General features: G+C 39.3%; 1 protein-coding gene across 9 annotated transcripts; it reads left to right on the forward strand.

Annotated features, from left to right (window-relative positions):
- Positions 1 to 44,750: 44,750 nt before the first annotated feature.
- Positions 44,751 to 88,512, forward strand: pfkpa (phosphofructokinase, platelet a). Of its 9 annotated transcripts, none has more exons than XM_017704985.2 (23): positions 44,752 to 45,036; positions 52,995 to 53,068; positions 54,508 to 54,585; positions 55,484 to 55,673; positions 57,556 to 57,721; positions 58,519 to 58,563; positions 58,856 to 58,964; positions 59,524 to 59,619; positions 63,454 to 63,546; positions 64,748 to 64,873; positions 66,062 to 66,126; positions 66,418 to 66,487; positions 69,028 to 69,174; positions 72,091 to 72,161; positions 72,272 to 72,359; positions 74,226 to 74,282; positions 76,356 to 76,457; positions 80,085 to 80,249; positions 80,661 to 80,722; positions 81,980 to 82,091; positions 83,575 to 83,674; positions 85,769 to 85,874; positions 87,889 to 88,512. In XM_017704985.2, the coding sequence occupies exons 1-23, from the start codon at positions 44,946 to 44,948 to the stop codon at positions 88,043 to 88,045; spliced, it is 2,370 nt and encodes a 789-aa protein (XP_017560474.1). In that variant the 5' UTR covers positions 44,752 to 44,945; the 3' UTR covers positions 88,046 to 88,512. The 9 variants fall into 9 exon arrangements, with proteins under 9 accessions (XP_017560464.1, XP_017560474.1, XP_017560433.1 ...); XM_017704944.2 differs by lacking the exons at positions 59,524 to 59,619; positions 76,356 to 76,457 and adding exons at positions 60,355 to 60,450; positions 83,987 to 83,992 and having other exon boundaries at positions 44,753 to 45,036; positions 74,226 to 74,378; positions 87,889 to 88,045; XM_017704929.2 differs by lacking the exons at positions 59,524 to 59,619; positions 74,226 to 74,282 and adding exons at positions 60,355 to 60,450; positions 83,987 to 83,992 and having other exon boundaries at positions 44,754 to 45,036; positions 76,305 to 76,457.
- The last annotated feature ends 55,667 nt before the right edge of the window (positions 88,513 to 144,179 follow it).

The following is a 144,179-nucleotide window of genomic DNA, read 5'->3' on the forward strand; positions in this document are numbered from 1 at the left end:
CACTGTTCAAAAGTTTGGAATGTATGTTTTCAGTAATGTAAAGCTAATTTGGTTGTAGATTAATGTACAAAATGGTTCTAATATGCTGGGCCTGGGCAAACTCAGGGGTTTGTAACAAGTACAGGGAAGTTAGGAAGCTTAAATGAATAAATAAATGGGTCCAGAATGGTGAAGAGAACTGTGTATGATTCAAAAACGCATATCATATTAAATAAAATTTAATTTAAATAACATTTAATAAACTCCACTGGTCTTTCACTTAAATTAAGAAAAACGATTTGTCATTGAATGATAGGGTATGAAACAAGTTTGATGTGCTCAGAAGGTTTATAGTCAGGATTTAACCCCCCTCACCCCCCCACCCCCCACAATAAACACAAACACACACACACACACCCGCTGAAGGACATTAGTCGAGGCACATGAAGGAGGCGTCTCTTTGCATGACAACTTCCATCTGAGTGCTGTCCTAGTTTCACACAGTTTGTTTTCCACCAAGCCACTTGGTGCCCAGGCTCCATCGCCCTGCGGCCCAAATGGGCTCTCCCCCACTGGGCTTCCTGGACCCTGCCGGCCCCCAAGCCTCTGCAGCTCCTGGCTCCTTTCCCTCATATGCTGCAGCTCACGCAGCCAAACAGCAGGGCAAGCTGAGAGCCAAATGACAGTTTGATTACTCCCTCTCTGCTGACGCTTTATATTCCAATGCTCTTAAGTCCTCACGGCCTCTGCTGTCTCTCTCTGTAGCATATTGGTAAAACCTTGCTGTAGTTTCTACAATCCGTAGAACATGTGTAATGTCAAATTTTAAAATTTAATCAGGCACACTATATTAAATCCTCAGTGCATTTATATGCTGCCATTGTATAATATTTTAAAATTCATGAGATTTTGTCCAAACACATTTTATAAGGTTGCAGTATAAGCTACGCTAAGGCATTATGGAGAAAAGCAATGCTTCAAAATAATGAACTTGACTGAAAATATGTTGACATATGTTGAGGTTTCATTGTCTTGATCTCCCTACGTATGTCCATTTTTCAGTTTCTGACATATTTTTAAAAAAATGCCTCTTGCTCTGTACATTGTGTGTCAAAAAAATCTGGTTCCATTGATTTACCTTTAAAAGTACAGTGTGCTTTTTCCTTCTCCTGTAAAATTACAAGGTTTTGTAAGACCCATGAACACTCAAAGAACCCTCTGCATCATTAATGGGTTCTTTACATCATGGAAAGAATCTCCAGATCGATGGAGAATGTGCTGTAAATAGTTCTATATAGAACATTTCTAAAAAGGGTTCTATATAGCACCAAAAGGGTTTTTGTATTGTAACAAGCCTTTTCAAAATGGTTCTATATAGAACCATCTACAGCACATTGTCCATCAATCTGAAGAACACTTTCACCATGCAAAGAGCCCATTAGTGATGCAAAGGGTTCTTTGAGTGTTCAAGATTCTCTATAGAACCATTTTCTTTATTTATGACCCCTTGAAGGATCGTTGCGTTTGTTCTTCTTTCCATTTCAACAACAAAAAATAATCATACATGTTCACTAAAATAGGCAAGGATGAAAGAGACATCCTAAAACATTTTTGAATCCATAAAATGTTGCTGAAAACACATTTTATGAAGTACAGAACTATAACCTTAGCTGCAGCACTACCAATACAATGGCTCAAAAGTCAGGTTGCTTGTTCTTAGGCCCTATTTGTGGCCTGGCTCCATTGTCCTGGTCCTTCACTCCCTCTGAGCTCATGCTGGAAGATTCTGTTTGCCCTTACTTAACTAAATGAGACAGGCGATGATGCAAGAGATCCCGTCTCTGATGAGGGATCGTCACACGCCCCCTCCCACCTTGACGCGGCCCATCTACCCGAATACTGGGGAGTTGCGTTCCAGTGCAGAAATTTCCTCAAGATTGATTGCTGTTCTTATAATTTTCTAATTTCCAATTCACTCAGGGATTTAACTGGAACCAGCCATTTTTCCTGAGCACCAACCGGACGTCTTTTATTTCTGCTGAGGGTAAATGGGGAGAATCTCACAGGCCATTAAGCAGGCAGGCTGTGCTGTGTGGAGGAGCGTTTTCTCTCTCTCTCGCTCTCTCTCTCTCCCTCCCTCCCTTCGCTCTCTCTCTCTCTGTCTCTCTCTCTCTCTCTCTCTCTCTCTCTCTCTCTCTCTCTCTCTCCCTCTCCCTCCCTCTCTCTCTCTCTCTATCTATCTCTGTCATATGCGAGCCTCCATCTGCAGGCCTCAGGTGTACTCCAGCCAGTGAGTTTATCAGTAATTATAATACAGCCAAGACTCGCCTCATTGTTTCAAGCTGTGCCGATTTTCACCGTAACAGCCTTGCTTTAAACGTCCAGCCACATGTTATTGAAAGATAATGCATTTGAAATTGTCCTCATCTCAACAGCAAACAAATATTAGCCCTTTGTGGTCCAAAGTTGTGCTTCTAATACAAGCACAACTTTTTTTCCTGCTGTTATCTGGCCGAGATGCCTGGCAAGATTTCGGTCCCACTCTATATTAACATCTGTCTCTAATGACTGTTATAGTTACACATTAGCAATACATGCAACATCAACAATGCAATTACTGGTAATGTATTCACTGTTTCAGATGGATCACAGCAATGCAGCTTATCTAAATACACACATATGAACTTTTTAGTCAGGTAATTATGCAAGTGCAAGTGCAATGACAGCTGTGAGACCATATTTTCTCTTATGTAATTATATCAGTATGAACTGATTTTTTTTGTTTGTTTGTTTGTTTTTTCCAGCAAGACTTGTCTGATTGTAACAGAATGTGTGTAATTGTCTATATCAGGGGTCACAACCCAAATGTTAAGAAGAGCCATTTTGTCTTTTGAACTAAAATCAAACCAACACCAACACCTTAAATGACACCTGAGACACCAGAATTTAAGTTGGAACAGGAAAATTTGAAGAAGCATTTGGCAAACTAGAAGCTGACTACAGTTTGGCAACTTTTTAGTGTTTGACAGTTTCTCGTTACAGATGAAATGTATCAGGAAACCAGCTGAGTGCTTAAAAATCCATTCGGAGTCCATTTGTCTCCAAATTATCGATGTATGTCTTAAAACTTTGTCTTTGCCATTTTGTTAGCTGCTAGGCTAGGCGTGATTCTTGTCAGCCGTGTATTAGTATGTTTGTGTTGTGACATGGCAACCTGACCAATGGATTTAAACCATTCTGTTAGGTGACAGTACTTACACAGTAGTAGTACATTTCAATTTATCTTTAAAATAGTTTATGTACTGGGAAATTGGTATTAAACCATGTAATTTGATCAGGTTACCATGTAACAACACAAGAATCCAGAGTAACTATGTAAAAAATGACAATAAATGTGTAGTTCCTATGTAGTTATTAAGCAGGTGCAGAGGGTTTTCAGAGTAGTATTTATTTTATAAAGTATGTTTATAATGTAGGTAATTATACATCTCTAATCAAAATCAGATGTATGGTGTAAAAAACAACAGTTCTTACAAAGGTAACTGCCTGCACCCTATTATACATGTGTAATTACAAAAGTATGCTGTTATAACTATCAAGCTACACTTGTTATTACAAAAAATCTAAAATCAGTACATATATATTTACAAAAGATGTATTACTGTAATCCATCTGTAACAGTGAACACATCACCAGTGGTTACAATGTTGTGGCATGTATAGGTAATTTGTTACTACACAGTTAATAAAGGCACTTTATATAAAGATTTCTAAGTATGGCGATTGTGGAGCTGATCCCAGAGTTCCATAAAATGGTATAGTAAAATTCCCAAATACTGAAAATTCTTTGGGGGCAATTTCTGTTGTCAGTCCCATTTAAGACAACTTACAGGTACTTCAAGAATATAAACTAATTCAGTTCACATAAAAATGTTACAGTTTTAGGTGCTGTGCATATGAATGTAAGCCGGTATTTGTATTTTCCGCTCTCGTTGTTCCTACTTTTGGATCCAGCCTGGCTTAGATCCAGCGCCTGTGCCTGCTCCGGGTTTGAAGGGTTTTTTTATGGTGGAGGGCTCAGTGTTGTGATTCCGAGTTGAACTGTGATGACTGAGGCAGGCACTTGCTCCTCCACTCACCGTGAGCCAATTTAAATTCACTTTGAAGAAAAGTCAGTCTTGGAATTGAACCTGCGGAGAGCAAAGTTTTCTGCGTTCGCCCACCACACACTGTTCTCACTTGTGCCGAGAAAAATTCTGATCTTTTCTTAAGCCTGATTTCCAGTGAATCCTATATTATTTGAAAAGGTTTCAATGAGGCATGGAGCGGGTTTTAAGTTACGCCAGGCTGAGCTATGTTTTCACCTCATTTGGAATTATGATAACCATCATTTCATATGCTTATAGGTTCTAATCACAGAAGCTTCTCATTACCATCTGTTAATCTTGTTGCTTGAGAAAAAAAGAACTTAATTACAATATTTCAAGGTTTATTAATTTAATGGTATTTGGGGGTTTAATATTTCATTAATTCTCTTTGTTTTGTTCTCGTTGATACACAGCGTGGAAGGAGGCAGAGATAACAGAGGATATAAATAAGGATTTACATGTTCTTTTTTTTTTTTTTTTTCGCATACATTAATTTACCGGCAAAAGATGTAACTCTGATAATTTGACTATTTGTGTTTGAAAAACAGCTTAAACCTTATTTATACTCAACAAGTGGTCATTAAAATTTTAACTAATGTAATATTTACTTACATAATAAAGACATTTAAAGAGGAAAGCTCTGATGTCATTTAACTGTTACATTCCCATGACATGCCCTAAAAGAAATAGGGATTAGGAGCAAATACATGGAGCTATCCAAGCTATTTTCTATGTATCTTTGTCTCCCTCTACTGATCAGGAGAATGAATTGCATCCGTTTTGTTTTAACAGAAACTGCATATCTCAGTCCAGTCAGCTCAGATTTTTCAGGTTTGTTTAGTCTATTTTGAATGATAGAATTAGAGATTTACGCTTAAAAAAACATATCTGACACATGCATCTTAAATCTTGTAAGACATATAGATACACCTGTCACATGTTTTGTGAAATAATATATAAAATGATATTAACATGTTATACAAAATATTAATAAAAACACAAATTCAAACACAAACTCTTATTTTATTTTATTATTATCCTTATTTTGTTGTAAATAGTCTAGATTTAGCTTTAATTGTTATTATTTATAATGTTGATAAGGTTTATACTGTTTCCCGTTTCTATTACTGAGTGCCTTACTCCTGTTACTCTGCTGCTGCTGTAATACATAAATAATACATAAAATGATATTAAAATGTTATACAAAATATTAATAAAAACACAAACATTATAAACATAATATTATAATACATGTCTATATTTCAACTTTTTCTTCTATAAACAAACTGCTCAGGACCTCCTAAAACAGTGTCCTCCTAAAACCACTGATGTTAAAAAATAACCACAATAACAAAGATACAACTTCACACCCTGTAGCCCACAGTATTTTAATGGGCAGTCAGTGTGGTCTGTGACGGACAGTGAATCACACATATCACACTCTCACTGAGCCTAATGACTGAGCCACACGTTACTGACAATACCAAATTGTACTGTGTTAAAATGATTTCTGGATATGACTAAAGCTTAAAAATGGTGCAGGATTTAGTAAAGGGGTGGTGGTGTTGTTACTGTACTTAAAACGCAAGACACATAAAAGCTTTTTAAATAAAATGTAAAATTGCATAAAACATAAAACTGCAATTTTTATCATAGCATCATCAAGTGCACAAGCAGCTGGGCCTCAGATTGATTATCACTTTTTTATTGCAGTAATGAACATGTTTAAATTCTGGGCAATTCTAAAAAGGTAAATACTGAAATACATAAATTATATTATGTAAATATGTGTTTATATATGTTTTATGTAATTGGATACTTTTTCAGAAATACCAAGGAGATGATGAACATTATTATTATTATTATTATTATAATTACTACTATTATTATTAGTAGTAGTAGTAGTAGTTAATTATTAGGGGTCCAAGCACGATGTGTGCTGTAGTCTTCTTCTATGACCTCTATCATGGTTGTTGTTACAGTTACATGAAAAATGTACAAAATAAAGCAATAACACTAATTTTAAATAAAATACAATTATATTCTATTCTAAATGTGAGTGATTCAATGTGTGCTGTAACTAGGACATTTGCTTAAACCTGTCCTTTTGAGATTTGGTGTCTCTTAAGAAATCTCTCAATCCCTGTAAAGTCAGAGTACTGAGTGCGGATTTAATCTGTTGTCCCTTTAAAGATCTATAGAGAGACCTGCTACCACTGGAAAAATATGAATTCCAACTCATGCTCAGTGAATTTTAAATCAGTCAGAAAAGCACCTTGTGGGGGCCAGTGGTGTTATACACAGTACTGCACAAAAGGCAGAGAGCAGCCTTCATTTATTTAACTTCCAGTCAAAGGATCCATTAAGAACAAGTTATTCACGTTTTATAAGAGATTTCTGAGGAGATCAGGTCTGAGGTAATCCGCTTGTCACAAAATCAAAGGAAAAAAGCGAGCAAAAAGACAGACGTCTCCAAAACTGGATTTAAAAATGATTATAGATACAGAGAAACAATGAAACAGTGAGAGATGACTGGCCACAACAGAGTCCAGACCTACAGAAGATGAAGAAAATGACCAACTTCTAAGACTCAGCTTTGATAGTGTGGAGAATTCACAGAAAAAGAATGGAAACTGCAATAAAGGTAAAGTATGGACACATTAATTACTGTGTATCACTGCTTCTTACTGATTATGAAATTGCACCTTGTGCCTGATTTGACAAAGTCAGTGTAAGCGATTCGGTGAGTGCTGCAACTAAGACATTTGTTCGAAGCTATCCTTTCTAAGATCTGGTGAAGCTACATATTATGTGTGTGTGTGCATGTGTGTGTGTGTGTGTGTGTGGGAATCTCTTGGCACCTCATGATTAGATTCTAAAACAACTATCGGTGCATTTTGATGCATCTTTTTTTCTATACAGGATGATTTTTTTTCTCACTGTGTGACGACTTGGTACTTTTAAAGCAAAGTATTTGTAATGATCTATAATGAATTTACTTCCAATATCTTTTATTAATAAACCAAATGTAAGTGATGTGGAGAGTGAACTGGAAGACTCATTCACTGCTCTTGTATGGAGCTCATTGAACGCTGCTGCCACTCATCTGCGATAAAATGCACTGTTACGGTGAAATAAGACCCAGTGATAATGGATGTCCACTCAGCACGTTACAGCCGTCCAGCCCGTTTTCTGTAGTGATTTTATAACTCTGGATTTGGTCGGGTTGTAGAGAGTCAGGGGTCAATGGGTCAGTAAAATATCGAGACGGGACGTGAGCAACACAGCGCGAAAGCCCCGTTTCTCAACCAGACTGCAGGTCACTTAGCAGCAGCCTCTCCCAGCCAGTAGCTACAAAGAGGCAGAGAGAGATTCAGCTCAGACCAACATTTGGAGACTTATTCGCATTTATAAGCACCTCAGTTGGTTTCCTGGAACGTTAAATCTGCAACAGTGACTGTCAAACACTAAAAAGCTGCGAAGATGAAGTCGCTTTGCTTTTGAATTTCCCCATTCTGCCTTAAATGGTGCTGCATTTACATTCGGCGCCTCAGAATTTAAGGTGGAACGGAAACATTTGAACAAGAAGCTGGAGAATAAGAAGCAACTTCAGCCTCGTAAAACAGCCGAACGATGAGAGACAATTTACAATAAGCTGCTCTACTTCTGAGGAAAGGTTTTCTGACGGAGACGGAAGGAAAGCAGCTACAGCTAAAGCTTAAAGCAGAGTAAAGTAAGTCTGTGTTTTCGTTCATTTTTTAGCCTAAACTATGACATTATCACACACTAAGACATAGTTGGCATTAAATGTTGTGGCTGCCAAGGTGGTTTCATTTTGTTGAAAGGACAAAATTGCATTCCGTCAACATTACGCTATAAATTAATGTTTAGAAAATTGATTTTTGACATTTGTGAATCATTTCAGATCGTTCACGTCCACATAGCGATGCACCTAAGAATCAATTTTTTCCTGCACCCCATATATATATATATATATATATATATATATATATACATATTCTGGAGTGCACTGCATTGTGCACCTGTAATCCTCTGTAATTAGACAGTAATCAGGTGAATTCATTCTAACTGCAAACCGGTTAGGCATCACAGAAACATCAGATAGTGTGTGGATGCTGCCAAGTAGCTAATAAGCAAAGTGTGTAAATAGAAAACAGAACATTTCACTTTCAGTTTGTTTGACAGGTTGTCAAATCAGCACCAGTAATCTAAATAAAAGTGTGTGTACGCACACAGGTAGGTTTACATGCTTTAATGGGAGATTATTGATTTATACATATATTTAAATATAAATAAGTAAATAAATAAATAAATATGTGAACACACACACACCCACACTCACACACACACACACAGTAGCTCACAAAAGTGAGTACACCCCTCACATTTCTGCAAATGTTTTATTATCTTTTCATGAGACAACACTATAGAAATGAAACTTAGATGTAACTTAAAGTAGTTAGAGTACAGCTTGTATAGTCCTCTACTGTCCTCTGAAAATAATGCACAGACATTAATGTCTTAATAGCTGGAAACACAAGTGAGTCCACCTCACAGTGAACATGTCCAAATTGTGCCCGATTATGTAGTTGTCCTTCCCTGGTGTCATGTGACTCGTTAGAGTTACAAGGTCCCAGGTATGAATGGGGAACAGGGCTGTTAAATTTGATGCTTTGGGTACAGTTCACTCATACTGGCCACTGGATATTCAACATGGCACCTCATGGCAAAGAACTCTCTGAGGATGTGAGAAATAGAATTGTTGCTCTCCACAAAGATGGGCTAGGCTATAAGATTGCTAACACCCTGAAACTGAGCTATAGCAAGGTGTTCCAGGACAGGTTTCACTCAGAACAGGCCTCACCAGGGTTGACCAAAGAAGTCCACATATTCAGCGTCATATCCAAAGATTGGCTTAAAAAAATAGACGCCTGAGTGATGCCGGCATTGCTGCAGAGGTTGAAGAAGTGGGAGGTCAGCATATCAGGGCTCAGACCATACGCCGCACAATGAACCAACTCAGTCTGCATCTTCTGAAGCTGACGTACAACAGTTTGCTGAACAGTCCAAGAATATGGATTACTGGAACCATGTCCTGTGGTCTGATGAGACCAAGATAAACTTGTCTGGCTCAGATGGTGTCCAGCATTTGGTGCCATGGTGAGAAGTACTAAGACAACTGTCTCTTGCCTACAGTCAAGCATGGTGGTGGTAGCATCATGGTCTGGGGCTGCATGAGTGCTGCTGGCACTGGGGAGCTGTGGTTCACTGAGGGAAACATGAATTCCAACATGCCCACCCTACACTGAGGTTCTCATAGACTCCTAGCTATTCCTACTACTAATACTACTACTATTAATATTAGTAGTATAATCACTTGTAGGTAGTTTGACCAGAGGAGGGTGGGTCCCCCTGGTGAGCCTGGTTCTTCCCAAGGTTTCTTCCTCAGTTCTGAGGGAGTTTTTCCTTGCCACTGTTGCCCCTGGCTTGCCCGCCAGGGGGTTTTTACTTTTTTTACATTCTTGTCTTTTCTGGAATTCTGTGAAGCTGCTTTGTGACAACATCCATAATAAGCGCTATACAAATAAATTTGATTTGATTTGATACATTGTGAAGCAGAGCATGATCCCCCCTTCCTTTGGAAACTGCACCGCATGGCAGTTTTTCAGCACAATAACGAAACCAAACAAACCTCCAAGATGACAACTGCTTTGCTGAAGGTGATGGACTGGGCAAGTATGTCTCCAGACCTAAACCCAATTGAGCACCTGTGGGGCATCCTCAAGCAGAAGGAGGAGGAGCACAAGGTGTCTAACATCCACCAGTCCGTGATGTCATCATGGAGGAGTGGAAGAGGATTCCAGTAGCAACCTGTGCAGCTCTGGTGAATTCCATGCCCAAGAGGATTAAGGCAGTACTAGATAATAATGGTAGTCACACAAAATATTGACACTATGAGCACAATTTGGACCTCACTGTGAGGTGGACTCACTTATGTTGCCAGCTATTTAGACATTAATGGCTGTGTGTTGAGTTCTTTTCAGAGGACAGTAAATCTGCACTGCTATACAAGCTGCACACTGACTACTATAATTATATCCAAGTTTCATTTCTATAGTGTTGTCTCCTGAAAAGATGTAATAAAATATTTGCAGAAATGTGAGGGGTGTACTCACTTTTGTGAGATACTATTGTCACTTTTGTGAGGTACTATTGTCCCTCTCTGTGTAAAACTACTGAGTCTGTGCACTGCTAGAACTGTGCTAGACATTGTTATCTACCATATTAAGCAGAGCATTGTGCTCTCATGCTTTGTGTGAGAGTGAGCACCTGCTCGTTCTCGAGCTATCAGACACTCACGTGGTGTCACATGCTTCCCATTACCAAGGACTAATAGTTTATTTAATGGGCCAGCAAGTTCTTGTGGATGGCTGGTGAAGCCAGGCGCTGCTCATTAACCAAACAAATGTTAAATTACAATGCATCATAAAGCCTGCCTTATTTGTAAGGTGCCAAATACATTAGTCCTCAGAGATCTAATTTTCCACAACAACAATACATCATGTGATTTAGGCACTCGCCACTGACCAGCAGCAGTCACAGTCATAGTCACCTCTTAAAGGAAAAGAGAAAGAACGACTCAGACTGAGCTGCTTCTGCAGTAAATAAATGGAACATGAGTCGTTGGCCATGCTAAATGGCTTGCAACGCATAATCATCTAACTAATAATGGGGCTGCCATTAGACTGGATGAGATGGATGGCGCAGTGTGGGTTTGGAAGGAGACTGGAGGAGCTACAAAACTCCAGGAGATTTGTGGGAGAGGAAAAGGAGGAATGGCTATTTGTGCCTTTCTGTTCCACTGTAGCACTGTTTATACATTCTCCAGAAAAAGGCAGAGTGATGGCAGTAAGGGCAATGAGGTGATTAGATGAGAGAGAGAGAGAGAGAGAGAGAGAGAGAGAGAGAGAGAGAGAGAGAGCGAGAGAGAGAGAGAGAGAGAGACCTTATCAGTTCCCATTTAAGGCAGTAAGATACATTTACCTTTTTAAGGCTGCATTTCTCTTCCCTGGTTTGTGTTTATACCATGGTACAAAAATCTTAGACCATACCAAAAATCTTTTTAAACTAGGAAATATTAGACTAGAACACCAGTATCAGCAGATCTAAGATCACATGTCGGAACATATGATTTTAAAATCTATCCTTAAAGGATACAGGGAGCCTGTGCCTTTTACAACAGGGATGAGCTTTTTTTGTTTCTGTTAGGATCCATGCTGCTCCATTTTATATGAGCAACAGAGGTTATATTATTTTCTTAGAAATGACCCCATGTTGCACCCAGGGTGCTGTAGCATCAGTATCATGTGGCATTTAAAATATTAATCCAGTGGTGAAGGATAGAAGTATGAGGAACAGACAAATACTTGTTTTGTTGTTAAAACCACCCACATTAAAAACACTGTGCTATAATTAAGCAATAGAACATGAGAGGGAGTGTGTCATCATGAAATACCATCATAGCTGTGAGTTGGTCCCCGTAGATCATCACAGCCATGATGTTATAGCGATAACACATGACCTCGAGTGTTCTACTGCTTTTATAGAACAGTTAAATAAATAAAGTAAGAAATTAATAAACTGGTTTGCATTTAATGTTTTAATGTTCGCAGTTCCTTCCTCCAAATTATAGTTCCTGAAGAAGCAGCTTGTCGCTGTGTCAGAGTAACGAGCTCCGCTCACTTGCTGTACAACCGGCAGCTCCTTACACTGTCATCACCACTGAGCAGCTTTATTATTTTTTATTGAAGCAGTTTTATGGCTCAGTCTGATTTGGTCAAACTCTGAAAATCAGACTACACATTTGGCGAATGGTATTGGGTTCATTTCTGGCTGATTCCAGGTTGTTTAGGTTTTCTTCTGTCACAGCCGCCGACTGAAAAGGTGCTCAATGGTGATGAGAGTTTGGGAATTTAGTGAAGTCTCATCTTCAGAGTCTGACCAAATTGGCTGTTGGTCAAATGTGATCTTAGAAGTATCCATTTTCTGTTTGTGCGCAAAGTAAGAAGTACAAACTCAACGCTTAGCAATGCCATCTCAGCAGAGTGATACAATGATTGTGAAAAACCTGTGATGTTATGGTGAAGTATCAGCACAGTTAGAATGCCTCTCAATCAATCAGCTTGCGTTGTATAGTTGTTGTATAGTATGTAGTATCACACTGGAAGAATCAAACTGTGGATGTCACCAAAGAAAAGAACAAAACAAAACATCCCGTTTGCCTGCTCTGAAACAAAACTGCTTCGCTAAACTACAAAATGAACAAAAAGCTAACTACACTAAACGTCCCTGGCCAACAAGCAAAGTACATGTGGCTTTGCCCACGCTCTGACCAAGGGAACTACACAGAGTAGACTACATGGTGTGAATGTGCATGTGTGCCCCTCTTACCTGCCTGAAACCCCAGGTGGTCAAAACAGTCAATCATTCTCTTGTAAAATACCAAACTAACGCACTCCCCCAAAACAAGAGACAGGTTCAAGTAAACCAAGTTAAAGGGAAGACTTAATAACTTATCCTAACAAAAGAGATTAAAAACACAAACTAAAACACAACAGGTAACAGTCCCCCTTCAACTTGGCTTTTGAGCTACTTGAGCTTTTCTTTTGTGTTGGGGAGTACTTTAGTTTGGTATTTTAATTGCACACTTTTAACTGGGGCTTCAAACAGGTTGTAACGGGGAGTGAGGAGGCGGACGCATATGCGGAGATAAGTGACTTTTATTAAGGGCAAATCCAAAATCAGGGTCTAGACGGTCCAAGACGAAGATAAGGTGGGACGAACATGATGAAAATAAACGGGTCAAACAAACAACAGGGCCGGAAGATCAAACAACCTAACACATCAAACATGAAACATTTCAAACAGTAAATACAAACAAAGACCTGCAACCACACAGGGGAAAACACAGGGCTTTAATACATGAGGGTAAATGAGGGACAGGTGGAAAGACAGGTGGAGACAATCAGGGGCAGAGTCACTTAACAAGGGGGCTGGACTAAACCAAAACAAAGAAAACATGTGAACTAGACCAAAACACAACATGAACACATGGACAGGACTGGGTGGGGCCAATCGTGACAGCAGCCCCCTCCAAAGGTGCACCAGACTGAGGTACGCCAAACAATATACAACAGAACAAAACCAAACACAGACACAAGTGACCAAAAACGGACAGAATTAAACAAGGACAGAACACGGAATATGAGCAACAGAGAACGGAACAGGCACAGAAGCGGGAGCATAAACGGGAAAAGAAGCAGGCACATGAACTGAAACACAAGCAGGAACGGGCACAGAAGCAGGAACTGGCACAGAGACACGAGAATGCGGAACAGGCACAGAAGCCGAAACAGGCACAGAAGCCGAAACAGGCACAGAAGCCGAAACAGGCATAGAAGCCGAAACAGGCACAGAAGCCGAAACAGGCACAGACAAAGAAACAGGAGCGGAAACAGACGAGACAGCACGTGGATGAAAAAATAAACAAAAAGCACATGGACAGGACTGGGAGGGGCCAAACATGACACAGGTAAAAGGGGCACATCTGTACATTCACACCATGTAGAAATGTAAAAAAACAAGATTTTATGTAAAACATACAAACTTTTGTTCTTAGCAAGCACTTTTGTTCAGAGCTAGCACTCAAATGATATATGCCATATTATGTTAGCACCAAGCTAGCTGTGATGCACATTCCCATATTACACATGCACATTTGAAGGTTGTGTTTTCTTTTTTGGTTGTTTGTTTCTTTGTACATTTCAGCTTTACAGTGTAAAGGCAACAGTTAAAATCTGAACTGAAAACATGACTTAAAATATAGTCCCACTGCAGACATTTGGGAGGAGGTTGTTGATTCCATCTCTTCTCTGACCAAGACATACTTCCCCATGGGCCCTAACCTTCATTTACTGAATGATAACTCCAATTTCCACATTACAGAAAGTTCCAGGAAAATATGGCTGGTTATTGTCCAGTTATTGTTCAGCATTGTCTACCCCCTCACAACCTGTCCATATGTTATTGGCTCCATACCGTATTGGATATCATACACCTGGAACTGTCATCTACAAGAATTAGCAATGCTGGCCCTGGAACTCTTAATACATGGATTCATGGAATTTCTAGAGTCTAGAGTTCTAGAGACCCTTGTGCTTGATTAACTATATGCTGTGTTTAAGTGGTGAATGATGTAATTCTCATGTGTCCTATGTTGTATGTTTTTTTCCCTCTCTTTTAAGTCCCATGTGTCTGGGGGTTGGGGCTGGAATGGGAGGGGTTGTTCTTTAAAAGGAAAATAATAATAAAAAAATAAGAATTAATCACAAAAAAAAAGAAATGAAATCCCACTGTGGACAAGGTCACCCAATACTCTATGTCAGGGGTCTCCAACCATGGTCCTGGAGCCTAGTTCCAATCACAGTTTCCCACACCTTCTCCAGCTAATCAAACTCTTCCCAAGTCTCTGATTGGCTGGATCAGATGCATTACAGTAAAGTAATGGATGGGGCAGCCTACTGGATACAGGTTGGAACTAAACTCTGTGGGAAGGTAGCTCTCCAGGACCATGTCATGAACTGCTGTGCAACACTGTTGTGAAATAGATTCTTGTGCTGCTTTATTTTTTTTAAAACTTAGATTGAATGGGATGTTTGCTAACGGTCTGTAAAGCTTGTCCACCCCAGCAACCGTTGCTATCAATGAATAGGTCAGTGGATATTCCCATAAAGGGCAGCTGTGTCAACACATATCTGCTCATTATCATGAGACCAGAATTGAAAGCTTGCTCTTGGTGGGAGCACAGTGGTCAGAGGTTTTAGCTTTGGTTCAAAGCATCAGGGATTTGATAGGAATTGATGGCTGTTCCCTTTGTAATCTTCAGCAATGCCCTTGCCCCAGGGGAATGAAGTGTAACCAAGGGGAGCTGGAAGCAGAAGAATGTATGTGTAGTCTTTTTACTGGAACATTTCCAAGCCTCATCGTCACAGGGCTTAGCAGGGGTCAAACACAAGCAGACAGCATTCACATAGGAATATCCATAATCTAGCTCCAGGCAGGCGGCAAAGACTGTCAAAAACAAACAATACAAAAGAACCTAGCTGTTACACCACTAGGGGACTACAGGGGTTGGAATCAAGAACTAAAAGACAAAACTGGAAAACCAGAAACTAGAATACTTTGAAAAGCATGTCTCAAAAACACAGGGAATAAACACATCGATGTACAAATCAGTCAATATACAGAAACAGAATAACACGACAAGACTTTGGTGACCCCATTAACTAGAACACAGAAGCAGGTTTAGCATTGAACTTCTTTGACAGTACGAGTCCCCCTGGACAATAAACCTAAATATGATCAATTTAAATAAGCTTTAACAACATGTTCCATTTACTGATGAATCTAGGATCTTACAAGACCCCATCAATTAATAAAAAGACCGTATTATTAGCTTATTTACTCACTATTGCTATGTCTCAAACATTTGGTGCTAATCTAGGCAACTGGTTAAGTATATTATCACAGCTACCGGTGTGTAAGTACTAATATTAGGGATCCTATAAAAAATATTGAGGGGGGGGGGGGTCACATGATCACTGCAAGATCAAGTTGAATAAAAACAGCAGGCCTACTATCCGCAGTGTTTTTTGTCATTTTTATCAAAGGTGTCAGTAATTCTGGAGTGCATGTATTGTTTTCCACAAGTTCAGGGAATAACAGTGCACTCAAACCTGTAATCCTCTGTAATTAGACAGTAATCAGGTGAATTCATTCTAACTGCAAACAGGTTAGGCATCACAGAAACATCAGGTAGTGTGCAGATGCTGCCAAGTAGCTAATAAGCAAAGTGTGTTATAATGTGTGTGTATTTTTATTTTCTTAGAATATTAATGTTAAGAATATTAATATTAAAGAATATTGGGTTCAGTCTTAGATGTTAGTTGCATCAATGATGTTGAAGTCTGGATTCTGACAGTTATGCTCTCTTGGACTCCTGACCACAGACAGCTGTGCCATCACTGAGAAAGTTTGTATTATATACATTTTTTAAACATGTATATAATAATGAGTATTTAATGACTTATTAGAATATAATTATTGCTTACTTTGCAACCTGTAATGTAAAATGTATCATCACAAACAGGGAGAGGTTTGGTTGGTTGTAGAAATCATCTGATAAAAAAACCTCCAACTACCATTTTCACTCTGGGTCTTGTTAGGCAAGTTTAAGTCACTCCTGGAGGCTCTGATTGTCCTGCGCTTCTTTTTTTCTGGTGTCACCAGTTCTCTTCTCTTTATCTGATCATGTGTCATAAAATCTCATCCTGAAACTCCTAAACCTGCTCATTATAAGAAAACCTGTTCAGTTCCACAGCACGTTTCCTGTTGCTGTGGAAAACAAAACTTTCACATTCCTACTGAAAAAAAGGTGGTTAACGGAATGCTTTTAATGAGAAGGTGCGATCTTAGCTGTCCTTTTTAGTAAATTTTATGATGCAAATTAATCTCTTACACCCCTTGGAACCACCAGTGGTTCCAAAATCATATTTTTCATAACTTTCATATTTCATAAGCTACATTCAGAAGGTGGGTTTCTCTATGAGGCTGTAACTGTTCTCTTTCCAGTCAAATAGATGGTGATGTCATTTTAAGCTCTTGTAACAGAAGAAGCTGAACTCACAACTTTTTGTCTACTGAAGATCGACCAATTTTTCCCCTGGGCTATAAACTATAAAAAGATGGCGTCTCTTCAGTGATCTGCTCTGTAAAAATTATTTTTATAAAATAATACAAAGAATGTCTAAGATTTTTGGCTTTCAGCAGTAAACTGTAAGCATGTAGCAATGTGTGATCATAAAACACATTTTATGTTCATTTGAAGGGAACTTTTGCCAATAAAATAATGAAAATAAAACATTTGCATTTATGCAAAGTTACTGCAAAATTTGCCTTATGATTTGGTCACGTAAATTCAGATGGACAAACCAAAATATACCCTGGAACCTTTCTGTGACTTGGTTGGAATTCCATTCAAATCAAGCAATATCAATGTTAACAATACTTTACATTCAGGTGAACCTTCTACTATTATTAGACACAGTAGATGTTTATACTATACAAATAACGGAAATATCGGTCAATTTTTAATATTTTCATAGTAGTATTAGTAGTAACAGTAGTAGTAGAAGCAACAATAGTAAAAAGGAATCAGTAAAGTAAAGTTCAATCATAATAAAAAGCAAAATCTTTAATGCACTGAATTTTCCAAATGCCTTCTCATTAATTCTCTCTCATTGGAGTCAGATTGAGGAGGAACAATACGGATTCCGTCCTGGCCATGGAACAATGGACCAGCTTTTCACCCTCTCGCTGATTGTTGAGGGGGCATGGGAGTTTGCCAACCCAGTCTATGTGTGTTTTGTGGATTTGGAGAGGGCTTACGACCGGGTTCCCTAAGATATCTTGTGGGAGGTCCTCCGGGTGTATGGTGTACCGGGGCTACTATTCTGGGCCATTCGATCTCTGTACTCCCACAGTGAGAGCTGTGTTCGTATACTCAGCATTAAGTCGGACCCTATCAGTATTAGCATTGGGCTCCGGCAAGGTTGTGCCCTGTCTCCACTCCTGTTCCTGTTCCAGGAGGGCATTATGTGTGGAGGCCAGAGGGTGGTGTCTCTGCTATTTGCAGATGATGCTGTTCTTTTGGCTGAATCACATGGATGCCTCCAGCACTCACTGGAGTGGTTTGCAGCTGAGTGTGAAGCAGTTGGTATGCGGATCAGCACCTCCAAATCTGAGTCCACGGTCTTAGCCCAGAAAAGGATGGCATGCCCACTCCAGGTAAGGGGAGAGGACCTGCCCCAGGCGGAGGAGTTTAAGTATCTCGGGGTCTTGTTCACGTGTGATGGGAAGAGGGATCATGAGATCAGCCGCAGGCTGGGACAGGCAGCAGCAGCAAGGCGGTCACTGTACCGGACTGTTGTGGTGAAGAGGGAGCTTAGCCATAAGGCAAATTACCGAAAGAATTACCCGAATTACCATCCAGGAGGAGCTCGGAGTAGAGCCGCTACTGCTCCGCATTGAGAGGAGCCAGCTGAGGTCGTTCGGGCATCTGATTCAGACCAAAATTGTTTGTGCAAAAAGCAGCTGACCTGTTCTTCATGTGTCTCAATGTTAAAAAACATGTAAGATACCTGCACGTAAACAGTATGAACTTTATTTGTTTGGAAATTCCATCAGTGCAACAGTTCCACGTGTGTGGAGGAACCTGATTGATTCCAGGGCCAACCCACAGACGGGAAACGCTTGGCAATGGTATGTGTCAGTGTTCTCCTGATTTCCAAGTCAGACGTGGGTGATAATCTGAATAAATAAACTGATGCAAAAGAAAGCCAGTTATTTATTTCATTTACAATAATACAATAATAAAGCAAAACAGGTATAGACTGTGATGCTGGGTTAGGTGTGCTGCCAATGTCATTTAACAAATCCATATTTGTTAAAAAGGCTGGAGTCAGTGGAGGAGTTAGGAACCAAACTTCCAACTGCATTCCTGCACTTCTCTAACAGACCAAGATGTTTTTTTATTATTTTGACAAAGAAAATCTTGGATGAATCTTGGGGGGGGGGGGGCTGGTGTAAAGCACACAGCCACTGGACTCTGGAGCAGTGAAAATATATTCTGTGGAGTGATGAATCATGCTTCTCTATCTGGCAGTCTGATTGACGAGTCTGGGTTTGGCAAATGCCAGGAGAGCATTATCTGCCAGACTGCATTATGCCAACTGTAATGTTTGGTGGAGGAGGGATAATTATTAATTATATGGGGTTGTTTTTCAGGTGTTTGCCCAGACCCCTTAGTTCCAATAAAGGGCAATCTTAATGCTTCAGCAGACCAAGACATTTTGGACAATTGTATGCTTTCCTCTTCACATATAAAAAACATACACACACATTATGCAAGCTAATTAAGCAGTCTTTATATATATATATATATATATATATATATATATATATATATGTATAAGAAACTTGGAGAGGTGAGCGGTGAACACTGGCTCACTCACAATGCACTCATTTCTCTTTTTATTAAGAGAATCACTATTTATTATCCTGCTGATCTGCTGTGGTGCTAGCAGAGTCCCTGCAAACCTGTCAGCAGTAATTACTACATCAGTGCTCACTTTAATTAGCTTGCACGGAGCAGCAGTTGGAAAGTGACAGAGAACTGCCACGTCTTGCTTTCTTTGATGGAGACTTCTCAGCTCCCATATGCAAACATGGCTTCCTGTGCCATGACAAAAGATTGCTTGACAACATTATATGAAGACTAATGGCCTGTCAGTGTATTCATCTTGCATTTTCCTGGCTGTTCAGAGGACGGTAGTGTATGCAAGTAATGGTTGATGTGTCTGGACACACTAATATTATTGTAACATATCAGCACTACAGTCTGAGCTACATGCAGTGAGAGGAAGGCTATGATATGCTCTACATTGCTGTCAAGGTTTACAAAATAACACCGGTTGCCTAGCTGCACTGTGCATGTTGAGGCAGGCAGCGTCTTCTGTTAACGTTACTTTTGTGTGGGTGTTTTACCATAAAGTTTCTTTTTCTTGACCAACACCTACACAACTTTCAATTTCAAATAACCTGTTCTCAACAAACTGTTTACTGTTAAACTTATAATGACACAGGTAATTATTATCTGATCATCAAGAATGGCAGTTGCCAAAACATACATAAAATAAGTTGAACCATTCAGATTATTATGTTTTTCTTCTCATCAGGAAATATCAGGATTTCTTTTCAGTGTATGAAAATACAACTGCAGACAAAGTTATTCTAATATTGTGGTATTATTAATAAACTTAAACTAAATTAAACTAAAGCAAAAACCAAGTACAGACCTAATCCTACTGAAGGCCATAGTAAATAACTACAGTGAATATTGCCATTTAAATACTGTATTCAACCAACAAGTTTTTTTTTTTTCCTTCAACTGTAAATATCAAAACTTTCTCAATAATCCTAAACATATGGGACTTAATGAACATTAACCAAAGTCAGGTTTTGAGCTAAAAGCCATAAAAAAGTAAGAAATTTGGGAAAAGAAAAAAATCAATGTACTGAATTTATTTGATTCAAATAAGTGAAAAACAAAAATGTGTTGATCTATTTTATTCATGTAGAAGTGATGTAAACCTTGGAATCAGGTCAAAATAAATGAATTCGTTTTTTTTCAGTGCAGTGTCTTATTGTCACTCCTGAACTTATTTCTCAAAACAAAACAGCTCATCTACGGCTGTAATGAAGGGGAATTCAACTATGCTTTCAAAATTTTGTATAATTAAATGGTTAAAATGCAAACAAAGTCATTGGATTTATGTGAAATGTAGAAACTTACAGACTTAAATTTTTACAGTGTGCTGATAACCTGGGGTCACAATGTCAATGACAAAAAGCCAAATCAAGCCATTTTATTTACTTTCCAAAACCACCAGTGAACAAACATGCACATGGTAAATCTGTAAGAAAAAGGTTTTTTGGGACAATTTTGCCATGCAGCACCCTGCACGTACCACTCTGCTCTAATACACCCTAGTCACATCACTGAGTGATTATAAAGCCCTTTGTGATCTGTTGGCATCTATCATGTATTTATGTCATTGAGTCATGTGCTTTACAGCTCCTGTCAGCAGAGTGATTCTTATTAGCATTACCCCCATCAGTACTTTCAGTTTCATTTTCGTGGAGACTCCCTCTCAGGCCTCTTTTCTCCATTACATCACACAGGAAAGAATGTGAGATTACCTGCAGTGCCTGGAGGGGAACAGGGTTCAATAAACATTGTTATTGCCCCAAAAAAATCCCAGCGGGAAACAATGTGTGAATGAGCTGGATCCACTGCTATAGTTTACTAGGCCATCATGGGCCAGTTCTAACAGCCAGTCACACTTTATAGAAGAATTTCCTAACCTGGTCCTCAGAGACACACATTTTTATTATATTCTATCTCCCAGCATGTCTCATCCAGGTAATCAGTGGATGTAGAACACTGATTGTCTGAGAAAGGTCTGCTGGGACATAGAATAGGCCATTCAAACTGTACACTTGAGGTTAAGAGCAATTTCAAATAACTCATTCTGAACAAGCTGAGTTTAATAACCTCAAAACACAGCATTCAAGTGAATATTATTTGGTCAGCAATACATGGTCTCCATGTTTTGGTCTCCATATTTACATTTATAAAATGTTTTACATTTTATAAATGTAAATATATTTACAGAGAACATACTTCTACACATTATAATGCACAGTTATTGTTTATTTGATCATTTCAATGTATCCAGGAGAAATAGAAATGTTTGCATAGGTCACATTTTATGTCTTTTACATCCTCTACATATATAGTATACAGTATATATATATATATATATATATATATATATATATATATATATATATATATATATATATATATATATATATATATATATATATACTGTATATATTTAAGTATGCTCCCTTTAGAGGATGTGTTAACTTATTTTCAATTATAACATCAATAAAACATCATATGGGGCATATCATTGGAGCAGTCATAGGCTGGAGGTTAGGGAACCAGTCTTGTGACTTGTGACTTGTGGCCGGTTCGATCCCCAAAGCCGATAGCACGTGACTGAGGTGTCCTTGAGCAAGACACGTAACCCCTAATTGCTCCCTGGGTGCTGTGGATTGGGCTGCCCACCACTCCGGGCAAGTGTGCTCACTGCCCCCTAATGTGTGTGTGTGCTCACTAGAGTGTATGCGGTGTTTCACTTCACGGATGGGTTAAATGTGGAGGTGAAATTTCCCTGTTGTGGGACTAATAAGGGTCACTTAATATGATCTGGGGTGTTCAAACTTTCGCACACTTGTGTAGTTTTTTGTTTTCATCCATTTTAATGGTTTACATTTTTGTGTTTAAGAAACTCTAAACATTTTCTAACTGTTCAAAATTTGGGAATTACAGTTTTAATCAGTTTGTTGAAAATGCATGAACAAATTAAATGTGATGTTTACAACTTAGGTTCCAACAACTTGTCTTTTCTAAAAAAACATTTGACATGTTATACGATAAATATTGTAATAAAATTAACTTCCAGAATGTCTCATATTTGAAGGTGATTGAATCTCATGCTGATAACTTATAAAGAAATTACAATTAACTGCAAATAAAAAAAAGCTCGGCATGGTGGCGCGGTGGGTAGCGCTGTCGCCTCACAGCAAGGATATTTATTATTTAATAACTAGTTTTCTGCCCCCTCCCCCCTCCAAAAGGGGGAAACTTAAAATATTTTTAAAAACTACTTAAGATGTTTAAAACTACTCTTAAAACTTGTTTTGTTTACCCAATGCTTCATTATGTCAAACCAAGTGTGCTGCTGATGCAAATGAACAAATCCATGCAATGGCTTCTAATGAGCTCAAGTACTTTTTTTGGAAACAGGAAGTTCTTGTTACTTATGTTGCATTTATTTGCTTTTCCTCTCATGTTAGATGATGTCTTTAAAGCAAAAACAACCCTAAATGCCCAAGACTTGCACAGTACTGTACGTAATCTGTTGCAAGGAGTTCAACCAGAGTCGGGAACATTTTCGTCACTGTGTCACATACATGTGCTCACTGTGATGTCTTTGATGCTCACTCCCTGCAAACAAACAACGGTTTGTGAACAGGAATAATTTTCTTTTCTTTCATTTTCTATTGCAAGACAAAAGAGCTACGATTTAAAAGAAAGCTTTTGTTCTGAAACACCCACACCATCAAAGATCACTGCTACAATATTTGATCCAAATCTTCTGAAGTGTTTTCCCAAAACCACTGTAACCAACAGTTCTTGTAATAAATACAGTAATTCCAGTAAAGATCTATTAAATTTGGATCTAGTCCAAAGGGGTGGCACTTGGCTGTGCAACTAAGCTTGAACAGATTAGCTAGAGCTCTGACAAGGAAAAAAAAAAAGGTGTTGGCCCACACTCCTTGTCCCAGAGCAGCAGACTGATACGCTGTCCTCTCTGTATCTGTGTAGGTGTTGTCCTTTCCCCCCCATACTAAAACACAGTAATAAAACTATATGAACACTATGCTTGATGCACCCAGTTAAAGGTGCAGAGAACAATAAATTATCAATGCTGAAAAAAAACAAAACATCACCAGCTTTTGAAGTTGCTGATGTCACTAAATGATGTCACTGTCATGTCATTTAATGTGACTGTACAACAGATTGGTGTGACAGAGCAGAAAGCAAAACTCAAGAATGATAATACAACTTTTGTTCAGTTATACAAACACATAAAAATGCCTTAACATTTTTAACTTGCCAACCGTCTCAGCCGCTTATCCCCCTGGGTCGTGTGGGATTCTGGAGGCTATCCCAGCACTCACTAGGCGCAAGGCACCCTGCAGCGGTCCATCACAGGGAAGACACACAGTCATACACTTTCACACATACACTCACACCTAGGCAATTTAATGTGTCCAATTGGACTGACTGCATGTCCTTGGCCTGTGGGAGGACACTGGAGCACTCAGAGGGAACCCTGGCCCCCACTGCACTACACACTACGCCACTGTACCACTCATATTACCTGCAATAAAATTTCTGATGGACGTTGAAATGAATATATTTCAAATATTTAAGCCTGAAACATAAAATTACATACAGATGAAAATACAACACTGTTGTTGTAACTAACTGAGCTGTGGAATGTTGGGAATGGGAAATTTGCTACTCTGCTAACAATACCTCAACAATAACATAAAATCCGGTCATTAATACCAGTATCAGTGTAACATTATCGTGTTAACATTGCCATTCATTGTTACGACAGATGCCCTAATGTTTAGTATCATGACAACTAACTACAGTACACCTAGCAAAAATCAGCATGTGGCATAAACATGATATCTAACACTGTGGCACCTCTTATGACAATTACCAGTAACATGACACTGTTATATTACCAAACATTCTATCATAATATGACAGCATAAAGTATTACCAACTATTTAAATGCTACCAAAGAGTTTATCAGTCTCACACATTTTCACATACAAAATTGCTGCTAAATATAATGAGCAAGTGTAAATTACAGAGCTTATTTTGGATTTTTGGGTTTTTTCATGTCTACAAACCTGTAATTTTAGTCTACTTGGTTACTGAACAACAAAACTGCAAATTTTTAATCTGAACTGCACTGTACAAATATATAAATCTAAACAAGTAGAAATTAATACATCGTTTCATGTTCTTACTGCAACACTGATGACAAAATAACCTAAAACATAAAAGCATTTTGTTTTTGTTTGTTTTCCTCTGGATGGAAACATAAGCTAGCCAAACAGCACATGGACAACAATCTCGGTGTCTACATTTACAGAAAAGCCAAATAAATATCACCATTACGTTTACAGAATTTTCTGCATGACCTCATCACACAGTTAATCAACTTATGTATTTTTAATTAAATCTTTAAAACAATCCCATATTCATATTAAATTGTACAATATTACATGCTGTCAAATGCCAGAATTTAACAGAACAGGACATGGTAAAGCTGTTACTACTACTGCAGTAGGCACAGGTCATGGTAAAGACATTTTTCGCTGTTTTTCTAAACGTTCGCACAGCCAAAACTCATAGTTGCACAAACTCCCATTTATGGGGTTTAATTTATAGATTGTGGGTAGATCAATTGCAATTCATAGCCAGATATTTTCAAATTGGGCATCATGTCCTGTAATGCAATGGTACCTGGCAATCCTAGCCAGGATAAGCGAAAGTGAGAGAGAGTTCCATCAGAAAGAAAAACATGCTGGCCCACACCTTATCCCAGGGCAGAGCTCATTAAAACATGGGACGTATTCCTGTCACAGTGAAGCCACCATGGTATGCAGTATTGAGATAACTGGAAAACTCAACCAGTTAAACGCCTCTACATTTTTCACTGAGGGGAACTTCTATACGGAAGCAGATGACATCCAGTTTCAATTTGTGTAAGCCTGACAGGTGTGGTGCACCTGCTGCAGCATCCTTTCTGTATAAAAGCACCAGGTCTCAGCATGGCTCAGCATCACACCTGCATCCAGACAACACTGTCTCCAGAGAAAGAGAAGATACGACTACAGGTAAGCTAAGAAAGCCTGAGAATATATGACACCGACACATAGAATATTCTGTAACACTTTTACCGTAGGGTGCTGCTCATAAGGCCACATGACACCTGCATGGGATGGTAATGACAACTGCCATAACTCTACAGAAACATTTATAAACACTTAATTCAATAGGCGTCATTCACTATAGAGGTTACATTTGCCAATTTTGATCAAAGTTAGCTAAGGTAGCCTTTATGAATAGTGGAATAAGCACTTATACGTTTAAACATTTATGTAGGATTCTGTCAGCTTTCATGACAAGTTTATGTAGGTCTTATGAACCCCACTTCAGTAAAATGTTACCAAACGTTTGTCGAAAGCAGTAAGAAATGATGTTATCCCTTAAACTGCAGACCTATTATTAATCTTAAAAGGTATCTCGAAAATTGTTCATTGTGAAATGATTATTTCACTGAAAATATAATCTGAACAGTTTCCCTCTCAGCTCCAATGTAGTGCAAAGCCCAATACATTAAATGTCTGAAGTTTGCTTCATTAATTTTGTACTGAAGCTACGAAGCTAATGTAGCTAACGAGTAATGGAAGTCTAGGTCACTCAAATTCTTGACGGATAGCAAAATCTGTTTTAGCCTTGAAGGTCAATGCAAATTTGAAGCAGCAAACGTCAAACACCAATCAAGTCCCTTCAGTGTCAGAGACTTGTGTAAACTGCAGGAACTGTTCTGGGACAGTATTTTAATTTTCATAATCACTTATTTTGTCAAAAAACTGAAGTCAAAATAATTCTTGATATTTTAAGACACTATGTCAGTATGCCAGATATCAGGAGTGAGTAATTTTGATGAAATCTTCTAACTTATTTTAATATAGCAAGTCAATATTTAGACATAGTAAGTCAATATGTTGGGGAAAAAAATCCAACCCTTTACCTGGTGGTTTGCTTCATTAAATCATTAATGTATTAATGACCGGATTTATTGAGATCAAAACAGCTAAATTTTAATCTATATGTAAAAATGGAATATTTTCCATTAATTTATCCCACAAAAAGACTTCAAATCAGCTTTTGCCCTGTTCCAGATTCCACAGTGTAAGCTCAATTATAGGCCCACACACGGGCCTTTGCGATTTCAGCTGTCTGACCTTCAATTGCTAACTACAGTATTTCTAATGTTTTAGATCCCACAGGTTCATATAAGATGATCTGGATCAGAGTCTTCATCGTCAGCAGCTTGCTGTCTCTCCTGGAAGCTCATAAACAGTGTGCACAGCTTATAAGATGGGGAAACCTGTACAAGGCCTTGAGCAGCATGGTAAATGAGAACACTGTCAACGACTACTGCTTTATCTTCAGTCAGGTTCATATGTACTACATGTGAATGCTCTGTGTGTGTGTTTTTGCAGAGCACTGATATATCCGGAGTGTGTGCTCCTCACTACAACTTCGACAGTCTTTGTGATCCAGCACATATGCTGAATCAGGTAAGATATTAACACTAATCCCTCCTTAATATGCAGCTTCTGTATGTAGGTGCACCGTCTGAGGGACAGTAGAATTTATAATTGGTTGATCTGATGTACTCAGGTGGAGCTCAGCGACATACTGCTGGTTGACATCATGAAGAAAGCAGAGTTAATTTACAAGAACAATCCAAACCCTGAAAACTTCATTCAGGGACTTCAGTACACCCGGCACACACTGACACGCTGTGTAAGTACCTCCACCGCTGTACTAATCATGTATTAATAACCGACTGTAGCAATTAGACGTGGGACTTGGGAAAGTCTAAGAACCTCATGATTCAATACTATTTTGACTGATTGTGCTAAGATGTGACTAGAAATCAATTCATCAGCATTTTTTTTATTTCTATGATTGTTTTTTAAATCGCATTTTAGGCGACAGGCAGTCTTGCGCAAAAGTTTGGAGCACCTCTGTTAAATCATTGTTAAAGAAATGAAAACTGATACATTATGCAGTGTCAATATTACCTCCATCTTCCCAGAACTCTCAGGACTCTTCTTAAAATGATTTGCCTTGTTTATAAAGCAGTGGCATCCATATATACAGCATATACAGTGTACCAGGTCAGAGCCTCTAGAGCTCCAGGACCCACTTCGGTCTCTCACTTAATGCATGTGTGTTTTTGTTCCCCAAAAATCTCTCTTCATACTTTAGAAGTAGGAAAGCTATTGTGGTTCATCTGCTATATTTAAGTGAGCTGATTGTGATTAACTGTCCTGTATTGTGCCTTAGCAAAATGTGATCTGAGCAGAAGCACTGCTGATAACTTTAGCATGAATGGGTGGGGCTGAACTGCTGTAGGGTAAATAGATGAATGTGTGATTACATATATATATATATATATATATATATATATATATATATATATATATATATTTGGACAGCTTTACATCTATTTTTTGTTTGTTTTAAATCAAGAAGATGTGTTTTTCCCTGTGAAATGGACCTTAGAATCTGTGCCAATGTTTTTGTTTCCTATGCCTCATAGCAAAATCATGTAATTAATAATCATGAATAAATATGTTTTGCAGGACCATCACGCACACAGCGTTGACCACGAGCCGGTAGCTGCATGCTTCAACAAACTGGAGAGTTTTATTCAGGACAATAAGGTAAGCCCTTTAATATTTATATCTCAGAAACGATATCTATAATCATGGAATGTGCTAAAATGGTGAAACTTTAACCTGCTTTCTTTCTGCGTTCTTAGGCTCACATTGGCTGTGCGTGGGAGATAGTTAATGCCAGAGTGAGGGAACTCCTACAGCGCCTGGAGAAACGCACTCTCAGAAAACGACGCTGAGAAGCTGTTTTATCTGCTTATAACAGCAGCTTTAAGTCTAACTGGATGTTCATAGATGTGTTTACATGGATTCCACTTGAATATTTAAACCTAAGTAGTGTGTTCACAATAATACTAAATTAGTTATTAGTCTGAGGCCTAAATTATGTCGCTGAACCTAAGCCTTATCTATATACTTTATACTGATCATTTCTGCTTTATCTGTTTACAATATGCTAAGTTTTCTTTACTAGTGTGTTTACATTGATTTGACTTGAATATTTAAACCTAACTAAACAGCTTGTGCACAATAATAGCAGATAAAATGTCTTTTTATGAATATGAATTCATCTTTACGCTGGAAGTGTACAAGTTGGCAAATGTTTACTTTTTTATTTGTGTGTTTGTTTTTGATGTTTTCTTCTTTTTGGTCTCATTGTTCTGTCTAACAGTCTGTATGCGTTTGTAAGAATATCTCAATGTTTATAATGGATTCAACTTGAATGTTTAAAACTAAAGCAATACTTTGTGCAGGGTGACAGTAAATAAAGTGGGTTTGATGTGTCATTGATGTGTCATTTACAGTCAATACACAAGCTGGCGTTTCTTTTTCTTGAATTCAGGTTTTAACAAAGCCCAAGTTTAAATGATTAGCTACTGGACCGAACCCTTACAACTAAACTCGAACCTTAGCAGTTATAAAAATGATAACTGCTCTCCACAAAAAGCTCCAGACTGAGAGAGGAAGTGTGTACAGGTGGAAAAAAGAGGATTTATGATGCAGCGGAAATGCTTTGCTGCCACCATGTGGAGGATACAGGAACAGCAGGACTCAGACTGTACCAGCTGCGGCAGTGTGAGCGTTTTCAACAGAAGCCTCTCAGGATTTAGTAACAGTGCGGTTTAAATGACAAAAAAAATGCTTGTATTTAATTATTATTTATTATCCTGACGGATCCTTTTTCGCTTCTGGACAGTTAGACTATGATACTGTTAAAGAAACTAAAACTGCAAACTCATTAGCTCCATTATCCCAGAACTCTCAGGACCATCAAATTCTTTGCCTTGTTTATAAAGCAATGCCATCCCCATGTACAGTATATACAGTGCACCTGCTCAAGTCAGAGCCTCTAGAGCTCCAGGACCCACTTCAGTCTCTCACTTAACTACATAACTTGCATGTCTTATTTTAAGATAAACAATTGCAAGTTTGGGGTTTAAGGGGTTAAAGATGCAAAAGAAGAAGCTGTGAAGAAATATGGAAAATTACATTCATAATCTCAAAGCTAAAGCTGCTTTTAATAATAATAATAATAATAATAATAAAAATAATGGTTCCATTATTTAAAATAAGACTACCCTTATAAGCGGTTCATGAGTGGTTTAAAATGAGTTTATTAACGGTTCTTTATAAGGTTTTAAAGACCTTCAAATCATTAATAAGCATTTACAACACATAAATAAAAAGGGCAGCAGTGGCCTGTTGTTTGCGTAACAGTGAACTCACATTCATTTCTACTGTGAAACTTCAGATTTTGATGTTTACTGATTTAACCTGGTCTATTTCATTAGTTAGTATTAAGCCTGTCAGCTTCATCACATATTCATATTGACCAGATTTAACAGCTCACTTTTGCCCTTCTTAGTAATGTATTATAACTGCTTACTAATAATTAATAAAGTGTTAATGACCTAACATAAGCATTAACAAACTGTTTTTAAATTATTTTTTATTGAAAGCCTTTATAAAGGCAGTCTTATTTTAAAGTGGTACAATAATAATAATAATAATAATAATAATAATAATAATCATCATCATCATAAATCAGAGCACTTTTCATATATGTAGCAGGTCAAAATGCTTCACAATGAAACCGCAAGTTTAAAAATAAAAGCAAAAGTATAAGATAAAAGCTATAAAATAACCTAAAATGAAGCAAAAACACAGAAGATACAGTGAAAAGATAAAGCAGCAGTGTTATGATTTTAATAAAAGCAAAATCCCAACATGTTTCTTAAACGTGGCTGTCTAACTAACTAAGGTAGGAGAAGGTTTAGAAGTGTAGAGGGCTGGAAACTGCAGATCTGAGGAACGTACACATCTTCACTCTTTATTTGCATGTGTGCAGATTGAGTGTCAGGCTTGCGGTAGAAGAATGGCACTTATTCTGTGTTTCTATAAACTGCATCTTGCTGTTATCAGCTGCAAATCATGCACATTGCATTCCTGTGTCATTTCCGAGGTTTCCCTGTGTTTGGATTAAGCCGTCTTTGTTTTTTTTTGCTAATAAATCTCCACTCTGGGATCCTACTCAGTCTCTCGTGTTCTTATTTACACATTTGATCAGTCTGTAAATTTCTTTTAGAAGCAGAAGGCAATCCAACTTATTGCTGGGCTTTATTGTTAAAATGTTGCTCCTTGTTCTCAGCTGTAATTCCTTAATCTTTGGTCCTTTTAATAATTAAAGTGTAATATGTTTCTAAAGACTCCTCACGGTTCTGCTGTAAGAATATTTACATCATTCTTTACATCATCATTTTGTTTCACTTGTTGATTTTGTTATGGGTTTATTATACAAAAAACCTCTTCAGTCTCTGTCCCTGTTTACTGTAAACGAATAGACCAAGGCAAGTCTTTCCATTCGCTCAAGATACTTCATGAACGTATGCCTGCACTGACCATCATATTTATCACACCAGGGTCATCAGAAGGGCACAAAACATCATCAGGGACAGTACACACCCCCAGCAGAGACTCTTCACACTCCTACCTTCAGGCAGACGTTACAGGAGTGTGAAGTCCAGGAGAACTAGCCTGACCAACGGTTTCTATTCACAGGCCATCAGGCTGGTGAACACCTCACTCACTACCTCTTCACCCCTCCCAATCTGAACTGATTTAACCTCGCACTCAACAACTGCACCTTACCTGCACTGCACTGCTGCTGTTAGAACAACACTGGTTACATCTATTACTGCACAGAGTAATATTGTTTACTGTTTACATCTGTTTTCATCTGTCACTTGATGCACTTTATGAACAGCTGCTCCACTTATTTGCACATACGCACGTGTAACTTTAATTTTATTTCAACTTTGCACATACTGTACACTTTTTGCTTTTACCTTTTACTACGGTTTTTAGAGTTATTCTTATATTTTCTATTTTTTATTCTCTTAAGAGTATATTTGGTGAATGGAGGAACAGCAAAGTAAGAATTTCATTGTACAGTGCAACTGCCTGTTCTGCTGTGCACATGACAATAAAACTAGAATCTTGAATATAGCACTGAATTTTAATTTCTGGAAGAAAGGAAAGGGTACCAATGCTTTGGTGACAGAACTGCAGTGCTTTCACTTAAGTCATCACCAATTCCTGTTACACCAGCCAGAATGGGAAAGAAACACTAACAAGACATTAACAGGGAAATTTCTGTGATTTTTTTTTTCCAAACAAAATTTGCCATAATTCAATAACTGAGATTATAATTAATAGTTAATTCATTCAGAGTGGTCTGATATGAAACTTACAGGCTTTTGTTCTTTACAGCGGTGGTGATAGGAACCAGAGGTCAAGGCATCTACAGCACTATTCACTATATCTAAAAGGTCCAGGGAACCTGTGTATTGTCAGTTTTTTTTAATCTATAATGTTCAGAATGGTCTTTACGTATTAATAGGATGTATGGAAAATGCCTAAAACATTACCCCAACACAACGGTCAACAGTAAACCCATCCTTGTTGTCTGAATATAACCTAGTGCAGTATTTTCAGGTTGTTTTTAAAGCATTTTCCCCCCATGGATTCAAATATTTTTGTGTGCAGATAGTTAATATCTCCAAATGATCTGGAGCAAAGGTCATACAGATCAGCTCTCGCTCCAGTATGGATGTGTATGTATGTCTATTTTGTCTTACTTGGGGAAGAAGAAAGTTGCCTACTAGCTCCACCACAGTGTCTCCAAAAATAAGAAATTCCTTCTACATCCGCTACAGCAAATAAAGATTTCGATTTTGATTCTACGTCACAAAAATAAATAAATCAATCAATCAATCAATGATCCGCGGTGCCAAACTGAGGATCATCATCTATTTAAATTGTAAGCATCCTGAGCTTTTGCTGAAAGCGCAGGACCAATAAACAAAACAGATATGCTGTAACAACAACACCTTCACACAGTGTCATGCTGTCTCCCCCTTTTGGGAAGACACCTTAGGCCCTATTTTTTCTTTTTAGCCCTACCCTTTGTTTTCGAGTGTCACTCTAACCCCTTGGAACTGAGTTACAAGATGTAGTGGTTCAAATCTTGCCCTATGAAATGGGACTCTCAAAAAAAATAACAAAAAAAAAAAACATAAATAAAAACATTACTTCATTAACAGCTACTAGCGCTGCTCTGTAGGTGACCTGGCACGCCTTCAGTGATATCCCCTCTATCTCAACAAAACTTGGGACACCCTAACCCTACATCCTAGACGTGAACACGCAAGACAGAGGGCTAAGGGCTAAGAGGTAGAGGCAAGGGGTGAAATGGGATTGGGCCTTAGACTCTTTCTGGCTCCTACCACTCTCCTCCACTCCTCACACCTGCAGCTCATTTTAAGGAAGTATGAGTGTATATTAGAATAGCTTTATAAAGCTTGGTTTGATTGGGAGCAGAATCGCTTTAGAGAAAGACTACAGAACTACTTTTGTCAACATTTTGTCAGGGTGTCACATTTACGGTATGTGTTTACAAACGTGTTTCCATCATGGAAACAGAAAGGGGAAAAAACAGTAATATTAGATGATAAACAGACAGAAGATGCTTCAGCTGATGAACTCTCTTATGTCCATACTGGAATTTCCAGTAATTCCCTTCACTACAGCAGTTCTAAGAGCTCAATTGAGGACAAGCGGTTTGACTACAGCATACAATTTTTGGTAACACTTTATTTGAATGCTACATACATAAGGGCTTCATAACACATTCATAAGCACTGAATAATGTGTTTATGAAGCACTACTTGATCATTTATTAAGTGCTTATGCTGGTTCTTGCAACCCGACATAAGATGTTCATGAAATAAATTACATTGTACTGACATAATATGAATAAACGTTGAACACATTTACAGCACTAAACATATTTAAGACACTATACATAACTATTTATGTCAGCATTCTCAAGATGACATTGTATTGATATCAGGTGAAATATGCCTGGAAACCACCCCCTCTTCCCTCCATGGCATGGATAAGATGATTGATGCAATTTTACATCACATCAGAAGGAAGATTATGACAGAGATAAATACATGAAGGTTGTTTTTACAGTTTATGTGTGAAGTATTGCTTTTGCTTCATGTCATTCTTCTCCTCTCTTATACCACATATACGAAGTCTTGGTCTTGCATTAGTGTCACCAGGACAGTGCTTGCCTGGTTTGAAGTATGTTTGTCAGCTTCACGAAATGAATTTGATACCCTTAAGCTAAAGTGATGGACACTCGCTTCATTTATAACACTGTTATGAAGTATGATTCCCACAAGATGTAGAGTTTATAAGACAGACGGCTATTTATGAACAATACATCTCTGTTCTATGAATGATTTTAAGGCCCTCAAACTAAAGTGGTAACACATTTTCCATTCATAACACCCTAATTAAGAATTCACAAGACATGGTGAGTGAGAACATGAAGATAATGTTAAAATGAAATAAAAGACAATAAATCAAATGCTACAACTTTATTTACAGCAAACACACAAATGTCATAATTACAGCTCCAAGTCACATCCTTAACCATATTACTGACTGCAGAGGACATCTAAAAACAAACACAATGTGCCTTGGAAAACACAAATAGGCCTGTATATTTCTTGCCTTTGCAACAAAAAAGCAATATCAAGCTCACAACCGGTACCTTTTACAGGTTGTAACAACTGATTCATTTGTTTGATATCATAGAAGAGCCTTCCTAATACATAACGACAATGACTAGCTTTTGGTTAACTAATCCAATCTAATCCAATGCCACAACAGCCGTACAAGAGCAATACAACTATATTTTTAATATTCTCTTTAATTAATCAAATACATGTTAAGCAGGAATCTACACAGCACTTTTAAATATAGGTTAGCAAACATTTTAATACTATGCACATGCACTTTTAGTGACGCCACCCACCCACACAGTCTTTACCAGGCTCCAGCAACAAGCACGAATCATTTACATTTACATTTATGGCATTTAGCAGACACTCTTATCCAGAGCGATTTACAAAAGTGCTTGTCATTACTTCAGAATATCTCATGTTAATAAAGGTCGACATAATTTTAAAGAGCTTTGCTCTAAATTGCTACCTGAAGTTATCTATGCATTGAGACCTAAAACAAGTACAACAAGTAGAAAAATACCTACAACTCAACACAAGTCTACACAACACTAAACCTGCTGAAAAAAAGTTTGTAATAAAATACAGTGAACAAAAAGAGGTGAAGATCTTTAATAGACAGTGTTAGTGATTAGATAAGTGTAGTGTAAAGAGATGGGTCGTCAGACGTCCCGAAAAGGCACGAAAGAAGGCACTGAAGATAAATGTAAGTGCGCTGTGCTCTGCATTTTTAAAGCTCTTTACACTTTTATTTGTCATGTGATTCATTTGATAGCTACATATAATATTAGGCAGAAGTAACGAAACGTTCATTATGCTTAAACAGGTATTCAGATAATTGAGCCCGATAAGCTTACTAACGTTGGCTGGCTAAGCGAACTGCACTGATCCATATGATGCACTGACTAACGGGATGGTCAGACATCAGAGAATTGAGAGATTGTGATGCACACCAGAGGACAACGCCAAGCAGTTAATGGAAAGGGCCACAGAGCAAGTAGCTAACCTAGCTAGCTACAGAAACAGAGTTGCTAGCAGGCTATCGACCTGCTAATTTAACTTATATGTTTATCGCTAGCTTTACTTTTAACTTCATCAGCTAGGTTAGCTAACCCTAGCTAGCTTTGTTTGAATGTAAGTAATGTTACTTTGCTACGATAAGTACTGTTCATTTTGACAGTGTTTGGGTATGTATATCACAGTAAACATCATATTACTGTATAGCTAAACTTTTTAAAGAGTCCTTGATACATTGAAAGAACATGACGCTATTTATTTCAAACAGCAGTCGCAGATGGAGGCCCGAAAGCGTCGCTGCATAAGGCCACAGCCGCCAAAGCAACGGCTGAGCCTGAGGCTGAACCGAGAGCTGCAGTGGGACAATGTTCTAATGTGGAAATACAAAAATGACTTTGCTCGCTGTCTCATTTACTAGTCTTCGTAATGAATATCAATGGAAAAGTTCATTTATTGACACTGCAGTCCAGAAACGCCCTAACCAGTAGCCTGAGCTTGTGACCACGTATAAGCCTGAGTATGTGTCCCATGTCAGATTATCCAGCTGCAGTCCTGGACCTGCAAAAAGTGAAGGCCCAGCTCAAGATTGAAAAGACAAAGTGTTCTTTTCTCGAAGACGAGGTTAAAGAGCTTCAAGCTGCTAAAGCCTTCCTACAGAGCCAGCTGACATCACAAGGGAAAGGCCAGTCTTCAAGTTCAGGTGTGTTGAGTCTTTTGTTTGTTTGTTTATTCAAAATTTCCAGTACTGCAGTGATTCCATTTAGGAGACCCATCATGTGTCTCCCACTCAACAGATCACATTTATGATGCGGCTTTATGACAGTGTTGTAACAACATCAACTTGTTTATAAAACGGTTCACCAATTGCAGCAGTGGAAAGTTATCATTACACGCACTTCATTGTTATAAAATCAGGTAAACTTATTCAAAACAATACACTTCTATCCAAAAAGCTTTTTCACCTTCTCCTTGGGAGTCAGATTGCTGAAATTGCCAAAAGAACGAGATTGTGAATACAAGTGGCGGAAATGAGCTTTCTTCGCAGGGTGGCAGGCTACACTCTATTTGATAGGGTGAGGAGCTCGGCCATCCGGGAGGAGCTCAGAGTAGAGCCGTTACTCCACATTGAGAGGAGCCAGCTGAGGTAATACTGTACCAGGGGTCATCCTAGGATCCGCTGGAGAGATTACATCTCCAAGTTGGCCTGGGAGTGGCTTGAAGTCCCTGGGAATGAGCTGGAGGAAGTTGCGGGGGACAGGGTCATCTGGGATTCTCTACTCTCCCAACTGCTACTATTTCCTTTACACATTAGCACAATTTTATTTTCACTTGCAGTGAAGACCATGGCTGGTGTGATAAGCGGGTACAAGAAGGCCCTAAAGTATTACAAGGAAGCTGGATCAATACAAAGAGCTTTTGACCGCCTGGGTGTGGACAGGAACACAGTTGCCTGTACTGCACCCATCGCAGAACTCAGCACTGCTTCACCAGATGTTATGGAATGACAAAAGCTTGCTACATTTGCAGATACATGCCATTCTGCGCTCACTGCAGGCATCAAAAAACAAATAACTGAAATGAAGAGCAAAGGGCAGCTTTAACCCATTGTTCGTACATAGAAATAGAAATGAAGAAGCGTGAGCTTGTAATTCTGCTTTTATATTCTGCGCTTATATTCATAAGAAGGACGCATGCTTTTGTTTTCTTAAGCAATGTCTTTGTTTTGAAAGACATTAGAAGTTGTATGAGCTTGATCCTACTGTTTTTTTTTTGGCAAGAAAAAGACAAATATACAGGCCTAAAATTTTCCAATGAATGGAAAATGTGTTACCACTTTAGTTTGAGGGCCTTAAAATCATTCATAGAACAGAGATGTATTGTTCATAAATAGCCGTCTGTCTTATAAACTCTACATCTTGTGGGAATCATAATTCATAACAGTGTTATAAATGAAGCGAGTATCCATCACTTTAGCTTAAGGGTATCAAATTCATTTCGTGAAGCTGACAAACATACTTCAAACCAGGCAAGCACTGTCCTGGTGACACTAATGCAAGACCAAGACTTCGTATATGTGGTATAAGAGAGGAGAAGAATGACATGAAGCAAAAGCAATACTTCACACATAAACTGTAAAAACAACCTTCATGTATTTATCTCTGTCATAATCTTCCTTCTGATGTGATGTAAAATTGCATCAATCATCTTATCCATGCCATGGAGGGAAGAGGGGGTGGTTTCCAGGCATATTTCACCTGATATCAATACAATGTCATCTTGAGAATGCTGACATAAATAGTTATGTATAGTGTCTTAAATATGTTTAGTGCTGTAAATATGTTCAACGTTTATTCATATTATGTCAGTACAATGTCATTTATTTCATGAACATCTTATGTCGGGTTGCGAGTACTGGCATAAGCACTTAATAAATGTTTAAGTAGTGCTTCATAAACACATTATTCAGTGCTTATGAATGTGTTATGAAGCCCTTATGTAGGTAGCCCTCAAATAAAGTGTTACGCAATTTTCTTATTGTATAGAGTTACTTTCTGTGGGAATTTTCATGAAACACTGATGTTCTGTTCACCTCAGTTAGACATTTTTCCATGAAGAGATAAAATAGGCCAATATTTGAACAAATCACCATCAACACACACAGACAAAACACAGGGTGTGTGCTGTCTAAGAAATCCAACACTAATAAAATTCAAACGTTTTCCCCTTATTTCTTTCACACTTTCATCCAAACACACACATACACACACTCCCCTACTCCCATTGTGTTGCATGTGGCTACAATCCAGCTGTTATTCTCTGAATGCCTGATTATTTGTACTTGGTACAGAAACGTCCACTGTTTTTCTTCTTTTTTGGGAAGGGGGGTTAGATAGATGGACTATGTAGAACTGAATTTTGATCATTAGATTCATGCTTTTAAAGGGTCAGTTAAGGGTCAGTTAACAGGTCAGTCAGTTACCCCACCCACCATGCAATATCTCTAATAAATGCAATGTACTAATAAAGGTAGTAAACTGGGGCAGTACCCCTCTCATCACTGGGGTGGTACCCTCAAGGGTACCTCTTAGTGCCTTTAGTCAGGGAACATAATTAAGTCACCCTGTCTCGTCTCCAGGCCTTTTATTTTATTGCTCTATTTTAAAACATTCGGTTATGAAAAGGTACAAATATGTACTTTTACACGGGGACAAACTTATTTAAGGTTCACAACTGGACCTTAAAACCACTGTTGTACCTTTGTGGATACATTTACATTGTTTGTAAAATTTCTAACAGTGTACTTTAAGCTAATATTCAACTAGATATGTATAATATCTGTATCCGTTCATGCTGATTACAAGTAATGGCAGATCTAAAGGGCTAAATTGTTTGCTATTAATTTGCCATTAGCTACAATTCACTGAGTGGCTTCTCTGCTGACTCACTGTGATGATTTGCCAGAGCTCTTGTTTTTTTTGCAAAAAATGAAATAAATAAATAAATAAAAAATACCCACTGAGTCAGATCCTTTTCAGAGCTGACATGCCAATGACACTTAATAACCCTTCTCACAAGCTAAGCTATCATGCTAAAGTAACAATATTAATTAAATATTATGTCAGACAGCATAGCAGTTTGGCCTGACCTTTCAGGTTTTATCCTAGTATGTAAAGTGTCAGGTCAACCTACTGAGCAAGTCAGTGAGTGGGCTGGTCTTCGTTTCTTGACAAGAAAAGCAGTCCTGGACTTCCCCTCTGTACATCAGGGAATCCCTGCTGCCACCTTGATGTTCATTCTGACTCTCAAAAGGGTTGAGAGAAGTTTCTATTAGCAGCCCCTCAACCTCACTATTTGAGTCAAAGGAGGGGGTCTACAAAACCATATACTTCAGCAGGGTCATATCCTGAGATGCAGATTTTACCTCTCAACTCTGTGGTGAAGGGGGACCAGAGAAGACATAGTTTCAGCCAAAAAATATGGGAGGGTAGCTAACTGATAACAGCAAAGACACACTTTGCTAACCTGTAGACCAATCTACCATCAGGGAAAGGTAAGCTTGCATTAGCTAATGTTAAATTACCTTAACCTGATAGTAAAGTGGCCTGCAGGTTATCTAAGCTACCTTACATATTGGGGGTTTTAGTTTAGGCTCTCAGAAGCTCCAATACAATACAAGCTTGGCCTGGATGCTTTTGTTAGACCAGAGAGAAAGACGTGGTGTGGTGAATTCCAGCTTTATGTGTCCTTGGTGTGGTGAATTCCAGCTTAATGCGTCCTTGGTGTGGTGAATTCCAGCTTTATGTGTCCTTGGTGTGGTGAATTCCAGCTTTATGTGTCCTTGGTGTGGTGAATTCCAGCTTTTTGTGTCCTTCATCTTCCATTTCACTGTTTGTTCTCACACTTGCTATTCAGCACTCAGCAGACACTTTAGTTAAATGTGGTCAAAATCTGTCTCTCGCCACCTTCAAATGTGGTTTGAGTGATCTGACCGTAATCTACTCACTCATGCGTCCTGAGAATGTTTATACCTGACAACTCAAGCGGTCAGTGAAATCCAAGCATGATCTAAACAATAAAAACTGAAAAGGTACAAACAGCACCTGAAACTGATAGAGACACGCAGTTACTAATTCATATTATATACAGCTTTTCATTTTTTTTGTAATAGCCTTTTACATCTGAAGACAATATTAAATGATTTGCTAACATGGATGATTAGTATTACAGAGCATGATTAGTGCAAGCAGTAGGCTATGGTTAGTGCTGCTTGACCAGTTATTCAATCCCTGCAAAGCCAATAAGTCAGTGTTTATTTATGAACTGCTATGTTTTAAATATAAACAAGCAGTTGCGCTCGATGGCTTTAATTCATGAAAACGGAGTGTTCATGCAGGACAGAAACACTTCAAAGGCATCGCTCCACCTCTCTGCTCCTGTCATTTCAGCTATATAAAAATAAATAAAATTTTAAAAACCTACAGTTTACCTCTTTACCAATTGTACCTGCCTCTACAGCTTAGTTTGCACTTTTTTCCTCTTTTTAAAAACCAGTCTGTGTGTCACTACCTACTGGCCTAGGAATGCTTACTACGTCCACAGAGGAGACTCATCATCTCCAGTATCTCTGATAAATCATACTGACGTTTTATTAGATCTTTTATATAAATCTACTGACTTTGAAGCACAAATGATGTGTAGCTGACAAAACGCACAGTCATAAGCACAAATGTGCATAAACCCCAATCAAATGATGCTTTAGTGAAAACGTCCTCTATGGGGAACAAATGAACACATGGCATTTTTCTATTTATGGCTAATTTAGGGCACAATTTCTACTTACTTGGTGAGTTTTACACATTGGAGGAAGAAAATGTGCCATATTTTGCAGGAGTGTGTCTTCTGTGGAGGATATGTTTACTTATTTTCACTGTAAGACCATCAATACACCCTGTAATATGACCAGGAGCACCCAAACTTCTGTATACAACCGTTTCTATTTTCTCTACAGCACATGTTAGCTTAGTTATATATCGCTGCTGTCAGAACAAAACCTCATAACTCTGTTTTTGCCAATTTTCAATTTGTTGTCCTTTAAATTGTGTGTAATTTTCACGATGATTGGATTGAAATAAAACGGCCCAAAATGACTTTGAAAAAATTCTGGGTCCGTTGACTTTTTTTTTTTCTTTCTCCTGTAAAGTTACCACCTGACAGCAGCGATGTGCTTCATAAAACCAGAGAATTCAAAACAATGTGTTCCTCTGACAGGTTTAGAACAGAGCAGGCTTAATTCTTTAGGGTTGATTAGCACTTCGGGGGTTTAAGTTAAAGGTTAACTGTTAGAGATTGCGATCTTCACTTAATAGAGCCAATAAAGGTTTTTCACAGTACTTCCATAATACGTTTACGATGTCCTTTCTAATAATATTTCTGCAGTGTTTACAGCAGAAGAGGCGCCAACGATGAAAGGCAAAGTTATTCAGAAGACACTTCTGACCTGAACCTGGTGTTCATTGTTACAACCTAAATAAAACCCTCATGATTTGTGCCATATCTTTATTTTCATTAAAAACTGTATATCCCTGTCAAAAAACAGCTCCTGAGGGTTTCCTACAGAGTGACCTGCTCTAAATCTGTGCACTGTCAGTTTAACAAGAAAGGCTTTTAATAGCTTACACTTTACACTAATGTAGTGCTGGCTCACATTAACAAGTCAGTTCCACTGAGAATGAAGAACGAAGAGCTTCAGTCTCCCTTCAGTGCAGAGTGTTCGCTTTTTTAATTGTATAGTTTCAGGATAATGTATTTTGTCTGGGAATGTGCTTAACCAAAGCAGCGCTGGGGTGGGCCTGTCTGGGGAAAAATAAAACAACTACCCATGTGTTATTCTCAAAGGAGAAGTCTGTTCACCCCCACGAGATCTCCAGATGGGTTTTTCCAGGTGGAAATATCAAGTGAACGTGAGCTGTGACGCTCTTTTCTGATTTAGGCATTAGACAAAAGCCCCAGGTAAGCTTACATCATCTGCAGTCATTTTTTCCCCCCCAAAATGTTTTATCTGAATGACAATTGCCTGGATTCAATAAGCCAGGATTAAATCAAAACACCAGACAGACTGTTCCTAAGAATTAAATAGGATTGGATCACTTTGATCCACTTACAATAGGACTATATCAAGCAGTGGTTGTATGTGTTTATTAAGATCTTCCTATTACCATTTAGCCTTCCACCCAATGACTGCTGGGATAGACTCCCTCGCAGCCCAGAAGATGTGTGTGTGTGTGTGTGTGTGTGTATTACCATTTATTGGGAACAAACTGTATTATAAATGAAGGGATGCATATAATTACATTTATATGATCATATAACACATGTTGGCTGAGATTACAGATACACCCATCGGCTGCACTTACACTTGCACAGCCTTTAACAACAACACTTTTGCTTCTAAATGATCAAAAGTCCTTAAACTCCTTTTATGATTTTGAAAGACAAAAAAAGGTTTCAGTTCCTGTTTTTTATTTGACTCAATACATGAGCCTAAGGCAGGCCTCGTTTGATGACCTGAATGACCTTGCTCACAGCTCCACCTGCTGGTTTGGCCTGGCTCTACCTGTGGCCCTATTTTAAAGCAAGTCCAAGGACATCTTTTCCATTCTTCCATCCTTTCCTTTTGTACTCCTTCAGTTATGTGAGGTCTGGTTATTAGGTTGACAGATTGCCGAAATATCACCCTAAATTGTCAAAAGAACGTCAATTTATTGAACTACTGTGTCTGATATGGCTTTCTGTGAAGGTATTATTCCCACTGCAGTACTGCTGTTGATTTACTGATTACAAATGTTCCAAGATTCCAATTTCGTAGCTACATTTAATGACTAACATATCCATAAATAAATAAATAAATAAATAAATCAGTTGAGAGCAATAAATGAGCATCATTATCCAACACACACCTCTAAAGCTCATCTAGTTGTTTCTGAAAGGCGAGTCCGTCCAGCACTCGTGCCAAACTTGCACTGTGTTTTGCTACAAATGGCAGGAGTGCACAGAAACAACTTGGAAAGGGGGATCAGGCAGACACAAGTATTTGCTTACAAAGATTCTGGCTTGTGTTTTCACTAGCAACCACCACACAGTCTGGAAGAAAAGGGTTACATGAAAGGTTACAATCTCTTCACTTGTGCTGGCCTAATTTGATTACTTGATGTAATAAAGTATAGCACATTTTTCTCTTATAATCACTGGCTTTCCATAAATTCAGAAAATCTGAAGCTGCACTGATGGGGAATTCCATAGATTTTTCAAAATTGCACAATTCAGTCACTGAGAAGTCATTCAGAGTGGTTTGATGTGAAATGGTTCATTGCAAACAAACTTGCAGACTCTTTACAGTGGTGGTGATAGGAACCGAGGGGTTTCGATGTCTACAAAACAAACACATTATTTATTATCCAAAACCACCAGTGAACTGGCACTTTTATATGTAATGCTCATAATGTCAAAATAGTGGTAAAGCTGAATAAATAGGACAGAAGCTGGGGAATAAAAAGATGTATCTAAAATATGTACAACTATATCTATCATCACCACAACCACAACATAATCTGGCAGCAAATGCTCAACAGGCTCAACCAGTAAGTGTCAAAGTAGGCTACTACATGCACATCTTGCACTTGGTCACATCCATCCATCCATCCATTTTCTAAGCCGCTTCCCCGTCAGGGTCGCGGGGGGATGCTGGAGCCCATTCCAGCAGTTTTCGGGCAAAAGGCAGGATACACCCTGGACAGGTCGCCAGTCCATCGCAGGGGCACCAGGTCCAAGTGCATGTTAAATCAGTTCAGGTGTGTAGACCTAATCTGAGCACCTAAAGGACAATACTGTGATTTTGTGAAATTAATTGTTTGCTCTTGGCTGTTCTTGAGCTCACTGGATTCCCTTGGGTTCAGCACAGCAGATTTGAATCTATGTTAAGCATATCTTGGCTCGGCTTTTCCTGGAGTTGCTTCTAAAGATCTCTGAAGCTCTGGAGATAAGAAAAAAATATCCACTGCTCTCAGGGCCACAGAGCCATTCGGGCAGGATATGGCTTGATGACGACACTCACTGAGTGGTTCAACATTGACATGCTGCTTTTGTGCTACCACAACCTACATCATTTCAAAACAATACAATAAAAAGATCAGTCTGCCAACGTAGTCATCAAATAAACGAACACGGTGCCCAATTTTCAACCATCAGTATGACAGCAACAACACCTGCTAAATGCTGAACAGTGCTGCTAACTAAGCAAGAAGAGCTGGTTACAATTAGCTTGGCTTGACTGCTAAGAGCTTTGATCACCACAGAACAGGTCCAATTGTGTCTAACCGATGGGTTTAGCTGACAGAGGGAGCTGAGGGAGTTGAATGAAGGAGAACATCATGATTATGTGAACCTCTGGGTTTCCTTAATTTGGGAAAACTGAGTCTGCATTGTACTAAATAGTTGTGTATATTTGCTAAATAAAGCGTTTAAATGAGATACTTTCATTAAACTGCATACCTGCAGCATTAAAACCCCACAGCAGAGAGGCTTTCACATACGCATGCCATTTTAGTCACACACATAGGAGAGATGGCTGTGCCCTTCTTGTGCCAGGGGTATTGTATTACCTTGTATTAGAAGAGCCCAGGAGAACTGCAGAAAGATGAACAAGGGATCACAGCCAAACTGACTGAAGGAGAGCACCATGAGTCTGGGAGAATACTGTGAGCCTGATTTTATCTTGGGGTCACTGGGTTTCCATAACTTGAGAAAATTGCCATGACTTGTGTCTGCATTAAGCTAGTCAGGGTGGCTAAGCATTTTAGTTCCTTCTTAAAGTTGCCTCTATCTAAAATTGTACCAAATAGTTGTGTATACTTGAAAAATGCAACGTTTCAATGAGATGCTTTCCTTAAACTGCCTACCTGCAGCTTTCAAACCCCCATAACAGGGGGGCTTTCAGACACACGCAAACCACCAGCACCAAACCTATAGTAGAGGCGCACTCTTAGCCCCGCCCACACGTCCTCCTTACCAAGGTTCTGATTGGTCTAAAGAAAACCCACAGCCTACGTGATCCGGCTCGCCATTGGCCGGCTTCAGCCGTCACTCAGGCTGATGCAGGTTGACAGGCAGGGTGTGGAGGACGTGCCGGAGCGCGCACGGATACAAGCAGACAGGAAAAAGGGGCGGCCTGTATGGTCCCTCTACCGGCACGACTTCAGCACATATAGCTAGTTCTCTTCTTTTGGTACTCTCCTGTTTCTTCTTTCTTTCTGTTCGCCTTTCGTCACCTGCTGTCTGTGTCCGCCTGTGGTTCGTGGTCGTGAGCTGTGGACATGGCGCAGCCGGACAACAAGAAGTTCTTCGAGAATCTCACCGGAGCCGGGAAAGCCATCGCGGTGCTGACGAGCGGAGGAGATGCTCAAGGTAGTTAACTGCCATCGCTCTGTGACATTGCCGCGGCTCCTAGAGGGCGAAGGCGCTCTGACACGAAACGCGGGTTGTAAAACAGTGTCATGTTGGCTCTTAGTAGCCAGAAGTGACGGCTCGTGTCCGTTTTTGAGGCTGTTCAGCCACGAGGCTGGGGTTTAGCTCGCATTCTGCGGCTTCTAGTTCGAACTCTCCGTTCCACCTTAAAAGGCGCAGCATTTACATTCCGGCGCCTGAGACGCCACAATGTAACTGATGCACCTTTTAAGGTGGAACGGAGAGTTCGAATAAGAAGACACCAACTTCAGCCTCGTAGCTTTATGTGTCGAGCCATGCCTGGTCCATGACTAGCTAAATGACTAATCACTCATGTGTGAGCGCGAGCCGGCGCGTGCCAAGGTGTGCCGTGTATTATAGATATCCTTAAGTCGTTTAATGTGGTAGGTGAGACAGTCTATCCAGCTCTGCCTTTTAGCCTTATATTAGTGAAGAAGCCGCCTAAAACCATCTGCGTAAGTGTGTGAGGGTCCAGTGCTCATCCTAGCCTGTCCATCCTCATCCTGTGGTAACTCTCCTCAGACACTGCATTGCGGACTCTTTTTTTTCTCCCCATGCGGCCGTCGCGCAGCATCACGTGCCTTCACCTACATGCTGTCGTGCGTAAACGTGTCAGGAGGCAAAAAAAGAGAAAAATGTCCTGCCCTTCACTTTTTCTTTCTCTTCCTTTTTTACTTCACCGTGCCTTCCTTAGAGAGGCCAGGAAGTAAAGGCAAGCTCAGTGCTGTGTCGCTGCCTCACTGACAGGCCGCGCATGCGCAGTGAGGGCGGCGTTTGGACCTGTGAGCCGGTAGTCACGGCGTCAATGGTGGAGGATGAGCAAAAGTGAGACTTAACCCTAGACGGGGTGTGACGCCAGAGGAAGCCCGCCGTGACGTCACCGCGCGCATCACTCTCCGCCTGAGGAACTCAGTCACTCACAGCTAGCAGAAGTGAGCTCTGAGAAGAACTGTGCCACACAGGTGGACCCTGTTTTGTGGAGTATTGTGTTACTCTGTATTAGAAGAGCACAGAAGAGCTGCCTTGGCACAGAGATGAATGGGATAACCTGATACTCCTGGTGTTCTCACTATAAGGCTGGGCGATGCAGATAAAATTCGCTGTCATGATGTTTCCCGTATCGTCACCTTGTATCTTAATTAGTGAATCTATTTTTCGAATAGTTTGAAAACTTCGCTAGGGTTTTTCGATACAGCAAAAATAAGGAGCGGCTGAAAACGTGCCTTAAGTTATGTGACAGGAAGTTCATAACATGATGCCTCAAGATATCAGAGTCACTGTTTCACCAACTGTGTTGGTGAAACTGTTTCACCAACTGTGAACACAGACTTCTGACAGCGATCTAACTAAGGAACAAATAAAATAAGAATATAATGAATGAATAATAAAGTACCCGTGTGAAAGGAGCTAAAGAAATGTGTGAATATATGTACATATGCACATATGAATATCTATATGCAGGTCTGAGTAGTGGTAGATATACACTACAATATCTATGTAGAATGATGTAAACATTTATGTAAATTAAGATCTGTACAATTGCAAGCAAGCATCATCTTACAGAGGAGTTGTACTCCAATACAGTAGGATGTTTGCAAGGGTCAGTTTAAGTTTACAGTGCAAGGTGTCTGCTGTGGTTGATGAGCATGTTGGCATGTCTGGTTGTGCTGGTTTTCATGGCCCTAAGTCATCAGCTGTATTTGTGTACTTTCGTCTGCATTTTAAGAGGTTTTAAGAAGAAATTTCTTCTTGAGAATGGTTGGTGAATGAGGCCCATTCTCTGCTGTGTTTTCTTGGCTACGGAGACCTTGTTCCTCACCCATTCAGGTCCCTGGATATAGTGGTGTTCAGGAATTTGAGTGGCTCCGCAGTGGAAACCACTTGATGTTGAGGAGGGAGGGAGAGTCTATAGGCTGACTCATCCTGACTGGCTATGAGGACTACCATGGTGCTGTCAGCTGCAAACTAGAGAGACTGAAGAGAAGGGGCGAGGACATGCAACTCTGTGGTACACCAGTACTTATGGTCTGGTGGTCTTGCATGTGTTTCCCAAGCTGCACCTACTGTCTCCTGTTTATGAGGAAAGCCATGATCCACCAGCAGATGGGATGTGGCCCAGAAAACTGGCTCTGCTCTGGCGCTATGGTGTTGAATGCCAAGCTGAAGTCCACAAACAGAACTCCAGCGTAGGTCACAGGACTGTCGAGATGCTGCAGCAAGAAGTGCAGGGCCAACTTGACTACATCATAGCTCTGTGTGCAAACTGCAGGGGATCCAGCAAAGGGCTTGTAAGAGGTCAGGGCCACATAATGTAGTAGAAAAAACAACGTGTGCTTTTTAGAGTCCCGTTTTAATGTTCTAGCCAATATTTTGTGAGCCCCAACCTTAAAAATGAATGACTCCAAAATTTCTTTATATAAAATCTTTTTACATTGTGTTCAATTAAAGTTAAGATTTTTGTTTCTCGTATAAAGTGACCGTTTTGGAGAGATGAGGTTTTGTTTCTGATGATGATGACAGATGTCATGATATCACAGTCTCAGATGATAGTTAAAAATAATACTGTTAATAAGTTTACATTAACATCTTTTGTTTCACTCTTTAACAGTTTCATATTCACGTTAAAAATCTGAGCGTTTTGTTTGAAAGGACTGACCAGCCAGAAAGCACTTTTCTAGAGAGGAAACCAAGGATTCATTTGCATATTTTTAACATTTTAAAGGCTGAAGCACCCAGTCAATCAGCATTTCCTGCAGTTAACTGTCAGGTCCTGGATACCAGGAGTAAAGAGCGTAATGTAGAGGTAAAAACCTTAAGACAAACTGTTTGGCAACAAAGACGCTGTTGTTTAATCACTTTATGTCATGGATGTAATGCTCATTGTCTATGAAATACATGACTAAATATAAAACTGAAAAGCAGTGTCCTGGTACACTAGTATAAATGGTATATTGTCCAGTTCCACCTCATCATAAACATTTCAGGCATTTTGGCAACTTTTGAGCTGCTTCTATGACGTATATGATGTAGGATCCATGGTATGTCTCCACAAAATCTGACTTGGGCATGTTAAAACATGTGATGCGGAAGATATTTTTGTGAGAAACAGCATTAGTAGGTCGTAACATGTCAAATAAATGAGCAGTTTGTGGTTGTGATAGTGCAACAGTGCACTGGAGCTGTTCTACCACTCACTGCTTTATATTTAACTCCAATTTAAATGAAAACAGCTGTGGATTAGCTTGCGTGCTCATTTACGTGACTCCTGGCTCACAACTCATGGAGGAAAAGCCTGAGTGCTGGCATTTTGTCACTAAAATGTGGTGCCATGTTTTTATTTGAACCAACCAGAGATCAGAGTCAAAGGATCCATGTAGAGTGGCTATGGGAAAGGGAATTCCTTGGGAAGGAATATTTGTGCTATAAAGAGTAGGAAAAAAGACAGATTAAACAAGTTTAGTTGCTTCTGGTAAAGAGCAGTCAGGGTACTACACGCTTAACAACGAAATATGGAAATTTCCTATTTCATTTGGGGCAAAGATGTCAAAGCCTTTGACTAAACTCTTCTGTTACTCTTATAGCTATATACATTAGGTCAAGCTGTGGTTTGACCTCAATTAGATTTTTAACACTGGATAAGAGGCTCTGCTAAATTAATACATGTAAATGTACATAAGCTCAAGGCACTGCGACCCCAAATTCATCTTTTTGGTTAAATGTATTAATAGGTTGTAGATTTTAGCAAGTTAAAGGAGCCAATAATATATTTTCTTGCAGAACCCCCAGAACCCCAGGTCCAAGTATGACATTTGTGTGGGTTTATGTACCTCAAAGAGTCAATGCATTTTTACATCTGCTCTCTTTATCCCTTAGAATGAAACAGGCTGTGTTTGTTACTGTGTGTTTAGTCTGACTAGCACCATTGTATATAGTAGTCCTACATTCAAGTGTTGCATTTCAATCCGGTTTTGAGGTTTTTCTACACTGCTTAAGATGGTGACTAATGGAGATTCAGGCAGTATGTATTGATTTGAGCCCTGTGGAGGTTTGATAACATCACTGATGAGCTTCTGTAAGTGTTAGGCGTCTCAGCTGGAGCATCTGTGGGAAGTCAATAAATCTAGAAAGCACCGAAGACATGTCATTCAGTGAGAGCAGTAAACAGACAAAGTCAGTCTAAAATAAGACTAGTAGTTACATTTAGAAAAACCTAAAGATGTTAGGAGTTAGTGGAAGCTGAAAGGATAAAAATGTAAGAGTGATGTCCCTGTTAAACAGAAGATGTTAGTGTTTGTGTTTTTGTTACTCAGTGGGTCTGGTGGACCCACTGTGTTTTTGGTTTCATAAATCAATGGCCATCAATCCATAGCAATTAATGTAAAAATACCAGATACTTAAAATAACACAAGTGGCCAGTGTAGGGTTCTCCTTTAGCAGCTGTAGCAGCCAGTCAGCAGTCTGTCAATGTTGTCCACACACACACACACATACGAATACAAATACACACAGACACACACACACAAACAACAGGCCATGTGGTAGGAGAACAGAGTGAAGAGACACAGCACCTCCACACTTTTATTCTGTCGCAGGTTCACCCCAACACCACGTGCCATATAAATGTGTGGGGGGGGGGGCAGTATGAAGTCGTGTGTTATTTTATATGTTGATAATAGAAAATGAGCAAAGACCAAGGAACCTGATGTTGAAATATTAATAAAGCACTTCACAAAATCATTTTTTCTCTTGGTAAACATTGAAAATGGGTTCCACAGACCAGAACACCATACAAGGTTTAATATACTGAAAGCCATTTGAACTAAAGATCACACATCAGCAGTGCATCCAGAATTAAAGTATATATACTGTCCCAAAGTACCTTTTTAATAAGGAAATTGTGAGTTCTCTTTAAGGTGCACACATTGCTTATACAGGTGTTATGCATACACAGTCCCTATAGAAAAGCACTGCTAATAGAATGGGATGTTCTGGAGGAGTCACACGTGAGCCTAAGGTCACCGTGTCCAATGCAATGCAAGTATCAGCTAGAGGGATATAAAGCCCACCCAGTGGAGGGCTGTAGAACAATGGAAATGTGTTCTCTGGAGTGATGGAGCTCCATCCAGCACCTGACCTCACTGATGCTCCTGTGGCTGAATGCAATCAAATACGACAATGTTCCAACATCTAGTGTAAAGCCTTCCCAGAAGAGCAGAGGCTTTTAATGCAGCACAGGGGGACAAACCCCCAGTTACAGGACCCTGTCATGGAAAACGACATTTTTCTAACTTTCTAACTGTCAAGATAAAATAGTTTGATTTACTATGTTTAAAGCTGTAACTTCACTACTACACATTACTCAGTTTACACAGTCCACATATGGAAACTAATTAATTTTTTAATTAATTGTTTTTGTGATGTTATGAAAACCCATAAATTTACATATACCCACCTATTCAGCCTACAGCAGTTTAGCTTCGCCCATTCACGCTGACGTTTTAAACAGTCTTTTAGTCCAGGCTGTGTTTTGAATGAAGCACATATAATGGCAGCCAGTCAGAGCAGAGCTTGTTTACATATAGCAGTCTTAAAGACAAGATAACACAAACAACCTATTTAATTCTTAAGGATACAGAGAGGTTGGAAAATGGTAATTATGCAATAAATTGTGACTGTTTTGGTGCATAAACCTACACAAATATTACGCAAGGAAATGAGAATGGGCCCTTTATGGGCGGCATGGTGGCGTGGTGGCCTCACAGCAAGGAGGGCCTGGGTTCGATTCCCCGGCCGGGCGACCGGGGTCCTCTCTGTGTGGAGTTTGCATGTTCTCCCCGTGTCTGCGTGGGTTTCCTCCGGGTTCTCCGGTTTCCTCCCACAGTCCAAAGACATGCAGTCAGGCCGGTTGGATGTGCTACATTGCCCCTAGGTGTGAATGTGTGAGTGACTGTCTGTGTCTGTCTGTCTGCCCTGCGATGGACTGGCGACCTGTCCAGGGTGTATCCTGCCTTCCGCCCGATGACTGCTGGGATAGGCTCCAGTACCCCCCCGCGACCCTGACGGAGAAGCGGCTTAGAAAATGGATAGATGGATGGATGGGCCCTTTAATACCACTGCCCTTGCAAAAAACATTGGACAAAGTTTTTGACTTATAGTGCAAATATCACATATGATATTTGATGATAAATAATCTACTGCATGTCTAAATGAAACATCAGACTCGCTGTTCCATCAGCAGTTTGTTTCTGTGGTTTTGAATGGAGTTATAATGCCACGGTTTCCCCGCTGCATCATGTCTTTAAAAGGAGCTTTATTTTGATGTATGCAAATCTCTACTGACACTCACAGCTGACTTTGGCTGGTGTATTTATCTTTGCAATGCTGTTTACATTTGCAGTGTTCATCCTGAAGCTTCAGTTTCTGAGGAACAGAGCAGTGCTGCCTGCACTGGTCCTAATGTTTAGTCTTGGTCTGGCTCAACGTGTTGCCTAGTAACACCATTACACGTCATCTACAGTTTCAGTGTGAGGCAGTTTGGCAAGTGGTGGGAAAGCAAAACCTTTAATGCAATTATTTATACTGCACTGCAAAAGACTGTACTCCATTTTCAGATGGACTGCAGGCCGGTGTTTTTTTCCTACACTGCTCTCAGCTAAACCAGCAATTAACTTCCACAAGAGCCTCAGAAAGACAGAGTCATGATAAAGGAGGAGCTTGTGGGAGTTTTACCAAACAAGGAAGGGAGAGAGAACTGAGACAGACAACACAGACACTTGTGCACTCATACATATAGTCTTTAAAGGAAAATTCCATCCTTTTTTTTTTCTAAAAGCTAACTCCTAGACTGTTTCTACTCAGAGTGGGTATGAATGTGGTGCCTGATGCCTGAGACATTGTTTTATGATAGTTTTGAGAGGTTTTAGCATAAATGTATTTTTTAATCCATTCATAGCAGAGAGGTACATGCAGGGCATGCAAAGAGTACCCAGAAAAACATTTTTTCTAAATTTGCAACTGTTTTACCATCATCAGCATTATCTATATAAAAGAACAACAGTGTAGGTTCAATGGTCATTTTGAATAATTAATAAGATGGCTATAATTGTGCTTGCAACACTTGGTACATGTCACCACTATTGTGAACAGTTCTGTCTCAGTGAGTTTCTCTAGAGCAGAGCATTTTGCTTCAAACCGCTCTGAATGGGTTTGTATACATTTTACCCATTGAATTATGTTGACATTTTGAAAAATCAGTGGAATTGTAGATATAAAAAAAGCCGTCTTCAAATGCTGTATTTAAGCCCTTAACTTGGACATACAAAACACAAAGCACATATCATGTCATATTAACATTTGGGCAGACAGTACAGTAGTGTCCACCCAATTTAAACCCCTGTAGCTTAGATACTCATTTAAGGTAAGCGCAGTGCCTTTCTTATAGGTGAAATACGAGACGAGAGGCCTACGTGACAAGGAAATGTTGTCACATGTACGCCAGTCCAAGTTGCATCTCCCTTTGAGTCCTATTGCAATCGCAAAATTGCGCAATGGTTGTATCTCTGCATAATTCAGTGGTTGATATGTAAACAAAGTCATTCACAGTGGTTTGATGTGAACCAGCTCACCGACTCCGATTTCTTCACAGTGGTGGTGATGGGAACCAGATGTCACCATCGCTACAACACAAATATAGCCATTTTATTTACTATCTAAAACCGCCAGTGAATCTACGCATATCTTATACGTGTTCATATGTAATGATGTTGGCCAAATAGTTTTCTGAGTTTTCTTTTTGGGACTATTTTGCCTTACAGTGATGTGCACAGTATTTTAAAATTGAGCCATTCCTTTAATGTATGCATATACTTTACATGTCTTTGTTTTTTTTATGTATCCAGGGATGAATGCTGCGGTGCGGGCTGTGGTCCGAATGGGAATCTATGTGGGAGCCAAAGTTTACTTTATTCATGAGGTGAGTTTGTTTAGACTGTGCACAAGGAATATTTATTGCAAGTAATGAGAAACGGAAATAAACAGAGCCTTATCTGATGTGACAGTACATATGAAGAGGACTTTGACCTAATGACACCTGTGTTAGTTGACACATTTTAGTCATGCAGTTGTATAGACTACAATTCAAATTAGGCTGTCTGCACAGTTTATTTGCAGTATGTGAATTGTAAACACTGGCTATGCAGCAAGATAAGGGGTTCAGTTTGCACTGCACTGCAGACAGAGGTATTGTGTACTGTGATGTGCACTGCATAAGATCTTACAGATATGGCTTTGATAGTGATCACAAAGATTTGTGTGGGTTTATTTATTCACTGATTTATTACTTAATCTATTCATTAAAATAAAATAAGAATTGAAACAAAAAGGTAATCATTTGTTTTTTTTCCAGTAAAGAGGGTATGGTGTAGGTTAATATACAGATATTAATAAAAATAGACATATATTAGTAAAATAGTAATGCTTGAAATGATTTGTTTTTGTATTTATGACTGATTTATGAATAATAATAAAAGCACAATATAGACATATTAAGTAATATATTCTAATGTACTTATAATTATATAAAGTCTATGTAATTTGGCAAATGTTTAGATTTGACCCATTTTTCAAACTGATGTATTTATGTTATGACTGTATAGAAGAGCAAATTGTTGGGCTACTGTACTAAAACATCTGCATTTTATTCCTTTTCCTGTCACTGCATTTTCATCCCCTTACAAATGAGTGTTATATCTCTCTTTAAAGCTAATTTAACTCCTAATTCTTTATTTTTTCAATGTTAATGTACATGGACATGAAAAATATCTTTATATCGATAGAGGCCTACAAATCCCATATCAGTGCATCCCTAAGAAGAGTCAATCATTTTTGTCACTGTGTACAAAGCCAGTCTCAGAGAAGCGTTCTGCTAAGCAATCCAATCCTTATTGCGTTAAATGGATTGTTCGGAGCTGTGTGGCTAATCGGTGCTGACCCAGCACCAGTGGCTGCATGCGTGCACATACAGCAGAGACCATATGCTGTGGCATTTATTCAGTATGTGCCACTGTGTTCGTCTGTCACAGGGACCAGGCTAACCTTTAAAAGTCAAATTTAGAACAAAGGCTTAGAGTAAAAAAAATCTCATTCGTAGCTTATTAGAATTGGGTAGAAATTCTTTTGAATATGCAGTTGTTGAACTTTCAGTCAATGCCACATTTGGTACTTAGAAATTTCCATTTGTAAAATTAACAAAAACATAACATTTACATGCTGCTGTATGTAGTGTCACTTGTACATTAATAATAGAAATGTATAATACATATGTAAAAATGCACATTATGATAAATGTGTGTAATAAAATGCAGTATGTGTGTGTGTGTGTGTGTGTGTGCGTGTGTACGTGCTGACCCACAGGGATATCAGGGTATGGTGGATGGGGGTGATAACATAAAGGAGGCCAAATGGGAGAGTGTCTCCAGCATGCTGCAAGTGGTGAGTGTCATGAGAAGCTGGTGGCCCTCGGAAACAGACACTCTCACACACACACAGAGATACACTGAGGCAGCCATCAGAAACACACACAGAGCTAGACATACAGCTGCTCTGCTCAGAACTGAAGGGGAGCAAGGTTACTGATTTCCAAGGCAACCGCCTCTGTATGTTTAAGCATTAAGAACTACTTAAGATCTCTGAAGTTGGTAGAGTATTCCTCTTTAGGAAAACAACTCTCTCTGGGCAAACACTGTGCATTTTACCATTAAATGCATGGATGTTTGTACAAATCTTGTGTCATTAGCACTTACATTTGACACTTTTATCTCATAAGTGTTAACCCATGTGATTTACGTGTATAAAATATGGCTTTATCAACAATTTTGGCTGAAAGTCTCGGATATGGAGAAATCTAATCATATACAGGTTCCTCATAAATGCTGGCCAATGATACTGTTGCTTTCAGATTTGTTTTCCACTTTCTGTTTTCAAATATGCCTTACTATGATACTACAAGAGATTTTTATTGTCGGCTCATTCCAGATTACAGCTCTCTACAGTGAACTGTTGTTGCTAGTGATTTTAAAATGATAAATGTTCTATAGGGGAATCAATGACTGTGAATAAAATGCTTACAGTCTCTAGAGGTTGATGCCTAAGTTATCCTTATATTCATAATAATGTAAAATTGTCAAAATTGTGAAAACGTAATAGAATACAATTGATTTTCTTCTAGTTAGATATTTTATTTCTTATGTATGTGTAAAAAGGTAGTCATAGGTTGCTTGTGACACGTACCCACAAGACGACTTTTTACTTTTACATTTAAATTTACATTGTATGAAGTTTTTAAACGTAATGTACATTAAACAAAGATTTAATATCCTGCCTCCTCCAGGGTGGTACTGTGATCGGCAGTGCGCGGTGCAAAGAATTCCGCACACACGAGGGGCGTCTGAAGGCAGCCCATAACCTGGTACAGCGTGGCATCACCAACCTGTGCGTGATTGGTGGAGATGGCAGTCTTACAGGGGCCAACCTGTTCAGGGAGGAGTGGAGCGGGCTGCTGACTGAACTGGTCCAGCAGGGTATGCAGTGTGTGTGTGTGTGTGTGTGTGTGTGTGTGTGGGTGGGTGAGTGGGTGGGGGGGTGGATGGGTGTGTTGTGTGTGTGTTAAAGGATTTTGAGGTCAAATGTGAAGCTCAGGTTTCTTCACAGTGGTTTTGCCAACACAAATATAGGCGTTTTAATTGCTATCCAAAATTAACTTACATTTATCTTCTGAGTATTTTTATATGATGTTGACACTAGTACAACAATTGTAAATCTGAAAAAGGAAAAATATTAATAATATATTAATAATAATATATATTTAAGGTTTTTATCCCATACAGTGTCCTGCATGTATGCGTTTTAAATAAATGTATTATAAAACATTGTCAGGCTGTGCATGTGTTTCTATTTTATGTAAAAACTTTTGTGAAGTAGCTTTAAGACTTCTGACATCTGTTTTCTAGTAAGCTCCTCTAGAATGGCTCATTTCACATCAAAACATTGAATGGCTTTGGTTGCATCTTAACCATGTAATTGCTGAGCAGTATTTCAATTATATCACTGTATATTGCAATTATGCTCGCAGCTCGCACCCCGGATCTGTACTGTTTGACCTGTTGCCCTCAGGAAGGCGGTACAGATGCATCAGATCAAGGACAAACAGACTTAAGTACAGTTTTTTCCCAAAAGCAATAACACTTCTCAACTCACAGATGCACTGATAGTCTATCCCCAGACTTCCATCACCACCTACATACCAGTCTATTCCCAGACTCCATTATCAGCTACTGTGCAATACTCTGCATACGGAAATGTGCAATCATACTGTACATGTATGTACATTATACAGGAATATGTGCAATACTTAGCAATGTGCAATATTTATTGTACATACAATACAGCTGTAAATATCTCCATATTTATATCTTGTAAAAAACATAGTTTTTATTTTGTTTCTATATTTATTTCATATACATATATATACAAACGCATAGAACTGTGCACAACCCCTCCCCATTCTATTCCGTGTCATTTGTTTACATTGTGTGTTTGCACTGAGATGGAGTTGCTCTTAATCTCATTGTACTGTGTATAGTGACAATAAAGGCATTCTATTCTATTCTATTCTATTATGAGCTTACAGTATATTTAAAAACACATTAGTGAATTCTTGATGAGATTTGAGATTAAGGATTTGGCTCCATTAGTTTTGACCAAATTAAGTAATATTTATTAATTTATCATAATATCATGAAGTAAAAAATAAAGAGTTGGCAATAAATATTCAATAGTGAATATTGAAAAGATCACAATAACAATTCTCAAACAGTATATTGTGCAGCCCTAGCACGTTTGTCTGTGCCTGTATTTGTGTCCTTACAGCGAAGAGATTAATGCTGAGTAGCTGTCTTGGGAATGGAGAATGCTGTTTTATGACCATGCTGAGAGATCAGGACACTGCCTGGCTGTATTCCAGACACACATTAGAGTAGAATGATATTTCCACAAGGAATCTCAAGGCACAGGATAGCATATCTTAAGATCACACTTAATTTGATATTGAGACATTCCTTGATGCTTAATCTGTCAACGTCCTTCTCGCCAGCATAGAAGGGTATTAAAAATGTGAGGTTGGATCTCTTGTTTTTTTTTCATGTGAAATGATTCAGTATGTGAGTAAAGAGAGCCATGGGGGTGATTGATGTCTTTATTTGTTTTTAAAGCTTTTCCTTTGAGTCTGGGGAATAATCACATGCTTGTGTCTGTCGGATCAAAATCTATTTTAGCTCTCAGTATTATTTTCTCTCTTTCTTTCATTGAATGCAAGATATTGAGATGCTGGAGTATTTCCCTTATTCTGAACATGTTCTGTGCTTCACTCAACATGTAAAATATGGTCTGTGTGCTGTTTTCTAGGTCTAATTGAAGAAGATGCTGTACAGCGGTATTCAGCACTCCACATTGTGGGCATGGTAGGATCCATTGACAACGACTTCTGTGGCACCGATATGACCATTGGAACAGACTCGGCTCTCCACAGAATCATCGAAGTAGTGGACGCCATCATGACCACCGCTCAAAGGTTAGAGCTGAGCGAGTCTGGAGTATGACATCTCATGCTACTGCCACATGTACTAGAAGGGAAGAAATGTGAACAAATTCAGCTATAACAAATTTGAAATGTTGGTATCAATCATAATAATATTTAATATTTAAATTATATAATATATAATATTATTTACTAACATATTAATTCATTTTTGGGTGTGTGTATATATATATTTATGTGCTTGCTGTACCCCGCGATAAGCCGCTTTGAAAATGTATGTGTTTGTGTGCCGGCTTTGTTTTGGTAGCGTCCATCTATATACAATTGATTATATTGCAGATGCACTGATGTAGGAATTTGGGGCTGACGCCAATATTTGATATTTTTCATGCACATATCTGAAAAAGCCTATAAACATTCATGAAATGTATAAATTGGGACTAAATGCACCTGCATTAACCTTAATGTGAACATGCAGTTGAATGCAAAAGCTCATGCATCCTTGGTCAAATTACTCTTCTTCACATTTTAATAGACAGTTACTTTTATTTTGTTGAATTTAACATATTAAATACATTTAAAAATAAATAAAACAAAAGTTATGGCACATTTAATGTTTTTTTTTTCAGTATGTTAAAACCTAATAACCATAAATGTAAGAAGGCCACAATTTCTAAACAGATCAGAAAACCAGATATTAGTGAAAACATGGTATTAGTGAATATGAAGTCATGTGGTAACATTACTTTAGCTTAGCAGTTAGCCCTGTTTTATAATTGCTCACCATAAACCATTTCTAGACTAATTACTGTTACTGTGTGTGTTTTCAGCCATCAGAGGACATTTGTTTTGGAGGTGATGGGCAGACACTGTGGGTAAGAAGAATAATTTGGAAATAAGTTCATCGTTTATCTGAGCATCACATTTATCATCAGCAAAATTACCCATTCCTGTGTATGGTTTTTCAGCTTTTATATTCCTGTATCCTACTTTTTAATTCAGTCTGAGTGCTGCCTTTTCACAACAGCGCGTTAGAATGTTCTGCTGCTCTGCTTTACAGCTAAAATAATACACCATTTCACTTAGCATATTCAAGACCTGAATTCGGGGTTGGCTGATTCCATAAAAACTGTGTGAGATGGTGTGTCTTGCTATATGTGTGGGCAGCTACCTGGCACTGGTGAGTGCTCTGGCATGTGGAGCCGACTGGGTTTTGATTCCTGAGATGCCCCCTGAAGACGGCTGGGAGGAGAAGATGTGTGAGAAACTCTCTGCGGTAAAACAACGTAGACCTCACATTCCAAGACTTTCAACATGCTCCATTTTTATAGACACAGCTGTATTTGAACCTTTTAATGTTTAGTGCTTGAGCTGATTGCAGTATGTGAACCAGTTGGTGATTTTACATGGCAAATAGTGATAACTTAGCAAATGAAAGTATTCTGTAATGTAATCCTATTGTAAGATTGGCTCATATTACAAGATTGTTTAACTACACATTCTACACGTTGACATATTTGTATCAAATGATCTTACTACTCTAACAGATCATTTTCATATCCTCCAGGCAGTATTTCTTAATTCAAGCAAGAGTATCTGCCCATGCAGTAACATAAGCTTATGAATGTAATCTTAGTCCTACAACAGTCTCATGATGAGGAGTGTTAGATATACTGTCTACATTTGAGATGTCAGAATATAATTGTAACAATGTAGTTTTATACGATATGAATATGTTATATATTTTCATACTATGTAGTAACCTCTTCTGATGGATTTGCTGATGTATCCTTCCTGTGTGTTATGTGGAATTATGAATGTGTTCATGACCCCAGACTCGATCCCGAGGTTCAAGGTTGAACATAATCATAGTGGCAGAGGGAGCCATTGACAGACATGGAAAAGCAATTACCTCTAGTACAGTGAAGGATGTGAGTACTGTAAGGTGATGTCAGGGGAGACCAAACACATGGGGACCTGCAGATGTGGAAGCAGCTCTGGAGTGAAAAGTCAAACTCCAGCCTTTAGAGCTCATGCAGTAATTAAGATGAGCAAATCTTATCCATCTCTCAGTGACATCGCTGTGTTAAAACAACGGCGATAATTATTAAAATCTAACATATGACATTTCTTCGATATCGATAAATGAGGTATTGTCAATGACATGATGAGGCCGTTTCATTTCTCAAACCATTGCTAGCATCAAAGGTTTGAACTTTGAATAATTTATTTTATAATTGTTATTTGGGGCAGTTTGTGGTGTTAGCTAGCTGGCCATTTCAATGTTCATTTGGTAAGAAGGCCATGAATATTGAATGTAAAGGCTGGGTAAAAGCACACTGTCCTCAGAATTATTTATTGTTTATTTATTGTCTTAATCATAATGAATTTATGCTAGTATATTACATCAGAAATAGCATTTAGCTTTACTCAGGTCTCAGAGTACTATTTAGACCTAAAATAGAGATGTATGGAATAATAATTCATATAATCAGATTCTAATTGTTATTTATCAATATTGAAGGAAATGGATAAAAAAATTCATCAGAACAATTTTGAGCAATTTCCCAAGGTCCACAGTACGGTCTCCATCTTTGGAACCCCCTGACGCTGTATTTTTTTTTGTCAGTTTCCTGTAATGTGTCTCTCACCCCTCCTTCACGTAGAATCGGGCAGGAATGAAAAGGCTGAATATCATAATAGTAGCTGAGGGCGCCATTGATCGTAACAACAAGCCTATTACCACTGACCATGTGAAGGATGTAAGTACATCAGGCTTGTTGGCGGCACAGCTCCTGCACTGACCTCTGACCTCTCTGACCTCTCGTGTGGCTTCACTGTCTGGCTTTGACCTGTGTGGGAAGCTCAAACACACACTGTGTGTGGTAAGGTAGCTGCAGTAAGCTCTGTAGGTGTCGGGGATCACTGTGGAGCTAACAGCAACCGCTGCGCTCTCCTCCCATCGCTCATTCACACCGGCCACACTGTTCACCCATATAATTATAGCATAGAAATGTTATCAGCGTCCCATTAGCTGCCTAGCAGACTAAGTGCGCCTAAGTGCAGATAGATTCTATATTTGTCTGTTATCCAGTCCTTTGGACTTTGGTTTGGTGTCTGACGTTTTCTTGTTTAGTTTTGGGCTTGAGCTACGACTCTAATGCGGCTAACAAGCAATAGAAGATTGTACAGTTAGAATTGTGCAAACTGCATGTCTAAACCATCACACATTTATCTCAAACCACTAAATAACCTCAAACGGATTTACACGTGAGGTTTCTATCTCTACATGACATTCTGTCATTTATAAAAATGGGCAAAATTACAGAAGCAACTCAGGCTTCGAGATGGCTACTGCTACTGTTTGTAGATAGCGTTCTATGCTAGTTATCCGCTCAGCACATTTGCTCATATATTTTTGTCTGTTTTTAGGGATTACAGTGGTTCATACAGTGTCATAAATCACTTAAGCTTGTCTATTTGAGACGAGTTAACTAAATTTTAGGTAAGTGTGTAATAATGTAGCCAGTTTGATGATCTATGAGTGCATTACTTGTTAGCCACATTATCCTCACAGCTTGTCTGGAAAACTAAAGAAGTACATTTCTAACGCCAGATATTTCTTGGCTGATCAACTACATTTGGCATAAGAAGGAAGGAGAACTTGGTGTGAATTTGATTTTTGACATCACTTAGTAAATAGTATAGCTCGTTCAATCCATTCCAATATAACAAGAGCATAGAGGGCCACTTTTGGCCTGCTGACAGTAAAGCTGGCAGCCTGCTGGCTTTTTGCTCAGCGTTTTTTTGGGCAGACCACTGGACCAGCAGTGGCAGACAGTCAGCAGGGTACTGACCTGATCAAGCCAGTGAACTGATCTATGCTTGCTGTCTGGGTTGTTTAGCAATTTAGTGGAATAGCTCTTGATTTATCACATTTTAAAGCTATTTTCTCACCATAGTCTGACAGGCCAAAGCACTGTACCTTTCCTTCAGCTATAAAAGAAAGTTCATAATAAGATGATAAATTCCAGCAAGCAGTGGTTGCCATTCTCAGTCCTGAGTAGCCCATACTTAACACATTTTTATGTTTGCCCTGTTCTCGCACACCTTATTCAGTTAATTTCCTTATTAATCAGGTCAGGTGTACTGTCAGGTGTGCTAGAATAGGCACAACACAAAAATGAGTGGAGTACTGGGTCACCAGGACTGGGATTAGGAACCACTGCTTTAAAGTGTGCAGTGCTGTGGCATTCTGTGACTAGATTTGAGCAGCACTACTGGAAGATAAGTCTGTACTTCTGCTCAAATCAACCAAAACGATAGCAAAACTCAGTCCTAGCTAAACGGGCCTTGCAGGAGTAGAACTTGTGCTTGCTTTAGAAACAGTAAGCATGCTCCAGTTGCTGCGTTAATGGTCATTTTCGGTTTGCACATGCATGGCAGCTTTCTAGTAAAACTCTCTGCTACTGCATGCTACAGCGTCTTTGAATGTTACTATTCCTCACTAGTGCTTCGATTGCTTAAATTATGTTTCCCCTCATTGAGTCATTGAAACCTTAAAGTGTGATCATGGTAGACTAAAGTGTAACCTTGTTAAAGAACTTATCAGTTGTGAGTCTTCTAGGCCTGTCACTATTATTACATGTATATTTATATTATGTATAACCACCCGATTTAAATTATATGAGCTGACCACATTAATTTTAGCTTTCACAGTCACAAAAAAAAAAACAAAAAAAAACCCAGAATGTGAATTGAGTGCATTTTCATCCAGTGGGTTGAGGCATGTACAGTTGTATGCAAAAGTTTGAGCACCCCTGGTCAAATGAGATGTAATAAGCTAACATGCCCTCAGCACAGAGGAGTTAAAATAAAATGTGACCATAAAATTTTATATTTGAGAGACATACATTTAGTTTTTTTTTTTCTCCAAACATGTTAAACTCAGCAACTCAGTGCACTAGAGTTTGCAGATAAATGCAACATTTATATGTCTCCTGTGCACAGAAGTATATGTTAGCTTATTTTCATTTAGAAAATCAACAGAATGTGTAATTTGACATGGAGCATTCAAACCTTTGCAAACAATTGTAAATGTATATAAAAAAAAACATAATTTAAGGGCTGTGCCAGGTGTCAGCTGTGAGCTACTAACTACTTTAAGCTTGTACATTTAATAGTTAAATACAATCAACAAAAATACAATGGAATTGTTAATTACAATTATTTATATCACATTCACCAGTTCCAATTTTGTGGTTGTAACAGGCCTAGAATCTTCTTTACTTTAGAATATGATATTATGTAATGCTGTTATGTCAGTGAAACAATTCTCCAGTGTTTTTAAGTCTAATCTCCATGTGTATCATATGGTCCGTTACGGCAGACAGTACTTTGACACCTTCCTTTATGCTTAGTAAAAGAATATGAGACATGCTGATGTTAAACTTCAGTTGCTTCAGCATCTGTAATTAGGTGTACTTGTCAAGATCAAGATGTTTTACAGTACACCCAATTACAGGTGCTTAAGCAGCTGCCCTTTGGCTCACAGGAAAACATTATAGTCAAAATTATTGTCTGAGTTTATTGACCATACAGTGCTGAGGTAGCAGATAGAGGTTAGGTTGAAAAATGCTGAAGTATTCCTTAACGTTTTCAGAGTCTGTCTGCCAACCCAGAAAACCAAGTTATAATTCCATTAAAAAAGTGTACATTTTCAAAGAGTCTGTTCTGATTCTTGCTTGTTTGAATCTCCTCTCCAGTTGGTGGTCCGGCATCTTGGCTTTGATACACGAGTGACTATCTTGGGCCACGTCCAAAGAGGAGGAACCCCTTCGGCCTTTGACAGAATCCTGGTGAGAGAGAGAGAGAGAGAGAGCGAAAGAGAAGTGAATGAGTAATTCCTGTTTGTCTGTACTTACTAGGCATTTGTTAGAAGAGCTGGTGCTTTCAGTCTAAGCACATTAACAGATTTTGTGCCTGCATCCTGTACACCACACATGCTCAGCTGTGGCCGGAGTAACGCTGGGCTAAATCCTCCACCCGACCGAGCCGTTTCCACAGTGCCTCAAATCCAAAAGAAAAACACTGCTAGGGCAGCCTGTGAGGCGGAAAGAGGGATTTGGAGTCTTAAAATTTTAGAGACACGTGTTTTATCTTCTTTGTCCTGAGCTCTGACCTTTTTATAGTTATTCTGAATCTAAACATAGTCAAATTAAATAAAGAATCTGAAATAAATATTTATGTAATTTAAGTGAAAAATGCTATATAATAATTAAAGGGGGATCCCAGCCTACAAGTAGCTTTTGATATGTTGTCATGTTATATAATCTGTAGCACAGCATTGCATATCTCAGCCTCATTGGATGGACAGAATTCAAGATTTTATATGCTTTTTTTGCATTTTTTCCATTCTGCATTTTTTCCATTTCTCTCTACAATATCCAGTGTGGACTGAAACATTTTAAAGCACTAAAGAGTGCACTGATGTAAAGGGTAATAAATACAGAGATCCAGCCTGGCTTCACTCTGCATTAGCAAGCTTGTAGTCTTTTAAAAGTTCCTCCTACCTCCAGGAGACATCATCAGTAGTCTTAAACCAGGAAACCTCTTACTTAGGGCTACTTTGGCACCACTGTAGGAGGCCAGTAGGTGTGTTTATGACATGTTTACATTTTTTCACAGATACATTTTGACCATGTTTCCTTCTGATCATTAATATTAACAGTAATGGTGTATAAGTTGTTGTTATGTGTTATGAATATATTATTGCTGCCTTATTAACTTTCAAACCAATTTTGCTATTTTATTTCAAAATTGCTTGGAACAAAACCATGTTATGCTAATGATTATTAATGATTACTAATATACTAATGATTGATAATGTGTTTACCTCATTCTCTAAAGTTACCAGATGTTTTTGTTCAAAAGGGTTTGTTGCAGTAATAACTGATATAACTGCACTGACTGTGAACGTTTCCTCAGCGGGCTAGATAGAACTGTAATGAACTGTACTTGTCATAGTTGTATGTCTCAAATGTTTGTGTTTGAATGCAGGCCAGTCGTATGGGCGTGGAGGCTGTTCTGGCTCTGCTAGAGACCACAGCTAATACACCGGCCTGTGTTGTGTCTCTGTGTGGAAACCAGGCTGTGAGGCTGCCTCTCATGGAGTGTGTGCAGATGGTAGGTTCTGGATGCTGGCCAGGCTTTAGAAGTGTGTGTGTATGTGTGTGACTCCCCACACAGTCAGACACATAAAGGTACACAGTTTAGCAGCAGGATGAGGGTGTTTAATCTATGCAGTGATACATGAGAGAGAGTGCTATACCGTGCAGTATTGGCACTGGTATGCTGCTGTCAAAGTCACGAGGCCGGAGCTTGAGCACATCAGCACACCAGTCGTAGTATCTCACGGTATAGCACTTCCTCTCATGTATTATTGCAATTAAAGCACAGATTACACCACAGTTTCATTATTCATTATGTTTTGAGACAATTGTAATATATATAATGACAGAAACATGGCTCCAATCTAGCATCGCTGCATATGAACATTATAAAATAAAGTATCTTATCAAAAAACAGCTTTGTTGATTACAGTGGAAGCATTTTAGTTTTGTCATTTTGTCGCTTGCTTGCTTTATAGCTCTTTTCAGCACACTTGATACTTGAAGTTGTGGCTGTTACTTTTTTAACAGCTGGATCTCATAATCCTGCAAGCATGTAAGGTGGAGTGATACTTTAGAGATTCGCTTGGAGTGCCGTTATCAGGAGGAACTGGCACTCTCAGCCAATCAAACTGCAAACTTTAATCTAATTGTGGTGTAATGTTCTTGCGACTGTGTGGATTGGTAATTAACTGAAAGTGACTACACTGCGTGCCTTTATCGCGCTATTTATCTAATACGTCATGCAGAAAAGGTCACAAATGCAATTTTTTTCTCAACTTTTATTCTTCTAATGACATTTATGTAGATTTGTTATCTTTTGTGTATGTACCATATCGAACTCTGGATTTAAATAAGGGAGAAAATTTGTGTTCTACACAGGATAGGCCCTTTAATTGCATGGCAACTCACCCTGTCTGAATGCCAAACCTTTATGTGTTAAACCCTTAAATGGGCAAGGCCCATCAGCAGGCCCAAAGGTTTATTACACACTTCTATAAACTAATTATAGCTCAGCCAATTTGCCCTGAAGTTCCTGTAGTTACTGAACATTAAACCTTAGTATGTAATAAGTCTGGGATTTTTAGGGTTTAAACCATCATGCTGTGATGAAGTTTTACCTCTAAAAACTAGGTATCAGCAAAAATTTACATTCGGCTATAAGAAATGCTTGAAAATGAAAACTCTTACTTTATCCTAACAGACGCAAGAAGTCCAGAAGGCCATGGATGAAAAGAGGTTTGAAGAGGCTGTAAGGCTCCGTGGCAGGTACATTATATGATGAAATTGTATTTACTATATTGTAATGTTTTGAATTCACTGCTCAAGGCCTGTAGATGGAATTATAGGTAGTAAATTAGCTAGTTCTTTGCTGAGAGATTCAGTTTCCTGTACATTTCTAACTGAATAAACATAACAATAAACGTAAAAGTTCATACATTTATGAAGGTGTAATAAATGCAACTAAAAACTGAAAAGATTGTGGGTGTGGACAGTGAAGATTCCCGCTATATCTGATCAGTTTTGTTCTGAAAATTGTTTGTTTGTTTTTTACTGTAGGAGTTTTGAGAACAATCTCAGGACCTATAAACTGCTGGCCCACCGCAAACCGGAATCTGAACTTCCACACGTGAGTCTTCCTGTGATTCATAACTCGAGGAAGCAGGAATGCTGTTGAGTCAGTGTCTCTCTGTCTCTCAACACCAAACACACTGAGTCACGCCAGCAGCCACATTTAACCTTGTTTATCTCATCCTAATATTGCTAATGTGTCTCAGGCGCTTCCTAATGTGTCCAGTAGTGGAGCAGCAGTGTCAGAGCAGGTTCACTGATAACCTTGTGTCGCTGTTCACACTGTTAGCTCCCGTATCTTAGCTACAGTATCACTGAAGCCAGAAGGTAGAACAGCAATGAAAATATCTGCTCACTCTCCTTTCTCACTCACTTTTTCCTTTTTTTTTCTTTCTCTCATTGTCTTTTTTCTGTTCATCTTTTTCTTTTTTCTTTCCACTCTTTCTCCTTTGTCACTCATTTTTCTCTTTTTCTCTTACATTCTCCCCCTTCTCTCTCTTTCCCTTTCCTCTGTCTTTTTTCTCTATCTCTAATGTGCTCTTCTCTCTCTCTCTCTCTCTCTCTCTCTTTCTCTCTCTCTCTGTCCTCTTTCTCTCTCTCTCTCTCTCTCTCTCTCTTTCTCTCTCTCTCTCTGTCTGTCCTCTTTCTCTGTCTCTCCTCTGTGTATCTCTCTCTCTCTCTCTCTCTCTCTCTCTCTCTCTCTCTCTCTCTCTTTCTCTTTCTCTTTCTCTCTGCCCTGTGTTGTTTAGTCAGTAGTCTGGTGGCAGTATTGGTATCTGGACTCACAGCACACTTAACTAATGTCATCTCAGTGTGAAAGTTAGACTCTCACAGAGTAAAACTGTTTTTCATGGAGAGTAGTTTTATAGTGTTACAGTGTTATAGTGCATGTACAAGCAATTAAAATGGCCAGCAGAGCAGTTCACAGTGCAGTAGTGTTCACAGCAGCAGTGGCACAATAACAGCAAGAAAGTGTTAATTTACTCTGGATTTGCATTTTATTAATAAAACCAAAAGTTTTATACCAAATTGTTGCAAATTCCTCAGTGCATATTCCTACAGTATGTACATAATGTCAGATCATATGCACTGATATAGGAGTCATGGGCTGATGTTGATGTCTGACATTTTTCATATACATATCTGTTTATGATAATGTTCATAAAAGTAGAATTTGGGACCAGACCCATCTGAATTAGCACTACAGAGAAATATAACATCTATTTTAGTAGAGTTCCAATTCCAGGGAAATTAATATTAGTTTGAAATATCAGCTAAAATTGAAATTCTTTTTTATATACTTATGTGCTTTTTCTCCTTCATTCTATTTAATTAAGTTTGTTTAATGTAATTTACAGCCAAGATAAATTCCTTAGAAATGGCAGCTTACTTGGCTGATTTTACTTGGCTAATCAAAACCAGTTAAGATTCTTATTCTGATTCTGAACGCTGCACCATTCCAGCAGATGAGTCACTTCGCGAGAGGTGCTGATTTGAAAGTGGATGGAACAGAAATGAGTCAGAAATCTGGACCTCCTCCAGAGAAACATTGGATTCTGTCTCTGATTACACTCATGTGCCATCTCCAACCTAAAAACAACTCTGTCTTGGAAAAATGACAACAGAGAAATGAACATTTTTTTTAAATTTAATCCTGCTTTGACCTCCCAGTCACAATATATCAAGGTGCTCTGCTATCAGAGTTTTAGGATACACTGCCGATGTTTGTGTATGAAATCTGTGAAAAATAGATTTGCAAGGCTTTAAGCTTGGACACCCCCAGTATGATCTGATCTTATCATCCACCCACATTGCTCTTCTGCCTTCAGCACAGAGCTGATAAAACACAGCCTGTATCACAAGATATTATTCATAGAATAGAGTTAGCTTTACATGCATTCTGAGTTTTGAGGGCAGCTAGTGATGCCTATGAAATAACTGTTCCGAAAAGCCAAAAATACTGCAGGAAAGTGATTAACCTCAGACCTTATTATGTAGTCGTGACTCAGATTTTTATTAACTCTGCTATTTTTGTAGTGCTGTTCACTCATTTTTCCACTTTGACCCTTCAATCCATTCGTAGTAGTGGTGGCTGAAGCCCAGCTGCTCACTCCCTGTATGTTGCTTTGATATAATCTGTGCTATGATAGAATCTGTGATCATTCAAAAAACATCTTTAAAAGGCTTCTAAAGCATCTTAAGTGTCTTCAGCAGACTACACTGAACAAAAAGCAAAATAGCAAAAGCAACAGCGAAGTGGAAAGCAGTTAGCAAAAGTTGGAACTATTGACTGTATATATGACCTCTATAGCTATAACAAAATGCACTGCTTTCAAATGGGAAAAACATCTGAACAAATTTGAGACAAAAATGTAATAATGCAGTTGATCATGATTATTTTAATTGCTGCTCGTCCCAAATCTCAAGGCTTATTAATTCAATATCCACTATAATAGCAATATAATTTATATAGTCATAAGAGTGGAACATTGAAGTGCAGGTCCACATACAGATCCACAGATGACTGAATGAGTTGAAACACTAAAACAGAAACATCACATCATCACAGAAACAAACTATGTGTTCTCTCCCCTTTAGAGCAACTTCAATGTGGCAGTGTTGAATGTTGGGGCTCCTGCGGCGGGCATGAATGCGGCCGTGCGCTCTGCGGTCAGAGTGGGCATCTCTGAGGGACACAAGATGTTTGCCGTCAACGATGGTTTCGAAGGATTCTATAAGGGACAGGTAAACACTTCCCCATCCAGAGTCTGGCCAATTTAGCCAGCATGTGTTAATATATGTATAATCTCAAAAAATCATTAATTATTGTTAAATTACATTTAATTGAATGTAAAGGACATTTCTAACTAGGAAAACTTAGCAACTGAGTTGCTTTATGTGTACACACCTTTATGTGTATTATCCAGAAAACCACAAGGCTGAAGCTTTAGCATGATCTAGAAATCAGTTGCTAGGTTAGCCTAATTAGGAATATGTAACCTTAACTGTTGGTTAACAGAGCTAAATGGTAACCGTTCCAATACAGGCCTTTAAAAACACTGTTCAACGATTATGTTCGAAAATATCTGACTTAAATGTGCAGAAAACACTAAAGAAGATTCAGTTTCAGTGTCTGGCTTTGGAATATTATCTGTCATTATGTTAGAATTCATGAAGGCATGGGTCTCAAACTTGAATTACCTGGGGGCCACTAGTCAGGTGGTCTTTTTCAGAGGGGCTTGTTTTAAAAATTCAGGAAAACTATATATTTTATGAATTCAAATTTTAATTTTAACCACATATGAGACTATATGAGACTACTGGTGTTTTGAGATTTTGTGCTTTAGTGCCTCTGTATTGTACAGTGCAGCTACAGGATGAGTATCAGATAAAGACTGAAAGCTGATTTGGCTGAATCCTTATGCAACAGAAAATTCCTCACCTCATATGAAATGTGAAAACTATGCCTAAAAAGAACTAAACCTACCCAGTGTCCTACAAAGGTCTACTCTAATGGAATGTGAAAGTGGGAAAGGGACAGGAGGAAAACAGTGAGCTGAAGGGCAAAGCTGCTGCACTGCTGCTGTGCTGTGACCATTGACCCCATGCTTCTGCTCTTTAGGTCAGCCAGATAACACAGCAGGATTACTCTAAACCAATTACAGTCTCTGCTTCCTCTGCAGTACCACTTTGAACTGATAGGCGGCGATGAGCAGCAGTCATGTGATCTGCTCAGCAAGTTTTGAGCGTTGTGAAAAAGGATATGGTTAAAGTAATTGCTTGCCGATTGCATTAATTACTCTGTCACTGGAGTAGATAAAATCTTAATCCACTGTTAATCTGGCTGGGACAATCGAAAAAGAAGTGAGAGTGTTTAGACTAAGCAGTGCCATACATTAACCTTCAGTGCAGTCCAGTCACTTTCAGTATGAAATTGATTGCTAAAATTGATCCATCTTCTAAACCAGGATGGTTGGTTTGACCTAGACACGAATGAATTCACCCCATTGAGCATGTTGATGAGCCAGTCTGATCCAGTTCCCCATATTATACCCCTCTCTGCCCTGCTCTGTGTAAACGTGGACATTCTGTGTTTGTGTTTACTGTATACTAAGCAGTGCAGTCAGCTGAGCTTCTCTTTGTTGTGTTTAAAGACAAACAAAAGCTTGAGAGATTTCTTTTATAAGCCTATGAGAGCTGAGGTTTTTCCCTTTGTTCTGTCTCTTATAGTTTTAGGAATATTTCACCCATTAATGTTAACATGGCTTGCAATAAGCAGTGAGGACCAGTTAGAACAATCTAATTTATATAATGCTATATGCCAGTAGTAATCGGGTGGAAGGCAGGAAACACCCTGGACAGGTCGCCAATCCATCGCAGGGCAGTCATGGAAAATCAAATTTCTTTAATGTTTTTAAAACAAGACTTTAATTTAGTGTGTAAACAGAGATACATTTTCAGGGTGTACCTTTCACTTCCCAGTCTGTACAGTCCATATATGGAAACTACACTACAAAAATGGCCCATGCTGTCCGGTTTGAATGTGGCTTAATACAGCAGCCAGTCAGAACAGAGCTCAGAGTCAGTCTAAAACAGAGTCTAAAACAGAGTCTAAAACAGAGTCAGTCTAAAAGTCTTAAAGACACACTAACAAGAACAGCCAGTTTAATTCTAAAGGGTAAAGAGAGAATTGAAAATGGTCATGTAAAGATCAGTTTTGACCTTTATGGTATTTAAATTCACACATCATAAGTGTAATTTTATTTTAAATATCAGGAGAAAAATCTAAAAAGCAAAAAAACATTGGATACGGGTACTTTTTTTTTTTTTGGATACTTTTTAAAGACATTAGAAACATAATACTGTGACAGAAACCAAGAGCTGTGCAAGAGCCTTCCTTAATTGTTGTGTGCTGTCAACTTTTACAATACTGATTTTACAAAAGGCTTCAATATGCAAGTGAGCTTGCAGCCAGTGTTTTGTTGTGTGTTCTGAGCATCCTGAACAATCACAGATGTTCAAGACAGGTGTTCAAAACACACACAAACACACACACACACACACACACACTAAGCCACTTCTCCTTCTGGGTCGTGGGGTCGTGCAAGACATAATAATAAATAATAAATATACACAATGTTGATCATAAGTAGTGCAGGCTGATCTTTAGCCATGTCACATGGAAGGTGTATCACAATGTGTATTAATATATCAGCAGTGTGGTATTTCTATTGTAATACATTTGTTTTATTTCCATTAACACCATCTTTATTAGCAAAATATTGACAGTGCATTATACATGAGCTGTTATTCTTTTCAGAAGTTGATATAGAGACATTATTATAAATGAAGACAATGTTGTAGAATAAAATGTAATACCAAATATAGTGTCTACAACACCACTATAGTAATTATCCCTCTAAACACACCTTTCTATTGCTAGAGTGATATTTAGCTCTATATGAAAATAGTTTTTGTTTTTTTAAGTATAATGAGATCTCTTGCATGATGGCGTTTTTTTTTTTTTTCTTTAAAAATTTTGTTCAGCGATTTTGTTGATGGCAGTTATTTACTGGATTTAGTAGCTTTTCTACCCTTTTTGTACAGTTCTGTTCTCTCCAGTAAGTAATTGAACCATTTTCTGTTCTGCTCTTTTATTAGATAAGAGAGATTAAATGGGGAGATGTAGGTGGCTGGACAGGTCAGGGAGGGTCCTTGCTGGGAACTAAAAGGTAATTATTAAGATATACAGGCATTTGCTGTGTGCTTGTGATAAATGCTCATATCAAAACATTATTGATTATAATGAAGTGTTCTTGAATCAATCTTGCTCTTTTCTTAGGACACTTCCTGCAAAGCACGTTGATAAAATTGCTGAGCAGATGCGAAAATACAACATTAATGCACTGCTGGTCGTCGGAGGATTTGAGGTATGTTGGTGTTTTGATAGCTGGTGTAGCATAAATTGTGATTTTAGTAAACATCTCATGCATGTTGAAGATTAACTTGTACCTTGTGTTAGCTTAGCGGTAATAATTCTAGTAGATGAATTGTACACACTATGAAAGCTGCTATTGTATACAAATATTAAATATATTGTAATTGCTTTAACTATATACTGAATTTTATCATTTGTCGGTTGTACAGAGATGTTGTTTTAGCTCTCATTCCTTTCCATGAAGTTTTTCCTCTGTAGTGTCACCTAAAGCTCACACGACCTCCTGCTCTCTTCTTCTCTTCATCAAGAGCGTTTTAATGCACATCTGGCGCACTTGCCTCCTTTTATTCTGGCCTCTTTGGTTAATTTTGCACCTCTGCTCTTTCGGTCTGACTGATGAACACATTCAACTGCACTCAGATAAAAAGCATTCAGACAGCAGGGGTGAGAAATTAACCATTCATGAGTGAAAAATCTTTTTAAAATGACCTGTTATTCTTGTACGAGTTCATCTGCTCTTCAGAGTCATTTCATGCTTCTCTGTACAGCCTCACCCCCTCCCTGTCTGTCTTTGTGGGTGGATGAGGTATGTTAGGACATGTGTCATTGAGTGAGACTGTGTGTTTTCCCTCAGTATATCAGTTGTGAGCACTATTCGAGCTGGGTTAGTTTTACCTGTGGAGGTTCTGTAAGATAATCCATGTGATTTGCTTGGCCAATTCATTCAGAGTAAAGTAAATGCAGTATGTAATTTTCTCCAAAACGGAGAATACAGTGTTTTATTCGACATTTCTTACACTATGCTGCACTATATTCAATTAAGCAGGACTAATGATGCTCTGTTTGTAATAAAACATGCAGTTGGTCAGCATTCTCTAGTCCAACATATAATAAAGATTCAGATTAGCGAATGTCACCTAATTTCCATTTCCTTTGCCTTAAAAAAAAAAAAAAAGTATTCCTGTATTGACATTAAAGAAACTGTTCTGCAAGGTCCTGCTCCACTTGTGCAGTATAGTCTACACCTGGATATCCAGCCACTAAAAAGAGGTGCTCTGTTACTAAGTATTGGTATTACATTAATATGATTTCAGTTTGAACAGAGTTATGACTTGTCATACATTGCAGATTTGTGCTGGACTGCAATTACAGATCTCCACTGTAATTGCAGAGCCACTTTCCGCAGGCCCTGTAGTGGCCAATATGCCATCAGAATGGAAATCCAGTTACTTTTACGAAATCAATATAAACAAGAAAATAGATTTCCTCTGTAATGCTGTTTTCAGATTAGCTGGGACAGTGTTGACTTTCTCTGTGTGAAATGCTGCGAGTCAGTGTTGAGCTCTGAGTAGGCTCACCTTTTTAGGTGGCAGCACTGGTATTGTACACAAATATAGCAGCATGCAGATGAACAGATGTATTGTATTTAAAAACAGCAAAGGGACATCAGTCGGTTTTCTGCATAGGAAGTTGGAGGCTGCCCTGTCAGACCCTAACCTAACCCTAACCCTAACAGAGAAGAATAATTTGAAAAATTCTGTAACACGGAAATTAAATTTATGGCTACAGTGAAAAGGGGATAAATTATAGTTCCTCCCAGGTAAAACTATTCTGTCTCAAATGGGCCTTTATATATGAAAGTATATTTTGTTTTGATGTGTTTGGAGTTGTACCCCTGTCTGTCCCATGTTGTCCGTTGTGGTAGACCTGGCTCTTCCTTCGGCTCTGTTTCAATCCTGCCTCCATTCCCTTTCGCGCCCTATCCCCTCGAACACTTCCTATTGCATACTCTTCCCTTCCCATGGCCACTCCCAGCAGCAGCAGTCCACTAAAGCCCTGGCTCTGCCCCGCCCTGCAGGCCTACCTGGGAATCATGGAGTTGTTAGCAGCTCGCGGAACATATGAGGAGTTGTGTGTGCCCATGGTCATGGTGCCAGCCACAGTCTCCAACAATGTGCCGGGCTCAGATCTCAGCATTGGCGCAGACACCGCTCTGAATGCCATCACTGATGTAAGTCCGGCTGGGCAGCCCACCTACACCTCCGCCAGCCAAAAACAAAAGGGACGAAGCCTTCTGTTTACCAGCTCACTGCCAATCAGAATGCAGATCATACAGCCATAGAAGGAAGGCTGATTGCGTTTTGAACAGTTAAAAGGAAACATGCTGCCATTCTTAAAGGAACATTCTGGCCAAAATAAAATAATGTAATCAGTTCGTCTGTTAAAAAATGCCTGTTTACATCTTAGTTTTATAGAAGTCTCTAGAGTGAGATTTCTTGATCACATATGAAGTTAGCTGGTTATCTGCAGGCTAGCTTTTTGGTAGCTGTCTCTGGCTAATGGCGGCTAATGCTGAAAGAAGCTAATGCTAGAAAGCTGAGTATTTTGTTGCAATCATGCAGCTTGGCTGTCTTTAAATCATCCTTTAAACAGGACGTCTGGATTACTCAAGCAAAAGAAAAGCCTGGTTGAGCTAAAGGATGGAGTTAGCAAATTATCTACATGGCATTTTTGTAGCTGGCTAACTTGCTAAGATGTAAGGAAGCTGCTGCTAGAAAGCCAGATATCTTATTGCAGTCATACACCTTTGAATGAGAGCAGTGAGAGGATAATTGTGAACTCCTTCAGAACGCTGAGAATTGCTGTGCTATAGAAGAATACATAACTTGACAATAACATGCCAGAATGCTGCTTTAAGAATTCATAATGGAAGACTCCTTAAACCATTTTGGAGTCAGTACCTTAGTTAATGATAATATAGATCATTATTTGACCAGATTTAAATGAAATGTTTGATAATAGGATCTAATTTTAGGTCCATTAACAAAATCAGAGCCATAACTGCCCGCTGTAGTGAAGGTTACAGAGGTTCAGGTAGCATTATGCACTGCAGTGACTGCAGGGCTTTAGCTGGTAAACTCGAAGGCAAACCGATAGCTCACAGGTAAGTGGTGATGATGGTTATGGTGCTGATGACATGAAGGCATGTTGTTGGTTTTGTGCCTGCGGTCTTTGCCGTTGACTGTGAACACACCACCATTAGCCCTGTTAGAGCCCATTTCCCCAATTTACAGATGAAAGCCCTTAGACAGCTACAGTTCAGATCGTACAAACAGCAGTGAAATCCTCAGAGCACTTGCTCCTAATTCACTTCAAATGTGGTTTAGATTAAAATGGATCAGAAGAAAATATGGTTGATATTTTACTGTTCAGGTAGCATGTCTGATGGGACTAAATTATCGAGAAGTGTTGATAGTTTCATTGATTAATACCATAGATTTACACATTCAATATATCTTGTACAGTTTCCTTTTTTGCCAAAGGAGGTAACGAAGCCTTAAGGGCTTTTCACAGTCCCATTTGTACTGAATAAAAAATAAATTACAAGTAAAGTTGTGAAAACATAAATATTAATACTAATGCAGTGGTCCCAGCCCTCAATTTATCTGTAGTAAGGAATAATTGAAGTATTACCATAAAATATATCTTAATCTAGTGATACAGTGTCAGTGAGACTGAGGGCATTTTCCACTCTTCATCCTTGATCCATCCTCATCCTCGATGTGGCCACATGTTGGTGTGCTCTCTGATGTCATCCCGCTGCTGCTGCTGCTGCTGCTGTTGTCATGACAACGAGTTGCCCATCTTTTGCGTGTTTTGCTCTTTTTGCGTCATGCGATCGCATATCACACATTGTGCACGCTCTCACACAGTGTGCATGAGTGAGTTACGTTTCGGCCCCTCCTCCTCTTTCTCTCAGCCAATGGGAAGAAGTCATGGCTATCACGCGGACGGCGTGTGAAGTACAGGGTCACTCCTCCAGCAGAGCACCCCCGCTCTAACGAGACCTGCATTGTGCTGTGCTGTCCTGTGGTCTGCTTGTGTGTGTGTGTGTGTGTGTGTGTGTGTGTGTGTGTGTGTTACGGGGTCGTCTCAGGCTGTTGAGTGTCTGCTGCAGCTATATGATGCTCGGGCCACCCATGAGGAGTTTTGCATCCCGATGTGTATGCTGCCTGCCACCATTAGTAACAATGTACCTGGCACTGACCTTAGTATCGGGGCAGACACTGCCCTTAATGCCATCGTGGAGGTAAGGGACAAGTCACCACTGCAGTCATTTCTCATATAAAATATTTTAGTTAACTTTAATTTGTATTCCTATAACCAGTGAAAATATGGGTATTATGTATTTTACTGGGAGTTTAGTAAGCCTTGTTTTGAGGGGTGTAGTCAAGTCAAGAGGCTTTTATTGCCATTCCGTCTATGTACAAGTACACAGTGGAGTGAAATTACGTTCCTCCAGGAACAACACAGTGGAACAAGGAACAAAAGTACAAAGTGTGAACGTGCAGACATAGTGTGCAAAAATTAAGGTAGAAACTATAATAAATATGATAAATTAAAAAGACATTAAACACAGTAAACACACAGGACAGTGCAGCACCGACACAACACACATTTCTGGACATGAGGTAGTGAGAATAAGGTGCAGAGATATTTAACGTGCTGTGATCTGTGAATCACGTGGTCAGATAACATACATAAACACTGTACTGGTGCAACTGCACAGTTTAAGGAGCTATACATTCCAGTAATGATATTATCAGCCTGATATAATTTTTCTATAGTTAAAATTAAGCAAAATCTAGTGTGATTTCTGTGATTTTATGATTCACTTTGAGTTTAAACAGCAGAATTTCACCTCTTAAATAATTTAAATGTAAGCTACTTATAAGTACCTTTATAAATTAACTATAAACTTCAACTTAAAATAGGTAAATAACTGGAACCCTCACAAAACTAAATTTGAATTAGAGCAAATTTAAAGTACATTGTCTGGTAAATTGCGTGTTCTACGTGACAAAATCGCCTCGCTTCAGACAAAGGAAGTCACTTTCCTTCTCTAAACCTTATATCATATTTCTGTTGCCAGATATTGTCAATAGGAATTCAGGCAGTGCTGATAAATCCATGAAACCTTAAGAGCGGTTAATTTTATGGACCGAACTATACAGTCATAGGCAAAAGTTTGAACACCATTTGTCAAATGACAGTTTGTTGATTTCCTAAGAGAAAATAAGGAAGCATATCCTCACACTTTTTTTTGCGAATTTTAGTGCACAATTTCTGTGTATTTGTTTAACATATTGGGACAAATGAAACACATATACACATATACAATACAAATATAAAATGTGCCGTACGTTTTGCATTGGCCACATTTTTTTTCTCTCTGTATGTTAAATTCAACAAATAAACAATAAGTGTGCATTAAAATGTGCAGAAGCATTGTTTTATAGAACAGTTTGTTTTTCACTCCGAAAATCAACAAACTGACAATTGCTCAGGGTGGCAAAACTTTTACATACGACTGTTTATCTTTTGAGCCCCAGTAGTATTTAGATATTCATGTTAGCATTTTGAAATTGACTTAAACTAACCTTATTCACTGCTGTAGTGTTTTTTAATTCAGCTCATTAAACTGAGCTACATTAAACTGAGCTAGTTGTCAAACTAAGAAATGAATTTATAAGAAACGGTAACTTTTTAGTGTCCGGTTTACAGTATACACTAGGGGTGGGAATCTCTTGGCACCTCACGATTGGATTCAGTTATAATTCAGAGGGCCAGGATGTAATTATGAAACATGTATCGATGCATCTTTTTTTCTATACAGGATAATTTTTTTCTCACTGCGTGGCGACTTGGTACTTTTAAAACTAATTATTTGTAATGATCTATAATTAATTTACTTCCAATATCTTTTATTAATAAATCAAATGGACGTGCTGTGGTGAGTGAACTGGAAGACTCATTCACTGCTCTTGTTTGGAGCACGCGAGGCGCTGCTGCCACCATTCTGCGGTCAAATGCGCCGTTACAGTGAAATAAGACCCAGAGATAATGGATGTCCACTCAGCACGTTACAGCCGTCCTGCCCGTTTTCTGTAGTGATTTTATATCTCCGGATTTGGTCGGGTTGTAGAGAGTCAGGGGTCACTGTGTCAGTAAAGTATCTGCAAGACGGGACTTGAGCAACACAGCGCGAAAGCCCCGTTTCTCAACCAGACTGCAGGTCTCTTAGCAGCAGTCTCTCCCGGCCAGTAGCTATGAAAGGGCAGAGAGAGATTCAGCTCAGACCAACATCTGGAGACATATTCGCATTTATAAGCACCTCAGTTGGTTTCCTGGAACGTTAAATCTGCAACAGTGACTGTCAAACACTAAAAAGCTGCGAAGATGAAGTTGCTTCGCTTTCGAATTTCCCCGTTCCGCCTTAAATGGTGCTGCATTTACATTCAGCGCCTCAGTCAGAATTTAAGGTGGAACGGAAACATTTGAACAAGAAGCTGGAGAATAAGAAGCGATTTCAGCCTCGTAAAACAGCCGAATTTACAATAAGCTGCTCTGCTTCTGAGGAAAGGTTTTCTGACGGAGACGGACGGAAAGCAGCTACAGCTAAAGCTTAAAGCAGAGTAAAGTAAGTCTGTGTTTTCGTTCATAATTTTTTTTAGCCTAAACTATGACATTATCACACACTAAGACATACTTGGCATTAAATGTTGTGCCTGCCAAGGTGGTTTCATTTTTGTTGAAAGGACAAAATGACTTTTCTTAACATTTGGGTTATGACTCCTGACCTAACCTGGTTTTAACGCAGAGCCGGTGTGTGCGTTTTTGTTATGTTGCGCCACAGACTGTTTGGGCGTTGCACTCACCCACTTCCAAGTTCCGCCCTTTGCGTTCTGTCAACATTACGTTATAAATTACAATTTAGAAAATCGATTTTTGACATTTGTGAATCGATTCAGAATCGTTCATGTTCGCATTGCGATGCATCTAAGAATTGATTTTTTTCCCACACCCCTAGTGTACACTATATCTAAACCTCATATCTCTGAAAAATATATTAGGTATTTTTACAGAAGAAGGACAAAACCTTCTGAAACTTCACCTGTAAGATAATGGGATCAGATTTCATTCACAGTGATTTTGGGCCACTTTCTTTTTGTTCATTCATCTTGAAATTTTGACACAGTATTTTTGATGAATCTGTTAATAAGAAGTTAAAAAATAACTTAAATTTAAATGAGGAGGATGTTGAATACTCCTATTGTTTGCATTGGAAAGTTAACGTGGTGTAAGAGCTAACCCTGCCATGTGAAGGCTGCATTTTAGTCTTACTAACTGTCATTATGAGTGAGCTATGTGCTTCAAAATGGTGCTGTATTACATCCACCAAGTGGGTGATTAAAGTAATGCAGAAGTGAATACTTTGGCTTATACTGATAATCAAGATAATCTGTAATGAAAAGAATTCACTACAAAAACATTTTTCTTGGTGTATCTCGATAAATATCTGTCCAGAATACTATGAGAATATACAGTCAATTTGCATTGTAGAGGTCGACAAAAAGCAAAGTGCTATTTAAAAATATTAAAGTTTTATTTAGAAAAAAATCTAGATTACATTTTAACACGCCCCTTTTCTTAGAGCTTATTTGAAAGCTTGGCTTTGTATTATTGTTGTCCTGTACCAGTAAGCTCTTTCATTACTGTTATTAAAAATGGAGAATGTTATGGCAGAGTTTCCCACCTGTAATTATTTTCTACCGTGACTCAACAGCCCAGTCAGAATAAGTGTTGGATAATCTTAGACATGGAAAATGAGCTTTAGACATGATGACATAATCCATTTGTATGTGTGTTTTATCAGACATGTGATCGTATCAAGCAGTCCGCCAGTGGGACAAAGCGCCGTGTGTTCATCATTGAAACCATGGGGGGCTACTGTGGTTATCTGGCCAGCGTGGGTGGACTTGCTGCTGGGGCTGATGCTGCTTACATTTATGAAGAGCCCTTCGACATTCGGGACCTGCAGGTAACTACAGATGCACGTGTGCAACATTTACCATTCAAAAGTCTGGAATCACTAGTTTTAATAATGCAGAACCAATTTGGCTGCAAATATGTGCATTAAATGATTCTGATATACTTTTCAAATGATTTAAAGAAAGCTGTAAAACATTGGAACATTATGGATGTGTCCAGAATAATGAACAAAGATTAGTTTAATACAGCTGAGAAAGCTGTATAATATTGGGGATAGCATTATTATGTAATAACATTTTAATGGTGGTGTATTTTGTGTTTTTTTGAGGTAGACTCAGATTACAATCACAGGGGATTTTAAATCAGCTGTTCAGATGGTCTTGTCTGACTTGCTAAGTAGTGCAGCGCTATCTCCATCTGCTGGTCACATGGAAAATAATATTTTTGTGTTATTTTACAGTCCAATGTGGAGCACTTAACAGAGAAGATGAAGACTAGTATTCAGAGAGGACTCGTTTTGAGGTAAAGCCAACTCGCATTCTCCTACTAAGCATTGGTTTCTCAATTGGTTATAATCTCTCACAAGAAGTCAATAAAATAATGAATCTTTAGGAAATGATTCAGTGCATTGTGGAATCTCAAATTCATTCATGATTTGATTGTTATTTTGGTTTAATTTGAAATTACTGCAGAATGACACTAAATACATACATGTGACGGAATAAATTATTTACAGTGCAGTGCAACATACTCAGTGTACAGTAGATCACACAAAAAACAACAACAACAACAACAAAAAAAATGGAATGTAATGCCATGGTGGGTTCAAACAACAGCTTGGTGTAAGACGTAGATCAAAGATCTCAAATATATAGTCCCATATATAAATAAAAATATAAATAAAAAATTTAATCCAACACTTATTTCTGTTTTCAGAACCAGATGTCTGAAAAGGTCTCTAACAGAAATGTATTCTGTAAAATGGCTACAAATACATTGTCTGATACCTGACACATAATATTTTTGAGGAAAATGTTGAAATCAAATTTTTCAGTACATTCATGATAGAGGGGTCCATGCAGAGTGTTGTATGGTAAAGTAGTTCCTAAAGAAAAACAGCTTTTTTCAGATTCAGCACTATTTGCCATTATCAACATTACTACAACTAAAAACTGATCGTTTTGTATGGCAGATAAAATGGCTATATTTGCATTGTAGATTTAGTGACCCCTTTGTTCCAGAAATGTGAGTCAATAAGTTTCTCTACAATTAACTACTTCACATCAAAGCACCGAATGACATAATGTGCATTTCGCTGAATGAATTTTGCTGAACTTTTGAAAAGGTGATTTCCCTTTCATTGAATAAATTAAAATTGATTATAATTGATTACAACATTCCATAATCCACTAAATTGCTGGAATCAGAAGCATTTTTACGCCGCTATTCAGCAGCTGTAAAACGATCTCATCCAGCAGCTCTTTTATTTGTATTTTTATTCCTTTAATATTCCTTTAGTACTCAACAAGCTTTCGAAATAAAGCTGTAGAATGAAGACTGTTCAGCACTCAAACCTGAACTTTCTGCTCTGATTCTTAGAGCTGTATGAACGCCCATACTCTCTGGGGTCATTTCTGATCAGATCAGATCAGATCTCAGGGTATTTTAAGGACAGTTTTGAGTGGAATGTGTTTGAACAGAGCCCCAAGGCCCCACTGTCAGTCAACTGCAGCCTCTGCCTGTCCTCAGCTGTTTGTGTTTGTGTATGTCGTTATCCAGGAATGAGAACTCTAATGAGAATTACACAACGGACTTCATCTACCAGCTTTACTCGGAGGAGGGCAGAGGTGTTTTTGACTGCAGGAAGAATGTACTGGGTCACATGCAGCAGGTACACACACACACACACACACAGCACACACACACACACACACAGCACATAGAGATAGTGATGCAATGGTCCTACACAGTCATTTGAATAAATGGAAATGCTGTAAATAATAGTTCAGTCTTTTATGCATCACAAACATTGCAATCTTTCATGAGTTGTTGTAGCTGTACAACTCATAACTGTTCTTGTACTTTTAGTGGAAAACATTGCTAGATGTTGTCCTAAAAACTGATGTAGGTTTGATATTCTGAAATTACACTTGGATATATTATATAGTTTTGTACAACAGTTAGTTCTGCCCACACAATCTGATTACTTGACAAGCATTTCCCAGTTTTATTATATCCAGGGAAGAACATATGAGTGATTGTACTTACATTTTGCAAGGCTTAAACTTTACTGTTTTTTTTTTTTAAATTTAATAATTGTATTCATACTAACATTTCAATAAGAAAAAACAATTACTCAATTGCAGGACACTGTTGGCTCTCTGTGTGTGAAATGTTGTGTTGAGCTTCTAGCAAGCAATGAGTATGAAAGGGGAGGAATGAGGACCCCCTGCTGTGAAACCAATTCACACCTGTCTACAAAGAAAACCGTGCTGAGATAAAAAAAATAAAAATAAAAACAGCTACAATAAAAAAACTAATTCCATTCCAACAATATAAAGACACTTTTATAAGTGTTATAATTTTTGTTTGCTATTGAAAATCAACCCATTTGAATTACAATATATGGCATCAGTGTTACTGAAGAAAAAAAAAAGAGGGACCTATAAAACCTAGAAAATGCTTTTTACAGCCACTGTGAAAAAGGGTTAATTGAGTAATGTTTTGATACAGTCCCCACAGTGTGTACATGTGTAGAGTTTATCTGTTCTTTCTCCACTCCTGGTTATAACAGATCTGATAACAGATTTTTGTTTCTTGCCTTGCCTCTATTGTTCCACTGACCACTCGTTGCTAAGTAACAACAGTGGTGGCTCTACTTGGCAGAAGAAATTGCCAATTTGTTAAACATGCATGAAACAGTGTTTGAGCTTCTTTGCAAAACTGCCATCTAAAAGCTGTTCTGCCACTTACATTATGCTCAGACTGGACTCTGATACAATAGTCCTGGAGAGCCACAGCACAGTGTGGTGCTTTCATTGCTCTGACACTCCAGATTTAATTGATGTACGACTTAATGTGCGGGAGCACACTGAAAGCAATTAGTCTTAAATGGACATGGTATGAAATGTAAAACAGGTTGAATGTAACAGTTTGCAGCTTTTTAATGAACTTGAAATTATATTTTGATGAGTTTAATAGGTGTTATTGGAAAAGCAGGGCTTCCTTGAATGTGGTGTGGATAGTTTTGCTTTTAGGCTTTTAAATGAATGGTAATGAATATTTAATATTTCAAGTCCTTTTCTAGGTGTTTTTTGAAAAGACAGTTCTAGTTCCTGCTTGATTTTAGAGTGACCTTTTTTCTCTGTCTCTAGGGAGGAGCTCCATCTCCATTTGACCGTAACTTTGGCACTAAAATCTCCGCCAAGGCCATGCAGTGGATCTCGAAGAAGCTGAAAGAAAGCTACAGGCAAGGTAGGCTACTACAGTGTGTACAGCTAGACTAACAGCATCACTGAGACAGACTCTGGTGTATAACAGGAACTGAGGCACTTCAGACACAATAACATGGCTAGACAGAGAAGGTTAATAAGTGAACTAATTTGATCTTAACCTTCTTTACAAGACAGTAGAAATGTATGAAAGTTTTAGATGTGTTATGTCATTCATAGTGTTTGCATGTGCCTGTGTACATTCATCTAAAATCACTAATGAAGTCTGTGCAAATGCTGACTTTGACTTTGTGTAAATTTTTGCTTCTTTTGCTTTGCATCTGGCTGGCTAAAGATGAAGGTAACTGTTCACTTACATTTAAAATCTAATCACATTAATAAGGCTTTAATCCACATAGAAAGAATTACAGTGGTATGTAGGGTTGGGACAATAAGAAAATGTTCAATAAATCAAGATAAAATTATCAATAAATATAGATTTTTTTTATTTCAAAATAAAACAAACAATATGATGTGGTATATTTCAAATACTATTTTTTTACATCAACATATTAAAGTTTATCTAGGACCGATTCCATTTGTGCCAGAGGGGGTTAACAAAGCGCAGGCCTTCTCACGCAGAGATTGACATCACAGCTCATGGTTGCTTATAGTTTATTTGCTTTTCTTATTGCTCAGATCTCTGAGATAAAGCAGAGCTGCTACTACAGATTGACTGACATTTTGGCCAAACAACAAAAAAGATTAAAAAGGTCTGCAGCCAAATTATATATATATATATATATATATATATATATATATATATATATATATATGGAAATTGCATATTAAATTATGTAGGTATTTAAGATGCTTAATACTCATTTGGTAATTGGTAACTATTTAATCTCTCATTTTAAAAAGTTTGAAAGTTGTTTCTGCAAATCCATGCTTTCATTAGATCTTGGGTTCATGGCTTTTTCTTCTATTTAAAAGACACACACTAATGCGTGTAAGAGCTAATAGCAGTAATGGCCACAGTCGCATCCACGGGCCTTACGTATTAGAGAATAAACAAGGAATTTTTGGTTGCTGTGGTGGAGGTGCTCTGGGCTTCAGCTATAGATGCTGTTGAGAATCTATGAACAATTATGCTGAGATGCTGAGTTTTTTCACACTGTATGTTGCAGTGAGGAATTTACTCTACTGGAGACAAACAGCTGATTAATGCCCTATAATAATCCATCATTTAAACAATAAAAGGGAATAAAACATCACATATACATGTTATTTGATAGCAAATAATCTAAATTAAATTAGTATCAATAAAACAATGAATTATAGTATAGACCCTTGTCCTTTGGTTGTTGGTTTCAGGTTTTAGACGAGCGTGTCCTATATTTTGGTTTCAATTAAGAGTTTTAATTTCAGTGCATCGCTAAAATGCTCTTTCTGATGGTATTCCCAGTGTAGCAGCACACACCAAATCACACACACATCCTTGCTGTGTGTATAAATGAAGTAAAACTAGGACTGGAGTTTGAGTTCACAAATCAAAGCACGGACCGCTCATGCTTACTAATTGGAAAGAAGATAACAGTTATCCATCCATCCATTTTCTAAGCCGCTTCTCTCAGGATCGCGGGGGGGTTATCCCAGCCTATCCCAGGGAGCCTATCCCAGCAGTCATCGGGCGGAAGGCAGGATACACCCTGGACAGGTCGCCAGTCCATTGCAGGGCAAAGAAAACAGTGGTCCCAGCCCTAGTGGTAGAGCTCATATCATTCTATGAGTAGATATTTCAGTAATATTCAGTAATAGTTTTTCAGTAATATTGGTTTATACACTGTCAGTACAGGTCTGATTTTTTTTTTTTTAATAAAGTCCACCAGACTTCTCTCTCTACAGAATTACATTATAAAAATATTGCAGTGCAACTGAGAATTGACTCAAACATGACAAATTCATAAAGTCATGAACAATGAACATGTCAGACTTAATATCTAGACCCAAACGTATCCCTTCAGCATGGTTGTTAAGTCTTCCGGGCTCAGAAAGCGCTAATACTTCACTTATATAAACGTATGTGAAAGTGTGCATGATGAAAATGGCTTGTGTGTGTGTGCGTGTTCTGCAGGGAGAGTGTTTGCTAACACAGAGGATTCAGCATGTTTGTTGGGGATGCGTCGCCGTGCCCTTGTCTTCCAGCCTGTGGTTCAGCTGAAGGAGGAGACAGACTTTGTGTGCGTAAATTTTACTATAAAACCTTCTGAGCATGCATCTTCTAACACCATTATAACGCTCCCATGACAATAAGGTCAACATGAGGATGAGGACGTATTGAGGCTAACATTGCTCTTTACAAAACTCTTGGCAATTCAAGTTTAAGGTGTTACAAATATACAGCGTCTTGTCAAAGTGTTTAAAAAAGCCCTTTGAAAATTATATATTTTTTCTGGATTACCAATCATATACAGTCATATGCAAAGGTTTGAACACATCTGGCCAAATGACATTTTGTTGATTTTCTAAGTGAAAATAAGTTACCCGCAGACAGATGTGGCCTGTGACATAATCCTACAAAATATTTTATTTGCCCCGCACCACAGTCCCCAGCATGCACTGCAACTTAATGTATGCTCTGACTTTTCTACCCCAACAACAATCTATGGGACAACAGTTACACCTAAACTCTACATAATTCTACACAACTCCATGCCAGTCGTGTCAAAGAAGACGCTAGCTGCATTTCAGCTGCAGTTCATCCAGTATAAACGTTTAATGTCAGCTCAGAAATTAAGCCCAGGTATTAATGAAAATAGGTAGATTTAAAAGACAAGTGTTCATGTAACATTTCAAAGTCTACTGTAAGTGCCTAAATTTTAATGTTGAAGTTTTTGTCAATTTTAATGCATAATTTCTATTTATTTGCTGCATTGTATGACATATAGGGGGAAAATAAAGTATTAAATCTAAAATGTGCCCTAACTTTTGCACAGGATTGCATTTTAAGCCTTTTTACAATATGTTGAATTCTGTAAGTAGTATTTGTGAATTAAAATGTGCAGAGGTGTGTTCTCTGTAGAGGATGTGTAACTTAGGAAATCAACAAACCATGTCATGTGACCAGGGTGCCAAAACTTTTGAATATAACAATATTTTCCAGCCAGACGTTTTTATCGTGAACTGATAAACTGAAACACTAAATTTTCAATGCCAAAATAAATGACTGGTCAGCAGATGTTTTAAAGGGAATGAAACTTAATAAATGAAAATGCGCTGACTGCTTAAATATTCACCCTCTTGTGCTCTAGAAGCTCCAAGCTTAGACAGATGAAAATAAATCCCCACAGTAAAAGTGCTGATTGTAAAAATCTGCTTATCTTGAGCTGTATATAAAATAGTGCATTAATCTGGTTTGTGTTTCGCCCTAATTTATCCATAAACCACACAGCTTCAAAAATACTGTCTGATCACATGAATCCAAAATGCATGAATGTCTATTTAAAGGTTTTAAAATCATTTTTAGGGTCTTTTCAACAGTAAATTTGGTAACATTTTATTTGGCAGGTCCACTGTAGATGCTTCGTAAACGCTATCTATCTATCTATCTATCTATCTATCTATCTATCTATCTATCTATCTATCTATCTAAACATAACTAAAATCAGAAGTTAATTATTTCCTTGAACCGCAGACTTATAAAAATATTACAGTAAAATAAGTTATTAAAGTTATTCATCTTAAGATTGACTATTCAGTTGCTGAAATACAGAATTCAGTACCTACTATGGAAGTAATGTTTTTTCCACAGAGCAGTACAGTACATCGTGGTACAGTTACTAATCTGAATTAGGAACTATAGTCTACAAATGTTTTAACAGCTCTATTCAAATTACATATGTTGTTGATTTTCTAACGGAAAATAAGATTTAAGTTTTACTTTCACTTAAAAAATGAACAACTGAATGTGAAAGGGGTTTTTTGCATATGAAGTAGCTACCAGAGCCTGACCAATACTATCTGTAGTCCCATAATATCAACTGATTTTAAAGATAATATTCCTGATAATGCCTCAGTAATCATGAACCTTTTGATTGTGGCATCACCTGCCATCTCAGACAGCTGTGATTCTGAGTGACAACTGTCTTTGAGTTGCTTTTAACGAGTGATTTTTCTTTGCAAGAAACAAGGAAAATCTTATGATGCAGTTATTTTCTTATTCTAATGCTGCTTTGTGTTTGTGTGGTTGTTCAGTCACAGGATTCCAAAGGAGCAGTGGTGGCTGAAGCTTCGTCCCTTGATGAAGATCCTGGCGAAGTACAAGACAAGCTACGACGTGTCTGACTCTGGTCAGCTGGAGCACGTCGTCTGCAACCGCACCAAGGAGTCGGACACGAGCTCCGCTATCTGAGTTTGTGGGGGGGTCACGGCAAATTCTGAGCTGACCCTGTAGACAGCCTGGTCTGTTAAAGTGTGTGCTGACGCAGATGCTTCGTCCTTTCCTCTTATCGTGGACCGGCACTACATCGTCCTTTTCATCACGTCGTTATGAAGCCCCATTCACCCCCTTGTCGTTTTCGCCTGAGAACTAAAGCGCCGTACAGATTGTAGGAGAGTCCAGGGACTGGCCGCGTCCGGCCTGAGTCCTCAGGCTTTTAGTGTTTGTCTATGCTGCAAGCCACAACACGCTGACTTCCTAGCGCCAGGAGCAGCAGCTAGAGTAGTTCCACCTGTTAGTCTCCAGCTGGTGATGCAGCATGTCTGTAAATGCGATGCAATCCAGCTCCTGTCTCTCAAGCACAGTTTGGTGTGTGAATGTGTGAACATCATTATGTGCTGACATTTATTTGCTTGACCAATAAAGATTATGTACACCTATATGGAGGATGCTATTTTGATTTGTTTAACTTTGTTTTGAGAAGTAAAACTGGTTTGTAAATACTTCACACTCATTTGAGCATGAAATCAACACTGTCTACTGACGAATAAAAAAAAAAACAGAATGAGAGGCACGATAAAGAGCAAAATAGAAGATCAAATTCACTATAGATGTAAGAGCTAAAAGATTTTACATCCAAATCACATTGTAGAATGCAATTTTCAAATCACAGGAACTACAATTTTAATTAGAACCTGTATTATCAACATTTTCTTAACAATGTGGAAGTGCACAAATTTTATAGCACTGAGTTAAACAGCCTGAACATGAGTTAGACCAGTCAGAACCAGACACCCATGAGCTGTGACATCCCAAGCAGGTAACTGGCAGTCTGGTACCCTACAATCAGTGTTTAAGCCTCAAACCAGAAAAACATATTTTCCCTAAATTCTTCAGCCTGAATTGTATTTATTAACAGTGAAACTGGATAAATAAAATTGTATACTTCTCAGAAACGACTTTTTTTCTGACACAGAATTCACAATATTAGGCCAATATTGGTTGAAAAAGTTCAATTTTCATAGAATATATTTGCAGTATAAAAGTAATGAACGTTTCCCTTCATTTTCTGAGAAATGAGTTCTTTTATGAAAACATCAAGTAGTAGCATAAACTACTATTATGCCCCTTATTAATTAACTGCAGAATTTTGTGGATCTTTGGGATTTAAGTCATGGGTTCAGAATTGATAAAAGTCAACATCCAACCATCATGACTAGGCCACAGTAATAAACGCTGAGCACCTGTTACATTTCCAAATCACCAAATACAAACCACCGGCACTAAAATAATCACGATGTCTGGGACACATGCCACAGGACTGTTTCCCATAGAACACCATAAGAGGACACCACAAAAACATTGCAGCCCATCACATAACCTTCATGTTACAGGAGTAGTTTTTGCAAAACAATGTACAGCTTTCCTTGTAAGCCTAAATATGATCAATCAGCCAACAAGTTTGGCGTCTAAAGTTTGTTTCTTTGTGCTAGAGCAAAGAAGGCTAATGTAGCTTTATAGGTAATATTAGCTTATAGTTAAAAATGTTATCATTGTGCAAACTGCATACCTGAATCATTACATATTTACCTCAAATACTGTTGTGCTGTTAAGTAAGCTCAAATAAGACTTCAGAATTCAGGCTTCCAGGTTGCTGCTACTAAGCTATGCATTGTCCATTGTTTAAGTTCATTATAATATTATTACTTTATTATTACTATAATCATGATGTATAGGAAAACTTGTCCCTAATGAAGTGGTGCCAGTATGATATAGTATGGCTGTATTGCTGGTGTCCAGTAGAGGGCGCCAGAGGGCTATCAGTGTAATGACTTGCGCACGTGCTCTGCAGCATGGTCGCCCATGCTTTTGCAGCATGCCCCAAAATCTGCAGTGCCTCATTTCCTCCTTTCTGGCACATTTCGCAACCTCTGGACTGGATTTGGAAACAAACTTACTGGAAGCATGAACATCTTTATCATGCACATTGCACATCTTTATCATATCATTTCAAAGGCTCCCCAGCAGCCCTGTAAAAAAGCCAGCTTGTACTTGTAATTGGACCACTGTGTCACAGTTAAATGGATTTACTACATGTAAGAATCAGATAAGGGGTCCTGTCTGTCTCTGATTTAAAGCCACGTGTGGTGTTGGTGGGCCAAAATGCCGGACCAATGTCAGATTTCTTTGCATGCAGTGACCCTGAGGGCATCACCTTCAGCAGTGAGGTGGCGTGAGGAATAAAGAAAGGATCAAACACTATGCTAATGTGATTAATGTGAAGAGCTGACAGGCACTTTTTTTTTCTCCTCCGTTAGGTGACAATATTCTTCACCTCATTCTCCTCTCTGTCTGCACCCACAGAGGTGTTTGAGTGCAGGCATCCTGGTGCATGAAGGGGGGAAAAATGAGCAAATCCAATCTTTTGAGTTGATTTAAGAATGCAAAGTGAGGCCTGCAGGGTCATATGCACATAGGTAATCAATAGCAATTACCATTTCATCTCTCCCTCGTTCTTTTCTTTCCCTCCTTTAAATCAGGCTCTGATCTGATCTCATCGGACTGATTAGGGCTTGTAAATAAAGGAGCTGGTCGCCGTTACATTGCAAAAGCCAGATGTGTGCTTCCCCAACTTTATCTTCATTTAATACCTCAGTCCCCTTAAGCGCCACACCAATTAAACCTCGAGCCTGTAGCATTCAAATGGCCTGGCAAATAGACTATTTCCATTAAACAGACTCTTAATTCGAGGCCACCGCGTGGGCTGAAATGCTTTGTGCAGCAGATTTCTGCCTTTGATACCACATGTATGGATTTTCAGGGAAAGATGTATGATCCTGGACCAAACACCAGTGCAGTAAATGCTGTGGTAAAAATAGATTACTTGAAAGCTATTGCAATAACAATGGTAACGGTAGACAATAAATCTTCGCCTGTGATATTAGAAAAGCAATATTTTTCTTTCAGATAAATCATGTGCGCGTGTGTATGTTTATGTATATACACCCACCAGCCACTTTATTAGGGACAACGATGTGTATCTCCCCTCATTGTCTGTTTTATCAGGGCTTTCTATTACTTGTGTGCCACATTGCAGTTCTACAGTTACAGATTATAATATGTTTCTCTGTGTAATTTCTACCCTCTTCATTAGTGATCGGGACCACCACAGTGCGGGTACTATTTGGGTGGTGGATCATTCTCAGCACTGCAGTGAAACTGATGTAGTGGTGGTGTGTTAGTGAGTGTTGCACTGGTACAAGTGGATCAGACACATCAGTGCTGCTGGAGTTTTTAAACACTGTGTCCACTCACTGTCCACTCTATTAGGCACCTAACTCATTGGTATGCATGAATCTGCATGCATGTGGACTGAAATATAATATAATGGCTGATGACTGGGTTGTGCTGGGTGCTCTGTAATTTGACAATGGCTTGATTTTGCAACTAAATTTAGATTTTCCTTTTTTTTACTAAGCCATATTGCTTTAGAATCCACTGTCCTTTTAAATAGGTGTCAACCTGATTCCAATTATAAATACACCAACTGGCCACTTCATGAAGTGCACCCGCCTTGTTTCTACAGTCATTGTCCATTTTATCAGCTCCACTTACCACATATGAGCACTTTATGGTTCTACAATTACAGACTATCGTCCATCTGTTTCTCTGCATACTTTGTTAGCCCCCTTTTTGACTGTTCTTAAGTGGTCAGGAGCCCCACAGGACCACCTCAGAGCAGGTATTATTGGGTGGTGGATCATTCTCAGCACTGCTGCGACACTGATGTGGTGGTGGCACGTTAGTGTATGTTGTCCTGGTATGTATGGATCAGACACTGCAGTGCTGAGAACGATTCACCCCCCAAATAATACCTGTTCTGTGGTGGTCCTGTGGGGGTCTTGACCTTTGAAGAACAGGGACAAAGGGTGCTAACAAATGGGCTACAGTTTGTAATTGTACAAAGTGCTCCTGTATGGTAAGTGGAGCCATAAAATGGACAATGAGTGTAGAAATAAGGAGGTGTGCTCAATGAAGTGGCTGGTTGGTGTATAAATCAGGGGCACCAATCTTATCCACAAAGGGCCAGTGTGGCTGCAGGTTTTCATCCCAAACAAGCTGGAGCAGACCTCATTCCACTTGTTTAATCAATCTGAAACCTGCAACCACAAGGGCACTTTGTGGATATAATTTAACACCCCTTATCTAAATTATTGTAAAGATATATGACTTGACTAAAATTGTTAGAAAAGCAATGAAAACTCCACTTCTCTCCTTTCTCTAGCCGTGGCAACGTAAACAGCCCAATGAAGCCAAGCAACATGCTTTGTTTTGCTTTTTAAGCTTTCATTTTCCACCAGGAAATTTTGATTATGAGGGTCTAATTATGAGGGTCTGATTCTATATGTTTTTTGTGTTTGCCACTGTTAGAATATCCAACCTTCCGCTTTTGTATTTTTACCATTATGCACCCTCACAGTGTCCTAGTGGTGTATTGCGTCTAGTTGAATGAGGTATTATCACCCCCTGCTGGGCTGGCATGCTCATATATGACCATTTTTCAGTCATTTTTTCATTCTCATGCGGATGGAGAGATTTACAAAAACACTGTTGGTGTGAGTGAAGATATTTTTGAAAGCTGTGTTTATTATAAATAGCTATATATGTGTAGACAAGGCCTTAAAGAGGAAAGCTCATCTGTTGCAGCACAGGATTTGTTAGTCATCGTCTAGTATTAAATCAGTGGTCACTGGACACGGTCGGCCACGTATTTGTAGTGGACTATTCTCAGTCCGGCAGTGACACTGTTGTGTTTAAAAACTCCAGCAACACTGCTGTGTCTGATCCACTCATACCAGCACAGCACACACTAACACTGCACCACCACACCAGTGTCACTGCAGTGCTGAGAATGACCCACCACTCAAATAATACCTGCTCCGAGGTGGTACTCTGGTGGTCCTGACCATTGGCAAATGAGGTGAAAACTGACTAACAATATATACAGAGGAACAGGTGGACATTGTAGAACTTCACAGTGCACCTACAAAGAAAGTGGAGCTCATAAAATGAACAATGGGTGTAGATATGAGGTAGGTGCCCTCTAATAATGTGGCCAGGCAATGTATGCATATATAATGGATGAGTATATTGATGCAGAAATAAATAATCTTAATGGTACAGCCATAGCTGCTCAATAGCAACAACACTGATGGATGTGAGTTCCTCTGTTTCCCCCCTGACTGATTGAACAAATCTGTACAGTATTGTGCAGCATGTGCAGTATCCGAGCCTCGATTCCTCTCATTGATTAAAGCTCGCAGAGTCCCTTGGCTTCGCTCACTGGAATTGGAGATGGTATCAGAAACACTGCTTCACCCCCACCCAGGTACAGCAGCCTGCGAGTGCGAGGGACAATGAACTGCATCTTTCATATTCAGCATCGAATTTATCTCTCGGAATTTAGCAAATGTGGCGTATAATGGCCTAGAGCGCAGGGGAGTTGCAGTTATCTAGCCTTTTGCTATCTACCAGTCAGTTAAGTCTGCCTTCTTCTCATTACATTTAACAGTGCATGCAAGGCAAAGATGAGAGGCTTCATTTGATATACATATCAAATCTGAGCTCTTGCTGAGGTGCTTGAGGTGCAGTTTCATAGAAGCAGAGACTCAGCAGGGCCGTGGACCGTGAAACAGATTTTAGAATGAAGTTTGGACATCTTTTAGAATATGTTAGAATTGTTAGACTCTGTTAGAAGGGTAGCGTTTCCCGTCAAAAGTTTGGAGACTGATGGCTTTAAAATGTTTGCAGTAGAACATGTTTTCTTTGCTGGTTTGCAATAATTGAAAGGGACACTGGCTAAAAGGGTTGTGAACATGCTTGTATGCATCCTACAGCAGTGTCACAGTCGTATCTAGGGAGGTGTAAAGACAAGGAAAGGCCCCTTCTGACGATGTATCTTGAAGGTGCGAGGAATTTTTGGGAAAACTACCACTGCTTTGGGTTGAATTTTTGGGGGCAGGCTGTTTTTATTTGTTTCATTACCTAGTGAATGCAGAAAATAGGCAGATAGCTAATATTACTGCTATGAATGTGAATATCATTTTAAAAAAATTTTATCATTTGAGCATGGCAGCTGCTCTATACATTGTCTGAAAATTTGGACATGAACAGACGGATCTCTGTTCCAATATATTCCAATATATTGCAGTGGTCTAACTACCTGTCTAACTAGTTACAACATCTGTTTCTCTACATATTGCATTAGCCCCATGAAAAGGCTTGGGGATGAGATCCTGATGCATGGCCATGACTTAGTAAGGCGTGGGAATGAGATAATTAAGCCTTGACCACAGCTTAATAAGGCATGATCTCTTTCAAACACCTTATTAAGTCATGGTCACAACATAATTATCTTATTCCCATTGCTTCTAAGTCATGGCCATGCATCAGGATCTCATTCCCATGCATTAATACACATGTTATTTTTATTTATACGGAATGTCACTAGCAGGGCTCCATAATCTGGATACATTACCTCGGTTTGGCTTCTTTTCTCTGGCTAAAATGATTTTGTGCTATATACAGATAGAATTACTGTTTGCTTCACAATTTTGCTCAATGAAAGAGGTACGACTTGTCTCAGTGCTGGTTTGGTGGTGTTTTTTGGCCTATAAATCAGTAGTTGGGTTACCAGTCAAGATTTGTTGACACCTCAGGCATTCCTAATGGTTGTATGACAGTCACTGTTAATGCCCTCAAAATGTAGCTGCTACAGTGGCCAGTTTGACTACCAATATTTCTTTCTCTCACACCATTCATGAGCTACTGCATTTCTAACATGATATTCAGTGACCTAAAGGCAGCTGTGCCTCTAAGGCCATGTGCAGTGGCGCTCTTAGTCTTGGTCAGTAGCTCTTTTACAACGCCAGCCCTTGGGAGCTTTGCTGCATTACACTTGGCTCCTGAGGCCTGTAAAGGGTGGCCAGTTCAGGACAGTGCAGCGCAGGCCTGTGATTTGATATATTGGAGTTAATATGTCACAGACGCATCCCAGGGCCGATTTTCATCTGCGGTTTCATCCGCACTTTTAGGTCGCGCTTTTTGATAAATGACCCTGGACATCCATTTCTCTCCGGCTCTTTCATCTTCAGTGGAAGAGAGGAGACCCGCTGCGACTGCACCGCCGAGAAAAACTTTCAGCAGCCGGCGGGGGAGAGCAGGGGCAAATGGACGGCAGCATTAATGGAATTGACATTAATTTGACAGAGTGCTGGCTAACATGTGAAGTCACTGGCAGTTCATAAGAATAATATTAAGCAGGGCATTAACATGCAAGAGTGCATCTCACCGCAGATGCTTGAGCATTTTTGGAAAAGAGCGAGGCAGAAATGCAGGAATGTAACGGTGGGGTTGGGGTGGAGGTGGGGGGCGGGGTGAGGCTCAAGGCTGCTGTATAAGGAAAAAGTGGCCTTCCAACCGTTGAGTGTAAGCACAATCTAAGCAAATGCAACTAAACCTAGAATTGTCTTCATAGCCAAGATGTTTTCCGAGGCCAAAAGCATTCAGAATGCATACTCTGAACTCCAAATTGACCTCCACTCACAAATGTGTTTTTTTATAGCAATTGCTGCTATGTTGGACATGCTCAACCAAAAAGCTTCTGTTCAACCTATTGAGAATGTGCAGTAAATAACTCAAAACATATAGGCCTAAATCATTCAAACTGTACAGCTATACTGTGAGTTTAGCATCACAGTTTAAGATTGTGTGCTACTGAGCTGAACTGCGCTGCAACTAATCAAAACTAGTCAAGTTGGAAATGACAATGAATGCCACCATGATAATGATAGCTCAAGTACACAACACATAAACTACATCCAGTCTATCTTTGACTTTTCACATGCATACCAAATATTATTTTAAACTAATATCAATAACAAAATTGGGTTGTATGCTATGATTTCCCGTTAGCTGATTGGGATTTCTGGTGTGTCCACCTAGCAGCAATTGCTAAGAAAGGGCTAGTTTGTGCAAAGCTGTGGTCAATGGTCAACTGAGCTTCAACTGCACATCCAAACACAAGAACAGACCTAAATAGGAATGAATGAAACTTATGGTTGGCCTGTTGAAATGCCTTGTTAGGACTGGTTAGGCAGGTCAAGAATAATCTTTAGGGATTATGAGTTGATAATTACATAGTGTAATCAATTCTCTGACTCTTCAAACCTTGTGCCAACACTCAACACCCATGGGTTCCTCTAAGCAGCTGTGTTTCTGAAAATGAAGCTGATTGATGCCTACAAAGCAGGGAAAGGTGATAAAAAAAGGATAGCAAAGTGCTTCCAGCTAGCAGTTTCCACTGTCTGGAATGTCATTGAGAAATGGCAGTTAAGGGGAACTGTGGAAGTGAAGGCAAGATCAAGTAACACCGTTAATGTTCTCAAAAAAGAACGGTTCATAAGCTGGACAGAAAGGCAAAGCAAAAGCCCCATATGGCAACTAAGAAAGAGTAATAAGAAGGAAGCCTCATCTCATCACAGAAGTCAGTGTCTGAAGTATGCAATTCTACATCTAGAAAAGCCATTACCATTTGTGGACTGATTAATTAAAAATGGACCTTTTACTCACCAAATAATTGCCAAAGGTATATTTAGAAAAAGAAGGAGGAGCATTTGATTAAAATAACGCCTTGTCCCAATTCTTAACCAATTGAGGGAGGGGGCGTGGGGGGGGTACATGGGGGGAATGTAGGAGGGTGCATGGGAGGGGATGGGGGGGTGCATGGGAGGGGATGGGGGGTGCATGGGGGGGCATTGTGTGGCAGCCAGTAGCACAGGAAATATTGTATGTACAATAAGTATGTTTCTAATTCTGGCCACAAGATTCATTGGCTTTATGGTGCAAGTGGCTGGTGTAAATTTTTATATTAATCACTACCAAAAAGTATCAAACTTTAACATTCACTACTGGATCAGTGGCCACTGAAAAAAAGCTCTAGTTTTCAGGTAATTATGTTCCTGTACTTTGTGCAGTGGAAAAATGCCAATAGGTATGAGAGTTTGGGACTTTATCATAGAACCCAGACACAAAGACATGCACACATGTGCAAACACACACACACATACACAAAGCATAGCTTTCGTGCCCTTGAGAAAAGCAATTAAGTGTGTGCATTCACAACAACAAACAACACCCCCCATCGCTCTCTGCCTTGAAGCATGACCATCCATGTAACAGCCAAAGGCCATTACCAATGCTCATTAACACTAATCAAAAACCACTTTGTCTGATAAGAGCTGAGGGGTCGCCTTCGAGTCCCCCAAACACACACATACATTTACTTCTCGCACTGTTACTGACCCGTCTTGAACAAGGTGCCAGTTTAGACACACAATCTCAGTCCAGATGAAGATATGGAGTGGAAGGCCTTTCCAATTATAACTCAGAGGCAAAAAGGGCTCTCTGAGATCAGCCGCCTTTCAGCCTGTGCAGTTTATCTACTTGAAAGGGGATTTGACTGGTCTCCACACAATATGGCTCCAGCGAGACTTCCCTCTCTTACCCACTGCAATTATGTAGATGTAGTTGCTGGTGTGTGTGTATGTGTGAGCCCCATTAGGGTCCTGTTCCTCCATGCAGTCGCTCAACCTACAAGCCTACAAGTCTCACATGCTGAAATGCATTGATGTTGTGGCTGTGGTGGAGAGTGGAGAAGCATACATAAAATATAGCACAGAGGAAAATGATGGTCCTATAGATCCCAGAAGAGGCCTAGAACACTCGTGGGGAGTCCTGACTACAGCAATTACTAATTCATTTGATATAAAGGTGACCTCCACTTATTTAATATGAACATAGAACCAGGTAGAACCAGAGGTAGAAATCAAAACAGCTCAAGACTGAGGGAAAAAAACAATGGGAAACTATAATGTTAAAAACTCACAAAACAGAACAAAAATAACAATTCTAGAAATAATAAATAGGGATATGGAAGACTACAAAAAGAATGTGATGTTATGCTATAGAAAATCAAAAAATTAAGTCAAAAAATAATTATAAATAAAAATCAATCGTTTTAGTTCTTTAGTTAGGTTTTTTTTAAATAAACTTATCTTAAAAGCCTGAACTAGACACCAGGCATCTTTTCTCTTTTTGTAAGCTAACTGCTGGCCCATAGATTGTTGTTGGTGGAAGGGCATCACAATGCACACTATGTTGCAGTGCATGCTGGGGATTGCAGTGCATCTCAGGTTGAAACAGGCTAATAAATAGAAAATTAAAATAATTTCTTTAGCTGAATAGGACTGTGTCACAGGCCTGGTTTGGCCCAGGGGCCTTATGTTTGACACATGGGCAGAACACAACCAAACTCCATCCCCAAAATTTTGCACATCATCTTCTCTTTGAAAAGAGAAACGAGTTAGTGAAAGTATTCAAATTATAAATAACATCCAACCTGATACAAAAACATTCAGGTGAAGACCCTAAATACATCCTCAGTCACTCATTTAGCTATTAGAGGAGGATGGGTTCCCTTTTTGAGGCTTGGCTCCTCTTAAGGTTTCCTCCTCTTGCTCTTTGGGAGTTTTTCCTTGCCACTGCCCATGTAGTGGCATTGCCATTGGCCATGTAAATAAGAGCTCAGAGCTGAGAGACGGGTGAGTTAATTGGTTTAGGTGAGTCATATAGCATATAATCTAACATCAATCTACACAGATTTAGGGTTAAATAAAAATACTCGGTCAATCCACAATGCTCACCTATTGAAGCCCATCAAACTTATGTGATAGAACGTGAACTTGGACCACTAGCAATAGAATGTGAACTTGGCTGTTTATTCAGTAGACCTGCTAAGCTCATAATAAAAACACATAGCTAAAGAAAGGTTTTAAAATGTTATGTAGTTATCTATACTAAGTGATCAAGTATGTGGACACAATCATCACAACAATGTGAGTTTGTTGGACGTCCTATTCAAAAACCATGGGCATTAATATGGAATCGGCCTCCCTTCGCAGCTATAACAGCCTCCACATTTCTGGGGAGGCTTTCCACAAGATTTTGGAGAGTGTCTGTGGGAATTTCATGCCCATTTAGTCAAATTTGTGAGGTCAAACATGTTGGACAAGAAGATCTGGCTTACAACCGACATTCTAATTCATGCCAAAGGTGTTGAGTGGGGTTGAGGTCAGAGTTTGGTCCAGGCCCCCAGGGATGTGGGAAGGTGTTTGTAGTTGGGGGTGCTGAAATTTTGAGCAGTGTATATATGATGTGACCCATGACATCATGCAAAATGATTCGCCTGTTCTGTTTGATTTATTATTATTTATTTATTTATTTTTTGTAATTTACATCAAACTGAATGTGTCATACAGTGTTATTAAGAGGCGAGAGGTGACAATAAGCACATATAGCTGGCACATGAGACCACTGGCTCACATCCTCTCTTTGTACGTTATGCAAATGAGCTGAGCAGTGGCCAATCAGATGTCTTTACAGACCTCGCTTTGTGTACAGGGGTACAATCATTGTTGCTGTCACTGCAACTTCAAACCAGTCGGCGCTTGGTTTTGCACAAGGTGATCGTAAGCTTGTGTGCAGCTGCTCGGCCACGAACACCTTCCTCAACTCTGTACTGAGTGATGCAACAGAGGATATGCAATTTTTATGTATTATTCCTTTAACTTGAGAATGGACTGGTGGGATTTAGAAGTACACTAGCCCTTAACAGCCCTTAACACTCTCTACACAGACTTTTAACTGTTCAACTACACTACAGTGAAGTGCCCATGGCACTTACAGTGTGTGTAGTTAAGGCCATCATGTTGAGTGAACAGGGAAATTACAGTTTAAAAAAAAACAAAAAACTCTTAAATGATTTAACAAGGCGTTAAAGCACCATAAACACACATAATTCAGCTCAGTCTTCCAGATTTCACATCCTTAATATCTACTGAAAGAACCTTGGGCCAAAAAATGTACATATTTTCAAATAAAAAAACACTTCATACATTCCTGCCCTCAGTTGCGTTTGTTTTCCTCCGAGCTCGGTAGCCAAATGGTTCTATGCTTTAGTCGAGCACTATCGCTCCAAATGAAATTACATATTCAAGGTTTGATACAAAGGCAGATGAAGGCACATTTGAACATTCAAAGAGAGAGCATTCCCCAAAATTAATTTCATCTCCAGGGTTCATGCATATTTAATACCATGGGCTCCAATATCACAGAGTAATACAAACCCAACAAGCTCGCAGTCAACAGAGAATGAGAAGAAAGAAAGAGAGAAACAGAGAGAGAGAGAGCGAAAGAGAGAGAGCAGAAAGATAGAGGGAGGGGAATAGAGAGAGAGAGAAAAGAGAGGAGAAAAAAGGAGAGGGAGAGAAAGACACAGAAGATTGGAGAGAACCAGTGAAAAAGAAATAATAGAAGAGAAGAGAATAGAAGACAAAAGAAGAGAAGAGTAGAGGGATAGCGTAAAAAGAGTAAATTACAAGAGAAAAAGAGAATACAGAGAAAGTATGAAAGAGTATGAAAAAGGAAGAGAAAAGAAAGAAAGAAAAAAGAAAGAAAGAAGAGATAAGAAAATTAAGAGAGATATAGGCAAATAAAGGAAGGAGAGGAAGGACAGAGAGCAAGAGAAAGAGAGAGAGAGAGAGAGAGAGAGAGAGAGAGAGAGAGAGGTTTGGGGGGCTGTATTGTTGTCGTTGTTGTGAGTAATAACTCTCGGTGGTGCGGTGAGACTTTGAAGCAGGAACAGAGTGAGTGTGTGTGTGTGTTTGTGTATGTGTGTTTGTGTGTGTGTGTGATCAGGTTAAACAGTGCAAGGCTCCTCACACTGCAGAGTGTGTTCCTGTGAGACACACACACACAGACACACACGGGAAGAGAACACATGCTCAGCTGAGTGACAGTAATTGACAGACCCTGTGGACACTGTCCCCAGAGACCCCCCCTTCAGTCAAATAAACACAGAGCCAGATCAGCACAGAGGACACACAGATACACACAGTCATTTTTGTCATTCCTGTCTTTCCGAGACGTTTCCATTGTGCTCTGTACGCCACCGTAGCACATCTATTATTGCTGTGGTCTCTGGTTCTACCTTCCTGGAGAGTTTGGATCCAACCACAATTTGCCACACCTGCTCCAGCTAATTCACTTCTTCTGAGGCCCTTAATTGGTTAGATCAGAAGGGGTGGTGTAAGATGCACATTTCAACCAAACTCTCTAGGAAAGCAGACCTGCAGGTGGAGAGTTGGTGACAACTATATGAGAGAACAGCCACAACATGTTTGGTGTCCAAAATTTTGCATTGATGAAATTCAATGGCTAACACTGGGATTCAGTCGTCACCCAAACCTGTGAATACATGCTTCTCTCAACCTGTTCTAACCGCATCCTGGGGGATTCATTTAGCTGTACTTGTGCGCTAATGTGATTATACTGAATTTAAAAAGTGATTGACTGAAATATGGTACAATATCTGGTGATATCTGCAGAATATAACATGATATCGAGAGCCTACATGACAAAAACAATTACCACATGAATTGCATTCAAGAACAGTGGGCCTCATTCACCAATCATTTTTAAGAAGAAATCCACCAATGTTTTCTTTTGAACTTAGATAAAAAGGTGCATACAAAGTACAAAGGTGAGAACAGTTCTGCGGTTTAACAACACATCATGAATCTGACGTAGGCTTCTTCTTAGGTCCTTTCTCAAGAACTCGTTTAAGAACAAACTTAGGAAGATACTGGTGAATGAGGCCCAGTCTTATGAGCTTCTTAGTGGCTGTCATAACATCTTTCCTAGGTTTTTTTTTTTTTTTTTAAGATCTTTTGTCAGCCTGGCCTCAGATCTTCATTAAGATTGCACAGATTTGTTAATGTGGTTTAGATCACAGTATGATTTACCTGCATGACAACAAAGGTAAAAAACAAATGCCAACTTACCCAACAAGGTCATTGACATGATAACATAATATTTCAGCATTTGAGCAGTTATATCGCTAACATTATCATTTATTAGAACGGAATATCATGTACAATCGCTATATATAACCCTCTAAGCAGTCCACTGTATATTCCACCTACCATTAGCTAATTAAATAACTGGCATCACCAGTACTTTATTTCATTTATAGACAATGTTACATGTTCTCTCTCCTTCTCTTTTTCTCTCTTCTCACTACTCGCCCACCCAGTGCTGAAGCAACAGACAAGACTTTCAGTTCGGGCCACATACTTCAAAACACCTCTACAATAATGCTAATCTCTGCTAGCACCTCTATGGGATTCTGGTAGTATGTTTGTGCCAAGCTAACAGTTCTCATAAACAGGTTGAGCTGGTCTAAGAAAGACATTTGAAGTTTGTTATAGGTTATAGATTTCTTTACCCTGTAGCAGTGTTACAGTGACCGTGAGTGCCCAAACTTTTGCATACCACGGTATCATGCAAAAATATATCGCTGTTGTCGTATCTCCATTTTTTACATTTTTCAGTTTTTGACGTAATTTGCAAACACCTGTTTACACCCTTTACATTGTATGTCAGTTTCATACGTTCAGTCTGGTTCTGTTGACTTACGTTAAAAGTAAAGTATGTTTTTTCCTTCTCCTGTAAAGTTACCATTTTGGAGACACAAGGTTTTCTTCCGACAACAGTGATATACTGTGCATACTATACCATGCGTGATACCTTATCATGCACCTTCAAAATTCTAAGTGAAGTGAAACCCCTTCAATTACATTATCCACCTCCTCATCTAAACCTAATGTCCTCTGAATAGTATTTACTATTGTGTGCAAAAATGTGTATCGCTGGTTAAATTAAACATATTGTTGATTTTTTAAAGAAAATAAGTCAACATATGCTCTGCAGAGAAAACACTTCTGCACATTTTAACGTACAGTTACTGTTTATTTGCTGAATTTAACATACTGAGGGAAAAATTACAGCATGACTTATAGCCTGTGCAAAAGTTATGGCACATTTTATATTTCACTTTTTGCCAATTCGTTAAAATCAACAAATAAATAGAAATTGTGCACTAAAATTTGCAGCAAGATTCCATAGGATTGTAACATACACTTATTCTTTTAACTTGATCTGTGTCATTTTCATATATATTTCTAAATAAATTATTATCATTTCTTGTATTGCTGGTAGGCTTTATCTCCTGTATATAAAGCACTTTGAGCTGCCACTGGCATGAAAGTGCTATATTAATAAAATTATTGTAATTATTATTATTATAGAAAATCAACAAAGCATAATTTGACCAAGAGATTTTCACAATTTTGCATCTGATCTAGGATGGCTTCCTGCTTCCAAATGTATTGAATACCGAACTGTTAAAAGGATCCATATTGGGCTCATAAAGTACTAAATACACCCATAAACACACATACACACTTCATTTCATAGATGCAGCGACACACACACACACACACACACACACACACACACACACACACACACACAAACACACAGATGGAATAAAATCAGTGGGAATAAAAGCCTTGTAAAATTTCACATCAGCAGTATGTCAGGTCACAGTGTACGTCCCTAATTCCTAACACTGCACATTTACACGTACTGTCTGACAGCACTGAGCGTGTGTATATCTGTGTGTGTGTGTGTGTGTGTGTGTGTCTCCCCCTCCCATCGGCACTGCTGATTGTGTATTCTTCCTGCATGTGAAAAATGAGCCATGAAACAGCGTTGTCAAGCTGAACAGAATTTTAATTACTGACTGTCGCTCTGCTCCAGGCGAGGACGCTCCAGTGGCTCTGAAACAGCGGCAGAAAGAGACAGAGAAAGACTGAGAGACTATTGGTCACTGCAGGAAAAAAACACTGTATCACAGAGGCACAATTAAAAACCACACCATTCACAACTCCCACAGAGAGAGAGCGAGAGAAATGTATCAGAGAATGAGAGAATAAGAGAAGGAGGGGTTAAAAATGCCTGATCAATTTCTAGACAGGGAGTCCCATCAGAAACATAAAGGCAGGGAGGTGAAAAGAGAAACATATTCAAATAAAATAAAAAAAGCTTTTCATCTGCATTGAGGATGGGAGTTTTAATTGAGACTGGTTGGATAATTAGGAGAGAGAAAAAGTGGCAGTTTTTTTTTCTTCTCCACGCTCATGGAAGATAGAAGAGTGTCTGCCGGGCAACCAGGGCTGAAGCCAAATAGCTCAACCTCCAAACTCTCCATTTCCCTCTCTCTCTCTCTCTGTGTGTATGTGTCTCTCTCTGTGTCTCTGTCTCTTTCTCTCTCTCTCTCTCTCTCTCTCTGTGTATGTGTCTCTCTCTGTGTCTCTGTCTCTTTCTCTCTCTCTCTCTCTCTCTCTCTCTCTCTGTCTCTCTCTGTCTCTCTGTGTGTCTCTCTCCATCTCTCTTGCATTCTCTCTGTCTCTCTCTCTCTCTGTCTCTCTCTCTCGCTCTCTCTCTGTCTGCTTTTCTCTCTCTCTCTTTCTCTCTCTCTCTCTCTCTCTCTCTGTGTGTGTATGTGTCTCTCTCTGTGTCTCTGTCTCTTTCTCTCTCTCTCTCTCTCTCTGTCTCTCTCTGTGTCTGTCTCTTTCTCTCTCTGTCTCTCTGTGTGTCTCTCTCCATCTCTCTTGCATTCTCTCTGTCTCTCTCTCTCTCTCTCGCTCTCTCTCTCGCTCTCTCTCTGTCTCCTTTTCTCTCTCTCTCTTTCTCTCTCTCTGTCTCTCTCTCTTTCTCTCTCTCTCTGTGTCTCTCTCTCTTTCTCTCTCTCTCTGTGTCTCTCTCTCTCTGTCTCTGTCTCTCTCACATATGGCAAAAGGAAGAGGTGGAAAGGTTTGTGTATTAATTAAGGAGAAATATCAGAAACAGTGATGGAAACAATAATCAAATACACAATCTCTTCTCTTCTCTTTCCCCTTTCTCTTTGCTTTTTCTCCTCCTCTTCGTCTCACTCTCTTTCTCTTTCTCCACTCTTCTTCTCTCTCCTTCTTTTATTTCTCTCTCTCCTCTGCTTCCTCTATCTATTCCAATTGTCTTCTCTTCCTCTCCCCTTTTCTGTCTCCTTTTCTCTCTTTCTTCTATTTATCTCTCTTCTCCTCTTCTTCCACTTTCTCTCTTCTCTTTCTCTCTCTTCTCCTCCTGCGTCTCTCTCTCTCTCTTTCTCTCTCTCTCTGTCTCTCTCTGTTTTTCTCTCTCTTTGTGTCTCTGCTCTTCACATTGCAGAACTCTGATTGTGTTGCACAGCTTCTTCAAGGACATCCCGAACTGGACTCTGCATCCAGAGCTGAGCGTCCTTAACACAGGACAACATCGGCAGCCTGCCGCCTGACTGTGTCCGGGTATTTTTGGGTTTATATTAGGGGTGATATTTATGAAATAATCCGTGAATGTCTCACAGAAGGGGTTTTAATTGTCCTATTGTTACAGTTTTATAGCACATATACAGTGTATTGTACAAGCTTGTTGTTTTGCGTGCTGTTCAGTATATACCATCTACAGCACATTTCCCATCCATCTGAAGAACGCTTTTATGATTCAAAGAACACTTTAATCATTCAGAGGGTTTTTTTTCTATATAGAACCGTTTTCTTTACTAAAGAACCCTTGAAGAACCATCATTTTTAAGAGTGTTGGGGTCTTGAGTGGAAAGAAAGTGCTGTACTTGATTTGTGTGAAAGTGTCACAGGCAAACAATCTGGATGGAGTACTGTCCTCCAGGTGGTCTGAGGTCTTTGGTCCACCCCCAAAGGCTGCTGGCAGTCCTATACAAGTGTCTGATTGATAAACAGAGGGCTAACATCCAGTGAAGGATTGTGCATGGGGCTGACAGACTTTGGGTGCACCTTGATCCAAGTGTTGGGGAGGGTTGCCTCTTTTGTTCTGAGACAGAGTCCCTTGTTCACTCGGCTTGGCAACCTTACTCCTTGTTAACTGAAGGTTTTTAGAGCTGAATGAGGCTTTCACCTTTTGCCTTAGTGTTGCTGAATGTCTGGAACATGAGGAAGAATTGAATGTTGGGTCAGGGAGCAGTGGAGGTGGTTGCTATGTTTATGGATTTGGTGGCTGCATGGCTGAAAATGGAGCGCACAGATTACAATTTGGTGGGGAAATTGCTGGAAGTCATCAGTGTTTGGGCAGCTTTGTGGCAGCTCACGTCTGATGTTTTGTTTGTGTGCTGTTTTATTTTTATGTTGCAGTTTTCCCTTTTTCTTTCTGTTTATCTTTTCTTCAATATGCATGTGAGATTTTGAGATTTTGAGCGACCACTTTGGCATGTTTGTGGTTAATTGAATGTCTCAATAAAATGGTCTCTCTCTCTCTCTCTCTTTCTCTCTCTCTCTCTCTCTCTCTCTCTTTCTCTCTCTCTCTCTCTCTTTCTCTCTCTCTCTCTCTCTCTCTCTCTCTCTCTCTTTCTCTCTCTCTCTTTCTCTCTCTCTCTCTCTCTCTCTCTCTCTCTCTCTCTCTCTTTCTCTCTCTCTCTCTCTCTCTCTTTCTCTCTCTCTCTCTCTCTCTCTCTCTCTCTCTCTCTCTCTTTCTCTCTCTCTCTTTCTCTCTCTCTCTCTCTCTCTCTCTCTCTCTCTCTTTCTCTCTCTCTCTCTCTCTCTCTCTCTCTCTCTTTCTCTCTCTCTCTCTCTCTCTCTTTCTCTCTCTCTCTCTCTCTCTCTCTCTCTCTCTCTTTCTCTCTCTCTCTCTCTCTCTCTCTCTCTCTCTCTCTCTCTCTCTCTCTCTCTCTGCAGGCCTTGTGCTATACCTGTATGACAGTAAGGCACGAGACTGTGATATTAAACACAATGGAGGTCTAATAGCAGGAAGGACTAATAGCAGGGAGGCTAAAAGTGGACATGCAGATTACAGACTGATGGACAATGTAAAGGGATGACTGATCTCTGGAGGCTGGAAAATGCACTTTGTAGTAATCATAATGTTCAGTTGGATTTAAATTGTTAGTGCTATTTATTGTAAGGCATGAGTTTTAGTCTAATTTTTATCTGGTTTGTTATTTGTTTGTTACATGTGGCATGACTAGAGCTGTAGCAGAAAACATTGGAACAATGGTGACTTTCTTGCTCCTTTCTTTCTTGCTGTTCTCAGTCAGTTGTTCTTCCTCTTCCCTTGTGTCTTTCTCTCTCTTTTCTCTCTATGTCTCTTGTTTTAGATTCAGTTTTATTGCTTGTTGTTCCAAATTGAGTTGTAAAGGTCTGTTAATATACCAGCGTGAATGTTGAACCGTGGTCTTTGAGGGTCTCCGGTGGTCTGAACATTAATGCTCTGACACATTAATAGTGTGATATTTATGCTCAATGACCTCCAGCCTGACCATGCTATAGTTTACACCTGTCTCACCTGTGTGTGAGTGAGTGTGTGTGCGTATGTACATATGTATGTAGGCATGTATTCAAGCCATTTTGGACGATTTCTGTCAGACTGTCATCATGAAATGTTCACACAATATAAACAGCAGTTACATGTGGAATAAAAATATAAAAACAAAAAAAATGATGTTTTTGATCTGAGAACCTTTCAGCATGTGCATGTGTGTATTTGTGTAGGAATGCAGACGTGTGCATGTGTGTGAGTGTGTGTGTAGCTGGTCTCCTAAGCTCCGCTCAGTGAGGTTAATGTTGAAACGCAGCTGGTCGATGTGCAGTAAGCGCTGAAGATGACAGACTAAAATGTTTCTTTTTCAGTCTGAGCTGAGCACTAAACTCTGCCACTCTGAGCACTGAGCTCTAATACAGCGACAGCACTGAGACTGTTGTTAACCCGTAAGCGCCCTAATTCACTCATTCATTACACCTCATTCAGTTCACATGGCAGCCCATAAATTAGCCTGAGCGCCACATAGACTCTAAGTGAGACAAACTGGGGGACACACAGTGTGTGTGCATGTGTGTGTGTGTGTGTGTGTGTTGTGTTTCTATTTGTATTTGTTTTCATTCATTTTAGGACTGATCACTGCTGCTGGAAGAAAATGTTGTATCTCTATTTTTTGTCGTTTTTTCAGACTTTTTCTGACATAATTTATAATTGCCTATATCCCTTCACATTGTGTGTAAATTTCATGATGAATGTACCAAAAGAAACATCCCAAAAAGTCTGGTTCCTTTGACTTACATTAAAAGTAAGTAATTTTTCTTCTCCTACAACGGGATACGACGTCTTCTTCTGACAAAACATACTGGATGTAGGTATGACTTCATGTCTTCAGACAGTTGTAAATACAAGCCTGTGTGTGTGTGTGTGTGTGTGTGTGGTTTTCTACTGGTTTAAAGTGCTTCTGGTATGGTTGTCTGTTTCTCTGGGGAATTGGGATGTTCTTCATGTGTTTGTCTCAGGGAAGGCTAACCAGGCTAATCTCCTTCAGAATGCAACCGTCTGTAAAGGAGACATGCACTCTCACACACACACACACACACACACACACACACACACAGACACACACACACACACACACACACGCCTCTGATGTCACTCCTTCTTGCCGTCATTGGTGTACTCATCTGTGCAATGCCTGTTGTAGTGTAACACGTCCCCAGAAACATTCCACAAACACACACATTCAATCATGCGCGCACACACACACACACACACACACACACACACACACACACACACACACACACACACACACACACAGTGAAGAAAACTGTTCTGTGATAGATTATTCGACCCACTCCACTCCATTCATCACAGCGTCGCTGTTTCTGAGGTAAATCATACATCATGCTCTTGTTAAACCATTTAAAAATATAGTCCTGAATGCATAATCATAAATAAAGAGCACAAAACCCCAGATTCTTTTAGCACATACATTTACTAAAGCTTTCCATAAATCTGTCCCACAACCCCCAGCTAAAAAAAAATGCTGGTATCTCTATAAATTCGAGGAACGCAATTCAAAAGAGCTCATAACTCTTCTTTTTTTCCCTTTTCTCGTACTTCACATCTCTCATTTAATCTATGAGTAACTCTTTTCATCTTCACGTTTCCATGGCAACAAAGTGGAGATGAGGCAGAGGAGGTGAGAGCGAGTGAAGGGGGCTGTCGGGATGGGGGGGGGGGGGGGTGGGGGGGTGGAGAGGAGCTTTTTGGAGAGGAGGAGGAGGATGAGAATAATCTGGGCGGATGAGTGGAAGGTGTCTGCTGGTCGTCTCAGCTTCGCCTCAGACTTCTCCCTCATATCTTCGTCCTTGGGAAGGAGAAAGAAAGAGGAGAAAAAAAAAGAGGGAGGAAAAAAAAGCCTCCTCGCAGAGGTATTTATCATTTGCCTTGCTGTTAATTACAGCCCAATTAACTACTCCCTTCGCGCGGTCATTGTGATTCCGCACAGTGTCGACTTTTCACTGACACCTAAAGGTTTCTGAGCCTCGCCGAGCCAAGAGTGAAGGGCTTCCACTAAAACCCCCCGCTAAGTAACCCCCTTAATTACAAACGTTCACACTGCATGCTCGCTCATGAATGCAGAGAGATTTAACTCTGAATTGACTCTTATGAGCTCCTGTCCAGCAGCTTAGCACTGTGGATTTAAAGGGGTAGTCTGGCAAATAGTCAAAGTCAGCCTGCACAGTTGTTCTATATGTAGTCGATCAGCCAAGAGGTGTTTAGTATCTGAAGTTTGCTTCTTTCAGTTCATTAGCTAAGTGATGGAAGCTTATACTCCATCACTTAGCACACTGTGTGCCTAAATCTTAAATAGACTTCGCAGTGTGGCTTCGGCCACTTATGACGTCTCGTTATTTACAAACAAGGCCAAAAGTAGGCCGCATAGCGAAGAGCAGCAATAGCCTCCATCTGGAAGCCTGAATGTTGTCTGTACTGTTATATTTTTAAATATGCTTAGAAAAGATTGTTCTTCAAGGGTTCTTTAGTAAAGATACTTGTTCTATTTAGAGCCATGAGTTCTATATAGAACAATTTCATGCTTAATGGGTTATTTGCATGATGGAATCGTTCTTCAGATTGATGCAGAATGCATTGTGTTTGGTTCTATATAGCATCAGGGTTCTGCTATTGTTCTGCAAGCTTGTAACTATATAACTTTTTTTTGGTAATATATTTATAGAACCATATACAACACATTTTCCATTAATCTGAAGAAACAGTTCAGTATGCAAAGACCTTAGATCCATAAAATCCAGCGGGGAACATTAACTATTAGGGATAGACTTCCAGTTCAGGCCAGCTTTGTAAAAAGTTCTCTAAACTGCCTCTATGATAATGCAATATCTGCTAGCGCCCTATGGGATTCTAGTTGCAGACATTTGGAACTTGTAAAAGACATTTTACATTACAAACAAAAGGTTGTATGTTTTGTTTTAACCCTCCTATTGTCCTTGGGGTCAATTTGACCCCATTCAATGTTTCTCATTCAAAAAATAGTAGTTAACTTTTTTTCTTTTGCTTCATATTTCATGACTTTTCGTAATTTGATTAAAGACAACTGATAAAGCATAAAATTGTCATGATGATATTTTTCAATGTGCTGAACACCTATTGCACGCGTTGGTCATCCTCAGGGGTCAATTTGACCCCAAAGCTGTTTTAGCTGTTAAAACTTGTCTGTCAGTGTGTGTGACCTAACGTGACCACACCTGCAGGTGCAGTTGATACATTTGAGGTGATATATTTCATATATATATATATATGAATATATATGAAATATATTGATATATCATGAAACGTGGCAGGTGTCAGGTCTGTCTGACCCAGAACGATTGTAAGACCAGCATAACCTGTTCAAAATGCAAAAAATATGTCTGCTAGGAGCGTGCACATAAACTCTGCACATCCTGTGTACAGTAGAGCAGACTAACAGCTTCACTGTGGGCATAAAGAACTGTTTCATGTTTTGACTACTATCATGTTCACAATGTTTCACAAATGGGTGGATTTTCATGTTGTTTTCATGTTGTGTGTCTCTAAAGACTAAAAGTTTACTGTGGGCATAAAAACCTGTTCCATGTTTTCACTACATTTACATTTACATTTACAGCATTTAGCAGACGCTCTTATCCAGAGCGACTTACAAGAAGTGCTTTGTCAATCTAGAGAAAGTATCTTTGCTAGTTACCAATAGCTTAGAGAAAAAGACCTGAGCTCAGATACTGCTAGAAACAATATGTCACTGCAGACACCAAGAGAAAAAGAAACAGAGTTGAACGCAGAACTCTGTGCCATTCAATGCAATACAATAACAATAAGATACAATACAATAAACTACAATACACAGTGCAGTACAATAAAATAAGTGCAGCTTATAATTCAGTGCTGATTTAAGAGCTGTGTAAAGAGATGAGTCTTCAGTCTACGTTTGAAGACAGCAAGAGACTCTGCTGTTCGGACAGCCAGTGGGAGTTCATTCCACCACCTGGGTGCCAGTACAGAGAACATCCTCGACGCTTGTCTTCCGTATCACTAGTATCTGACATGTTCTCATTATCCATTTTCTGTCTCACAAATGCCCCCCCATACAAACAAACAAACAAACAAAAAAACAAACAAACAAACAAAAAAACTCTATAACTCTGCCACTGCCGGTCCCACGCCCAGATAACAAAAGAGGAGGGGTGAGCGAGATCTTAAAGTAACTAGACACAAATATATTACAAAACATAGTAAATAAAAAAATATGTAAATAAAAAAAAAATTAAAAAAATGTTTATGAGAGGAAAGGGGGAGCCAACATTAATCAACATGGTCATTCTGTGAGAGTCATGAATGTGCTCTCAACCTGAAAGTTTTTCTGATGGTGGTGCTACAGTAAAGGTCCTATCCACCATCACCAAAACAAGACTTGTGGTCATTAATGTTGAGAAATAAATTTGAGAACATTTGTATGAAAAATTCAAGGTTTGGCCTGATGGTGGCGCTAGAGGACAGGCCAACTCACTGATTTTCAAGGGGTTATTTATGTATTCAACAAATAAACAAAGTGCCTGTCACACAAATGTGGTCAACAATATTCTGTAAATCCTTTTCTGGAGGTAAATATCCCGGGGGTCAGATTGACCCCAAGGACCAAATTTGTTATTATATTTGAGGACAATAGGAAGGTTAAGCTTGGAACAGACATATACACACCGATCAGGCATGGCATCAGGCATAGCACCATGTTTCTAAACTCCATTTTATCAGCTCCACTTACTATATAGGAGCACTTTGTAGTTCTACAGTTACAGACTGTAGTCCATCTGTTTCTCTGATACTTTGTTAACCTCTTTTACCCTGTTATTCGGTGGTCAGGACCCCCATGGACCCTCACAGAGCAGGTACTGTTTGGGTGGTGGATCATTCTCAACACTAACATGGTGGTGATGTGTTAGTGTGTGTTGTGATGGTATGTATGGGTCAGACACAACAGTGCTGCTGTGTCTGATCAATGGGCAATGAATGTAGAAACAAGAAGGTGGTCATCATGTTATGCCTGATTGGTGTATTTCATCTTGTAGGAGTTTTACAGAGATAAGACTCCTTCAGTAAGGAGCCCTGACACAAAGCTGCCACTGTTTCTGTTTCTAATAATTGACTGAAAAGCACTGGTGAGGCTATCACTTATACTCACAGTCAATGATGTATCTAAAACTTCCAGATTGTCCTTCGGATTGTACATCAGAACCTGATGATGATTCCACTATCAATTCTGAATTATACTTGTAATTAGCCTCCTAAATGGCCAGGCCCCACCTGTGGGCTTAAAGTTTCATTACACAATTCTGTAACCAGGGAAGAGCTCAGCCAGTTTGCAATGAAGTCCTTGTAGTTACTGAATAATAAACCTTAGTATGTGATAAGCCTGAGATTTTATTGGGTTAATCTGACACATAAGGCCTTCAGTTAATTTCCTGAAGTGCTAACCAATGGGAGAGTTTACTTGGCTGTGTCTACCTAAATACAATGGATAAAACAAATCCTGATTAGACAGTTCTCTATTGGCTGTTTCAAGATTTGAAACTTTTTGTGTGCAACCAAAGCCCAACACTGTAGTAAGAGTATTACGGCAGTGCTTGAGTTAAAATACATCATGATGATTATACTAAATAAAAATGAATTAACAATGACAGACATGTAGTTTTCATTTTACGTCATGGCGTAGAAGGTTCTGAGGGTTCCCCACTGGTGAAGTCATAGAGTTTGAGGTACTCAGAGACTATAGTCACTAATCTCTTCTTTGTTGCAACTGTCAGGTAAGGCTCCTCTTATCTTTCATTTAATTTATCAATGCATAAAACAATGCTTGTGACATACGGTTACTTGAGTACTTCAAACGGAACCTTTCTAAGCTCACTTGCAGAGCGCCACACAAAAGATAAAATCCCAGCGCACAAAAAAACAGCATGCAAAATGTATCTCTCTCAAAAACACTAGCAAAAATGTGCCTCTTTCTTCAAAAATGCATACAGTGTGTACCCCCTTATGCACGCAGCATACACGATGCTAATTAACGAGAAGCACACTTCAAACACCCAACTTATCTCGGCTGATGGACTACATTACGGTAAAAGGGAAGTACATCTGTTGTTTTGCAAAAGCATTACTTGAAATATATAGCCACACTCTCTGGTCTGCTCCATAAAGACCTGTCTCGTCCATGCGCCTCCTAAAACTCCAGGAATGTTGGCTCGCTCTTCTCCAGGCTGGATAATTGGGCTACTTCGTTTTTTCATCATGTTAGGCCCCGGCGCACCACAGCGAAGGGAATGAGCCCAAAGCCCTCACAGCTACTCGGAATTACGATAAGTACATTATTTACGGAGCGCTCCGCTACATGGCACACACATAGTCATAACAGAGGAGTAAAGAGAAAAAAGAGAAAATGAGAGAGAGAGAGAGAAAAAAAAAAAAAAACATGACAGCTCAAGAGCTCCTTTGGCTGTGTATTTACAGCAATTTGCAACACTTCAAATTTTAGCCTTGCAACAAGATATGACTGATCTTATGTAAATTCGAGGACTTCCAGCGGCGTGAGCATATGTGTGCGTGTGTGTCTGATGTAGTAGAAGCTGATGATTTCTCCAGGCTCAGATCAGACCCCCGGAGCTGTGGGCTATGCTGACTGGGCACTGAGGTTTTCTAGGCTGAACACAACACTTGCTGACTCAGGCCTTTTTTCACCCATAAACTCACACCAGTACACAGTCTTAACAAGCACACATCTGCCCACGGACACACTGTGCACACGGAGAAACCATCAGCATGCAAGATCAGCATCACTGATGGTAAATGTATGGGGCGGATTTGTAGTCCTGTAAACAAAGCCATGATAAAATAGAACAGAAAGAAAACACGTTTTCCATTTTTGAACGACTTCCAGGACTCGTGTTTCTGCTTGTTTGAACTTTTATTAATAGAGTATCTTCATTAGACACACAATACCCCATTTGATATCAAACTATCCATCATCATCATTAAATGATCCAAAAAGCTTCATTCATAGAGTGCCTTTTTGAATTGTTTGGATTATCCTTACACTACAGGGGCTTATTTGAGTGATGGCATAGAAGAACCACTTTTAGTTCCCTAAAGAGCCAGGTGTGAAAGAGACATTTATCAGTGTGAAGTACCATTAAATGGTCTAAAGAACATTTACATAATGTAAAGGGTTCTATACATTATAGGATTAAAGGTTCTTCCTAGAACCTTCACAATGTGTGCAAGTTCTTTAAAATTTAAGAAGGTTCTTCATGCTGAACTCATTTACCTCTTAAAAGAGGCATTTCTTAAAAATGTTTTAGGGGATGGGGACCAAAAGTGATTTGTCTGTGGCAGTGATGACCGACCACCCTTCTAGAGACCTTCCTGGAGAATGTAGTTCCAACCTATATTTAACATGCTGCCCCCCTTCCACCCAACACTAGTACAGCTGATCCAGCCCATAAAGGACTTATGAAGAAGTTAATTAGCCAGAGCAGTTGTAGAAGATTGCGGTTGAATGTAGACTCAGCAGGCTTGATGGTTGTTCCATGGCAAGAACCTTTTATTTTTCGAGAGCACTGAGCATTTTAAACATTACCTAGAGATCTTTTATTCTTTAGTTCATTATTTTACTTTTTTTGACCTACGCAGAAAGCACATTTTTTAGCTTATTGACTAATCCATGATGTTATATTTTTATTTGAAGCTCGTAACAGACATATTAACACATGCTTTACCCTGTAGCAGTTTTACATGAACTCCCTGGTGTAGAGGTGCCACTAACAACTGACTAAAACACTACGCTCAGGCTACAACTCATATTCAGAGTCATTGATGTAGCTCTGACTTCCAGAAGGCCTAGAACTGGTTCCAGCCACTGGAAATGCAAAAGTGATTGGTTGTTTCCACTGGCCGTTCCTTATTTTAATGGAACGGAAAATGAACTAAAATTACAGGCATGCAATCTTTAAGACTAGCCTGAAAACTCACTTGTTCAGTTTAGCTTTTGGTAGGTAATGTTCCCCCCTAGATAAAGACAGCAGATCCAGGGGTTGATGGACACAGGGAATTATAGTAAACTGAGACGCTGGTGCTGTCGTCCCGCTGCTCACACGTGGTCACTCAAGTTTGTGGACGGTGGAGCGGCGGAGGGATGCCAAACTGTTTCAGAGTGCTGCCGTGTCTGTGTGTCCTTCTGGTTCTCTCCTTTTAGCTAAGCTGTTATAGTCAGATCTGCCGGAGTCGTTAGCCACACTCTGTAAATGTTTACATCCCCTGTTTATGTACAAACGGATAGAATAAAACCAATTCCATCTCCCTGCTTTCTTTCCGAGTATACAATCACCCATATGTCCGGCCGGACACTGAAGGACAACCGACTGCCGAGCCCTTCTGCTACCCACTTCAGACCAGCTGCCCATGCCCCAGCTGCCACCACCTGCCTTGGACTAGCTGCCCACCCTACGCCGATGTTCTCATAGACTCATAGTTATTCCTAACACCAATATTACTGCTATTAATATTAGTATGAGTTAGTTAACCAGAGTTTGACCAGAGGAGGATGGGTCCCCCCTGGTGACCCTGGTTCCTCCCAAGGCTTCTTCCTCAGTTCTGAGGGAGTTTTTTCTTGCCACTGTTGCTCCCTGCTTGCAACCCCCACTGGGGGTGGGGTGGGGGGGGTGTTGAACATTCTTACACTCCTGTTAAAACTTTTTTTACTTGTCTTTTTTTTTCCGTCTTTTTTTACTTGTCTTAACTTGTCTTTTCCGAAATTCTGTAAAGCTGTTTTGTGACAACATCCGTTGTAAAAAGTGCTATACAAATAAATTTGATTTGATTTGATGATGTATTTCTCTGAATTCATTAGGCCTCATCTGACTCAACAAGAGATTCATAAGCTGGAGCAGGTGCTGCAGATTGTGGTTATACCTACTTTTTTAACAACCATTTCATTTTAATGAAATGACTGGCTAATCCATGGAAGACCTTCCATTATGGCTGTATAAAATTCAATATCGTTATGGCACCAACTGGATCTACTTCTATGCTATCTAGTGTGAGAAAAGTCTGCCCAGAATGGCACGATATGATATTGGTAAAACTAATAATGATCCAGTGTTTTTCTTTGAAAACTACTTAGCTTTGAAATGAGCATTTTTTTAAATGAATGCACTTCACTGGAAATGAGCATCTAAAACCACTCAGGCCTACACATGCTAAAGCTACTCAACTGCTCCTCTACTCCACAGGAAAGAATACACATCCAACAATCTCGCACTCACTTCTGGTTTAACATCACTTTCAGTTCATGTTTAAAAGATGGTTTAGAAAAGCAAATTGTTCAGGAATTGGAGAAGAAATCAAAGTATCAGTATTGGTATTATTACATATTCAATGATGCCCAGCCCTGCCTTTCATACAATCTCTGAAAAAAAAGTAGTAAACTGTCACTGGAGCAGTGCCCCTCTTGTCACAGGGTGATACCCTCAAAGGTACATCCTAGTACCTTTAGTCAGGGTGTCACGATTGGCCCCTCCCAGTCCTGTCCATGTGTTTTTGTTTTGGTTTTTCCCTCTTGTTTCATGACTCCGCCCCTGATTGTCTCCGCCTGTTTTCCACCTGTCCCTCGTTTTCCATGTGTATTTAAGCCCTGTGTTTGCCCTTTGTGGTCTTTGTGCTGATGTTTGCTTTGTTTGTCTGAACTGTTATCTGCTGTGCTGGATGTTCTGTTTGTTCTGCTCTGCTCTGCTTGTTTTGTTGGATTCTGGTTTGTCTGTCATGTCTGCCCCCCGATCTATCCGTGTTGGCCATCTGATTTTGGACCGTTATGACCCTGATTTTGGATTTGCCCTTAATAAATCTCGCTTGTCTCCGCGCATGCGTCCACCTCCTCACTTCCCGTTACACAGGGAACATAACTGTACTATAACCCATTGAAATTCTACTTTCTAAGTTGTACTGACTCCACACACCCTGTCTCACCTCCAGGCCTTTATTTTACTGTTCTGTTTTAAAACATTAGGTTATGAATAGAAATTCATAACGTAAAAATCACTGTTGTGCCTTTATGGGTACATTTTTGTATCTTGATGAACAAAAAAATGTACCTGCACAGAACCTTGTGTACAGTCTACATGATCTCTATCTGTTGGATTTTTTACAATTATCCACAGCGCACCTTCATTAGACACTCGATACCTCCTCTGGCAGTACTTTCTACTCTGATATTTTTGTGTTAACACACATAAATGTGAGGCTATCTTAGAAGAACAGAGAGGCTTTTTGTTAGTTCTTTGATTAACAGCACTCCTGGCGTACTCGAGTTAAGACACTTCCATCCTAATAAGCATACCCTCGACATGCAGTTTACTTTTAGTGGCGTGTAGATTCCGAGTCAGTCAGCCACAGTGCTTTTAGCACGGAGCTCTGTTTGTGGCTCTTAGAATATTAAATGACAGATTACTGGCAATTTGTAGAAACTACGGCAGCAAGACTCCCCAGCATTTCCATAAGATGTGCAACGTTGAGCTTAATTCAGAGTCGCCAAAGGCTTTTTAAGCACCGTGTTGCTGACACTGTTTGTAATAGACCTAAAAGCCTTGATTTAATTGAGCTCATTTGAGACAGAGGAGAGCAAAACCTTTCCTTCTGATTTAATGATGAGATTCCATTAAAAACTAATAGTCTGTTTAGAGGCTGCTGCTTCTAATCTGTGAACATAAACCATATTAGTGGAGCATACACTGTTCTCCATATTACCTTCATTGATTTTCATTAAGTGAATTATCATGGAGACACCCTTATAACCCCCCCCCCCCCCCCGAGCAGCCCTCACCCACTCTTCATGACCCCCCCCACTCCGAGCGGCAGGCATCGTAGTTGCCATGGAAACCTCTTTAGTTCAAAAGTGCATACATGTTGTGCTGGCCTTGGTATGAGATGCAAAAAATAAGATCATTTTTTTGTCCCCCCACCCCCTTGAGAAGCAGGAGGGAAAGCTCTCAGTGAATGGATTTAAGACTCAAGGGGGCCGTAGAGGGGTCTTTACACACATGCACACCCACTCCGCTCACAAATGACCTTTTATCTTCTGACATTTTCATTAAGCCATGCAGTAGATGTCTGTGTGGAGTCAGCAGCATAAGCAGTGATAACAGCCCTGATAGGGTTTTGTAAGATAGCCATGCAGTTTTGAAAAAAAAAAAAAAGACATTGGTTGGGAAATATAGTCCAGTAATTTTCAACAGCTATAGCTGGTGATATTCCTGAAGTGGAAGCTGCATGACTGCTAAAAGACGGGCGCAATGTGGGAGGCAGTGGGAGCACATGAAAAAATAAAAGGATACAGCCTGTAAAATATAGAAATAAAATCAATGGCTACTTTTCCACTGTACAAAAAGGAGTCAAGAAATGTGTTTCCACTTTAGAAAACCTCTGATAGCTGCTTCTTTTTGAGAAAATGTATACTATAGGGGTCCAAATCTCATTTTATATGTAATATAATTGAGTTGATATAATTACATAATCATTACATGGTAGTTACATAATAATTATTATATTATAGTTCTTACACGTTATGTTGCTGTAATGTTTTTAGGTAACTACATCATTAAGTACATGATAAATTCCATAATAATGCAATCTATGTCAACAGTTTTCAGTCAGCACTTCTAACTTTATCGTATTTTTGTAATGAAATGACAAAATCTTGGCAAAATGTTTGTTCTTCCTTTTCATCAATATAAATAATCAATCAACCACAAATGTGGTATTAATCGAAAGTTTACAATCTGCACTTTTAATAGAACTTCTCTGCTTATTTCAATGAGCTACTAGTGTGAAATAAATAATAATACAACGTGCTTTTGTAATTAACAGCAATGCCAGTGACTTAGTAAGGCTTTCTTTGAATTCCATTTGGTTCTCTTTGGGCTACAGTTTTTCAGCCAGAATTCTTCAGTGGGTAATTTGGGGAAAAAATTAAAAAATAACAAGACAATGTTTAAACAAAAAATAAAAATAAAAAATAAAAAAAGTTTATTTTTGCAACATGATTGTACAGAATGCAAGAAGACAGGAGAAGTATGTAAGATGTGTATACTGGTCTTTTGATTGGTCAGACATGGGTCGCTTGGACGTCTCGCATCATCGTCATAATGGACTGATCGACACAATCAGAATCAGGATAATTACTTGCAAAAATAACCCTGCCAATCAGCTCATGCTGTCTGTAATTGGCACGCAGGCTGACTGGCAGCATCAGCATGCACAGCAGCTCTAACACCTGGGCCAGTCTCACACACACTCACACACTCTCTCACACACTCACACATACTCCAGCACTGCTATCGCTGTAATTATGCACCTCTAGGCAATGACAGAAAGAAAGCAAGTGAAAATATCACCTTAAAAGACTGACAAGCCCCAAAAAAAACTACACTTTTTAAAAATAAAGGTTCCTAAATGGCTCCTTGCATGTACCATTCCAGGAAAGCCCACTAACTTGTGTAGAATGGAGGCCGATCTGTATTTCATTGAATTCACAGAGGTGAATTTTTACAGGAACACAGTTATTACAGTGATCTTTGAAGCAAGTGAATGAATAAATTAGATCACCAGTTATTTCGTTTTTCAGCAAAATATAGCAGTGTTCAGTCTGTAACAGTGTTTGAAACCACTTTGTAAAGATTTTTTTGGAATATTTCACATTGTATACAGATCAGCTGAACCTGTTAGCTAGCCTGATATCTCTGTGTTTTCTCACTTTCCAGCTCCTCTCAGTTCCTCAGCTATGCCGACCAAACAAGTGACTGTTGACATATGACTAATGTTTGGCTATTTTCCTTTGTGTACACATTAGTTATCACTTACTTACCACTTAATGTCTTTTACTTCAATGTTTCGGCTTGGGTGAGAAGCTGAGGAGAGTTCTTAGGCTAAGTGTGCAACCTTTAGCTACATGGATCTGATTTGGTGAGAGCCTATAGGCCATCACACATATCAATCATCATTAGTTGTAGTCAGTTCATGTCATATCACCACATTCTTCATTTCTAGCAATTATCACTGACCTGAAGCTCAGAGACTAAAGGCCAGTGTCTAGTCAAGGCAGACAGGAGAATAAACCACAAAATAAAACCTTGTTCTTTTTTCCCCAGTGTCTACACCTTGCTGATGAGTTTGGCCCCAGGTTGACTCAACCTCTCGCTCACCCTGGCCACGCATTCCTATTTCCCCTGCCTGGCTCAGCTAATCTCTTGAGGGCCTTTAACTCTGCAGGGGTGTGCATTTGCCTCAGCCGTAAACTTTTAACCCCAAGATTGTTGACTGTAACAGCATCCAATCCGACCTGATCTGGATACACACTGTGCAGAACTAATAAATCACAATCCATAGATGCGCTCTGATTTAATTAGGGTTCAGTTCTAATGCAGTAAAAGTTTAACTCCAGATTTTCAAACTCAAACATGTTTTTGCTTTTTTGGCTGCAATTGTGTTCCAGTAATGGCAATATGGCAGAAACATATTTGTGCACATTACTGGAAACCTTGTACTTCTACTGACAGGCTGCTTTATTTGGTCCAGCTGTGGTGTACAATTGTACAAACTTTAGCTGTTGCTACACAATTTATTAGCACCCTCCACCACCACATTCATCACTGTTCAGTTTCTGACCACAGGACCAAAAATGACCAGATATTATTAGGGCGGTGGATCATTCGCAGCACAGCAGTGATACTGACATGGTAGTGTGTTGGTAGGAATGTGTCAGACACAGAGGTTTGGCTGGGGTTTTTCTGTTAGTTACTGCTAAATTGAGGCTGGTCCGTCACCCCAAATTTTTGAACCAACACTGGTCCTGCAGCCATAAACTGACCCCTGATGAAAGGCTAGAACATGGCTAATACAAATTGTGCTTCAGCAGCTGGCTACAGCCTGTAATTGTACACTACCAAGTAAAGGCATAGCCAAGGGATGGCCAGTGCCACCCTAGAATGGAGTATGGCCACTGTTCTTGCTACACCAGACATGGAAAGGAGGACAGTCAGCCATCATCAGGCAGCCTTCATCAATAACACTGTAGAGAAAATCTATCATTGATAAAACCAGTTTTAAGAGTCTGATGATGCCATATTTAATAGAGTGATAGATTAATGTTTTGAAAAAATAAGAGAGTGAGTCGCTTTGGCAGTGCAGCTTTGTGAGCTACATAATTGATGCAATGGAAAGATAGAAAGAAGTGAAGTTAGTCAGCTTAAATCATTTATCATTGTAAGTACTTACTTTTCACAGCTGAGTATGTACATTTGTTTTACCTTCTACAGTGTGCTGACTGGCTAGCTTTCAGTTCATGCATTACATCAACACAGTTTTGTCTTTCAGTTTGCTTTTGGCTATGATTGTATTGATATGCTATTTCATTCATGGAGATATAATGGACAGATTTAATTATGTATATAGTAAAAGCAACACATCACATTTGATATCATTTTAATATATTTCAAATAGTTGGTGGCTGGTTGCTGATTTCAAATGTAGGCTAGTTGAGTTCAGGTTTATGCATTACGTATGCAATAAGTCAAAGCAAGTTGCATCACACCAACTAGTTTTAATGTTGAGCTTAGTAGTTAATAAGCATTTACACCTTCCCTTAAGTAGGTGGAAGTTTTGGGAAAACTATAGGAAACCACATGGAAAGCACAAATAAACCCAAAAACATGACGTTTTGGTCACTAATCTAAAAATTCCAACTTCTTCTTATTTAAAGCTCATAGCATTTCCCTGGTTTAAACTCCAAGCTAGAAGCAACCGCTCATAGCTCCAGCTCAGTGAGGCTCAGCAGCTGCCCAAATGTGTACACTGAGGCTGCTGTTGTGTCAGTTAACCAGACACTGGCACTGAAAAAGCTGTATATTTGTTTGTCTCAGGGAAATATTAAAGAATAAACAGGCAGTGCGTCACGCTTTCTTGTGCACATGCATGAGGATTAATCACAGCCTGAGTATCTAAACCTAAGAGGTTATAGATGATTAGTTTCATTCAGTTTAACTTCAGTACATGTCATTCTCTTCTATGCTGGGTATATTTACCATGGAAAAAAAGTCAGAGGAGGCTGTTGTTGGGTTTCCATAGCAGCAGATTTACTGACTGGTTTTGACGTACATATTAGTTGTTACTAGTTAAGACATGACTTACAGATTTGTGGTGCAATCAAATTTAGTAAAATGGCAGTTACTTAATGATACTTAATTAGGGACTTAGTAAAGACTTTATGCTCACACATAAACATAAGCAAAACTGGTGCAACCCAGTCCAAGACTCTCTGGCAGATCCAAACTTTTATACACACTGCTGCTCACTTCTATAACCTAAGACTAACTCAGCCAATTTAAACCATAGTTCATGTAGTTACTGACTTATAAGCTTTGAGGCCATTGCACACTGGACACACTACATTGTATTGCACAGCATCCAAAAAGTGTTGCCATACACCGCTGCTCGATGATTGCCAGCACTGTTCAGTTTCTCAGTGTACTATCTAACTAAATATTTTCTATTACTGTACTGCATGGCTTGAAACTCGCACTGAGAAAAGCAATCAAGGTAAAAGATTAAAAAGTTAAAAAGATAAACAAATGCTAATGATCTTTGAGCTTGACAACAGTGAGATAGTGAAGAGGTAGTTAGCTGATACCAACTGTGATAAATTGTCTTAATGATGTTGAAAGTTTTGTTCGGGGTTCGCTCTGGCCTTTTGGCAGCCCTAAATATGATTTTCTGGGGCCACCATTTGGCTAGCTGGTGTACAGTAAAATTAGAGCCTAATTAAAACCAGTGACTATGACAAGCTGTGTAAATTATATAAATTTGAAACTGGCTAATTTGTGCATTGCTGATGATTAGATGCTCATTTTAGGTTCTAATATTTTAGAGTTACAGATAACTTTCTCAGCATTCTTGGTCCAGGCTTTCAGGGCTCAGGATACAGTATTTCTTGTTTACCTAGCTAACATTAAGTTAATACAGTTTAACTCTTTGTTTACCATTATAAATGCTTTATTTTCTACGCCCATGGTCACCAGCCCTGGTCCTGATCTACCTTTCTGCAGAGCCTAGATGCAGCTATGAACTGCCACACCTTTGCATGCAAATGCAAGCCTCTGATTGGCTAGAACGATGCAGTAGATGTGTGCTGACAGATGCATCATTTAAAAAAGGGGCGGGGCAGATGCAGGTTGGAACTAAACTTTCAAAGAAAGTAGATCATTAGGTGGATGGTTTGTGACCACAGTTCTGCATATTTAGGCAATACGATTTCCTTTTCTTCATTGGCGACTCGAAATGTTTCAGGCAGTGTGTCACACTTTCATGTTCACATGCATAAGAATAAGCTTTTTCTCCTCATCTTTTTCTTTTACATTTATTGGCTCCAGATGCCTATACATTAATTTTTTGAGACATACTTAACTGGTAGCTTTTTCCCTCTTCCAGCGTCTTAGACAACAAAATAGTACAGTAATAGCCCAGAAGTTGGGGCCTCCTGGTGCCTGCAGGGCCCTAAGCAGCTGCTTATGTTGCTTATTAGGTAGAGCTTGTGCTGGTTTTATTCCATTAAATCTGTATGAGTATAGCAGAAATGTATAACAAACTTGAATTTTTGTTTGTTGCTCTCACTGCAATGCATTCTTTGTGGCATAGCTGTGCTACACAATACTAAGTGCTACACAATGCAATATGCTACACCATGTAAGACTGCATTATGTTTCTTGTGTACAGAGGCCTTTATGATATAATAAGCCTGGAACTTTAAGGGGTTTATTTATAAAACAGCAAGTTTTATGTATTGTCAAGTATGGTTAGTTTCTATGTGTATACAGTTCTTTTTGCACGCTTATTAAATATGGAAAATGACCTGTTTGTAATGGCAATGACAGCGCAACAGAGGAAAGGTGAGCACATTCACTTTTTAACCATAAAACATGTAAACTACATGGAATTCACCAGATCAAAACATCAAAATATTATGCAGTAATTTTGATATATTAAGCTAAATTATTAGTGTGTCTAACACACTTTATTTGCGATTGTTTGCTGGCACTGTTGAGTGCTGGGTCTTGAAAGGATTATAGTAGCATTTACTGCAAAATAGCAGTGGATAATAGACCCTCTAGTGGGCTTATTATATTGTTGATATGTGTTTTGTTCTGTTCATTGAGTAGTTTTGTGATTTTATTTTATTTTTTTCACAGTGTGAGATGAAGGAGAGACTCTCCACACACACAACTCACACTGCACAGGCTTTGATGATACAATCCATATGTGATTATGAAGCCCACCGAGACAAAAACACCAGGATTCCAAAATGTTTACAGCAAGATAAGAGAGGGAGAAAATACAGGGTGAAAGATTTAGGGTGAAACTAATACACTAACATTATTTCTGTTTGGAGATGTTTTGGAATCAGTTGCCGATCCCCGACGAAATATGAAGCAGATGAAACCACACGTACTGTAACTCATTGTTAAGCTATATAAACCATTCCCACAGCTCCGCTGCTCAAGAGCCGAGATACATAACGATGTGCTATTCTTTATGTGCACCAGTCAAGAATTATGGGGCGCTAACAGCGAAAGCCTGTTTCATCTCACTTCTGACCTTTTCTGAGTCTTTTTTTTCTCAGCTGGTAATCAGTTTAAAAAGAATTTATATCTGCTTTTATAGCCTCAAGAGTGAATGTAAGTATAACATTTCTCCAATAGTGTAGCTGCATTGTGAATATAAAAGTGAAATCCTTTAGCTTTATAATTTGTTTTTCAAACCAGCAGCTGCTAATTAACTGAAAGTTCACTACTACTTTATTAAGCAGAGACTAAGCTGAATGAAGCATTTTGCAGAGCACCTTTATTTGTCTTTTTTACACGTCTTCATTTTTTTCTGCCCTTAATAAACCCAGTCAAGTCAATATCTGGTGCATTATTAGAGTTATTAAAGGACCCAAGCTTGCATTTTTCTTGCATTTTATTTTTCTCCCTGACATCCACTTGTAATATTTGTAAAGATTTAAGCAAAAAAACCATATAATTATTTTTTACATGACTATTTTCCAAACTATCTTTACTCCTTACAACCAAACAGGCCATTTTCACTAACGTGCCTTTAAGTCAGACCTATAGAAATGACCTCTCTTCTGATTGGCTCCTCTTTGTGCCGCATTCAAAAGACATTCCAAACAGAAACACTCCTTATAACTTCAGTGTGAATGGACGGAGCCAATCTGCTGTAAAAGGTGGATAAATGTAGATGTCTTGGTTTTGGTAACATCACTAAAATAGTGTATTCAAAACAGGCTGTTTTGCGGCTTCCCTTTTTTACATGCTGTATGATATGGGAGTGAAGCTTTAACAATGTTTACATACTACACCAAACTTTTATTTAAAAAAAGCAAGGACAATTTGTTTTTTATGACATAACTGTTTTAAGCCAGTAGTTGGTAATTAACCTGCTGCTCTTTACTAATTTATTAAGAAATCTAGGTTTCTAGGTTCTAGGTTGAAATGATCTTTCGCCAAATAATGATTAAGAAGTGTCTCGGCCAATCATAATCATCTGTGCAAAGTGATACTTTCTCTATCAAAGGAGAGACAAATACACAAAAACTCTCAAAAACAAACCTGCAGTGAGAACAGGGGTAGAAATACGTCAGAATTATTGTTCTACAAGCTATGAAAAAGTTTTTTGTTGAACGCATGCTATCTTGATCACCTGGACGGTGCTGCTGTTCTTATTTCACTTTTATAGTTCAATAAAAGTACATTTTAACAGCTCTAAGGTTCAGCCTTGTTACAGAACAATGTTAAGATTGGTTAGCTATGTTGATAAAGTTATGCTTTTTTAACATTAGCTGTTTACAGTTATCTTGATAACTTAGTCAGAACAAACAGGACTAAACATTTCAGCCTAAATCTAACATTCTGATACCAAGATAAACAAAATAATGCACTGGTAAGCATATCATCACCGCTGAAAGACCTTGTCTAAAATGCAACAAGTCCTTCTCAGGATCTAACATTCCTCTGACCAACTCCCACTCAGACCATCTGAGGGGGCAGCTTTCTTAGCTCAAACTATTTACTAGACATGCAAAATTTTCACTTTGATGTCCGTCTAAGTTTCGTCCCTGTCATTATGCTTAATATCCCAAACCACCACAAGACTGAGAAATAAACAATATGCCATTAAAATTACACAAAGCTACTTTTTAATTTTTGAAAATAGCACAGAATTTAGGTTTTGTCTGAAACTTTTCAACATACAGTACTATACAATGGTCAGAGACCACACATCATTTATTAAATTTGTAGTCAAAATGACCATAAAGCATAAGTTGTTCATTTTTCAGGAGATATTTTGGAAACACTTTACTGTAGGGTACGGTTAATAAGGCTTCATGACATATACATAAGCTTGTCATGAGGACTGACATCGACCTACATAAAAGTTTATAAATGCCTATTCCAACAGACGTCATTTGTTATAAATGTTGTACTTGCCAATTTTGATCAAACTTAGTTAAAGTAGCCTTTATGACAGAGGTTGCCTGTTGGAATAAGCATTCATAAACTTTTATGTAGGGTTATGTCAGTTGTCATGGCAAGATTATGTGCATGTAATGTAACCTTATGAACTGTGTCCTACAGTAAAGTGCTTCCGATATTTCTAAAGAGATACAGAACACAGAACTTCTAACTACTCTTGAACACTGTCACCGTCAGATAAGCAGTACTTAGCTTTCATCGTTGAGAGATTTGAAAAAAGAACCTGAAGATCATTTGCTCTAGACGTCTGAACATCTGAGATGTGGCATAACATGTTATGGACAGCTGGGTCTAAATTTGTAAGTGAAATTACTTGAATCATGAAAATGCAACCAATTTCTGAGACTGAGCTTTGGAGATGGGGAAAAATAGATTTCCTGGGAAAACTGAAAGCAAGTCTTCTGAAAAGAATGGAAGCTGTGATAAAGGTAAAGAGTGGACACACTGAACCTTATATGTAGTCGCTGAGGCTTCTGTGTGCTTTTCTGATGCTGAAAAATGAATAATGTACTTAATGACCATTTTGACTGAAAATTGAATAAATGAAGAGAGGCTCTCTGGCTTTTGCACAGTACTGCACTTTAATGAATACTGTAATTTATTTTAATATATTCAAACATTCCAAAATTGCAGGCTTTGAATCACCATCTTGCATTTTTTCACATATCTGTGCCATTCATATTTTCACGTTCCATGACATTCCAGGAAAAAAAAGAAGAATTTGGAAATTTGGGTCATTTGGTGCCAGAATATCAGAGACAGTGGCATGTCAAACATTCAGCATCGATACTTTCAAACTCCTTATTTGAGTACTTATACTCTTATACTCTCTATACTTGCTATATATTCTCAGTGTATATTAATAATCCACACACCTTTGATCTACTTCTTTAACATTTTATGCAATATGTCAATAACATCCACACACACCACAGCAGATTGCATTTAATTGAGAGCTATTTCATGAATAATGGAAGTAAGAGGGAGAATAAATCCTTAAACTCTTTAGAGAAAGCCTAGTAAGAGAATAAGACGTTTAATTACTTGAATATGAATATCCTTGTTGTCAAAACAGTTTGCATGAAAAAGCCTGGGTGTCTGTGCCAGCATGGTGAGAATGCTAAAAGCGTTGGCAAAATACACAGACTTATTGCTAAATAGCTTTTCACAGACTTTTACAGCAATCATTTCAGCCTAAATCTAATTTATGTGAATAATTATTCGTAATCAAATTTAATTATGCACTTAATGCTAATATGACTATTAATATAATGTAAATGAAGACAGCCTTGACAATTCATAATTTACCAGGCCAGATTAACATGCATTGCTTAAGTATAACAAAAAATGCATTAACATTAATTAAATCCATGAGAGCTAAGCGCCACCCCCCGTTCCGCCCGCGACTGGCCGACAGCAGGAAGAACTGAACGTGTAGGTGGTCTCTTTCAAGTCTGCTGAGCCAACTGGGGGGGGCTGTTCAGGGGGATTTATGTTAGCTTTAATGAAACATGGTATTCTTAGAACAGTGTCATAAAAGGGGAGAAAGGAGATCATAACTTCATCAGTTGTGGTTGGAGTTGTATGCTGGCCATAGAGCTGGAGGCGGGTCACTCTGCATCTAATTACAGCCATAAAGACGAAAAATAGCGATATGACCTTTTCAGCCGTGTGGCGGAGCTAAAGGTCAATACAAATGGCATATTAAACATTACGTACTGCCACACCTTCAAATTAGACAGACACTCTTGGGACCAAACCATGGTGGGGTGGTGAGGTGGAGGGCAGTGCAGTCCAGCACGTGGGCCGAAAATGAAAGACCCTGATACTTTAATTATGCCTACAAATGCAGCTGAGTTGCTGAAATAGGTCTTTCATTTGAAATGCTCTCGGTGTTAATGGTTCTATCTCACTATTTCTCTCCTGTTAGGACTCTATGTTTGACCACCGCAGCATGCTGTGGCCAACCAAGTGCTGTAGTACTCTGGTCTCGATAAAAATTGGTCTCCATAAAACTTGTTAGAAATTCAGTCTGTCTTGGTCTTGGCCGTTGGTCTCACCAGATTCAGTCTCTGGTCTCGTGCAAGTCCAACTACCATTAAAAATATTCATTTTTGAAATTATCTTTGAAATTATCTCTGAAGTTATCTTTATCTTTGGACCGCCATCAATACTCAAGCACCTCAAAAACAAGTCATTGCATCTGTTCATGTATCACTTCATTGCACTGGAAGCAACTGCAGACTAGTTATGGCTTGGCTTTGATTTGGTCTTTACTTGTGTTTATCCTCAGTCTTGACTCAGTTTCGATTAGCCATACTCTTGAACTGGTCTTGGACTCTTCAAAAGTGGTCTAGATTACAGCCTTACTCAAGCCTCACAAATTGGATTTCAGCACAGTTTTTAGGGAACAATTGACTACATCAGGAAACCTCACATTTCAAACCTCACAATTTGATTCAGTTAGGTTATTTTGATTGGAATTACTTATTTTAAAAATACACTGAATGTGTCTGAAGAAGCCTATTTACATAGTACATAATAATAAAGACATTGAAAAGAATAGAAGCTTAGAGAAGCAGTCTACAGTTAATACTATTAGTTGTTACATGGTATTCTGTAGCACAACGTTGTGTATTGTTCTCAGTATTCACATTTTTATATAATTATAAATTTATATCAGTGTTCGGGATGGAGCAGTGAGTAGTGCTGTCACCTCACAGCAAGAAGGGTGGGTTCATTTCCTGAGCCAGGAGACTGAGGTTCTTTCTGTGTGAAGTTTGCATGTTTCCCCATTTGTGGGTTTTCCCCCTCAGTACTGTTGCACAGTATTGTCTCCCTCAACTCCATTGTTTTCAGCATTTGCGTTATTATACAATTTTTCTTGTTATTGTTTACCAGTGTTCGGGGTGACACAGTTGCGCAGTGGGTAGTGCTGTTGCCTCACAGCAAGAAGGGTGCTTTTGATTCCCTGGCTGGGTGACCGAGGTCCTTTCTATGTGAGGTTTGCATGTTCTCCTCATGTCTGAGGGTTTTCCTCTCACAATTTTCAAGTCATGCAGTCAAGTCAATTGGAGATGACCACTGGGAAAGGCTCCAACACCCCCCGTGTCCCAGAAGGATAAGTGGCTTAGATTGTCTGTGTGTGTGTGTGTCTGTGTGTGTGTGTGTGTGTGTGTGTGTGTGTGTGTGTGTGTGTGTGTGTGTGTGTGTGTGTTTATTTATCAGTGTTCTCTGCAATGCACATCAAATATATCATACAAACAAAAACTCTGTTGTGTCAAGCAACTCTGTCTGCTTGCTTAGCCACTGATCACAAAATGGACTGAAGAAATGTGTTTTTACCTTTTTCAATCAGAAGAAGTCAAACTGAGGAAAGATATCTAGACAGTCAGGTATTGACCTCACTAACTTTAGCTTTTATCTTATTGTTTTCCTCATCATTCCTTTGAGTCTTCCATTCTCTCCATTGAATTGATGATGTCAGGACAGTGACTGCAGCTATTCATCTTCAATACTCAGCATCATAGCAGTAACCTTAGCTATCTGCCTTCCATCTGCATTCACAAATTAATGAAAAAAGTACATTACATCTTAAAAATAAACAATTATAATAAAATTTCCCTCCCCAAAAATCCATCCTAATGCAGTTTGGTTTTGTGAAAATTTCTTTCACCTTCAAAATATTTCCTGGCCTTTAAACTGGAAATTCTCACTCTGGAGCTTGGCTGTTGGTGGAGAGTGGGCACAATTCTAACAGATGTAGTGGTGGTCATATTGTTTATTTTGACTGGAGTGTGTCTTTGAGTCTCTCACATTTTTCTGAATAGAAAGATCTTTGCAGATTTTTGACATTTAAAAAAAATGTGAAAGTTGAGTATTTTCAGAATGGAGATCAAAATTTATTGAACATTTTATTGCTATTATTACATTTCCAGAATCAACACATCTGAAGCAGCATCTTGAGATACATACGGCATTTTTATGTACTACTAATTTATTGCTAGTTCCCTTAAAACTGCTACTTTTTGGCATATATTGGACCATTCTATATATGTTCAATCTGTATTTTGTACTCTACACTAGTTGATTGTTGATTTGTATGTCTGTATTTGTTACTTTTTAACTTGTGCTGACTCCACACATCCCGTCTCGTCTCCACGGTTTTTATTTTATTGCTCTGTTTTAAAACTTTAGATTATGAAAAGGTACAAATACGTACTTTTCACCTGCAAAATTTTATTTAAGGTTCACAATTGTACCTTAAAACCACTGTTGTACCTTTGAGGGAGCATTTACATTGTTTGTACCTTGATGAAAGAAAAATGTACCTGCACAGAACCTTTATTTGCTTTATAATAAACCTTTATAATGCTGAATAACTTTTGAATTTTTTGTCAGTTTCTATTGATCCATTCATTATGAAATGTTCATATAGTATAAAGGGCAGCTGGCATTTTCAAATTGTCAATAAACAAACATTTTCCATGTCCTGAGTGACTTTGACAATAAGCCCAGTCCTCCAGAAATGCAACTTTCCACCATGCTTGACCAGACTGCTCACATATAGCTCAAAGGGACACAATGACATTGTCCTGGCCAGCTCTTCGCGAACAATCAGGGGAAGGCGACCTTTCTGATAAATTAATAATTAATACAGTAATTGGTGTGGGGGCAGCCGTCCACTGAGCACACAGTGGTGTCTATCAGAGGACAGGCTCACCACTGATTACCTTGATCCGCACAGCGGCAAAGGGCAAACAGGATATCAAATATTCACTATGGAGAACACACACAATTATGTGAGACTTAATGGAGTTTAAAGAGAAAAAAAGAGAGGAGCTGTGTCCTGGTATACGAGTGGTCACTGGTGGCACACACACACACACACACACACACACACACACACACACACGCACACACACACACACCTGTGGCTGAGGACATGCAGTTAGCGGCCGAGGTGACCTTGCCTCATTAGCATCGGTTCATTAAACAAGCCCTTTTGGTATCATAAAGAGGGCCATCCGTGGCCATGAGGTGGGAATATTGAACATGTCGTAAAAGCGGCTGAAATGAATGGTCTTTTCAGAGTGAAAAAAAGCAGGAAGTAAGGCTATAGCGTGCATTAAAATGATGTAAAGTGATAAAGAACCATAAACTTGTCATAATACAATGCCTCAAAATGAAGATCAAATATCACCAGGGCTCACATCATAGACTCTCTCTCTCTCTCTGAGAGGAATGTTTACTACTAATAGTGGATATGCAGGTGTTATGCATAGTTTATATGTATTTATTACAGCTATCAAAGTTAATGCACTGACAATATACTAATGCAATAAATTATCAATGCCACAACTTGTTTTATGCCATATACTCCACCTTCTATTGCAACCCCTTCAAACCCCTTCAGGCTGAAATCCAGCTGCTCATGTACTTTGCTACTATGATAGAATCCTCTTGTTCAAATACATCCTTTAAATGTCTTTTGAAGTGATATCCTTAGCACCCTCTGCAGGCTGTGCTGGAAAGTGCTTGCAGAAGACCTATGGATGAAACATCGCTGCATCCACTTATACAGCTATAAGCAAATGCACTGCTCTTTGAAAGGAAAAAAAAACTTCTTTTTGGTCACATTTAAGCAAATAAGGCAAACATGATTAACTGTGATACTGTTTTTCATTGGTAATATATACATATACGCTATAATACAAAATTATTCACTCACCCATCCCAATCACTGAATTCAGGTGTTCCAATCACTTCCATGGACACAGGTGTATAAAACATAAAAGCACCTAGGCCTGCAGACTGCTAGGATGCAGACTAGGATGCAGACTAGGATGCCACCTGTGCAACAAGTCCAGTCGTGAAATTTCCTCGCCAAAAAATATTCCACAGTCAACTGATGCACATTGTACGTAGAGGTCGCCAACTTTCTGCAGTCTGGCTTTGGTGGATACCAGGAGAACAGTACTTGTCTGACTGCATTGCGCTAAGTGTAAAGTTTGGTAGAGGAGGGATTATGGTGTTGGGCTGTTTTTCAGGAGTTGGGCTCGGCCCCTCAACTTTGGGGGAACAGTTTGGGGATGGCCCCTTCCTGTTCCACCAGTGCACAAAGCAAGGTCCATAAAGACATGGATGGATGAGCTTGGTGTGGAAGAACTTGACTGGCCTGCACAGAGTCCTGACCTCAACCCGATAGAACACCTTTGGGATGAATTAGAGCGAAGACTGTGAGCCAGGCCTTCTTGTCCAACATCAGTGTCTGACCTTACGAATGCGCTTCTGGAAGAACGGTCAAAAATTCTGATAAACACACTCCTAACCCTTGTGGAAACCTTCCCAGACGAGTGGAAGCTGTTACAGCTGCAATGGGTGGGCAAACAGCTTATTAAACCCTATGGATTAAGAAGGGGATCTCACTCAATTTCATATGTGTGAGACAGACAAGCAAATATAGTGTACATTGTTGCTAGTGTAAACATATTTGCATTATTGTCATTGTTTCACTTTTTTGCTTGAAAAATCAATTTAGCCAGTGCATAAAAAAATCTCTCTCTCTCTCATCCTCTTTCTCTCTCTCTGTCCTCCCCCCTCTTTTTTCTCCCACTCTTCTTCTGCTTCATCATCATCATCATTTTTTCTTTCTTCTTTCTGTTCTTTTCTTCTTCTTCTTCTTCTTCTTCTTCTTCTTCTTCTTCTTCTTCTTCTTCTTCCTCTTCTTCCTCTTCTGCCTCTTATTACCATCATCATATTTTTTTCTTGTTTTTTTCTGTTTCTCTCAATCTCTTATTATTATTGTTCAAGTACGTCATCTTCTTCTTCTACCTCTCTCTCTCTCTCCCTCCCCTATTCTTCATCATCATCATCATGTCCTTCCTTTTCTTTTTCAGTTTCTTTCTCTTCCTCCTCTCTTTCAGGTCCTCTTTTCACTCTTTCAATTTCTCTTCCTCTCTCTCTGTTTCTCCATTATTATTATTCTTCAAGTTGTTTTCTCTTCTTCTTCTTCTTCTCTCTTTCTGTTTCTCTCTCTCTCTCTCTCTCTCTCTCTCTCTCTTTCTGTCTCTCTCTCTCTCTCTCTGATCTGATGTTGATAAATGTGTCCTGTCATCTTCACTCAGACATCGCGTGGCTCTGATGGATCAACCCTCTGACAGTCCAACTTTGACATCCATTAAGATGTAATTATGCTAAAGATCCGCGTATCTATTATTTGATGTTTAGCTGTGCACGTGGGCTGCGGCGAGGTCAGACTCTAATCGAAGGCCTGCGCTCTGTGCCTCTAAGTGCCTCAGAGGTTTGCTAATTGGCCCTCGGAACACTAATGGTAAAGAGTGATTGATGTGCTCTCGGAAACGAGACTTCGCAATCTGCATTCGGGCCAATCAAGGAAGAGAAGAGGGAATGAAAGAGCAGGTCTGAATGAAGGAAAAACACAGGAATAGGGATGGGGTGGCAAACGCGAGCCGAAAATAGGATTGCGGTTGGATTATCAGGGCAGTGGAGTATTACGATGATGGAAGATGATGCTTTTGTTTTGCGCTAGCCTTTGTACACTGTAGTGGGAGGCAGCGTGGCACTGGTACAGCTTTATTTATGCGTGAGATCAAAGGTTAGACTAGACTAGCGAGTGACGTACGTGGGGGGTGCGCTGCACCACCACCTTTCTGTTCAAGCAGCTTACTGAATGAACCAGTTTGATGATATATTCTTATTTGTATGGCGCAGACTGTGCTCCCGTAAGCTAGCCATTCATGCATTATTTGTTGTAGCATTGTTCTCCAGCTGTGAGAGCGTTCAGCTCGTCGCTTTTAAGTAAAAACACTGGGGGATCTACTTGCTTTGCTTTCACCCCCCCCCCATACCCTCCTTTTTTTTTGCTGTATAAAGCACGCCTGTGCTAATACAGTAATACAACACAGGTTCAGTTGCGGCACAAATGCAGCACAGAGAGACAGAATTATTCAAATTGAGTTTATTTATTTATTTATTTATATTTTTTAAACTTTGAATTAATCATTAGAAAAGAAGCCTAGTGTTGGAGTGCGTTGTTTGTTGCATTTTGAGGCTCAGCAGCAGCAGAGGCGCTTTCTTGAGGATCACCTCGAGTGAACGGGGAACAGAAAGAGTGGAGGGGAACTTGTGCTTCTGGCTGAGACAAGAAAAATGAAAGAAAAATGAGGGGAGGAGGAAAAAAACCCCCAAAAAACTAGGGAATATTTCCATTTGGAAACTGTTTTGGCACATCCTGCGCCCACAGTGGGATTGGAGTTGAAAAGCAACTACCAAGATGCACACAGCGGGGGGTCTTGGGAAAGGGGGGGTTGGTGGAAAGAGAAAATAAAAAGAGGAAAAAAATAGCAAAAAAGGGAAGTCTGAAACCAAACTAGTCCTCCAACAATAGGACTGAAAGCGGGCCGCGCTGAGAGGGAGGATGGATGTAGAGAAATGTAACTGTCTACATCTCAGACGTGGGCACTGACTTCATTATCCATTCAGAGCCATCACTGATTCAGATGATGCCAGGTGGGCTCCAAAAAGCAACCCACTCCCCCCCTTATAGATTCCCACAGAGATGAGAGAGGGAGCGAGAGAGTTGTCACACACTCCCTCCTTTTTTCCCCCTTTTGATCACAGAGCACAGACCCTGAGATAACAACTGGACCAAACATGTCAAAACAGATTTCTAACAGACTACAGTTGCACTGCTGGGTTATTCTCTCATTTCATTTCATGAGCTCTTCAGAAGAAAAGAGAGAGAGAGAGAAAAAACAGCCTGTCTTAAAAAGCAGGCAAACTCTGTTCAGTAAAGCTCCACAGAACGAGAGACAGACAGGGCTAACGGTAGCCAACATCGTCCATTAGAAAGAATGGTTGAAGTAGAAGGAAGAAGAAGAAGAAGAAGATGATGATGATAAAGAAGAATAGTAGTTGTTGTTTATATAGTGCTCTCATTATTTAAATACAATTCACAGTGAATTACAAAGGAAGATGCTGTTGGAAAGCCATTGCAATATATATCAAAAAGTAAAATTAACTCAGTACAAATGCTGCTCTATAAATCTATTTAATGTTCATTTGACAGATTCAGTCACTCTGACAGACTGCACTACAATACAGAAAGAACAGGGGGTGATATAGCATCTTTTATTCATTGCACAACAAAAGGAAAAGTTTATCACGCTGACAGAGACATTTTCTTATTCACACTGGCTGAAAAATGACAATGTAATAACAAGCAATTTAGCCAATATTTAATGTTAATAAATACTTTCAACAAAATTAAGCAAAGCAAAGGATTAATCAATTCAAACCTCAAAAACACCTCAAATCTCCTGCCCTGCTCCATTTTATACAGTGTACATTGCAAAAATGTGTCCTTTGAAGCTGCTACAATTATTTCTTGTGGTAATGAATAATGGAATTGGTTATATTACAAACAAATAAATACTTTGAAGGAAACATTTTATCATTACGTGCATTTATATGAGCTGAATAAACCTTTTCTTTTTTTTCGGACAAACAATTTTTACAGTGTAGGAGACGTTGCAAGTGCACTGCTGTTTAGCTTTGGGTAAAGTGTAATGCCCAGCTCAGCCAAACATTTCAAACATTTCTTTTTCACCTTGACCCCGACTGCTGCAATAATATGAATCTGTTGGAGTGGCTGAGTGTGAATTTCTCTATTCTGTGGCATCGCTTTCCACTGTGCACAACGCTGAGTCCAGGCCCTGGCGCTTGCTCGCTTGAGCAGGCCCAAAGCCGTGCTTGCTGAATCTTCACAGTCTTCTTTCCGTGTTTTGCAAACTCTAACTTCTCCTATTCTCTGACTTATCCCAAAACGCTGCTTTTGTCGAACTTCACAGTATAATAAAGCAACTTTAAATTGGTCAGCATGTAAGATGGGAAAGACTTATGAAGGAAGAACCCCAAAGGCCTTTCAGAGCAGACAGGCAGGCACAGCACCATGGAGGACTCCGTCATTTGAAATACTGTGCTCACTCACTTGGCATACAGTCAGAGACCACCATTCATTTATGTAATTTTGAAACATAAGGCCCAATAAATTCACATTATTCATTTTTCAGGAGATATTTCTCCCCTAACCCTAACCCTAATAGATCTAAGATAATCAGTTTGCATAAAGAAAGGAAAATAAGTCAAAAAATGATTGAAAGATGAAGTGAAAATGGGTCTCCTAACAACTATGCAAGGACTGGTAGACCACAAAAACGGTCACCAAGCTCCACGCACAAATATGAAGAAACTTTGCACAAGAACTCTGAAACTGGAAGCAAAAGAAAATGAACCCAATCAACTAACCTATGGTGGCATGGGATTTTTGCCATTCATTTGCAATATTGTGCCCCCTTTTCCAGAACATTTTAGTCACTCGTTTTGAATATTGTGTCTTGCCATTCAAGAAATTGTACCCCTTCAGTGGAAACACTAAGCCCTTGGCTTTGCATTTGTACTCTGTCCCGCACAGGACCCAATGAAAAAAAGTACATTCATGGATCCATCCATCCATCCATCCATCCATCCATCCATCCATCCATCCATCCATCATCTTCCGCTTCTCTGGGGTTCGGGTCAATACAGCTGGGCAATATAGTCACACCAGCGTGTCCTGGGTCTTCCCCAGGGTCTCCTCCCTGGTGGACTTGCCTGTGACACCTCACAAGGGAGGCGTCCAGGAGGCATCCTAACCAGATGCCCGAACCACCTCATCTGGCTCCTCTCGACGTAAAGAAGCAGCGGCTCTACTCCGAGTCCCTCCCGGATGACCGAACTTCTCACCCTATCTTTAAGGGAGAGTCAAGACACCCTGCGGAGGAAACTTATTTCGGCCGCTTGTATTTGCGATCTTATTCTTTTGGTCATTACCCAAAGCTCATGACCATAGTTAAGGGTGGGAACGTAGATCGACCAGTAATCAGCTGCAAACCGATCCAGCGAAAGCTGAAGTTCACGGCCTGATGTCCCCAATAGGACCACATCATCTGCAAACAGCAGTGATGTGACCTTGAGGTCACCAAACCAGTTACCCTCCGTCCCCTGACTGCACCTAGAAATTCTATCCATAAAAATTATGAATAGAAACAGTGACTCCAACTCTCACTGGGAACGAGTCTGACTTAATGCCGGCCATGCCAACCAAGCTCCTGCTTTGTTTGTACAGGGCCTGAATGGCTCGTAGCATAGAGCCATGTACCCCGTACTCCGAAGCACCTCCCACAGAATACCCCGGGGAACACAGTCGAATGCCTTCTCCAGATCCACAAAGCACATGTGGACTTGTTGGGCAAACTCCCATGAGCCCTCTAGGATCGTGGAGAGGGTGAAGTGTTGGTCCAGTGTTCCACGACCAGGGCAAAACCCGCACTGCTCCTCCTGAATCCGAGGTTCGACTATAAGCCGGACTCTCTTCTCCAGTACCCCTGCATAGACCTTGCCAGGGAGGCTGAGGAGTGTGATTCCCCTGTAGTTGGAACACACCCTCCGGTCCCCTTTTTTAAAAAGAGGCACCACCACCCCAGTCTGCCAATCCAGTGGCACCGCCCCTGATGTCCACGCAATGTTGAAAAGGCGTGTCAGCCAAGGCAGCCCCACAACATCCAGAGTCTTGAGGAACTCAGGACGGATCTCATCCATATCTTCCTCCACCACCTGATCCAACTCACCACCAGGTGGTGATCAGTTGACAGCTCAGCTCCTCTCTTTACCCGAGTGTCCAAAACACATGGCCACAAGTCCGCTGACACGACTACAAAGTCAATCATTGAACTGCGGCCTAGGGTGTCCTGGTGCCATGTGCACTTATGGACATCCTTGTGTTCAAACATGGTGTTTGTAATGGACAAACTGTGGTTTGCACAGAAGTCCAAAAACTGAACACCACACGGGTTCAGATCAGAGAGGCCATTCCTCCCAATCACACCCCTCCAGGTCACACTGTCATTGCCCACGTGAGCGTTGAAGTCCCCCAGTAGGACAATAGAGTCTCCAGGAGGAGCACTTTCAAGCGTCCTTCCCAAGGACTCTAAGAAGGCTGGGTACTCTGAACTGCTGTTCGGTGCATAAGCACAGACAGCAGTCAGGACCCGTTCCCCAACCTGAAGGCGTAGGGAAGCTACCCTCTCATCCACCGGAGAAAACCCCAACATACAGGCGCCGAGTCGAGAGGCTATGAGAAAGCCCACACCTGCCCGCCGCCTCTCACCATGGGCAAAAGAATAAAGTCCAGCCCCTCTCAAGGAGATTGGACCCAGAGCCCAAGCTGTGTGTTGAGGTGAGCCCGACTATATCTAGCTGGTATCTCTCAACCTCGCGCACCAACTCAGGCTCCTTCCCTGCCAGTTTCAGCAACCAAGGATCAGAACGCCAAGGCCCACGCCTTCGGACACTGCCCAATCCACAAAGCACCGAACCCCTACTACTGCCCTTCCCATTGGTGGTGGGTCGATGGGAGGGGGGACTCATGTAACCCCTTCAGGCTGGGCCCGGCCAGACACCATGAGTAAATGCCCGGCCACCAGACGCTCACTGGCGAGCCTCTCCCCCAGGCCTGGCTCCAGAGTGGGGCCCTGGTAACCCTGTTCCACGCAGGGTGCACAAGTCCTGTTTTTTAATTATTTTCATAGGGGGAATTTTGGATCACACTTTGTCTGACCTGTCACCTAGGACCAGTTTGCCATAGGAGACCCTACCAGGAGCTTTTGCTCCAGACAACTTAGCTCCTAGGATCATTCAAGCACGCAAACCCCTCCACCACGATAAGGTGGTGATCCATGGAGAGGATACATTCATGGATATAATGTAAATTTCCTTGTAGTGTGGTTAGCAAGAGTGAACCTTTCAGTCAGTATTACTTGGTATGTTATATAACATAAGATACCTATTAAATATTGTGGCATGCTACCATTTTCAGTTTGGTTCATCCTAACCTTGTTTTTGATGGGTTTGGCTGAGATCATAGACCTGAGACCTAAATCAGCCATTGTGAAGGTTTCTGTTTCTAAATATGTTCAACTAGGTGACTCTTAGCTGTGGCCCCTTTGCTAATTATTTGTTCCATCTTTCCAAATTGATTAATACATGCTTAACAGGATTTAGAAAATGGCAAAAATTCCATTCAGTCCATCTAGAATTTGAAGCGCACAGCATGTGTGAAAGGTCACATTCATTGTAAAACTATGGTAAATTACTGTACCATAAATAATAGTAAATAATAATAAAATAGCTACTATATTCTGTGACTGCACAGTCACCTGCACCACACGATTACAGTGATATAGCTGTTATTCTGTTGTACACTTACAGTATACTTACAGTAATATACCTGTATATTTACATAACAACTGTAAAAGCAATGCAACTCAGTAACCAGTAATTATTTATGTATTTATTTATTCACCATGTCTTGCTGAATAAATCTCAAATCACAAATACATATTTTACAGACATTTTAAGTCTTTAAAATACCAAAATGTGGATCTTTATAATAAATACACAAAATGTTATTTGATTATTATTATTTTTTATTAACCCTTATAACTATCTTTAGCTGTCATATCCCATAATAGGAAGATATTTTAAGATTTGTTAATTTTACAGTGAAATGATGAATACAGTATTTTACTGTGGAAATTACTGTTAATTATAGTAAAATCATGACAATAATGAACAGTGCAATTAGAAAAGACTGGATGCGTTTTTTATTGAGTAACTGAACTAATGAACTAATGCCAGCACAGGTATTTGTTGTTACTTCCAATCTGTCTAGTTTCAAGTATCCACAACAGAACAACCCAGCTCTGTAATCAAGCATTATACACTGGAAAGCCAATGTAATGTAGAACATCTGATGTCTGACCTTAATTCATTAGTTTGAATGGAATTTTTGCCATTCTAGAATGCTTGTCCAGCCTCACAACAGTTACTATGAAAGAATGTATTTGTGGGTTTAGCATGGATAGGCCAATTAATCCTGCCACCAGGCCAGCATGAGGGAATGATCATAGCTGAAAAGCAGCAGTCGTTCAGTGTCAACTGCCGAGGGTAACCCCATTGTGGACAGACTGCTGCCGTCCCAGGGATTTCATCAAATCTGCTGAGTGATCCATTCCTCAGACCCAACTGCACAAAGGCTCATCCACACAAAACCAGATTTGCCAATGCTGTACAACCCAGATTGACCCTACACCTCATATCAGCTCTGCCTGTAGGCTTGGCATATGTAAATCAATACATTTGTTCTCTTAAAATGACTAAAGGTGTTATTATGAGGTGACCCAAAGTTCATAGCTCCAGTGCATAATGTTGAAAATGCTTCTTTAGAGCGTAAAAGTTGAAAGAACACTGCGTCCTATGATATATGCCTTCTTTTGAATGCTTTGGGGTCCGATTTTCTATTGCCCCTTGTTCAAATCATCTTTGCATTTCAAAGAGTCACGAAATGGACTCGGCACTGGCCAAGGTAACAATAGACAATAGGGCTTGCTTAATGACAGGAGTGCAGGATGATGGTGTATGATTCGTTCAAATTAGTACTACATGAAAGACATCAAGAGAAAAATTTCTAATGCTATTGAAAAAATTAAAACTTTTCAGCTTTGTGGACATATTGCAAGCTTTTAATCTTACAAGCTGAGGTCACACCGAAGGCCTTCTCCGGCACAAGAAAGAAGAAAAGGCACATCCAGGGTGCGTTTCAGGGCATCTAATCAATTCTTTGAGGAATCCGGCTCGGTATCCTGGAGAGCGGGTTTCTGATGAGCTCATCAGAAGCTTTCTTTTCTTTGCACATTGCACGCTTCTAATCCAATGCAAAGTATGGTAATTGAAAGCTTTCTGGGGAGAGGCATTTTGTAGCTCTGCCAGAAGGTCCAAGCACCTGCTTGTGTTATTAAAGCGGCGCACATAAACATGTGACATCATGGCAAAACTTAGACGAACGGCATCCCCAGGAGCAAGCAAGAGTGAGGGAAAGAGAGGGAGGAGAGGGGGGGATGATGAAATGTAGCGTTCACTTGTTCCATCCTCTAGGAATCCTCCTCTGGCAGTGTTGACGCCGGATTTGGGGGAACCCGCCGAGATTCCTCCAAAAGAGTCTCTCTCAGGAAAACACTACACACTCTAATACTGTAGCATCAAAGAGAACACACATGTACACAAAACGTATATATACACTCTCTCACACTCAGCTACACACTCACACGCGCAAACACAAAAACTCTTTTTTTAGCCCTTTAGCTAGATGAACTCATATGTGGGCCATTACTTCTGTTCCTCGCACTCATAACTACATTACTTACTACAGCAGTTTCATAGCAGCCAAGCCACTGGATAATTCATAGGAGTTACTGAACAAGTTCCTTTTCTGCCATACGACATTATCAAAAATGATGCAGCATTCAAACTTAAAAATGTAACCTAGTTGAACTTTTGAGTCCATTGAACTTATAATATTAAGTGATATTATAATATTAATTCTGTTTAAAAGAGAGACCAGCATTTGCTTATTTAGCTTCTATTCAAAGTGGCCATTGAAGAGAAACCCCACCAACATTTCCACATAATTGAATTTTTAAGATGTAAACAAAGTCAAGAGTGTAAACAAAGTCAGAGTTTAGAGTGGTTTGGTGTGAAACTCTCCTTTCTAGAGAAACTTGCAAAGTCAGAATTGTTCACAGTGGTGGTGATAGGAACCAGACGTCTAAAGAGTTTAATGCCTCTAAAAGCTCCCTCACAGAAAGATGTTACATTAAATGGTTATGATGTCTGAGACATTGTTTTACAGTAGAAATTGTGGTCTAAAATATAGTTTAATCATTTTTTTTTAATCCATTCAGGGTGGAGGGATAATTAAGGGTGATCTAAGGCAAAAAAAGTCCTTTTTTCATTTTTTTTCCCATTATTTTACCATTGACATGTAGCTTTACTCATGGTTTCGAAAGTAAATAAAATGGCTATATTTGTGTTGTAGACATTGTAGCCCCTGGTTCCCATCACCACCACTGTAAAGATGTCTGGTTGGGCAAGTTTCTCTCCAAAGGAACCAAACAACTCTGAAAGACTTTGTTTATGTCTGGACCACTGAATTATACAGACATTTTAAAATTGTTTGTATTCCTCTTCAAGTTTCTGGGTTTTTTGAGGAAACATAAGATAAGGCATTTACATAAGGGGAATGGGAAAGTAAATGAAAAAAAAAAGTACAAAATGAGAGTACAAAAAATCTTAAAATTAATAGAGAAAATAGGATTCCTAAAAACCACCAAAGCTTTCACCATCAGACGAACAGTATTTCCATCTTGAGAGGAGAAAATCAAGCTCCACTTCAGATCTGAAAAAAATCCACAGGTGTTTCTGTGCATCGTTCCACTGTGAGACGACAACTCAGCATAATGGGTCTGAAAGGATGTAAAGAGGCTGTGACTGATCTGAAGTCCAGACCTTAGCCTTACTGAATGTGTTGGGGATCATTTGCAGAAAAGGCAACCAACTTCTAAGACCAAATTTCAGAGGTGTGGAAAAATATCTAGGCAGATTTCTTTGAAAAACTCAAAGCAAGTTACCTTAAAAGAATGGAAGCTGTAATAAAGGCAGAGGGAGGACAGATTAAGTACTAACAACTTGACATTATATTTAGTTGTTGAGGTCTCTGTGTAATTTTCTGTTAAACATATCACTGCTGTCAGAACAAAACCTTGTATCTCCATTTTCAGCTTTTGGGGTAATTTAAAAATACTTATCACCCTTTACAATGTGTGTAAATTTCATGATGAATGCACCAATAGAAATGGCCCAAAATGACTTGGAAAAAAGTTTGACTCCAATAACTTACATTAAAAGTAAAATAGGTTTTTGCCTCCTCCTGTAAAGTTACTATTTTATAGATACAAGGTTTTGTTCAGCAGAGACATGTTTTCTATGGAGCCCTGCTTGTGACATCCAACATAATTAAAAATACTGCATGATCCACAACTTAGTAAGGCATGGGAACACCATAATTAAGTCATAGCCATGACATAGTAAGGCATGGGAATGAGATCATACCTTGCCAAGTCATGGCCATGCATTAGGAT

The sequence above is a fragment of the Pygocentrus nattereri genome, chromosome 3, assembly GCF_015220715.1.
Source record: "Pygocentrus nattereri isolate fPygNat1 chromosome 3, fPygNat1.pri, whole genome shotgun sequence".
Lineage (NCBI taxonomy): Eukaryota > Metazoa > Chordata > Actinopteri > Characiformes > Serrasalmidae > Pygocentrus > Pygocentrus nattereri.

What these genes read in the sequence shown, in the direction of transcription:
- pfkpa (XM_017704985.2), top strand. Translation starts at nt 44,946, where the DNA reads ATGGCGCAGCCGGACAACAAGAAGTTCTTCGAGAATCTCACCGGAGCC. An exon ending in TGTGTGAGAAACTCTCTGCG is followed by an intron (nt 58,965 to 59,523) that starts GTAAAACAACGT and finishes TCATGACCCCAG; the next exon opens with ACTCGATCCCGAGGTTCAAG. An exon ending in AAGGATTCTATAAGGGACAG is followed by an intron (nt 69,175 to 72,090) that starts GTAAACACTTCC and finishes CTCTTTTATTAG; the next exon opens with ATAAGAGAGATTAAATGGGG.